Source organism: Kogia breviceps, chromosome 3 (genome assembly GCF_026419965.1).
Source record: "Kogia breviceps isolate mKogBre1 chromosome 3, mKogBre1 haplotype 1, whole genome shotgun sequence".
Lineage (NCBI taxonomy): Eukaryota > Metazoa > Chordata > Mammalia > Artiodactyla > Physeteridae > Kogia > Kogia breviceps.
In genome coordinates, this window is record NC_081312.1 from 64,583,564 (window position 1) to 64,726,871 (window position 143,308).

Here is a 143,308-nt window from a genome sequence, read left to right on the forward strand (position 1 = left end):
CTTGTCATGGAGATATGAGTTTTATTTCTCTTTAGATAAAGGCACAAAGATGGCCACTCCAATTACCAGTTGAATTTAGGACGAACTATGTGTAGCAAATGGTGCTGTCAAGTCCTCCTATTGAGGACAACAAGTTCTTGAGAACATCTATGTAATAAATTGTATCTGCCTGCTTATATAACAGGGAACATTCCTTTTGTTATGGGATGAATTGTGTCCCCCCACCCCAAATTCATATGTTGAGGCCCTAACCCCATCTGAGTGTATTTGGAGACAGGGCCTTTAAGGAGGTAATTAAGTTTAAATGAGGTCATAAAGGTGGGGCTGTAATTCAGTATGGCTGCTGTCCTTCATTAGAGACATCAGGGATGGCTGCAAGACAAGGGGAAGCCTCCGGAGAAAGCAAAGCTGCCAATATCTTGGTCTTGGATTTACAGCTCCTGGAACTGAGAAACATTTCCATTATTTAAGCCTCACTCCAGTCTGTGGTATTTTGTTATGGCAGCCCAAGCTGAATTATATGCTGTCTTTGCAATCTCTTTGGTGGATTTCTTGTGATGCACATTACAGTCTGGTTTAGTGGCTTTTCAATAAAAATGTTGACTTCTTTCGACCTTTGTGGAGAGGATTCGCTGGGTTGGCAGATGTTATTCTCCTCAACAGTCTGGCAATGAGGACAGGATTGGTCTGGCAGTTGCTGATTTGACTGAATCAGCTAAAAGTCTTGTGGCCACACAACGGTCACTTAAGAGACCCTGAGTTATTTTTTAAAATCTCCCTTGTAGCTCTCTGCTCTTTTCCAATACTAGCTGGAGGAACCACCCTCTTCAATATCAACGTATTGAGTAAGCATGGGTAATACAGGTTCTAAAATCCTGTCAGGATCACTATCAGCATTGAGGGTAAAAAAATATAGGAAACCAGATATGCTGCAGACATGTCTTGCTCTTAAATGGTTAATTTCTCCACCTCTCTCTCCTCCCACCCCTTACCAATGGGTATGCATATGAGAATCCAGTCTTACAGTGGCCTGAGAGTGGCAGTCCTTAGATCAACAGGAGACTTGCGAAAGCCAGGCAAGACGATGTCGGCTTTGAAGGGTGGCAGAATGTGCCACACCAAAAAAAGCCATTTTGGCCAAAGGACTATTTTGAACTAAAGGCGCTTCAAAAGCACCGGGTGGCTAGGCGGTTGGCAGCCGGCTGCCCAGTGCGCCTCCCTGTGGGTTCCCCTCTCGTTCTGCCAGGCCTCCTCCTCCCCACGGGCGCATCCATTTCGCCAACGCCCCTCCCCTCGCCCTCTTCCCCGCGTTCTGGCCGCGGACCGCCGTGGTCCCCCACCTATAGAAAGGGGAGGGGCGTGGGGAGGGGAAAGGAGGCCACAGGTGAGCGCGGGGGCCCAGGCATCTTGAAAGTCGCCGCCCCGATGCCGGCCACCACCAGGGCCCGGCCGCAGCCACGCCGCAGGATCGCCCCGTCCTCCCGGCCGCACCGGGCGGCGTGGCGGCGCGTGCACCGCTCTCTTCAAAGGGGCTCCCAACCAGCCCTGGGCCTGTCTCACCTCGGGCGTCCCAGTGCCGTGCTCCGGCATTTCCAGAAAAAGTTAAGGGCCCGGGCCTGGCGGCGCGCACCCTTCGATAGCTCAGCTGGTAGAGCGGAGGACTGTAGACCCGACACGTGTGGACATCCTTAGGTCGCTGGTTCGATTCCGGCTCGAAGGAGGTGCCCGTCGCTTTTGCGCCCTCGTGAAGGGCACCCCCCCGCCCCCCGGGGCCAAGCCCCGCCCAAGGCCCTGAGGCAGCGCAGCATCCTCTCTCCCCGGCCAGAGGCGGGAAAGCCTTTTTTGGGGGACGCCCGCACAGCCACGTGGGGGCCGTGGCCAGGGAACACGCCTGCGCCTTCCTCCCGCCCGCAGGCCACACGCCCGCCCGCAGCCCGGTTGCTCCCGCCTTAGCGCGCAGCCCCGCCGGCCCCACCGCGGCCCGCGCCCTCTCCACTTTTATTCACCCACCGCCCCCGCTCTGCTCGACACGCGCACATCCCTGCCCAACAGGTGGGCACGCAGGAGCTGCCCACCAAAAGCCCTGGAGGCCGACAAGCACACAGGCCATCACACGGTCAGGGACAACCACGGCACCCTTCCTGGAAACCCCCTCTCACTCCCGGGCTCAGTCCCCAGCTCTGCCCCCCAAAGGAAGGTCACTGTCTCTGTCTCTCCCAGTCACAGCCTTTCAATCTCCCAACCTCTCTCTCTCTCTCCTTCCCTGTCTTTCCCATGGTCTATACAGGTACAGACCCAGGGAGACAGAGAACCTTCCCAACCGTCTTAATCTATTTGTGGGGCAGAACTGCCACCCCGAGATCTTCCAAGCCACATTCTGCCACCCTCCAAGACGCTGCCAATTGTGTACCTGCGCGGAAGCCGACAGCTGAGCAAAACGCAGCAGGGCTCTCAGTGGGCCTTGACAGTGCCGATGAGAACCTTCCAGGTGTCCTGTCAGTCTGAGGACAGGGCGGGGGAGGGGGGATGGTGTGGCCCCCTGGAAACCTCAGCTTTCATATGCCTTCGCACCTATTCTGGTAGCCGCTGGAAGGGTTGAGTTCCCGCCGAAAGAGCAAAGATCGCTCACACTCTGTACAAGGGTGGGAAAACGCCCGCACCCATTCTTCTGCTACATCTGATGCATATAGATAGATGATAGGTAGATAGATAGATAGATAGATAGATAGATAGATAGATAGATAGAAAGAAAGAAAGGGGGTGGGGTGGGAGAAAGAGAGAGAAAGGAAGATGGACAGCAAAAGCACAGGCAGAGCTCAGAGAGCCCTGAGAGCCAGGGGCAATGGGGGCTGATGGCAGGGAGCAGAAGGGTGGAGGGTGGAGTGGTGGGCAGGTGGGGAGCTGCCATCATGGAGGGGTGCTCAACTTCACCTCCTTGCACAAACCACTGGCCTGTGGCTTCTGACCAGCTGGCTACCTTTATTGGGTCCTTAAGGCTGAATTGGCGGGGCCAAGAGGAAGCTGCTGAGGCCCAAGCAGAGAGCACCCAGGAGGCAATGGGCCGGGCTTTCAGCAAGAAGGAGCAGCTTCACCTTGCGGACAGAGCCTGGTTGGGGTGGGATGTGTGGGAGCCGGCTGAGAAGAACGCCGCGGGTGGTCCTTGCCCCTCCCTTCCTGTGGGAAGGAAACGCCGGAGACTCACCGAGGGGAGTCACAGCAGAACCCCGATGGGAACGTGGCTCTCTGAAACCTCGGGGGTCCAGCGCTGCCCTCCCCTGACCCCTGAGCCCACAAGCCCTTTTCCGGTTCTGGTTCTGCCTCTCAAACCGGAGACTGCGTTTCCCCACCCGTCTTCCTCTCCTGGCAAGCTCCTATGGTTGCCCCCGCGCTGCGGTCTCAGCCCTCCTCACGGTCCCACTGCTGACTAAGATGGGCTGACCTGGAGTCTGTGGAGTCTCCGTGGGCCTGGGAGGCCGTGCCACTGCAGTCTGACAGGTGACCTTCAGGAAGAGTCTATTGCTCTGCAGCTACAGAAAGACCTCAGCCTCAAATGTCACCATCTGCAGAGACCAGCGGATGAGGACCAAAGAGAGAACCTCAGGCCTTCGTTGGATATACCCCCGACGGGATGTGGAGGTGTGGAACCCTTGGGAACCCGGCTTTGGGGGAGTGGGCGGGGTGTGTGGGTTTGGGTGACCGGCACAGGGGAGTGTGAGTCTCAGCACGGCCAACTCTTCTTGTCTGGGTGTCACAGAGAGTAGCAGGGGACCTCTGAGGCACTGCCCCTCACCCTCCAAGGGGCAGAGGTGCGGCGACACACCCAGCTGAGGGAAGGCCACTTTGGTGTGGCTTGCCGGGCCTCTGTGGGACTTTTGCTGGGTGGGTCAGCGGTCTTGGGGGGTGGGCACACACCAGGTGGGATCAGAAACGTTTGTAAGGAGTCCAACCTGGACACCTGTGCCCTCTCCCCCTCCCTCTGGACTCCAGTGCCTCTCCAGGAAGTCCGCAGAACCTTGACCTCTCTCAGGAAGCAGCCACCTCTGCCAAAGGAATCGGGGTAGGTGGGTGAAGGAGGGGAGCCAAGGCTGGATATCCATGGGCCTTGTGGAGCCCTGGATGTGCTCTCTCCTGAGAAGCCTGATGGTCCTTCTCCATCGCTCCCCAGTAAACCTCACTGCGACAGAAAGTCATTGTGGGCAGGAGGGCGGAGGGGCATATCAGCCCCCAGGGGAGGCGAGGCTCTTAGGTGGGGAAAATACAAGCCTGGAACATGCAACTGTGCCCCAAAGTAAAGGAATGTACAGTGACTGATTCGGTGGCATGTCAAGCACACAAGAGCCAATTCGAAAGGGTTCCCACTGCCAAATCAAGGTAATGATAATAACGGAATATAATCCACTGAGTAAAATAGATACAGGGCCTAACAGCAATGACACACCAGTTTTTGGTCTCTAAGTATCATTCTCCAACAAAAGGAACCAGGGCCAATAAAAGGGACCAGGGTGGGCTTCCCTGGTGGCGCGGTGGTTAAGAATCCGCCTGCTAATGCAGGGGACACGGGTTCGAGACCTGGCCCGGGCCCATCCCACATGCCCGGGCGCCACAACTCTGAAGCCCGCGCGCCGTGCTCCGCAATGAGAGAAGCCACTGCAATGAGAAGCCCGCGCAGCGCAACGAAAACCCAACGCAGCCAAAAATAAAAATAAATTTTTTTAAAAAAAAAAAAAAAAAAAAAGGAACCAGGGTTCCTCGGAGACCCACTTAACCACTTCTTTGGGTTTTCATCTACATACATGTAAAAATCTGCATGTTTTCCTCCCGTTTAAAAAAATTATTTTTTAAAATTAATCGCTCTGCAAGAGCTTTCTCTAGTTGCGGCGACCGGGGGCTAGTCTTCGTTGCGGTGTGCGGGCTTCTCACTGCGGTGGCTTCTCTTGCCGCAGAGCACGGGCTCTAGGCGCGCGGGCTCAGTTGTTGTGGCTCGTGGGCTCTAGAGCACAAGCTCACTAGTTGCTCCGCGGCATGTGGGATCTGCCCCGGCCAGGGGCAATGCGTGTCCCCCGCATTGGCAAGCGGATTCTTAATCACTGCACCCCCAGGGAACTCCCCCCCGCCTCCTGTTTTATATCCATTTCGTACTCAGGCCCTGCCAGAGACCCTCAAAGGGTAAAAAGTAAAGTTTTGGCTCTCCTACAGCTTGAATCAGCAGAAGCAGTAGATGAAGAGAAGGGGCAGGTGAGAAAAATAAGGTGCTTACACTGGACTTGCATTTTTCCTGCTGTCTGTAAAAATGATCACATTCTCCTAAAGTGATAAGGAGCTGAAAGAGGCCAGGCTGGAGGCTGATGGCGTGGCCTGGTGCGTTCTCTCCCAGGGCTCAGGGACTCTGGGTTTTTGGTTTTGTCCTTAGTAGCTCTCACCCTGGGACTCACGCAAATGGTGTTCAGAGATATTGCTGCTGAAGCTGAAGAGGGAGTGTTCTGTGATTTTTCTGTACGAAGGACACAGTATTTATTCATCTTACCTGGACTCAGAACTAGAACCTGCTGGGGCACCGTTTCCGTTTTGGTTTTTTTGACACCTGAGATCCATGTGATATATAATGTGTGTGTGTGTGTGTGTGTGTGTGTGTGTGTGTGTGTGTGTGTGTGTGTATTATTTATGTGTACGCGTGTTTATGTGTATGTATGTATTATACATATCTAGGGTTTTTTGACTAAGCCCGTCGGCTTGGGGAATCGCAGTTCCCAGACCAGGGACTGCACCCAGGGCCGTGGTAGTGAAAGCACGGGGTTCTAACCACGGACAAGGAGGAAATCCCCTCCGTACTTTTTCTTTGTTTCTCTTCATTTTACTTACTAAACTAGGTGACTTACAATATGTGCTAGCTCCAGGTGTAGTAGAACTTCGGATCGTCTTTCATTATACGTTACTTCAGGATGCTGAATAAAGTTCAACGCTCTACACACACAACTTTCGTTGTTTTATATATACAGCAACTCCATATTCAATCAACCCCGTACTCCTAACTTACCTTTCTTCATAGCTTTGTTTTCCGTTTCTGTGACTGTACGGCTATTCTGTAAGTCTTGCTGGTGCGAACAGCAGTATTTCCGCAGACGCTATATCTTCCTCAGACGTAGGTTCCTGGGTTCCCCTGTCAGGCAACGCGGACGCGGCTGGTAAACTGCCACACAGAAAGACAAACCCACAGAAGACTTGTGCAAAGAAGGAAAACGGGGCTCTCAGAGAAACAAACCAAAGCTCGTTTTGAGTTCAGCGTACAGGAACACCGGCGGAATTCACAGCACAGTACTGCAAAGTATTACAACGTTACACGAGTGCTAAAGTGGGCTCACCGGCTGCTGGTAAAGCCCGTGAAGCATTCAACGCACGGAGACGCTGAGACGACAGTACAAACGACCACCGCACATAAAAACAAAAGAAACAAACCAACAAACGTCTCTACTCTTCCACCAGGTCAAACGTCAGGGGAAAGCGCGAACGCAGTCCCCCACTACCACAAATTATGCAGTCGAGTTTCCCACATTTGGGGAAATCGCAGGGGTCAGCACATCCGGAGTGCAATGAATAAGCCTCGCCCTGGGAAAACCACCTTCGTGATCATGGTATCTCCCCTGCCAGGTAAGTATGAGTTGTTCTCCCCTCCTCGCCCCACACCCTCGCGATCGCCCTCCTCTTCACGCACGCTCACTTCCCTCACGCCCTCTCCGCGCCCTCCGCCCCTGCATGCCCCTCGCTCCGGCCTCACCCACGCCGAGAACAACCTCGAGAGTCCTCGGCTGTCCACACGCAGGACGCGGAAGCCCAGCCGGTGTGGGACCAGCAGCCTCTGCGCGCCTCCATATCTGCATACGCCACGCCCCTCTCCGGAAGTCCCGCGCCTCTAGTCTTTCCCCAAGCCCGCTGAGGACGGCAGGGAGACCGCCGGAGGGATCTGCCCAGAGTCTTCGACTTAGAATGAACATTAGGTTCTCGTTTAAAGTTAGGTGGAGGGGTTTCACTTTTCGCACCGTCTATGTCTAACCTTTTCCCCAGTGGGAAATCGCTACGTTTGGGGGCAGTTAGCCCTCAGGCGGCTTTCTAGTCTGTTACTTTCTCTTTGGCCTGAGGAGCTTAGGGCAGGTTTCCTAGACCTCCAGGTTTCTCTAGATAGGACGCATTGACGATGTTAAGTGAAAAAAATAAAGTGCACGCATATATGTAGTATGCTACCCTTTGTCTATGAAAAATGTGAAAAAAAGAAAATTATACACCGTCTGTCAAAAAGAAACCCAGGAGTGTTAAACCAGAACTGATGAAATTGCCTATATGGGTGAGTGCAAGGAGAGAGTGAGAGTTTTCTCAGCGTACCTTTCTATGTAATTATTTGGGGAACCCTGTTAACATGTTGGATATGTTTTTAAAACACGGGGGGGGGGGGGAAACTTCCCTCGTGGTCCAACGGGTAAGACTCCGCACTTCCAATGCAGGGGGCCGGGGTTCGGTCCCTGGTCACGGAACTAGACCCTGCATGCGTGCCGCAACTAAGGGGTCACATGCCGCAACTAAAGATCCCACAGGCCACAACTAAAGATCCCACGTGCCTCAACTAAGACCCGGCACAGCCAAAATAAAGGAAGGAAGGAGGAAGGAAAGAAAGAAAAACTGCTGCTTAAAAAAAAAAAAAAAAAAAACACAGGGGGAGTACTTCCCTGGTGGCGCGATGGTTAAGAATCCTCCTGCCAATGCAGGGGACACGGGTTCGAGCCCTAGGTCCGGGAAGATCTCACAGGCCGCGCGGGGCAACTAAGCCCGAGCGCCGCAACTACTTCTGAGCCTGCGCTCTAGAGGCCGCGAGCCACAACTACTGAAGTCCGCCCGCTCAGAGCCAGGGCTCCGCAGCAAGAGAAGCCACCGCAATGAGAAGCCCGCGCACCGCAACGAACAGTAGCCGCCGCTTGCCGCGACGAAAGAAAGCCCACGCGCAGCGACGAAGACCCAGCGCAGCCAAAGATAAATAACATTTTTTTAAAAGATACAGGGGGAAAAGACCCTAAAATTGGATATAAGTACAAATGAACCTAACTGTATCTCAGATGACTAGTGTAACCGCACTGGAGTAGAAATAACCAACCGAAATGACTTTTGAACACAGTACGTTGGCCACAACCGTTTTCAACTCTAAAGACAAGAACTGCCAATACTGAAGTGTCCCCTAGTAGGTTGGTATTTCATAGCTATGTGGTCGTAACAGTTTTGTACCAATGCTGTTGTGTTGTAGGATTGAGCTAATGAGTAAATGGAGGCTGGGAGTCATGGTTCTCACTGTTGAAAGGGAGATACAAATACAGAATGGAGGAGGGCGAGGAGGAACCATGTGGTGTTAAGTTGAAAATTGGAATTGAACATATATCAGTATAGGCCCATTATTATTTGTTTTAATTAATTAATTTATTTTTGGCTGCATTGGGTCTTCGTTGCTGCGCGCCGGCTTTCTCTAACTGCGGCGAGAGTGGGGGCTACTCTTCATTGAGGTGAGCGGGCTTCACATCGCGGTGGCTTCTCTTGTTGCGGAGCACTAGCTCTAAGCGCGCGGGCTTCAGTAGTTGTGGCACGCAGGCTTTAGTAGTTGTGGCTCGCGGGCCCAGTAGTTGTGGCTCGCGGGCTCAGTAGTTGTGGCTCACGGGCTCAGTAGTTGTGGCTCGCGGGCTCTAGAGCGCAGGCTCAGTAGGTGTGGCGCAAGAGCTTAGTCGCTGCGAGGCATGTGGGATCTTCCCGGACCAGGGCTCGAGCCCGTGTACCCTGAAGTGGCAGGCGGATTCTTGACCACTGTGCCACCAGGGAAGTACCTGGGCCGCCTTTTTTTGTTTTGTTTTAACATCTTTATTGGAGTATAGTCGCTTTACAGTGGTGTGTTAGTTTCTGCTGTATAACGAAGTGAATCAGCTGTACATATACATATATCCCCGTATCTCCTCCCTCTTGCGTCTCCCTCCCACCCTCCCTATCCCACCCCTCTAGGTGGACACAAAGCACCGAGGTGATCTCCCCGTGCGATGCGGCTGCTTCCCACTAGCTATCTATTTTACTTTTGGTGGTGTATATATGTCCATGCCACTCTCTCACTTCGTCCCAGCTTACCCTCCCCCTCCCCATGTCCTCAAGTCCAGGGTCTACGTCTGCGTCATTATTCCTGCCCCTTCCCCCCCTTTTTTAAAACTTTGTGTCCCCACTTGGGGGGATTTAGTGAGGTGTTTTTGCGGTACGCGGGCCTCTCACTGTTGTGGCCTCTCCCACTGCGGAGCACAGGCTCCGGAGGCACAGGCCCAGTGGCACCGCGGCATGCGGGATCCTCGGACCGGGGCACGAACCCGCGTCCCCTGCATCGGCAGGCGGACTCTCGACCACTGCGCCACCAGGGAAGCCCCCATTATTTTTAATAGATATAGATATGTGTAGGGAAACCCACTGTCCTGATCTTGCTTTCTAAATGTCATTCTCCACTGAAAAGAACCAGGGCTCTTTGGAGAAGCAGATGATTTTCAGGAGTCAGGGAAGGTACAAGATGAGCCTGGACTATCTTGTGCCAGAAAATGCTCCGAAACTTATATGGACATGTCAGAAGGACACAGTAGCCAACCTGAAGGGTCTTTCATAGGCCCAGTATGAGAACAACCAAACATCAAAATAAATGAAAACAGTCATGGATTATAAACGACTAAACACAACCATGAGTTCATGTTGATTACATAGGGAAGGAAGGAAAATTCTTCCTTACAACAGAATGCCAACTAAGAAATGTAGAATGGATGACAGAATCAGAAAATCAACATTTGGCAACCATAATGCAAGTCAACAGTGGATACTAAAAACTATTGGGTTAAGGTTTTGTGATGGATATTTACATACCCTCAATTATCTCCACACAAATTACTTAATAATTACAAGGGGCAAACCTGGTGAACACCCCCAGTGGCAGAGGGTTGCAATACTGGCCCCGGTACCATGTTCTTCTGCAGCACCCTCCCATGTTGACTCTGGGCTTGGCTATGTGACTTGCTTTGGCTAATGGAACATTAGTAAATGCGATGGAAGCAGAAGACTGAAAAACAGTTGCTCGTTGGGAGTTGCTCTCACTTGCTGTCCTGAGACCACCATGAGAAGAAGCCTGACTTAGCCTACTGGAGGATGAAATTATGGGAGTGAAGATGAATCATGTCAACCGAGGGCCCTCAGACTGACCCGCCCCACTGTCCCACGAGCTGACTGCAGCTGCACAAGCGGTCCTACATCAGAGCCGCAGAACTGCCCGGCTCAGCCCAGCTGCAGTTGCTGACGCAAAGAATGGTGAGCAAATAACATGGTCACTATTTTAAATCACTAAGCTTTAGGGTAGTTTGTTACACGGCAGTGGATAACTGATACACCACCTTAACCAAGTAATCAATGTTAACACCACCAATAACTGAACAAACTGACTTCGCGTGCCTGCAGTGTGATGCCCAGAGGAGGACACTGGATTAATCTGATAGGGCTGTCATAATAAAGTACCACAATCTGGGTGGTTTAAAACAACGGAGATTTATTTTTCTCACAGTTCTGGAAGCTACAAGTCCAAACTCAAGGAGTCAGCAGGGCCATGCTCCCTCTGAGAGTCTGGGTAGAACCTTTCCTTGCTTCTTCCTCGCTTCTAGTGGTGACAGTCGATCCTTAACTTGCAGCTACATCACTCCAGTCTGTGCTTTGTTGTCACATGGCGTTATCCCTACGTGTCTCGGTCCTTACATGGCATTTTCCTCTTATAAGGACGATGTTCATATTGGATTAGGGCCCACTCTACTGACCTCACCTTAACTTGATTGTATGTGCAAAGATTCTATTTCCCAATAAGGTCGCATTCATAGGTACCAGGGGTTAGGATTTCAGCATTTTTTTTCGGGGTGGGGGGAGGGACATAAGTCAACATGTAAACAGATACAGTACCATTTATGTCGTCTACGTGTCAAAAATGCACACTTGAATGTAATTATGAGGAAATACAAGACAACCTAAAAACCAAGGATAGTCTACAAAATAACTGGCCTGTAATTTTCAAAAATGCCTGCATAATGAAATAAAACGATGGGCCTGGGGATTATTTCAGATTAAAATGGGTTAAAGAGACAGGATACAGAATGCAACATGTGATTTTGAATTTTCCTTTGCTATAAAGGACATTCTTGAGACAATTGACAGAAATGGAGTAACGTTTCTAGAGTAAATAATAATATCGCATCCATGTTAATTTCTTGATTTTTGTAATTATCCTGGGGTTAGATAAGAAAATGCTCTATTTTTAGGAAACACACACTAAGAAAGGAAACTTCCTGAGACAACCAGTAATCAAAAAAGGGTGCTTGGGACTTCCCTGGCGGTCCAGCGGTGTGGTTAAGCCTCCCCGCTTCCACTGCAGCTGGGCGTGGGTTCCATCCCTGGTTGGGGAACTAAGATCCCGCATGCCCCACGGCGCAGCCAAAAAAGAAAAAAGGGTGCTACAATACGTTTCCTCTGATCTTTTCGCAGTTAGGACCTCAGGAAACCTTCCCTGACCCTATAGTGTCCAGTCCTGTGTCTAGCCTCGCTTTGCTCCGTAGCACCGACCACAGTAGTATAATGCAGCCCAAGGTCCACTGGAAGTCGACACACAATAGTTGAACCATTTTGTTCACGTCTGGGGAGGATCCACTTGATCTCGAGAAAGAATCTTCATGTATGGAAGAGGAAAAGACAAATCCAGGCGGCTGAAAGAGGCAGCCTAGTCCCTCAGGACGAAAACGTGACATTTCCGTGCATTCGATTTTCGGAAAGCATTCAACACCCGTTCCCGGCCCACACATCTACCCCTTGCAGGAACGCTTTGCCCTGATAGTCTCTGTTGGCTTTTCTTTGCTGCTGCAAGATTCGATTACTACACAATCTGAACGAAAGATCATGGATGAGGACTAAAACAATTTCACGTTAAACTGACGACGAAACTCTGATCTTACTATTTAACATTCGATTGACATATTCTGTTCCGTGTCATTTTCACTGAAAGGAAGGTGAGACCACACCCGAGCTCCGACCTGCTCCTGAACTGCAGGGCGCCGGGCGCCGCGAGCTCCTGTCTTCCCGGGTCTCCCCTCCAGGTCCCGACTCGTCGCCGCTCGCCCACGCCCTCCCTCCGGAGACACCGGCGTATCTCGGTCGGGAATTAGTAGGTCCGTATCTCCCGCGGGAAAGAACGGGGCGCCGAAAAGGTCCCGGCAGGGGCGTGGCGTGTGTAGATGAGGAGGTGCACAGAGGCTGCTGGTCCCACTCCGCCTGGGTCCCATCTAGAGAAACCTGGAGGTCAAGGAAACCTGCCCTAGGCTCCTCGAGGCCACACAAGCCAAAGAGAAAGTAACAGACTAGAAAGCCGCCTGAGGGCTAACTGCCCCCAAACGTAGCGATTTCCCACTGGGGAAAAGGTTAGACATAGACGGTGCGAAAAGTGAAACCCCTCCACCTAACTTTAAACGAGAACCTAATGTTCATTCTAAGTCGAAGACTCTGGGCAGATCCCTCCGGCGGTCTCCCTGCCGTCCTCAGCGGGCTTGGGGAAAGACTAGAGGCGCGGGACTTCCGGAGAGGGGCGTGGCGTATGCAGATATGGAGGCGCGCAGAAGCTGCTGGTCCCACACCGGCTGGGCTTCCGCGTCCTGCGTGTGGACAGCCGAGGACTCTCGAGGTTGTTCCCGGGGTGGGTGAGGCCGGAGCGAGGGGCATGCAGGGGCGGAGGGCGCGGAGAGGGCGTGAGGGAAGTGAGCGTGCGTGAAGAGGAGGGCGATCGCGAGGGTGTGGGGCGAGGAGGGGAGAACAACTCATACTTACCTGGCAGGGGAGATACCATGATCACGAAGGTGGTTTTCCCAGGGCGAGGCTTATCCATTGCACTCCGGATGTGCTGACCCCTGCGATTTCCCCAAATGTGGGAAACTCGACTGCATAATTTGTGGTAGTGGGGGACTGCGTTCGCGCTTTCCCCTGACATGTTGTTCGGTTGACTAACAGACATTGAGCGCGTTCTTTGGCGAGTAAGGAGTGAACGGAGCGTTTATCGTTGCGCTTGGGGTGCTGCGGTCGGTACCCGGAGCTGCGGCCGTGACACTGCAGTAGGGTTCGCTCTCACGGCTTTGTAGAAAGACGGGCGTGTACGCTGGGCTGCATTCCAAAGTGGAGTTCCACAGCCGGTTACTGTCTGTTCAGTCGCGTAACTTTCTGCTTTGTCGCTACTGCCTGCTCTACTTACTTTGCTGTTTTAACCGGTAGTCTGAGCCTGAATGTGGTAAGTAGGGGAAGGAGCTGGGAAAGCACGCAGAGTGGCAGTGGTGGTACGTACTGTTGTTTGCGATAATATGAGCGAAAGCAGGCTATCTTAGTACGGATATCGCGTAAGGGTAAACGTCGTTACGCCGCCCTGCGATATCCGGGAAGTGGCATAGTTCTGCCAACTTTGAGAAACACCCGCAGCCATTGGGAACAAAGTTCAGAGCAGGGTGTGGGACTAAGCGGTACGAAACACTATCTGTAAAATCGATAAGTAAAGAGCGTTTACTGTGCAGAGCACATTACATTCGGTATCTTGAAGTAACGCATAACGGAGCACGATCTGAAGCTGTACACCTGAAACTGATGCAGCGTTGAGAATCCCCTCGTTTCATGAGTAGAATAAAAGAAGCACGGTGTTCCCTGAGGGCCCAGCAGTTACGACTCATTGCTTTCACTGCCTAGGCCTGTTTTCAGTCTGCGGTCGGGAAACGAGGGTTGCGCTAGCCGACGGGCACGGACAAAGGCGCACATACGAATATATATGCGCATGCACACATATGTGGGGAAGTTACTGATCTCCGGTTTAAAAACAAAAAACAAAACAGATTTTCTCAGCAGGTTTTCGCTTTGACTCCAGGTACGTTTCGAGTAGTCATACCCAGAGCGAAGCTTATTCATTGCCCTGCGGATGTTGACCGTTGTGATTTCCCCAAGTGTGGGAAAGGCAACTGCACAGTTTATGGCAGCGGGGGACTGCGTTTGTGCTGTTTTTTCGTAGGTTTACTTATTTTATTTATTTTTAAATCTTAGTTACCCTGCTGTGTATTATGTCCTCATGACTTATGAGCGGGATTTGTACCTTTTCACATGCCCTACCACAAATTTTATCCATTTCCCACAGTCTCCACCCTTGGCAACCCACCAATTTGCTCTATGTAGCTAATGTATGAAAGTGAGTTTATAGATACTATTTTCGCTGCGTTGGGTCTTCGTTATTGCGCGCGAGCCTTCTCTAGTTGTGGGGAGCGGGGGCTTCTCATTGAAGTGTTTTCCCTTGTTGCGGAGCATGGGCTCTAGGCAGGCACGTGGGCTCAGCAGTTGTGGCTCGCGGGCTCTAGCGCTCAGGCTCAGTAGTTGCGGCGCACGGGCTTAGTTGCTCCGTGGCATGTGGGATCTTCCCCGACCAGGGCTCCAACCAGGGCTCCACTTTTTCTATAACGTCATCGGGAATGTCCAAGCCCAGGGCTGGTGAGCTGATACTGATACTCTTCTATCCAGAAGCAGCAAAACACAGAATTTCACTTAATTTTTTTTTTTTTTTTTTTTTTTTTTTTTTGGTGCTACGCGGGCCTCTCTCTGTTGTGTCCTCTCGCGTTGCGGAGCACAGGCTCTGGACGCGCAGGCTCAGCGGCCATGGCTCACAGGTCCAGCCGCTCCGCGGCATGTGGGATCTTCCCGGACCGGGGCACAAACCCATGTCCCCTGCATCGGCAGGCGGATTCTCAACCACTGCGCCACCAGGGAAGCCCCCTCACTTATTTTCAAAAATAAATTCATTTATTTATTTTTGGCTGCGTCGGGTCGTCGTTGCTGCACGCGGGCTTTCTCTAGTTGCAGCGAGCGGGGGCTTCTCATTGCGGTGGCTTCTCTTGTTGGGCAGCACCGGCTCTAGGCGCGCGGGCTCCGTAGTTGCGGCGCTCGGGCTTAGTTGCTCCGCAGCAGGTGCGATCTTCCCGGTCCAGGGCTCGAACCCGTGTCCCCTGCCTTGGCTGGCGGATTCTGAACCACTGCGCCACCGGGGAAGACCCTCACTTCTTATCTCGGCAGTTTTCCTTTTAAACACCCCCTCCCCACCGGAAGAAAAACTTCATTTTGACCTCAACTTACATAGTTGTACTACGTAACATTAAGAATATTGTATACACTTTCTCACCCAGTTGGAGACTCACTGACCTACAGGTAGGCTTGACACACTTTCTTTCTTCTCACAAATTTCCTCTCCTGCCATCCTCCACTCTCACCGCATCAACTCCTAATCCCTCAGTCCCTTGCTTCCCACCGCAACCAACGCTGACTCCCCAGGCCATTCCCACAGCCTGGGTTGCTCCTCCTCCTCCGTCTCAGAGCATAAAGCACCATGCGAGGGAAACCCCAGACTGTCCATTGCTGGCTTGTCTCTGCCACTAGGCGTCTTCCCCGTCGCACCTTTGAGGCCCTCAGGCAGGAGATGGTTAAGAAGTTTTATGAATGCCACAACTCACCAGGGCTGGCTATTTTTATCAGGGACTAGCAGTGAGCTATGGAATAAACCTTTCAATTGTTCTGGACGTACAAAGTAAATCTCTCCCGTATGACCTCGACGGAGTAACACACATTCTTTCCCTTATCTGTACGTTTTGTTAGTGAGAAGACCCTCGGACAGTCATCAACTCATTAATACATGTGTTTAGCAAGCACCCCTCACCTCCCCACACTCACGTGCAGCACACAATTGCTGCTTCCTGTCTACGCCCACCCCGTCAGTAAACCAAAGGGCCAAGGGATGTACTTTCCACTGTACTTCTTTCCCAGAAAAAGGCCACCTCGGTAGAAACACATTAGCTGACGGATGTGTGAAAAACTGTGTACCTTTTTGCTCTGAACTTGCTAGTTTTTTAGCATTTACACAGGATCTTCACATTTCCAAAGCACTGTACCAACATTTATTAATCCTCACAACACCCCTGTGAGGTAGGTCAATATGTCTTTTATGGCAGAGAAATAGGCAGAGAGGTCGAGTGAACCTTGTCGTTTCCATCGAGAAATCACTATGTTTGGGGGTAGTTAGCCCTCAGGAGAGTTTCTAGTTTGTTACTTTCTCTTCGGCTTGTGTGGCCTCGAGGAGCCTAGGGCAGGTTTCCTTGACCTCCTGGTTTCTCTAGATGTACGCCACGTCCCCTGTGGTGGATGTGGGACCTATTAATTCCCAGCTGAGACACGTAGCCCTGGTCGGGGGTGGGGGTGTGCGGCGAAGAGTCGGGACCTGGAGGGGCGATGGGGACGGCTGGGGTTTGGGGCGCGTGGTGCCAGGCATTTGAGGGTGTGAGTCGGGGCTCGGGTCTGGTCTCGCCTTCTGGTTTTGGTTTCGCAGCCCGACCGAACTCATCCCCACTAGACATGGTTATTATAAGGACCTTTCCCTCCTCCCCATACCCATTAAGCATTTACGTAGTAAGATTTCCCCAATCAACTTAAAAGTGACCGTTTTGTTTGCGGCGTCCTCTTGAGTTAGCGTCTCATCAACCACTTCAACACATGAACTGCTTCAAAACACACAACTAAACCTGGTGAAACCTAAAGGAAAAAAGTCAAGATTTTAACACTGAAGTAAACAGGGCAAAGAATTACTACAAACTTCTTCCACTTTGTAAATTGTGCAGTGCTGGAGTTAAGTATATAATACCGGCAAACACAAAAGTTTTTATTTTATTTTGGCCGTACCGCGTGGCTTATGGCATCTCAGTTCCCCGACCAGGGACTGAACCCTGGGTCAGGCAGTGAAAGCCTGACTCCACTAGGCCACCAGGGAACTCCCTCACAAAGTATTTTAAAACACTTGAAACATTTAAAACACTTAAAATTTGTTTAAAATAGTCGTTTATGTTTAATAGTCGATTCATGAGTTCTGAAATAGTCCATTTAATTCATTGAACTCTCCTTTTGTTTTTAGACGGTGAGACAAACACACTTTTGTTATTTTTTTTTGTGCCGTGCCAGGCATGTTGCAGGATCTTAGCTCCCCGACCAGAGATTGAACCTGAGCCCCCTGCAGTGGAAGCGCGGAGTCCTGACAACCAGACCACCAGGGAATTCCAAACACAATTTTTAAGACTGTAAACTGAGACCTTTTATATCCCAGCTACTCTGCCCATTGAGAGGTGTATCTACCTCTCTCCTGGAATCTGGACTTAGTGACTAGGCTGACCAACAGCATGAGGCCAAAGTAATGTTCGGGGGATTCTGAGGTTAGGTCAGCAGAAGGCTTGCAGCTTCCTTCTGGGTCTCTGAGGACCCTGTGTGGGAGACCTGAGCTGTGAGTGAGAAGGCTGACAACTCTGGGGCTGCCATGTTGTGAGGAAGCTGCTGATTTACAAACTGACTCCCCTCCCTCACTAAGGAGAGAGTAAAGAGGCAGGCCACTCTAAATTGGTAGATGGCAGGTTTAAGAGGCAAGGGAACTTACTAGGATTGTCTTGGGCGCTGAAAGAGTAGAAGATCTCTATCCCGGCCAGCCAATTCTTTTAATTTTTTTTAAGGTCTCTTTTTTAAAAAAAAAATTATTTTGGTTGCGCTGGGTCTTAGTTGCAGTAGGTGGGCTCCTGAGTTGTGGCTCACTGGCTCCTTAGTTGCGGCATGCATGTGGAATCTAGTTCCCTGACCACGAATCGAACCTGGGCCCCCTGCATTGGGAGTGCAGAGTCTTATCCACTGTGCCACCAGGGAAGTCCCCCAGCCAATTCTTAAAAGTTTATACAGAAGCCTTAACTGGGTTGTCAGGTATACTGTCCAGATGGTCTCAACAACACCCTACTCCCTCAAGGCTTCATCATTCGGACAGTTCCCACTGTCTGAACAGGGGAGGAACAGGAGGGGAACAGGAGGCAGAGTGTACATTGCAAGGATAGGGGAGCAGGTGAGGAAACTTGATTGCCTGAGTCCAGCTCAAAGATCAACCAGTGGTCACAGCCTACCAATCATCTCCTTCAACAGAAGCCCAAGGCTTTGTGGAGAATGATGCATGGAAAAGAGATATGCTCAGGTTTTAGTCCCAAACCGAGACCCTAGACATTGGGGATCAGAGTAATACCTTTCAAAATTGCAGATTTGGATAAAAATAGATGAGTGTTTTTGTTGTAAAGCTCTTAAGTTTTGGGGTGATGTTTTTGTGCAGCAATAGAGAAATGGAAGAGGGAGACAGAAGTAAGCAAACAAATAAGTAACATGAAGTTGAAGGGGGAAAAGTGGATTTAGGGATAGAAAGATGGGATGGAGAGAAGAGGGTGGGGTTGAGGGCTTACAGTTTTTGAAAAGGGGCTCAGGGAAAACCTCTCTGTTTCAGTTTGCTACATATTCGTGCTTTTCTTTGCTTGCTCGTCATTAGCATATGTAACCCCCAAACAGCCACCAAAAATGATAGGCTCAGCCCCTGAGTTTACTTGTTCTGTTACCAGTTGTAGGATTACAGCCAACTCCTTAGAATCTCTAATTCTTTTTTTAAAAAAATAAATTCATTTATTTATTTGTTTATATTTTTGGCTGCATTGGGTTTTTGTTGCTGCTCGGGCTTTCTCTAGTTGAGGCGAGCAGGAGCTACTCTTCATTGCAGTGCGCGGGCCTTTCATTGCGGTGGCTTATCTTGTTGCTGAGCACGGGCTCTAGGCACGTGGGCTTCAGTAGTTGTGACATGTAGGCTCAGTAGTTGTGGCTCGCGGGCTCTAGAGCTCAGGCTCAGTAGTTGTGGTCCACAGGCTTAGTTCTCCGCAGCATGTGGGATCCTCCCGGACCAGGGCTCGAACCCGTGTCCCCTGCATTGGCAAGCGGATTCTTAACCTCTGCACCACCAGGGAAGTCCCAGAATCTCCAATTCTTAATTTTAAGTTTATGGGAGTAAATAAGTAATGACTCAACTTTTGTGGATCAGAATGAATATGCATGTAAGGGCACATCCTTGAGGAGGGCCACAATTCTCAGAAAAGGAAAAATGGGTTCCCCAACAGGTGTCTCCTTCACATTACTGTGACTCATGGGAGAGTATTGTACCTCGAAAAAGAGTTGGATGGAACAATAGTTGAAAACCAGGGAAGGGAGTTCCCTGGTGGTCCAGTGGTTAGGACTCCACGCTTTCACTGCCATGGGCCTGGGTTCGATCCCTGGTCAGGGAACTAAGATTCCACAAGCCAAAAGGCATGGCCAAAACAACATACATATATATGTATATATAAATATATATATATATATATATATATACGCATACATATATCTATAAAACTTACTGATCTCCCCGCCCCCTCCCCTCCCCTCCCCTCCCCCGCCCCCTCCCCTCCCCTCCCCCGCCCCCTCCCCTCCCCTCCCCCTCCTCCCTGCCCCTTCTCCCGGCCCCGCCCCTTCTCCCGGCCCCTCCCCCGCTTCCTCCCCCGCTTCCTCCTCCAGACCCTAGCTTGGAAGATCTGCGCAGGCGCGCAGTGAGGGCTCGGACGTGCGGGCGGAAGTGGTGCTGGAGCGCTTTAGGAAAGGGACCTGCGGAGAAAGCAGGTACTCTGCCGACGCCTGTGGACGGTATCGGAGTGGGCAGGCCGCCATGAATCACCTCCAAGATGACTATGACCCCTACGCAGTTGAAGAGCCTAGTGACGAGGAGCCGGCTTTGAGCAGGTAGGCCCCTACCCTGCCCCGGTCCCCGAGGCTTCGGGCCGAGGCCAGGCCTCAGCCTCCCCCTCTCGCTGCGCTTGCCGGACCGGTGCGGATCCTCTGTCCAGCGGTTCGGACCCCTGTCGCGCCCCGGTGTCGCCTGTGGGACGCCGAGGCGGGTCTGGTGAGGTCGCGTAGCCACGGGGGAGGCGGGACCGACACTGGCGCGGGGAAGGGGCACATTCTGGAATTACGCGTAAGATGCAAAAACCGTGAAATCGAATCCTGCTTCTGCAGCTACTAGCACTGTGACCGAAGGCAAGTCCTCTATCGTCGGTTTCTCATCTATAAAAAGGAAGTATAATAAGTATATCATGAGTATGTTGTGAGGCACATGGGACTTACTGTAAAGTGACCATAATGAAGGCTAAACTGCAGTAAACAGAAATAAGGGGGTATTTAACTTTTTTTTTTTTGAGCACCTATTGTATACTTGCTGTGGGCTATAGAGGTCAGTCATAAGATTTTTGTCTTTGACAGTTTTAACGGTAAAGTTGGGGACATAAGACATATATATCTCGGAAGATATATGTCTCGGAAGTAAACGTGTATCTCAGAAGACCCCTGTAGAAAAAGATGACGTGGGATAGTCACAGATGAAGTTCTATGGGAATTTCCAGAAGGGAGGGATTAATCCTATTTGGAGGAAAATTGCAGTTAAGTTGACAAGAGTTTTCCAGGAAAATTTAGCCATTTTTTAAGCTGTCAGCAGATCCTGTTCATAAACTTTAAAACATTCTGTCCAACTAAGCTTTCAGTGAAACTGTCCTTCTTTCAGTCACAGTGTTTCCTTATATTATCCTGAGGAGGGCTTATAGGCATGGGAGATCACACTGCTCCGAAGATTTCTGTTGTGGGGAGTGAGGATGGATTCCAAGATTCCCCTATGAAGAATTTCAATTAATGGGTCCAGTTTGTGAAAGTAGGCCTCAATTAGTAATTTGATTGGATTCAGTGTTTCCTGAACTTGAGCTATTCTGCCATTACCATCCCCGTATTCACCCCTCTTATTATTTATTTAATCTTTTTCTTTAAGTTAATTTACATTTTTGTAGTTAAATGTCTTTTTATTGGCCTCGCGGTTTGCAGGATCTTAATTCCCCGGCTAGGGATCAAAGCTGGGCCCCCAGCAGTGGAAGCACGGAGTCCTAACTACTGGACCACCAGGGAATTCCCATGTAGTTAAATGTCTTTTAAGAGGCTTTATATTCCTGTGACAGTTGCCACTGGTAAGGTAACGGTAAAAATAAATACTTTGAAAACAAAACAGTTATTAGGCAATATTGCCTGCTCAAGACTCTGAATTGAATGCTCATTTTAAAAAGGGAGATTGTGTTAGAGAGGTGTTTAAGACATGTCTCTCAGGATTTGATTTTACCATACCTAGAAGCGAATCTTTTATAGCGTAGTACTGTTTCATGGAAGCTGGCAGAACACATGAGTCTTCTGAGTTGGAGACACCTGACAGCAGAGCATACAGCATGAGCATCATGTTTGTGTTGGTTGCTCTTACTTCCCAACTCCTGTAGGGGTTACATGGAGAGGCCCAGATGGGTGCTACACATTCATTGGGTTGGTACCATGGCTGAGGACCACTTGAGCTTGGAGAATCCACCTCTTTTACAGCAGGCAGTAAATATGCCACTAGATGCCCTCCTCCCACCTCCCAGTTGTGATAATCAAAAATGTCTCTAGCTATGCCAAATGTTCCCTGGGGGGCAAAATTGCCCCCCAGTTGAAGAGTACTGGAATAGTTCAAGGGTAATAGTGAGAGGTAAGACTGAAAAGATAGGTTGAAACCAGATTGTGGAAGGTTCTTTTGAATGCTGTACTTAGAGTTTTGGTCATGGATGATTTTCTTTTGTATTTGGGTAGTGATGTGATGAGAGTTCTTTAGGAATAACATTCTGGCAGCAGGGTTAAGGGTAGAATGAAGCAGCAGAGTTTTGAGACCTGGAGATCCTTAGGCCATGGTGGTACAGGCCAAGTTAAGAGGACCTGAGTGAATATAGTGGTAATGGAGAAAGGGAACATGCTGGTCAGGATGAGAAATGTCAGATGGGGAATTTTCTTGGAAGTAGAATCTGGATAAGGCCTCTATCATTAGCAAAATAGATTGGTGTGAATTGTATTTTTCTATTTACCTTCTGCTTGAGGCTCACAAGCATTGTTGTAGAAGAGAAAAATAGAGAAGCAAAACCCAGGAATAGTCTGTAACCGTTCACCAGGTCATGAGTGATTGAACATTATGTGTGTACTATTGATTACAGTAGAAAAGTCTTAGGCATTTCATCTTGATAACATTTCATTCCTTCTGATATCTCGTTTAATTCTGTCATACTGTTTTTGATGGGGAAACCCAGGCACAAAAGGCCAAGGAAATTGGCAGAAATTGCTCAGGAGAATTTGGAATATAATTTAGCCCTCTCTCTTTAGTTCTCTGTAGCACTATGCCTTTTAAACTTGTAATATTTACTTACTGTCTGTTACATTTTTTGTGGATGTATTAGCTATCTATTTGTTACATATATTAAGTTTTATTTAAGTATCCAGAGTTTAAAACAAACTCCCAGTTCTGTGAGGTAAATTTTTCATTGCTGATGGACTTATGAATTGGTGCAGTACTCTTGGAAAGTAGTGTGATAATTCTAGAAGTCAGAAAGATGTTTGCATCTAATTTTAGACGTTTAACCTAAGGAAATCAACAGAAACAAAATTATATATACAGAGATATTCATTGTAGTGTTTAATAGCGAAGAGAAATAACTGTACAGCATCTGTAAGAGGAAATGTTATGCAGACATTAAAAAATATATTTGGAAATATGCAGAAATGGTTGAACTATCAAGTGAGAAGAGCTGTATGTAATGATAGCTGAATCAAATGCAACCTTATAGAACTTAAATTTGTTGGGCAGTGAGATGATAGGCATTTGAAGTTATTTTAATTTTTTAATATTTATATTCTTTATGATTTAAATGTGTTCTAGTTCTGAAGATGAGGTGGATGTGCTTTTACATGGGACTCCCGACCAAAAACGAAAACTTATCAGAGAATGTCTTACTGGAGAAAGTGAATCCTCTAGTGAAGATGAGTTTGAAAAAGAAATGGAAGCTGAATTAAATTCCACCATAAAAACAATGGAGGACAAGTTATCCTCTCTAGAAACAGGTAAACTTTTAGTTAGATTTTTATATAGATATTTTTCTAAGTTCCATAATGGCAGGGACCCTTATTTGTGCTCTGTTATGTCCCCAGCACTTTCAGTAGGTGCTCAGTAAATACTTGTTGAATGAATGAATAAATGTGCTTGGCAAACTGAGCGTAGTTTTCTTTCATTGCTAGTGAAGAAGTTTCCTGTGTTGCTGGAAAGAGACTCTTTAGCATTATTTACTTGTATGATTTCCTTTTGTAATTTTCACCTCAGGATAAAAGAAAAAAAGACACACTAGCTTATAGAACTATATTTAAGGTTATATGGCACTGATATAGCAGATTGAATGATGTGTCAACACAAATTCCTGTCTCATTTTAGTAAATAATGAAACATACTTCATTTTGATACTTGGTTTCTATGTAAAATATATCTGACTCGAAAACTTGTTTGTGAAGGTAGGACTCCTCAGAATTGGTTTCCATGTTGTTATGCTATATATTAAGTGTTAAGAATTGAAAGCATATGTAATAATGATAAAAGCAAAAGCAGTTGTTAATTAAGAGAAAGAATTAGGGATGCAGGCATATGATGGCATCAGTATAGGTGATGTCATGGCACTAGGCACAGCTGAGGAGAGGAAGAATGTGTCCTTGACTCATTCTGCCTGACTCTTTGTAGAGCTCTTATCCTCTTTCTTCTAAAGTTCCTTAAAACAAGATGTTTATTCCCTGTTCTCCACAGTATAATGCATGGCTGAAAGGTAGAGATATATATGTCGGCAATGTGAAAATATGGCTATTTTATTTAATTAGATGTGCTTTTATCATTATTTATATATGCTTTCAGTCTCTTTGTGGGAAGGGAGAGAGAATAATTTTCTCATGATATGAAACAGTTATTCAAGGAGGGGAAGTTCTCTGTAATTGCGTAGGGCACAGAAATCCAGTAAGTCATTGATGTGAAAGTATTTTTCCACCCAAATGAAATTGGGAATGGGTTGATATCACTATGAAGTGATGGAAGAATATATGGAGTTTTTTTCCTTGCCAATCCAATATGATTCAGTTTTTAAACTTCCCTTATGGTTTGACTAGGGTCTTCCTCAGGAAACAGGAAAGTTGGAACAGCTCCGACAAAGTACTATGACGATATATATTTTGATTCTGATTCTGAGGATGAAGACAAAGCAGGTAAGCAACATGTTTACCAGGTTTAGCAGTTATATTTTATGAAGGAAGGTTTACCTAGCAATTATTTGATATTAGGTTTTCCCTTTGAGTTTCATCTTTTAAGAAATTGCAGGCAGTTGATGTGAAAACGAAAGCAGGATTTTGCACATAAGAACAGATGGGAACGCACCTGAGGACAGGGACTGAGGGTGGTGCTGCAGAGGCACGTCTGGGGAGAGGAAGAGTGTGTCCTGACTCAGTACCTCTTTCCTCAGGGCTCTTGGTCCCCTCTTCCTTCAGGTTCTTTAGCACAGCAACATTTGCTTTCACAACTGCAGATAGTTTCTAGATTTTACTCTCTTGCAGAATTTTCCCTAACTTGTTGCTTTTTAAAAATCAACCTCTCTGTTCTTTGGAATTGATTTTGTATAAATTTGAGCAAAGTTGAACACAATGACAAGAGCTAAAACTAACTTAATTATATCAGTAATTATGATGGAATACACAAATAACAAATTTATATGGTGAACAATTTTATATTTTTATATGTTGTTACATTAGCATTGACCTGCCCAAGTAGGTCTAGTGTATGTGGATAACCATAGTTTTTTTTTTCATTCATTTTTGTTCTGATTTCAGTAGCATTTTATGTATGAGAACTTACGGAGAATTTAAGACATCAAATATAGTTTCTAGGGACTCCCCTCGTGGTCCAGTGGTTCGACTCTGCACTTCCACTGCCAGGGCCCAGGTTTGATCCCTGGTCAGGGAACTAAGATCCCACAAGCTGTGCAGCATGGCCAAAAAAAAAAAAAGTTTCTATTCTTGACTTACTTTGAGTGGCCTTTTTGAGACTCTGATGTCTCATTATTTGAACTCAGTTCTGAACTTTATTTAGAGGAATAGTTTAAAATATTTTTTTAGAAAAATATAACTAGAAAAAATATGTACCTTAGGAAACAGGTTTCTTCATTTTGTATAAAAGAGGTGTGGATTTTAAACATGATACTTAGCCATATTGTTAACATTTTCAAAACTAGCACAGGTGACCAAGAAAAAGAAGAAGAAACAACACAGAATTCCAACAAATGATGAATTACTATATGATCCTGAAAAAGATGACAGAGATCAGGCCTGGGTTGATGCACAGAGAAGAGGGTAAGAACTTAAATTTAAAATTAGAATCTTTAGGAAAAATGATTAAAAGATGATTTTCGCTATATTCACATTTTGAGTATATGTGTATATGTTTATACAGACATGCATAAAGTTTGCGAAAAAACTGCTGAATAGTTTATTTTAAAAATGAAAAGCAAATTTCAGTCAGACCATTGGTTTTTTATTTATTTTAAAAAATATTTATTTACTTATTTATAATTGAAGTATAGGTGATTTACAGTGTTGTGCTAAATTTCTGCTGTACAACATAGTGACTCAGTTATACACATACATATATTCTTTAGGCCATTGGTTTTTTAAAAACTGTTGTTGAATTCAGACTGCTATAGCTAGTCAGTCTCTCCCTTCAAGAAACAAAACTGACTTTTTTCAAATAAACAATTTAAAATTACTTGGAGATTAAGAGTTTATGTGGGACAATCCTCAGAATGGGAGAAAATATTTGCAAATGAAGCAACTGACAAAGGATTAATATCCAAAATTTATAAGCAACTCATGCAGCTCAATAACAAAAAAACAAACAGCCCAATCCAAAAATGGGCAGAAGAACTAAATAGACATTTCTCCAAAGAAGATATACAGATAGCCAACAAACACATGAAAGAATGCTCAACATCATTAATCATTAGAGAAATGCAAATCAAAACTACAATGAGATATCATCTCACACCGGCCAGATTGGCCATCATCAAAAACTCTAGAAACAATAAATGCTGGAGAGGGTGTGGAGAAAAGGGAACACTCTTGCACTGCTGGTGGGAATGTAAATTGATACAGCCACTATGGAGAACAGTATGGAGGTTCCTTAAAAAACTACAAATAGAACTACCATATGACCCAGCAATCCCACTACTGGGCATATAGCCTGAGAAAACCGTAATTCAAAAAGAGTCATGTACCAAAATGTTCATTGCAGCTCTATTTACGATAGCCAGGACATGGAAGCAACCTAAGTGTCCATCAACAGATGAATGGATAAGGAAGATGTGGCACATATATACAATGGAATATTACTCAGCCATAAAAAGAAATGAAACTGAGTTATTTGTAATGAGGTGGATAGACCTGGAATCTGTCATACAGAGTGAAGTAAGTCAGAAGGAGAAAAACAAATACCGTATGCTAACACATATATATGGAATCTAAAAAAAAAATGTCATGAAGAGATTAGTGGTAGGATGGGAATAAAACACAGACCTACTAGAGCATGGACTTGAGGATATGGGGAGGGGGAAGGGTAAGCTGTGACGATGTGAGAGAGTGGCAGGGACATATACACACTACCAAATGTAAATTAGATAGCTAGTGGGAAGCTACAGCATAGCACAGGGAGTTCACCTCTGTACTTTGTGACCACCTAGAGGGGTGGGATAGGGAGGGTGGGAGGGAGGGTGACAAAAGAGGGAAGAGTTATGGGAACATATGTATATGTATAACTGATTCACTTTGTTGTAAAGGAGAAACTAACACACTATTGTAAAACAGTTATACTCAAATAAAGATGTTAAAAAAAAAAAAAACCCCAATACTTTACACAACCCCCCCAAAAAAAAAAAGAGTTTATGTGGGGAATTCCCTGGCGGTCCAGTGGTTAGGACTCCATGCTTCCATTGCAGGGGGCACGGGTTCAATTCCTGGTTGGGGAACTAAGATCCTGCATGCTATGGTACTGCCAAAAAAAAAAAAAATTTATGTGGATAAACAGTGGATGTTTTCTACTTGAATGCTTGAATTGTTGTTTTTAACTATTTACAAATTTGATTTTTTTTAATTTTTAAATTTTTTAATAGATATTTATTAGAGTATAATTGCTTTACAATGTTGTGTTAGTTTCTGCTGTATAACAAAGGGAATCAGCTATATGTATGCACATATCCCCATATCCCCTCCCTCTTGCATCTCCCTCCCACCCTCCTTATCCCACCCCTCTAGGTGGACACAAAGCACCGAGCTGATCTCCCTGTGCTATGCAGCAGCTTCCCACTAGCTATTTTACATTTGGTAGTGTATATATGTCAATGTTACTCTCACTTTGCCCCAGCTTCCTCCCACCATGTCCTCAAGTTCATTCTCTATGTCTACGTCTTTATTCCTGCCCTGCCACTAGGTTCATCAGTACCTTTTTAAAAAAAAAAAATTAATGAATTAATTTATGGCTGTGTTGGTTCTTCACTGCTGCACACAGGCTTCCTCTAGTTGCGGCGAGCAGGGGCTACTCTTCGTTGTGATGTGCAGGCTTCTCATTGCAGTGGCTTCTCTTGTTGCGGAGCACGGGCTCTAGGTGCACAGGCTTCAGTAGTTGTGGTGCATGGGCTTAGCTGCTCTGCGGCATGTGGGATCTTCCCGGACCAGGGCTTGAACCCATGTCCCGTGCATTGGCAGGTGGATTCTTAACCACTGTGCCACCAGGGAAGTCCCCATTTTTTTTTTTTTTTTTTAATTCCATATATATGCGTTAGCATACGGTATACAAATTTGATTTTTTAAAGTTGAGGTAAAATTCACATGACATAATGTTAACCATTTTAAAGCAAACAATTTAGTGGTATTTAGTATATTCACGGTGTTGTGCAACCACTGTCTATATTTCAAACCATTTTCATCATCCTAAGAGGAAACTCCATACTCATTTTCAAATTTGATTTGATAAAGGCTGATTTATCATAAAAGTGAAAGCTGGGCAACTTCCCACTATTTTTCCCTAACCTAGCGGTGCTTCAGAATCACCTGGTGATAATGAAATGCAAACCCTCGAGTCCTACTCTAGGAGGTTTTGATTCCGCTAGGGTGGGGCCCAGGAATCTGTACTTGTCAAGCCCAGAGGGCTTGTGATGTTATGTGGGTCTTTGTGCACCACCCTTTAGCTTCCACCCTCCCACTTTGTCCTTTTTTCCTCTCCTAGTTTCACCTGTGCACCACTTCCTCCAACTGCCCCTTGCATTTATGTGATGAATATTTTTCACACTCACAGTGTGAAATGAACGTTGTAAGTGCTATGAGTGCTATTGAAATAATTAAGGAGCTTACTGTGTAGCGCCTTATTCTGGTAACAGAATTTGTCATGGAAGTAAGATGGAATGTATTTTCATTCTTATATAATCTTGAGAAGAAATAACATCTTATTGACTTATTCACATTCCTGTGTCAAGCAGTAAGTTGCCTTTTAAGACCACAGAAACCAGCTTCAAATAATGAATTCACTACATTTTAAGCACCACAAGGACAGTGATCATACCTGTCTTGTTCAATGCTGTATGCCAAGCATCTTGCACGCTGCTATATGGGCACTTAGCACCTATTGAATGAATGATTAAGTTATTTTCTTGGGGTTTGGGTTTTGAAATTTGCTAAGCATTGGAGGTAATTAACAATTATGAAATATATACCACATGGTCTCAGTATTTTTCCCCACAAATATTTAAAGAGTTTAGGAAGTAATGCCAAATGATTTGCATTTTGCTGTTCAATTTTTAGGTGTTTTCCATAAGCCCCTTTTAAGAATATATACTTTTATACTTTAGTGTCTTCATAAGCAGATTCATGCTTTATTCTTTCAATCAGAAAATATATGTTGAGAATTTACTATATGCCAGACAGTGTTGTAGACTCTTGAAATACAACAGGGAATAAAACAGACCAAAATTCTTAGGCACTTAGAGCTTACAACCCTTGCTTTTTTTTTTTTTTTTTTTTTTTTTTGTGGTATGCGGGCCTCTCACTGTTGCGGCCTCTCCCGTTGCGGAGCACAGGCTCCGGACGCGCAGGCTCAACGGCCATGGCTCACGGGCCCAGCCGCTTCATGGCATATGGGATCTTCCTGGACCGGCGCACGAAACCGTGTCTCCTGCATCGGCAGGCGGATTCTCAACCACTGCACCACCAGGGAAGCCCCTTGCTTTTCTTTAAAATAACTTTTATTGAAATATAGTTGATTTACAATGTTGTGGGGTTTTTTTGTTTTTTTGGATGCATTGGGTCTTTCTAGTGCGCAGGGGCTTCTCATTGTGGTGGCTTCTCTTATTGCGGAGCACGGGCTCTAGGCACCAGCTTCAGTAGTTGTGGTACGCGGGCTCAGTAGTTATGGCTCGTGGGCTGTAGAGCACAGGCTCAGTAGTTGTGGCTCATGGGCTTAGTTGCTCCACAGCATGTGGGATCTTGCCCGGCCAGGGCTCGAACACGTGTCCCCTGCTTTGGCAGGCGGATTCTTAACCACTGCGCCACCAGGGAAGCCCAACCCTTGCTTTTTAAATGTAGCTTTATTGTTTTTCTTTTTAATTAGTAGACTATTTTTTAGAATAGTTGTTTTTTTTTATTTTTAGAAAAGCCAGCGTAAGGCACTTTCATTGCAATAATAAAACTTGAAACTCATATGTAGTGCTGGGGGTAGTGGTAGGGGTGCGGGAGTAGGCAGCAATTTCTCTCACCAAATCACTACACAGGACAGCAAAGGGGTGAGAGGGGGTGAAGGAGAAGCCAGCAAACTCTGAGATCAGCACGGGGAGCTGAGCATCGAAAAACAGGAGATGCTGAAGCTGTGATGACCAGCTTCATTTTCTTAAGACAACACTCAAGGATTTGTCATGATGGCTGGCCTTTCATGGGTGTTAAGTGTCTACAAACAGCACCTTCAATTTAACTTTCAACTGAAATTCTTAAAATTTAGGAAGTGGAGCTTGGATAGCTATGAGATTACAAAAGTCCTAAATATCCATTAGAAAAACCAGAGGATGAAAAAAAAAAAAATCCAGGCCATGAGGAAGGCTTCAGAAATCCCTGCTGGCCCAGGGATAGATACCTGTAGTGTCCAACATCTCAGTGAAAACGATCTGCTTTCAAAAGGCAGAGGGTTGGGCTTCCCTGGTGGCGCATTGGTTGAGAGTCCACCTACCAAGGCAGGGGACATGGGTTCGTGCCCTGGTCCAGGAGGATCCCACATGCTGCAGAGCGGCTGGGCCCGTGAGCCATGGCCGCTGAGCCTGCGCGTCCGGAGCCTGTGCTCCGCAACGGGCCAGGCCACAACAGTGAGAGGCCTGTGTACCGCAAAAAAAAAAAAAAAAAAAAAAAAAAAAAGCAGAGGGTTAAGGGGAGGGTAGGGGTGGGACAGTGGAGGCAAAGGCTCTCCCCTTCCCACTTTAGTTTTGGGTAGGGCTTTTAATTCATCCCGAAGACATCGCTTAACTTGGAGAATAATTTGGCCCTCAAAAGCACCTCAAATCTGCTATGGCTTTGCAGTTGCAATAGCAAGAATGTTTAATATATAGTACATATAACTTTCACCTCAAATCTGCTATGGCTTTGCAGTTGCAATAGCAAGAATGTTTAATATATAGTACATATAACTTTCATCCAAAAAAAAATAAAATAAAATATAGATTCTTGCCCCCCTCCAACAATTCCTATTCTAAAGTTAACCCATTACTTGTGCTGTTAATACTTGAATAATACGTAACTGGAAACCTAGATCCAAAGGACTGGAACTCAGCATTCACCCCCAAATGAAAACAAACTAAAATGGGTAACTTGAGGTTTATGGCATATAGTTCAGGTCAACACACATACAAGGAGAAAGGGGAAGAGCAAAGCCGGTGATAACACATTCAGTCAGGGAAGATATTTATACAGAATGTAGTGGAACATCAGGAAAAGCTCTGTATGGACTCGCTGTGCTCATCTGGAGGCACCAGATCCTTCCATGGCACATCCAAGGATAGGGAGCTCAGGGAGGAGGCCATTCCTGACATTCCAGTTTTAGAAGCTCTATGTCAAAGATGAGAGTGGCATTAGGTGGGGTGATACCTGGGTGCCCAGTGGCACCGTAGGCATAGTCTGGGGAGACAGCTTGGCTCTCTGACCCACGCTCATCTGGGCAATCCCTTCTTCCCAGCCTCGGATCACTTCCTGCTTGCCCAGCACAAACTTAAAGGGCTTGTTTCTGTCCAGGAGGAATCCAGCTTTCCATCTTAAGGCATCCCCATGTAGTGCACCATGCAGGTCTGGCCGCGCTTTGGGAAGGTGTGCCCCTCTCCAGGGGAGATGGTCTCCACTTGCACTCCCACGGCGGTGATAGTGGCAGTGGACGCCGGGTGTGCAGGCGGCGCAACAGGTGGCGTGGACCGACAGTGGATCTGGTGGCAGTTCTGCGGCTGTGCCAGAATAGTTTTAGGTGCACAGAAGAATTGAGCCGATGATGCAGAGAATTGCCATGGTACTCCCCACACCCCCTGCAACAACAGCAATGCACAAGTCTCCCCTGTTGTTAATGCCGTGCGCTAATATGGTATATTCGTCACAGTTAATAATCGATGCATTATTGTTAACTAAAGTTCATACTTGATTCAGATTTTCTTAGGTTTTTTTTTCTTTTTTTAAAAAATATCCTGTTTTACCTTTGGGTAGCAATTGTATTTAAAGCACAGTCATCTCTGTCACATTATTGATCCTGCACCATCGCAGCGAAGCCCAGTGGGCTTCAAATGACCCCCGTTATTTCTTCCTTCCTTCCTTCCCTCCTTCCCTCCTTCCTTCCTTCCTTCCTTCCTTCCTTCCTTCCTCCCTCCCTCCCTCCCTCCCTCCCTCCCTCCCTCTCTTCCTTTTCTTTCTCTGCCATGTGGCTTGAGGGATCTTAGTTCCCTGACCAGGGATTGAACCCACACCCTTGGCAATGCAAGTGTGGAGTCCTAACCACTGGACCTCCAGGGAATTCCCCCAGATTTCCTTAGTTTTTACCTAATACCCATTTCTGTTTCAAGAGCCCATCCAGGATACCATGTTACATTTAGTTGTTATGTCTCCTTAGGCTTTTCTTGGCTGTGACAGTTTCTCAGACTTTCCTTGGTTTTGATGACCTTAACAGTTTTGAGTAGCACTGGTCAGGTATATTGTGGGAGGCTCCTCTATTGGATTTTTTTTTTTTCAGCAGAACTCAAATTTATTTAAAACAGCTATGACAAGTATAACAAAATCTACATCTGCCTGTGCTAGGCCAGTGTATTTCTGTACAAACAACAAGATAATGCTAGATAATGACAGTTAACACTTTGAAAGCACAGTATGCAAAACAACATATCTTCATCAAAAAAAAAAAAACCTTCATAAAAATGGGGAGAAGAATTCTCCCTGCACCACCCAAAGGAGGTCTTCACAGGTTGGCCAGCTCCATCCCAACTCTGAGGTATCAAAGGAGTTCCAGGTGCAAACTGAAGGGATGAACAAGCAACTCTCCCACTCCCACATCCGTTAAAATGCACAGTCCAGCTGATCTTGTGGCAGAGTGCCTTTTCATGGAATGATTCAACAATCATAGATTAAAAAATAAGGAATCCTTCGTGAATTTGTGTGTCATCCTTGCGCGGGGGCCATGCTAATCTCTGTGTCGTTCTAATTTTAGTATATGTGCTGCCAAAGCGAGCACTGGAATTTATCTAATGTTTTTCTCATGATTAGACTGGAATTAGAGGTTTGGGGGAGGAAGACCACAGAGGTAAAGTGCCGTTTTCATCACTTTGTATCAAGGGCACATACTGTCAGTGTGATTTATGACTGTTAATGTTGATCTTGTTCACTATAGTGAAGTGGTATTTGTCAGGTTTCTCTACTGTAAAGTTACTCTTTCCACCCCTTTCTGTACCATACTCTTTGGAAAGATGTCACTATGTTTAGTCTAGACTTAAGGAGTCTGGAGTTATGCTTCTCATACTTGAGGGGAGAGTATCTTCATAAATTATTTGTAATTGTTATGTATGGGAGATGTGTCTATTCTCCCCCATTTATTTATTTATTAAGTCATTTATGTCAGCATGGACACATAGGTATTTATATTTTGGTTATAATTCAATACTACTTTATTTTGATGCTCTAATTGTTTTGGCTTCAGTCATTGGGAACTCTTTCAGTTGGCTCCTGTGCCCCTTTAACATTCCTGTCTCATCGTGGGTTTTTTGTTTTTTCTTTCTGAGCACTTCCTTACTTTCTGGCCCTACAGGATGTTCCAGGTCCATCTTGTATGCCCCATTCCTGGAATCAACCATTTCTGTAAGGGGTACTGGTTTCTTTTATTGGGAGAGTGGCATTAGAAAGCAAGATCTGGGTTTAATGTGTTTCCCCTCTTCACCGTTTTCTGTTCTAGCTACCATGGTTTTGGAATACAGCGGCCACGTCAACAACAACAGCCTTTTCCAAATAGTGATGCTGTCTTGAATTGCCCTGCCTGCATGACCACACTGTGTCTTGATTGCCAAAGGTAACAGATAAAGGGTAACCAAGCACACACACACACACACACACACACGCACGAAAAAAACCACTTGGTAGTCCTTGTTTAAATCAGAAATAGACTTTTGACGTACTTAGGAATTCTGATAAAGTTCTGTCCTCATATATCCCTGGTGCTGCATGACTAATCTTTATACAAATAATTTCCGTTACACGTAGTCTGTTATAAATAGGTTTTCTAATAAAGTACTTGCCAGTGCTGACAAGGGTTCAGTAAAACTGCATATATGTTGTGGAGTGACAAAATCTCTCAAATACACTCTTATTTTTTTTTCTGTTATGATAAAATACATGTAACATAAAATTTACTATTTTAACTGTCTTAAAAATTTTGCTGTAAAAAAGTACTTTATTTGAATATTCAATTTATTGTCAACTAGACCATTTAAACTTTTTTAAAAATTGAATTTAAAAATTGAATTTAAGGGGCTTCCCTGGTGGCGCAGTGGTTGAGAATCCGCCTGCCGATGCAGGGGACACGGGTTCGTGCCCCGGTCCGGGAAGATCCCACATGCCGCGGAGTGGGTGGGCCCGTGAGCCATGGCCGCTGAGCCTGCGCGTCCGGAGCCTGTGCTTCGCAATGGGAGAGGCCACGGCAGTGAGAGGCCCGCATATCACAAAAAAAAAAAAAAAAAAAAAAATTGAATTTAGGGCTTTCCTGGTGGCGCAGTGGTTAAGAATCCGCCTGCCAATGCAGAGGACACGGGTTCGTGCACCAGTCCAGGAAGATCCCACATGCCACGGAGCAGCTGGGCCCATGAGCCATGGCCACGGAGCCTGTGCTCCGCAACGGGAGAGGCCACAACAGTGAGAGGCCCACGTACCACACACACAAAAAAATTTAAAAAAAATTAAAATTAATTTTTAATTAATTAATTAATTTTGTCATGTGGGGTCTTAGTTGCGGGAGGCGGACTCCTGAGTTGTGACTCTCAGGCTCCTTAGTTGTGGCATGTGAACTCTTAGTTGCGGCATGCATGTGGGACCTAGTTCCTTGAGCAGGGATCGAACCCGGGCCCCCTGAATTGGGAGCATGGAGTCTTAACCACGTTGCCACCAGGGAAGTTCCTAGTTTTAATTTTAAATAAAGCTGTTTTCCCAGCTTTATTGAGATGTAATTGACATACAACATAGTATAAGCTTTAGGTATACAGTGTAATGATTAGATATTCAAATATATTGCAGAAAAAGAAATATATATATTGCAGAATGTTTACCACAATAAGGTTAGTTAACACACCTATCACCTCACATAGTTACCTTTTTGTGTGTGTGTGTGTGGTGAGAACTTTTAAGATTTACTCTCAGCAGTTTTCAAGTATGCAAATACAGTATTATTAACTGTAGTCATCATGCTGTACCTTACATCTGCAGAACTTATTCATTATAAGTACCTTTTGACCACCTTCATCCATCTGCCCTTCCCCACGAACCACCAGTTACTTTGTTTCTATGAGTTCAGTTTTTTTTTTTTAGATTCCACATATAAGTGAGATCATACACTATTTGTCTTTCTCTGTCTGAATTTTTTTACTTAGCATAATGCCTTCAAGGTTCATCCATGTTCTTACAAGTAGCAGGATTTTTTCTTTTTATGGCTGAATAATATTCCATTGTATATACATACCATATTTTCTTCATTCATCTGTCAATGGACATGTAGGTTATTTCCATGTCTTGGCTATTGTAAGTAAGGCTGCAATAGGTTTTTGGGAGGAAGACCACAGAAATAAAGTGCCATTTTCATCACATTATGTCATGGGTACAAACTATCAACATGATTTATGACTACTAATGTTGACCTTGATCACCTGGCTGAGGTGGGGGCTCAGATATCTCTTTGAGATAGTGATTTCATTTCCTTTATATACATACCCAGAAGTGGGATTGCTGGATCATACGATAGTTCTATTTTTAACTTTTTGAGGCTCCTCCATACTGTTTTCCGTAGTGGCTGTACCAATTTACATTCCCACCAGTAGTGCACAAAGGTTCACTTTTGTTATTTCTTGTCTCTGATAATACCTTTTCTAACAGGTGTGAGGTGATACCTTATTGTAGTTCGGATATGTAGTTCCCTGATGATTTGTGATATTGAGTACCTTTTCATGTGCCTGTTGGCCATTTGTATATCTTTTTTGGAAAAATGTCTATTCAAGTCCTTTGCCCATTTTTAAATTGAATTTTGTTTGTTTTTTTGCTATTGAGTTGCATGAGTTCCTTATATATTTTGGATATTAACCCTTTATCAGATATATGATTTGCAAATATTTTTTACCATTCCATAGGTTGCCTTTTTATTTTGTTGATTGTTTCTTTGCTGTGAAGAAGCTTTTTAGTTTGATGTAGTCCCATGTGTTTATTTTTGCTTTTGTTTCTTGTGCTTTAGGTGTCAGCTCCAAAACATCATTACCAAGACCAATATCAAGGAGCTTTTTCCCTATGTTTTCTTCTATGAGTTTTATCATTTCAGATCTTACATTTTAGTCTTTAATCTGTTTCAAGTTAATTTTTGTCAGTGGTGTAAGTTAAGGGTCCAGTTTCAGTTTTTTGCATATGAATATCCAGTTTTCCGAATACCATTTATTGAAGAGACTGTCTTTTCCCCATTGAATGTTCTTGACTCCCTTGTCAAATATTAGTTTATGGTGTATGCATGGGCTTATTTCTGCGCTCTTGTTTCTGTTCTGCTGATCAATGAGTCTGTTTTTATGCCAATCCCATACTGTTGATTACTATAGCTTTGTAGTATAGTTAGAAATCAGGACGTGTGATGCCTCCAGCTTTCTTCTTCTTTCTCAAGATTGCTTTGGCTATTTGGGGTCTTTTGTGGTTCCATAAAAAATTTTAGGATTTTTTTTTCTATTTCTATGAAAAATGCCATTGGAATTTTGATAGGGATGATATTGAATCTATAAATGGCTTTGGGTAGCATGGACATTATAGCAATATTAATTATTCCAATCTATGAAAACAGGATATCTTATTTGTGTTTTCTTCAATTTCTTTCATCACTGTTTCATAGTTTTTAGTGTATAGATCTTTCACCTCCTTGTTTAAATTTATTCCTAAGTATTTTATTATTTTTGATGCTGTTGTGAATGAGATTGTTTTCTTAATTTCTCAGTTTCTTAGTGAAAATGCAACAGATTTTTGTTTATTGCTTTTGTATGCTGAATCTTTACTGAATTTGTTTATTTAACATTTATTTGGTAGAGTCTTTAGAGTTTTATATATATAAGATTATGTCATCTGCAAACAGAGACAATTTTACTTCTTCCTTTTCTATTTGGACACCTTTTCTTTCTTTCTTTCTCCCTCCCTCCCTTCCTTCCTTCCTTTCTTTTTTTTTTTACCTGATTGCTTTGGCAAAGATTTCCAGAAATACGTTGACTAGGACTGCTGAGAATGGACACTCTTATCTTGTTGCCTATTTTAACCATTTTAAGTGTACAATTTAGTGACATGAACTACAGTCACAATTGTACAACCATCATGACTATCCATTTCCAGAACTTTTTTGTCACACCAGACAGAAACTCTGTACTCATTAGACAATAATTCCCTATTCTCCACCCCTACTCACCCCAGCCTCTGGTAATCTCTATTCTACTTTCCTTTTTGGATTGTTCATTGCTAGTGTATAGAAACACAACAGATTTCCATGTGTTCATTTTGTACTCTGCAACTTTGCTGGTTTAGTTTATTAGCTCTAATAGTTTTTTGTGTAATCTTCAGAGTTTTCTACATATAATATCATGTCATCTGTGAACAAAGTAAATTTTACTTTTTCCTTTCCAATTTGGATGCCTTTTATTTCTTTTTCTTACATAATTGTTCTGATTAGAACTTCCAGTACTTTGTTGAATAGAAGTGGTGAAAGCAGGCATTTTTGTCTTGTTCCTTGTCTTACAGGAAAAGTTTTCAGTCTTTCATCATTGAGTATGATGTTAGCTATGAATTTTTCATATGTTGTCTTTATTATATTGAGGAGGTTTCCTTCTGTTCTTAGTTTATTGGGTGTTTTTATCACAAAAGTGTTGAATTTTTCAGCTTTTCTTTATGCATCAGTTGAGATGATCATGTGTTTTTTTCCCTTATATTCTATTAATCCAAATATACTTTTGCCGTTTTCCTCTCCTTTTCTTGTTTTTCTTTTCTCTTTTTCTGGTATCCTTATAAATGTCTAGCTTAGTCCATGTTCTGAATCAGGTTAACTGAAATTAAATGATGATGTTAGATGGTGGATTTGTTCTAGTCACTAATGGGAAGCCAGATGTAATTTACTCTTATTAGCTAGCTTGAGGTTTCTGATCATCTGCAACAATTAATTTTTGTACTCTCCATATGAGCTCTTAAACTTTTTGTATATAAATTGACACCTAGAATATGAAATAAAGAAAAAGTAAAATATCTTTGTACTTAAGTTGCTTCTTTTTTAAATTAAACCATGTTACCATGTTACAGGGTTCCTATACCCTAACGAAGTTGCTTCATGATCTAACAGTAGAAATCGGGCTTGGTAAAAATTGTGTTCCATATTAAGACAGGATTCCAGTATGGTGGAGTATGAATGAAATTTTTATGGTTTCATCTTGAGAAACACCAGCCTGGTAGTGGTGGTGGTGGAAGAGGAGATGATCAGCATTCAGAACTAATGAAGGCATAACTTGACTTCACTGTTTTTAACCAGATAGATATTTCTGTTGCATGAGGTTTAAGGGGGAAAAAAAGGAAAATAACGTACTAAGTCAAGAAAGAAGTAGGAAAATATTAAGTGTATGAGGAGAACAAAGAAAGCATTATCTATTCTTTAGACTGTTGGAGTACTATTCTTTAGACTGTTGGAGTAAAGCCAAGAGTGGACATTATAAATCAGATGCTCTTTAAGCTTCTACAACTGTAGCTTTTACTAAAATAGTGACCAGAATGGCACTACCTAGTAATGAGAGGAGGGCAGAGTCTCAGGTCACAACAGGAAAAAGACACAGTCAAAGATTTTTTAAACATTACCTCTCAGGTTTCCAATAATTTTTCTTGTCTAAAGTGGAAGAGCAAATCAAAAAATTTTTTTTCTGAGATAAAAGTTACTTTTAGAGCAGTAGAAAGGAAGATATATTCATTAGTATCTGTTAACAGGTCTCTTCCTGTTCTTAAAATAACTCTTAAAAACTCTTTAATTTACCGTTTTGTTCTCATGTTTTTACTTTGGTTGGTATTTCAGTAAGTTTTTGGTATTCTCACATTTTATCTAAATGTGTAACTATTAAAATAGAATGTAAATCCAAATTCTCCATTTCATTTTCCTCTTAGGCATGAATCATACAAAACTCAGTATAGAGCAATGTTTGTAATGAATTGTTCTATCAACAAAGAAGAAATTCTAAGGTACAAAACCCCAGAAAACAGGAAGAAAAGGCGAGGCCGTAAGAAGATGAGGTCTAACCAAGAAGATGCTGCGGAGCAGACAGAGACAGATGTGGAAGAAATCTATCACCCAGTCATGTGCACTGAATGTTCCACCGAAGTGGCGGTCTATGACAAGGATGAAGTCTTTCATTTTTTCAACGTTTTAGCAAGCCATTCCTAAATAGCTAAGTTGGCATTTAGTTGCCCAGTACTGTATACAAGGCAAATATTGACAGTTATATTCCTCCTGCCTACTCATCTCAAGTGACATTCTGAGTGGTTATTTGAGGAAGCAGTGTTTTATCTTTCTCTTTTTGGAAAAAAAAATGGTTATCTACCTTCATCTCTCCCCTTCCTTTTTAAAAAAAGTTTTTCCCCAGCTCTGATGGGACTCATTATTCATTCTCTTTTTGATAGATATTTGGAAACTGGGGCTTTTTATTTGTTAAAACTCTTTAGAATTAAAATGTCCTGGAGTTACAGGTAACTTTTGCTTCAGAGTGTTATTTTTATTTTTGATTTTTGATATACCCTTGGTGTGCTTAATCTAGAAACTGTTTCCTCACTTCTGTCTATATATATTTTTTTCTTTTTTTAAATTGAGGTATAGATGCTTTACAATGTTGTGTTAGTTTCTGTTGTACAACTAAGTGAACCAGCTGTATGTATACATATATCCCCTCCCTCTTGGACCTCCCTCCCACCCTTTCTGTCTATATTGTTTTTGTTAAGAAGTATCTTTATTTCCCTTCTAACCCATAGGACAGAGTGAACAGTATTTAGTAACTGTTAGAATTACATGAAGTTAGTATTGGGGGTGCCTTGAGTAATTAACATAGGTCTTTCCTTAAAAGGGTGGTACTTAATCAGTATTCTAAACTTAATGAATTAACACAGTAAAATAGAAATTTGTGGTAAGGAGGAGCAAACTCACCCTCCAGCCTTAGACTTAAAAATTTTGTTGCTGTTGCTTGTGCTACCGTTTATTCCGGAATTTCTCTTGCCAGCAATGAAGGTATGTTTGTTTTTGCTCTTAATAATAGAAAAATCATTAGTGGCAGCTTGGAGGAAATTGCATTGTAGGCATCTGTACATTTTAGCTTTTTAAAAGAATATGATTGGACTGTTTCCAAAAACAACATTAGGAAACTCACGGTCCTCTTGTTATTTTAATAGAGATGTGATAGAGTGAAAAGAAATCAGGAAATAGGTTTTAATTCAGGCTCAGCAACGCTAATCTTTGGCAGGTCTGTTCCTTTGAGTCCCAGTTTTCCACTTATAAAATGAAAAGGTTGGAGGAGAGCAGTGATTCCCCACAGAGGTCAGGGCTCAACAGAGCTTGATGGGGACCTCTGCATACTCCCTCAGAGAATGATACACTCCAGGAGGGAAAACATATCCTTTCCACCTCCTTGTATTTTGTACTTTCTAAAAGCTACACATAAGGTGAACTGGAACCAGTGATGGTGTGGTGTTGGTAAGAATTAGATGGAGGTAAAAAAATGATAAAAGAATTTGCTTTTAGGAAATTTCCAATGTCTTAATAGCATACTTGATAATTTTTATAATATACTGATATCTATCCAGTTGGAAGCAATATATATACTTTTAAATGTTTCAACATATTGCCAGATGATAACATTACAGAATAACACTATTAGTCTGTTTATTTTAACCTTGTGTTTGCCTTATTGTAACTTTGCAAGATGTCTTTCTGTCTTACTATCATTGCAAACCCTACTTTCTTCCTAGATTGCTCAACCACCCTCATTGTTACCCTTATTTCCACTTCAGTAGGAGTATCTTAGTGGTCTTACACATAAAGATCACCTGGAGCAGATATTAAAAAGGCACATTGTTGGAGGCCCTACTCAGAATGTGACTAAATAATAAACATGAGGCAGGAAATCACAATGTCCAAAGATATAGTTTGTAACAGTAACAACATAAAGGGGAAGGACAGAACTGTATAGAATCAGAGTTTTGTATACTACTAAAGCTGAGTTCAAGCTAGTTTCTTAGAAATGTAAGATGACAGTTGTAATCCAAAGGATAACCATAAGATGTTGCAACAAGAAGAAAATGTAAAGTGATCCACGAATAGACTATAATACATTTAAGTATTACAAAATATAAAACTATATACAACTATTCTTTATGTCCCTTTAACTTAAAAAGAAATCCTTGAAATATTACTTAAGGAGATAGGTGGTCAACACTGTTTTGACTTCAAGCAGAGAGGGCTGAAACAATTTTTCTGCCTCTTTTTTTTTTTTTTGTCTGTGCCCCTTGGCATGCGGAATCTGTTCTTCGACTAGGGATCAAACGCATGCCCCCTGCAGTGGAAGCACGCAGTCTTTTTTTAAAAAAATTAAATTAATTAATTTAATTTTGGCTGTGTTGGGTCTGTTGCTGCATGCAGGCTTTCTCTAGTTGCAGTGAGCTGGGGTTACTCCTCATTGCAGTGCACGGGCTTCTCATTGCAGTGGCTTCTCTTGTTGCGGAGCACGGGCTCTAGGCACGCGGGCTTCAGTAGTTGTGACACGAGGGCTCAGTAGTTGTGGCTTGTGGGCTTAGTAGTTGTGGCTCACGGGCTCTAGAGTGCAGGCTCAGTAGTTGTGGCGCATGGGCTTAGTTCCTCTGCAGCATCTGGGATCTTCCCAGACCAGGGATCGAACCCATGTCCCCTACATTGGCAGGTGGATTCTTAACCACTGTGCCACCAGGGAAGTCCCAGAAGCACAGTCTTAACCACTGGACTGCCAGGGAAGTCCCTAACTCAGTTTTAATGCTTACCTTTGAGTATCTTTTCTTTTGTTAGGATGCTGTTATTTACAATTTGATTACATTTAGATTATTCAATAATCACAGTGCTTTTCACCATAACCTTCTCACATTTTGTAATTTTAATTGTTTTCCTCTAATCTGTGTGTTAATCAGCTACACATGAACCTTAAAAGACCACTTGTAGCCTTAATCTGCCCAATTCCTTTTTTAAGTGAAGCATAAATTATTTAATATTTAAATGAGGCTTAAATAAACACGTGGGCCTAGCTTGGCTCACTGTATTAGTTTTTATTGCTGTGGAACAGATGACCACAAACCTAGTGGCATAAAGTGACACATACTTGTCATCCCATAGTTTTTGTGAGTCAGGAGTCTGGGCATGGCTTAGCAGTGTCCTCTGCTGAGGGTCCGAGAAGGTTGTAATCAAGTTGTTGGCCATGTTGGAGTCCTATCTGGAGACTTGACTGGGGAAGATTCCACTAGCTATTCCACTTGCAAGCTACTGCAAGTTGTTGCAATGTTGTAGGACTGAAGTTGCTGTTTTCTTGCTGGATGTAAGCCAGGGGCTGCTCTCTAGAGGTGGCCTCCTGCCTCTAGATTTGGAAATACAGCATTAAATACACTACTTGTTAAATCTGTCACTTATGTTTTAAGGGGTCCAGGATGTATTTAGGCTTATATGTTTAGCATTTCCATGTATATCATTCACGAACTGTTTGTGCTTGCTTCTTCTTCTTCTTTTTTTTTTTTTTTTTTTGACTGCGCCTCACAGCATGCAGGATCTTAGTTCCCCAGCCAGGGATGGAACCTGTGCCCCCTGCAGCAGAAGCAGTTTCTTAACCACTGGACTGCCAGGGAAGTCCCTGTGTTTGCTTCTTTTTGAGCTCCTGATCCTCCTAGCCCCTAGTAGTTTTGCCCTCACAACCCCTCAGCCCTCCCTTGCAGGAATCACTGCCCCCGCCTCTCTGAACTATTATTAGTGATTTGGAACTGAAGGAGACAGGCAGTTAAGGGATGGAGGGAGAAAAGGGAGACCCTACCCCGTGTCATCAAAATTAAGATGCACCCATATCCAGTGTTGAAAATTTTTCTCAAAAAATTTTTGAATGGATTATTCTTATTTTTGAAATTGAGTGTGTTGACTCATGATTTGATGTGAGTTTTAAGCAGTCGTGCATATGTGAGAATTCCTGAGAAATGCAAAAAGCTAAAGTCCTCATTATTTTTAAATGTAGGGAAATTAGTATGTGTTTTAAAATGAAAAATTAATGAAGTTTATATATAAATTTAATGAAACATCTCTTAATTTTGTAGTTTTGTTTTCTTATTTAGAACTGATAACCTGCCCTTTTCATGCCCAGATGTCAGACATTTTCTTCTACATTTTCTTTTCTGGAAAAGCTTGTGGGCCCTGGGCGTTCTGCCTGCAGTGCCAAATGGATAAATTGGATTTGTTTGAGTCTTCCTGTGGATCAGTAAGGGGACAAAACGTCGGCAGTAGTTTATCAACATCCCATATTCAGATAATTAAGCAATTTCAATAATTCTTAATAGCATGACAGATTTTACTATCTCTTAATAGATGTTGGCTTATGAGACCTATGGAAGCACAGGAAAGTTTCTTTGGCATGAAAGCAACTCTAGGCAGAGTACTTTTTTTAGTTTTCTTTTTTTTTAATAGATAAATAAATTTATTTTTTAAAAAAGTAAAGACTAATAAACTTGATTATCTGTAAGTCTTTTTTTTAAAACATCTTTATTGGAGTATAACTGTTTTACAATAGTGTGTTAGTTTTTCCTTTACAACAAAGTGAATCAGTTATACATATACATATGTTCCCATATCTCTTCCCTCTTGCATCACCCTCTCTCCCAACCTCCCTATCCCACCCCTCTAGGTGGTCACAAAGCACAGAGGTGATCTCCCTGTGCTATGCGGCAGCTTCCCACTAGCTATCTAATTTACATTTGATAGTGTATATATGTCCCTGCCACTCTCTCACTTCATCACAGCTTAACCTTCCCCCTCCCCATATCCTCAAGTCCATGCTCTAGTAGGTCTGTGTTTTATTCCCGTCCTACCACTAATCTCTTCATGACATTTCTTTTTTCTTGGATTCCATATATATGTGTTAGCATACGGTATTTGTTTTTCTCCTTCTGACTTACTTCACTCTGTATGACAGACTCCAGGTCCATCCACCTCATTATAAATAACTCAGTTTCATTTCTTTTTATGGTGGAGTAATATTCCATTGTATATGTGTGCCACATCTTCTTTATCCATTCATCTGTTGATGGACACTTAGGTTGCTTCCATGTCCTGGCTATCGTAAATAGAGCTGCAATGAACATTTTGGTACATGACTCTTTTTGAATTACGGTTTTCTCAGGGTATATGCCCAGTAGTGGGATTGCTGGGTTGTGTGGTAGTTCTATTTGTAGTTTTTTAAGGAACCTCCATACTGTTCTCCATAGTGGCTGTATCAATTTACATTCCCACCAGCAGTGCAAGAGGGTTCCCTTTTCTCCACACCCTCTCCAGCATTTATTGTTTCTAGAGTTTTTGATGATGGCCAGTCTGACCGGTGTGAGATGATATCTCATTGTAGTTTTGATTTGCATTTCTCTAATGATTAATGATGTTGAGCATTCTTTCATGTGTTTGTTAGCAATCTGTATATCTTCTTTGGAGAAATGTCTAGTTCTTCTGCCCATTTTTGGAATGGGTTGTTTGTTTTTTTGTTATTGAGCTGCATAAGCTGCTTATAAATATTGAAGATTAATCCTTTGTCAGTTGCTTCATTTGCAAATATTTTCTCCCATTCTGAGGGTTGTCTTTTGGTCTTGTTTATGGTATCCTTTGCTGTGCAAAAGCTTTTAAGTTTCATTAGGTCCCATTTGTTTATTTTTGTTTTTATTTCCATTTCTCTAGGAGATGGGTCAAAAAGGGTCTTGCTGTGATTTATGTCATAGAATGTTCTGCCTATGTTTTCCTCTAAGAGTTTGATAGTGTCTGGTCTTTAGGTCTTTAGGTCTTTAACCCATGTTGAGTTTATTTTTGTGTGTGGTGTTAGGGAGTGTTCTAATTTCATACTTTTACATGTAGCTGTCCAGTTTTCCCAGCACCACTTATTGAAGAGGCTGTCTTTTCTCCACTGTATATCCTTCCCTCCTTTATCAAAGATAAGGTGACCATATGTGTGTGGGTTTATCTCTGGGCTTTCTATCCTGTTCCATTGATCTATATTTCTGTTTTTGTGCCAGTACCATACTGTCTTGATTACTGTAGCCTTGTAGTATAGTCTGAAGTCAGGGAGCCTGATTCCTCCAGCTCCATTTTTCGTTCTCAAGATTGCTTTGGCTATTCGGGGCCTTTTGTGTTTCCATACAAATTGTGAAATTTTTTGTTCTAGTTCTGTAAAAAATGCCAGTGGTAATTTGATAGGGATAGCATTGAATCTGTAGATTGCTTTGGGTAGTAGAGTCATTTTCACAATGTTGATTCTTCCAATCCAAGAACATGGTATATTTCTCCACCTATTTGTATCATCTTTAATTTATTTCATCAGTGTCTTATAGTTTTCTGCATACAAGTCTTTTGTCTCCTTAGGTGGGTTTATTCCTAGATATTTTATTCTTTTTGTTGCAATGGTAAATGGGAGTGTTTTCTTAATTTCCCTCTCAGATTTTTCATCATTAGTGTATAAGAATGCCAGAGATTTCTGTGCATTAATTTTGTATCCTGCAACTTTACCAAATTCATTGATTAGCTCTAGTAGTTTTCTGGTAGCATCCTTAGTATTCTCTATGTATAGTATCATGTCATCTGCAAACAGTGACAGCTTTACTTCTTCTTTTCCTATTTGGATTCCTTTTATTTCTTTATTTTCTCTAATTGCTGTGGCTAGAACTTCCAAAACTATGTTGAATAAGAGTGGTGAGAGTGGGCAACCTTGTCTTGTTCCTGATCTTAGTGGAAATAGTTTCAGTTTTTCACCATTGAGAACGATGCTAGCTGTGGGTTTGTCATATATGGCCTTTATTATGTTGAGGAAAGTTCCCTGTATACCTACTTTCTGCAGGGTTTTTATCATAAATGAGTGTTGAATTTTGTCAAAAGCTTTCTCTGCATCTATTGAGATGATCATATGGTTTTTCTCCTTTAGTTTGTTGATATGGTGTATCACGTTGATTGTTTGCGTATATTGAAGAATCCTTGCATTCCTGGAATAAACCCCACTTGATCATGGTGTATGATCCTTTTAATGTGCTGTTGGATTCTGTTTGCTAATATTTTGTTGAGGATTTTTGCATCTATGTTCATCAGTGATATTGGCCTGTAGTTTTCTTTCTTTGTGACATCTTTGTCTGGTTTTGGTATCAGGGTGATGGTGGCCTCATAGAATGAGTTTGGGAGTGTTCCTCCCTCTTCTGTCTTTTGGAAGAGTTTGAGAAGGATAGGTGTTAGCTCTTCTCTAAATGTTTGATAGAATTCGCCTGTGAAGCCATCTGGTCCTGGGCTTTTGTTTGTTGGAAGATTTTTAATCACAGTTTCAATTTCAGTGCTTGTGATTGGTCTGTTCATATTTTCTATTTCTTCCTGGTTCAGTCTCGGCAGGTTGTGCATTTCTAAGAATTTGTCCATTTCTTCCAGGTTGTCCATTTTATTGGCATACAGTTGCTTGTAGTAATCTCTAATAATCTTTTGTATTTCTGCAGTGTCAGTTGTTACATCTCCTTTTTCATTTCTAATTCTATTGATTTGAGTCTTCTCCCTTTTATTCTTGATGAGTCTGGCTAATGGTTTATCAATTTTGTTTATCTTCTCAAAGAACCAGCTTTTAGTTTTATTGATCTTTGCTATTGTTTCCTTCATTTCTTTTTCATTTATTTCTGATCTGATCTTTATGATTTCTTTCCTTCTGCTAAATTTGGGGGTTTTTTGTTCTTCTTTCTCTAATTGCTTTAAGTGCAAAGTTAGGTTGTTTATTCGAGATGTTTCCTGTTTCTTAAGGTATGATTGTATTGCTATAAACTTGCCTCTTAGAACTGCTTTTGCTGTATCCCATAGGTTTTGGGTCGTTGTGTCTCCATTGTCATTTGTTTCTAAGTATTTTTTGATTTCCTCTTTGATTTCTTCAGTGATCACTTCGTTATTAAGTAGTGTATTGTTTAGCCTCCATGTGTTTGTATTTTTTACAGATCTTTTCCTGTAATTGATATCTAGTCTCATAGCGTTGTGGTTGGAAAAGATACTTGATACGATTTCAATCTTCTTAAATTTGCCAAGGCTAGATTTGTGACCCAATATATGATTGATCCTGGAGAATGTTCCATGAGCACTTGAGAAAAATGTGTATTCTGTTGTTTTTGGATGGAATGTCCTATAAATATCAATTAAGTCCATCTTGCATAATGTATCATTTAAAGCTTGTGTTTCCTTATTTATTTTCATTTTGGATGATCTGTCCATTGGTGAAAGTGGGGTGTTAAAGTCTCCTACTATGATTGTGTTACTGTCGATTTCCCCTTTTAAGGCTGTTAGTATTTGCCTTATGTATTGAGGTGCTCCTATGTTGGGTGCATAAATATTTACAATTGTTATATCTTCTTCATGGATCGATCCCTTGATCATTATGTAGTGTCCTTCTTTGTCTCTTGTAATAGTTTTTATTTTAAAGTCTATTTTGTCTGATATGAGAATTGCTACTCCAGCTTTCTTCTGATTTCCATTTGCATGGAATATCTTTTTCCATTCCCTTACTTTCAGTCTGTATGTGTCCCTAGGTTTGAAGTGGGTATCTTGTAGACAGCATATATATGGGTCTTGTTTTTGTATCCATTCAGCCAGTCTGTGTCTTTTGGTGGGAGCATTTAATCCATTTACATTTAAGGTAATTATCGATATGTATGTTCCTATTACCATTTACTTAATTGTTTTGGGTTGTTCTTGTAGGTCTTTTCCTTCTCTTGTGTTTCTTGCCTAGAGAAGTTCCTTTAGCATTTGTTGTAGAGCTGGTTTGGTGGTGCTGAACTCTCTCAGCTTTTGCTTGTCTGTAAAGATTTTAATTTCTCCATCAAATCTGAATGAGATCCTTGCTGGGTAGAGTAATCTTGGTTGTAGGTTTTTTTCCTTCATCACTTTAAATATGTCCTGCCACTCCCTTCTGGCTTGTAGAGTTTCTGCTGAAAGATCAGATGTTAACCTTATGGGGATTCCCTTGTGTGTTATTTGTTGTTTTTCCCTTGCTGCTTTTAATATGTTTTCTTTGTATTTAATTTTTGATAGTTTGATTATTATGTGTCTTGGCATGTTTCTCTTTGGGTTTATCCTGTATGAGACTCTCTGTGCTTCCTGGACTTGATTGACTATTTCCTTTCCTATATTAGGGAAGTTTTCAACTATAATCTCTTCTAATATTTTCTCAGTCCCTTTCTTTGTCTCTTCTTCTTCTGGGATCCCTATAATTCGAATGTTGGTGCATTTAATGTTGTCCCAGAGGTCTCTGAGACTGTCCTCAGTTCTTTTCATTCTTTTTTCTTTCTTCTGCTCTGCAGTAATTATTTCCACTATTTTATCTTCCAGGTCACTTATCCGTCCTTCTGCCTCAGTTATTCTGCTATTGATCCCATCTCGAGTATTTTTCATTTCATTTATTGTGTTGCTCATCGTTGCTTGCTTCCTCTTTATTGCTTCTAGGTCCTTGTTAACTGTTTCTTGCCATTTGTCTATTCTATTTCCATGATTTTGAATCATCTTTACTATCATTATTCTAAATTCTTTTTCAGGTAGACTGCCTATTTCCTCTTCATTTGTTAGGTCTAATGTGTTTTTATCTTGCTCCTTCATCTGCTGTGTGTTTTTCTGTCTTCTCATTTCGCTTATCTTACTGTGTTTGGGGTCTCCTTTTTGCAGGCTGCAGGTTTGTAGTTCCCGTTGTTTTTGGTGGCTGTCCCCAGTGGCTAAGGTTGGTTCAGTGGGTTGAGTAGGTTCCCTGGTTGGGGGGACTAGTGCCTCTGTTCTGGTGGATGAGGCTGGATCTTGTCTTTCTGGTGGGCAGGTCCACGTCTGGTGGTGTGTTTGGGGATGTTGGTAGCCTTATTATCATTTTAGGCAGCCTCTCTGCTAATGGATGGGGCTGTAGACCTGTCTTGCTCTTTGTTGGGGATAGGGTGTCCAGCACTGTTCGTTGCTGGTCCTTGAGTGAAGCTGGGTCTTGGTGTTGAGATGGAGATCTCTGGGAGATTTTCGCCGTTTGATATTGTGTGGAGCTGGGAGGTCTCTTGTGGACTAGTGTCTTGAGGTTGGTTCTCCCACCTCAGAGACACAGCCCTGGTGCCTGGCTGGGGCGCCAAGAGCCTTTAATCCACACGGCTCAAAATAAAAGGGAGAAAAAATAGAAAGGAAAGAAAAGGAAGGAAGGAAGGAGGGAGGGAGGGAAGGAAGGAAGAAAGGAAGGAAGAAATGAAGGAAGGAAGGAAGGTGGAGAGGAAGAAAGGGAGGAAGGAAGACAGGAAGGGAGGAAGGAAGGGAGGAAAGAATGGGGGAAAGAAGGAAGAAAGGAGGGAAGAAAGGAAGAAAGAAAGGGAGACGACAAAGTAGGATAAAGTATAGTTATTAAAATAAAAAATAATTATTAAGAAGAAAAATTTCTATTAAAAAGAAAACAGGAAAACACGTCGGTCTAACCCTAGGACAAATGGTGAAAGCAAAGCTATACAGACAAAATCTCATACAGCAGCACACACATACACACTCACAAAAAGAAAAAAAGGGGAATATAATAGTATATCTTGCTCCCAAAGTCCACCTCCTCAACTTGGGATGATTCGTTGTCTATTCAGGTTTTCCACAGATGCAGGGCACTTCAAGTTGATTGTGGAGCTTTAATCCGCCGCTTCTGAGGCTGCTGGGAGAGACCTCCCCCTCTCCTCTTTGTTCGCACAGTTCCTGGGGTTCAGCTTTGGACTTGGCCCCGCCTCTGCGTGTAGGTCGTCCGAGGGCGTCTGCCCTTCGCTCAGACAGGACGGGGTTAAAGGAGCAGTTGATTCAGGGGCTCCGGCTCACTCAGGCTGGGGGGAGGGAGCGGCACGGTTGCAGGGTGAGTCTGCGGCGGCAGAGGCCGACGTGACGCTGCACCGGCCCAAGGCGCGCCGCGCGTTCTCCCGGGGAAGCTGTTCCTGAATCCCGGGACCCTGGCAGTGGCGGGCTGCACGGGCTCCCGGGAGGGCCGGTGTGGAGAGTGACCTGTGCTCACACACAGGCCTCTTGGTGGCCGCAGCAGCAACCTTAGCGTCCCACACCCATCTCTACTGTCTGTGCCGACAGCCGCGGCTCGCGCCCGTTGCTGGAGCTCCTTTACGCGGTGCTCTTAATCCCCTCTCCTCACGCCCGAGGAAGCAAAGAGGCAAGAAAAAGTCTCTTGTCTCTTCGGCAGCTCCGCGCCCGTTTCTGGGGCTCCTTTAAGCGGCGCGCTTAATCCCCTCTCCTCGCGCCCAGGAAGCAAAGAGGGAAGAAAAGGTCTCTTGCCTCTTCGGCAGCTCCAGACTTCTCCCGGACTCCCTCCCGGCCAGCCGTGGCGCACTACACCTTCAGGCTGTTTTCACCCTGCCAACTCCAGACCTTTCCCTGGGATCTGACTGAAGCCCGAGCCTCAGCTCCCGGCCCCGCCAGCCCCAGCTGGGGAGCAGACAAGCCTCTTGGGCTGGTGAGTGCCGGTCGGCACCGATCCTCTGCGGGAATCTCTCCGCTTTGCCCTCCGCACCCTGTGGCTGCGCTGTCCTCCACGGCTCCGGAGCTTCCCCCTCCGCCACCCGCAGTCTCCGCCCGCGAAGGGGCTTCTAGTGTGTGGGAGTCTTTCCTCCTTCACGGCTCCCTCCCACTGGTGTAGGTCCTGACCCTATTCTTTGTCTCTGTTTATTCTTTTTTCTTTTGCCCTACCCAGGTATGTGGGGAGTTTCTTGCCTTTTGGGAGGTCTGAGGTCTTCTGCCAGCGTTCGGTGGGTGTTCTATAGGAGAAGTTCCACGTGTAGATGTATTTCTGATGTCTCTGTGAGGAGGAAGGAGATCTCCGCGTCTTACTCTTCCGCCATCTTTAACCCGTCTCTTTTTTTTTTTTTTGCGGTACGCGGGCCTCTCACTGTTGTGGCCTCTCCAGTTGCGGAGGACAGGCTCCGGACGCGCAGGCTCAGCGGCCATGGCTCACGGGCCCAGCCGCTCCGCGGCATGTGGGATCTTCCCGGATCGGGGCACGAACCTGTGTCCCCTGCATCGGCAGGCGGACTCTCAACCACTGCGCCAGCAGGGAAGGCCAAGAGTACCTTTTTTTTAGATTGATGTATTGCTAGGACTGCCATAACAAAATACCACAGACTTCGTGGCTTAAACAACAGAAATTTATTTTCTGCCAGTTCTGGAGGCTGAGAGCTCAAGCTCAAGGTCAGCAGGTTTGGTTTCTTTTGAGTCTTCTTTTCTTGGCTAGCAGAAGGCCGCCTTCTTGCTGTCTTCACATGATCTTTCTCTGTGTGTATGCATGTCTGTCCTCATCTTTTTTTTTTTTTTTTTTCTCAATAAGGATAGCAGTCATAGTGGAGTAGGGCCTACCTATATGACCTCATTTGACCTTAATTACCTCATTACATATCCTGTCTCCAAGCACAGTCACATTATGATGCACTGGGGGTTAGGACTTCAACATAATGAATTATGAGAGGATACGATTAAGCCCATAACAATTGTCATCCTTTATTTTATGCAGTAGCAAAGTTGATGATAAAGCACATTTCAATTAAGGTGAATCTTATTTCCTACCGTCTTCCAATGGGAATATACTGCCCTCCCACCCCTCAAAGAAACATATCAATAGCAGAGTAAGACCTTAAGCTAGAAAGTGGAAACAATTTTGACTTCCTCAGTACCCTCCAGATCCTCTCCCCAAATCTTTATTTTTCTTCTTCTTCCAGATTTACCAAGTCTTTTCTTTATGTTGTTTTTCTTTAGTCCTTCCTCAGGTGATGAGCATACCTTCCAGATACAGAGTTGCTCCATTCCATGTGGTAGATTCTATACCTTGGCTCCCTTTTCCCCTGTTGTCTGAGATCTCAATGAACTTTTAAAAAAATATAATTTTATTTATTTATTTATTTACTTTTGGCTGCATTGCATCTTCGTTGCAGTGCGCGGGCTCCTCATTGCAGTGGCTTCTCCTGTTGCGGAGCACAGGCTCTAGGTGTGCGGGCTTCAGTAGTTGCGGCTCGTGGACTCAGTAGTTGTGACGCAGGAGCTTAGTTGCTCTGGGGCATGTGGGATCTTCCCGGACCAGGGCTCGAACCCATGTCCCCTGCATTGGCAGGCGGATTCTTAACCACTGTGCCACCAGGGAAGCCCCCTCAATGTACCTTTTAAACAAATTAATTTTATTGACGTATAGTTGATTTACAGTGTATTAATTTCTGCTCTATAGCAAAGTGATTCAGTTATGCATATATAGATATACATTCTTTTCCATTATGGTTTATTACAGGATATCGAATATAGTTCCCTGAGCTATATGGTAGGACCTTGTTGTTTATCCATTCTTTCTATAATAGTTGCATCTACTCACCCCAACCTCCCAATCCATCCCTCCCCCCACCCCCCTTGGCAAACACAAGGTTGTTCTCTATGTCTGTGAGTCTGTCTCATAGATAAGGTCTCAATGAACTCTTCTTCATCCACCTCACCCATCCCCCTCTTTTTTGATTTCTTTTTCACTTTCCTTTTCACTTTCAGTGTTACTATGTACTAAGGCCTAGAGATACAAAGTAAGAAGAGACACAATGTTCTTTTCATGGAGTTTACTGTCTAGTGGGGAGAAGACAGATCTTTGAAAAAATACACTGACTTTAGATGGTAACTGATAGTTGTGTCTTGATGTGAAAGTAAGGGGGTAGGTACTATAAGAGAGTGACTACATATGTGTGTGTTTTAAATTTAAATAGACCTTGGAGAAGGCCTAATGAAATGATGTTTGAGCTGAACCTCCCCATTGAGAGGAAGAGTTACTTTCCTGCTGATGGATATTTGGGTTGCTTTTATTATTATTTATTTATTTTGGTATTATAAACATTGATGCTATGAACATTCCTATACACATTTCTTGATGCATATTTGCAAGAATTTTAGGGTTAAGTGTAGGAGTAGTAATCATAGGTTGTACTGTATGTGAATGTTTAGTTTTCAGGATAGTGCCAAATCATTTTCCACAGTAGGTATACCAATTTATGCATCCAGAAGGGAAACGAAATCCCATTTAAGAATCTCCCTAACTTCCCATAAGAATCTTCATTCTTTTTTTTTTTTTTTTTTTTTTTTGTGGTACACGGGCCTCTCACTGTGTGGCCTCTCCTGTTGTGGAGCACAGGCTCCAGACGCGCAGGCTCAGCGGCCATGGCTCATGGGCCCAGCCGCTCCGCGGCATGTGGGATCTTCCCGGACCGGGGCACGAACCTGTGTCCCCTGCATTAGCAGGCAGATTCTCAACCGCTGCGACACCAGGGAAGCCCAGAATCTTCATTCTTGTCAATACTTAGCAGATTTAATTTCTACCAATCTGAAGAGTATCAAACAATTTTTCATTGTGATCTTAATTCTATTTTCGTGATTACTATCTGTTTTTCATTTTACTTTTAAAAGATAAATTTAAAAATACATTCTGGGTAGCAAACTTTTTTTTTTCATAGTGAAAACTTTTATATTTAGAATTAGTCAGCTGGACTCAGTTTAGATGATCCCAGTTTTGTTGGCAACATCCAAAGCGTCATAGTCAGGAGCCAGTCGAACATATGCCTTCTTCTTTCCATAAGGCCTGATCAGGGTGTTGACCTTAGCCACGTCAATGTCATAGAGCTTCTTCACAGCCTGTTTAATTTGATGCTTGTTGCCCTTGACGTCCACAATGAACACCAGCGTGTTGTTGTCTTCTGTTTTCTTCATGGCTGACTTGGTGGTTAAGGGGGAACTTCATGATGGCATAGTGGTCAAGCTCTTTTCTCCCAGGGGCGCTCTTCGAGGATATTTGGGCTGCCTCCTGAGCCGCGGTGTTTTGGGCCGTCGGAAAGTGGGTGACGTCGGATCATTTTTGTGTGCCTGTGTACGCCTTTCAACACTGCTTTCTTGGCCTTCAAAGACTTTGCTTTGGCTTAGGCTTTGGGAGGGGCAAGGGCTTCCTTCTTCGCCTTCGGCGCCATCTTCGTGAAAAGCTGGGTAGCAAACTTTTGTTAGTGATATGTACTGCAAATACCTTCTCTCATTTTGTGGTTTATCATTTCACCTTCCTCATGGTTTCTTTTTCTTTTTTTTTTTTTTTTTTTGCGGTATGCGGGCCTCTCACTGCTGTGGCCTCTCCCGTTGCGGAGCACAGGCTCCGGACGCGCAGGCTCAGCGGCCATGGCTCATGGGCCCAGCCGCTCCGCAGCATGTGGGATCTTCCCGGCCCAGAGCACGAACCCGTGTCCCCTGCATTGGCAGGCGGACTCCCAACCACTGTGCCACCAGGGAAGCCCCATGGTTTCTTTTAATGAAAAAAAAAGTTCTTTTAAGATGGTCAAATCTGTCATTTTATGGTTACACTTTTTGTGTCTTAATAAGTCCTTACCCTAAGGTCAAAGATATTCTTCTATATTTTCTTTGGAAAGTTTCCAAGTTATCTATTCATATTTAATTCTTTAATCTACCAATGATTTATTTTTTCCATGTGAATACTTAGCACTTTACTGAAAAGTCTTTCTCCAGTGACCTATAATGGTGTCTTATCAAATTTCCAAATATGCATGGATCTAACTCTGGGCTCTCCATTCTGTTTCATTAGTTTATTTGTTTGTTTTGTGCTAATATCATACCATGTTCATTACTGTGGTTTTATGGTAAGTCATGCTGTTACATTTTAGAATCAACTAGGCAAGTTCTAGAAAACTACTTGAGATCTTCATAGGAATTGCATTTAATCTTTAGGTAGTTTTAAGGAAATTGACATGTTTACAATATTGAATCTTCCTATCAATGAATATGATATCTCTCCATTTATTTTTCAATGAAGCTTTATAGTTTTTTACATACCACTCTTGAATGTTCTTTAAAAAGAGTTATTCCTGGGCTTCCCTGGTGGCACAGTGGTTAAGAATCCACCTGCCAAGGCAGGAGACACGGGTTCGAGCTCTGGTCAGGGAAGATCCCACATGCCGCGGACCAGCTAAGCCCTTGTGCCGCAACTACTGAAGCCCGCGTGCCTGGAGCCCGTGCTCTGCAACAAGAGAGGCCACCGCGATGCGAAACCCGTGCACTGCAATGAAGAGTAGCCCCCGCTCGCCGCAACTAGAGAAAGCCCACATGCAACAAGGAAGACCCAACGTAGCCAAAAATAAATAATAAATAACTTAAAAAAAATTATTCCTAGGTAACTAATGATTTTTACTATTCATTTAAATAGTATCTTTTAAAAAGTTACTTTCTAACTTTGTTATACAGGTATACAATTTTTTTTTACTTCTTTTCCTTCTCTCTCTCTTTTTCTTTTTTGGCTGCTCCATGTGGCTTGTGGGATCTTAGTTCCCTGACCAGGGATTGAAACTGGGGCCAAGATAGTGAAAGCACCAAGTCCTAACCACTGGACTGCCAGAGAATTCCCAACTTCTTTTTTCTCTTAATTGTAATTTTTACATAATTATAGATTCACAGGAAGTTGTAAAAATAGTAGAGAGTTTCATGTACTCTTCACCCCGTTTCCCAATGGTTCTATCTTACATAGGTATAGTACAATATCAAAACCAGGAAGTGGACATTGGTACAATGCATTTATATAGTTCTGTGCCATTTTATCAAATGTACAGATTCCTATAGCCATCACTGCAATCAAGATACAGAACTATTCCATTACTGCAAAGCTCTCCCGCATGCTACCCCTTTATAAAAGTATCTACCTGGCATTCCACTATTATTTCTAGCCCCTGGTAATTAATAATCTGTTCTCCACATCTGTAACTTTATCATTTTGAGGAATTTATTTAAATGAACTTATACAGTATGTGGTCTTTTTTAAAAAAAATTAACATCTTTATGGGAGTATAATTGCTTTACAATGGTGTGTTAGTTTCTGCTTTACAACAAAATGAATCAGCTGTACATATACATATATCCCCATATCTCCTCCCTCTTGTATCTCCCTCCCACCCTCCCTTTCCCACCCCTCTAGGTGGTCACAAAGCACCCAGCTGATCTCCCTGTGCTATGCGGCTGCTTCCCACTAGCTATCTATTTTCCATTTGGTAGTATATATAAGTCCATGCCACTCTCTCACTTTGTCCCAGCTTACCCTTCCCTCTCCCTGTGTCCTCAAGTCCATTCTTTACATCTGAGTCTTTATTCCTGTCCTGCCCCTGGGTTCTTCAGAGCCTTTTGTTGTTGTTGTTGTTGTTGTTGTTGTATGCGGGCCTCTCACTGCTGTGGCCTCTCCCGTTGCGGAGCACAGGCTCCGGACGCACAGGCTCAGCGGCCATGGCTCATGGGCCCAGCCGCTCTGCGGCATGTGGGATCCTCCTGGACCGGGGCACGAACCCGAGTCCCCAGCATCGGCAGGTGGACCCCCAACCACTGCACCACCAGGGAAGCCCCAGAGCCTTTTTTAAAAATAAAGATTCCATATATATATGTGTTAGCATATGGTATTTGTTTTCCTCTTTCTGACTTACTTCACTCTGTATGACAGTCTTTAGGTCCATCCATCTTACTACAAATAACTCAATTTCGTTTCTTTTTATGGCTGAGTAATATCCCATTGTATATATGTGCCACATCTTTATCCATTCATCTGTTGATGGACACTTAGGTTGCTTCCATGTCCTGGCTATTGTAAATAGAGCTGCAATGAACATTGTGGTACATGACTCTTTTTGAATTATGGTTTTCTCAGGGTATATGCCCAGTAGTGGGATTGCTGGGTCGTACAGTAGTTCTATTTTTAGTTTTTTATGGAACCTCTATTCTATTTTCCATAGTGGCTGTGTCAATTTACATTCCCACCACAGTGTGTGGTCTTTTGAGAATAGTTTTTTTTTTCCCACTCAGTATAATGCCCTGAGATCCATCCAAATTTTTGAATGTGTCAATAGGTCATTCCTTGTTCATTGCTGAGTAGTATTCCATTTTTTCTATGTGATACAGTTTGTTTAGTCATTCAGCTATTGAAGGAGCAATTGCTTTTTAATAAAAAGGCAAATGCCCACTTTAATCATAATTCTGAATTGCTTTTTTTGTGTTAACATCTGTGTTTTTACAAAGCACAATAAACTAGGCTAGGTATTGTTAATTTTTAATGGTTAACAAGGTTTGAGACATATATAAATGATGTCTATATATGATATAAATTATAGTTATAACTAGCAGATGATTAAAATTCACACCGTAACTCTATTTATTCATGATAAATTTAGATCTACCTAAAAAAGATATTACCTGGCATTATAGTAGGGCTAACTAAGTACCTGAGAAGCACTTGCTATATTATTGATTTAATACAAAGTGATTGTTTAAACAGACACACAGACACATGCACACATAGGCATTCACATAGCTTTCCTCCATGCCTTAAATAGAAGTGCTGATCTCTCAATTTCACTGTATTTCTGTTTCAGCAGATGTTGTGTTCTATAGGAATATGCTTGAAATTGTTGTAAAACATTGTACCAGTTATCAAGACTTAATACAAACATTCACATGTAGTCTGCTGCTCTTGCCACTACTTCCTGATGCTGCTGGTGGAATCTTTTGACTTCTTGCTTTTAGCTACAGGGCTGAATATTTGTAATGGTTTCCTTATAGGCTCTGAAATGAGAGAAACACTTTTTGGTGTGAGTTGATTATTTTATTGGCTGCTATAGCAGCCCCATCTACTGGTATCTTCAAAGTATTACATTTTAATTTAGGTGGGTTCTTTTTTGCTGGGGATTTTCCTTCACTTAAAACAAACTTTCCTTCATTTTTACTCAGTGAGTTCTTCATCATTTTCCTCACTCTCACTGAAGTCGGATCACTAACACTGGGTCTAGTGCTTCCTCTCAAAAGAACGTTCCTCTGGGCTTCCCTGGTGGCGCAGTGGTTGAGAATCCGCCTGCCAATGCAGGAGACACGGGTTCGTGCCCTGGTCCGGGAAGATCCCACATGCCGCGGAGCAACTAAGCCCGTGAGCCATGGCCGCTAGGCCTGCGCGTCCGGAGCCTGTGCTCCGCAACGGGAGAGGCCACAACAGTGAGAGGCCCGCATACCGCAAAAAAAAAAAAAAAAAAAAAAAAAAAAAAAAAAAAGAATGTTCCTCTGTTTTACTCAAGCATTAACCATCATGCAAATCATCTTCAGTAAGTTCATCCAAATTCAAATAATCACTAATTGTGCTACAATTAGAGAAATGGGAAAGCTTATTCATTGTTTTTGTTTTAGTACTGCCACATTTTTCAATTCCTTTACCCTGAAACCCCTGCACACCAGTGGAGTCTGTTGATGGTTCCTTCACTGGTAGTACGGATGTAACTTTTAAATCTCTCTGGTAGAGCTTGTTGTTTAAGGATGGAGTTTTCACTTGAAGTGGAGCATCTTCAGATTTAAAATTTTGAACTTAGTTTTTGTTTGGATTATGTTTGGATTTTTTAAGGTACAGTTAAACAATATCATTATCATGGTCTCTGTTAGGGTGCCCAAACTTTAGTAAGTGTCTGGTCTAGGTTGCTTTTTCTGGTGCTCCTTGCCAGTGGAGTAAGATAAGAAAAATAAATTAGGGAATTCCCTGGCTGTCCAGTGGTTAGGACAAGGCACTTTCACTGCTGGGGACCAGGTTCCATCCCTGGTTGGGGAACTAAGATCCCATAATCCACGAGGCTTGGCCAAAAAAAAAAAAAAGTATAAGGATTGGAAAGGAAAAAAGAAATGTCATTGTTCATAGATGATAGAGTTCTCTACCTAAAAAAGCCCAGACAGGTTTTCAGGAATATGAGAATTTAGCAAGATGACTGAATATAAGATTGATGTATAAAAAAATAGGTTGGCTTTAAATGGGTGAGTTGTATGGTATGTGGATTATATATCTCTACATCTGCTATATTAAAAAAAATCTGGTATTTTCCTTTAGATGGGAAGTGGAGCCATCCCTGATGTCAGTACAAGCCTGGGAACTGCAGATACTCAGTCGCACAGTCCCCACTCATGAAAGCTCACCAACCCTAACTGATTTTAAAAAATACAAGAGCTGTGTTGAGATATAATTCACACAGTGTACAATTTTCCCATTTAAAGCCAATTAATTTTTATTATTTATTTATTTATTTGGCTGTGCCTTGTCTTAGTTGTGGCACTCGGATCTTCATTGTGGCATGCAGGGTCTTTAGTTGCAGCATGTGGGCCTCTTAGTTGTGGCATGTGAACTCTTAGTTGCGGACTTCTTAGTTGCAGCGTGCATGTGGGATCTAGTTCCCTGACAAGGGATCGAACCTGGGCCTCCTGCATTGGGAGTGCAGAGTCTTACCCACTGGACCACTAGCGAAGTCTCCCTGAATGCTATCCTTTGAAAAGCCTGCTTACAAGTTTGGCCCTGGCTGACATCTGGAAATTAAGAATCTGGGGAGGGTTTCAACCACCCTAACTGATAGAAATAGCTCACTGTGCCTAAACTGTTTGTATAAACAATGTGGTTTATGCTAAACACCTGCTTTCCTCCTGGGAGTCTGGAATTTTGGTACTGCTAGACCAAGGGTGCCTACGTGACCAGGCCCAAATAAAAACCTTGGGAGCAGGGTCTCTAATGAGCTTCTCTGGTAGAGAACATTTCACACGTGTTGTCACAACTTGTTACTGGGGGAATTAAGTGTGTCCTGGTGACCCCACTGGGAGAGGACTCTTGGTAGCTTGTGTCTGGTTTTCTTTGGACTTTGCCCATTTGCCTTTTTCCTTTGCCGATTTTGCTTTGTACCCTTTCACTGTAATAAATCATAGCCATGAATGTGACTACATGCTGAGTCCTGTGAGTCCTCCTAATGAATCATTGAAACTGGGGGTGGTCTTGGGAACCTCTCCCCTGACCAAATTATAGGTGTTTTTTTTTAATAGACTGAATTTTTTAAGAGCAGTTCTAGGTTCAAATGATAGTTTTTATATGTCGCTGGAGTTGTTTTGCATATTTTAATGTTTTTATAGCTTTATTAAAGTATAAACATATACAATAAAATGCATATTAAAATGTACAGTTTTATTAATTTTGATATATGTATATACCCATGAAACCATCACCACAGTCAAGATATTGAGCATATCTATCACCCTCATAGTTATCTCATGCCCCTTGGTAATCCATCTCTTCCTCCACACCCCCTCACCCCAGATAACCACTAATCTATCATTATAATTTGCATTTTCCATAATTTTATATAAATAGAATCATGCAGTATATACTCTTTGCATGACTTCAGTCACTCAGACTACTTATTTGGAGATTCATCCATGTTGTTGCATATTATAGATAGTTGTTCCTTTTTATTGCTGAGTAGTATACTATTGCATGAACTTCATATGGATTATACTACAATTTATTTATCACCTGTTGATAGACATTTGGATTGTTTCCAATTATTGGCCATCACAAGTAAAACTGCTATAAACGTTGATATACATGTCTTTGTAGGGGCACATACCTTCATTTCTCTTTGGTAAACATTTTGGGGTAGGATGGTTAGGTTGTGTGGTTGGTATATGTATCACTTTTTGAGAAACTTCCAAACTATTTTCAAAAGTGATGGCAGCACTTTGCATCCTACCAGCAGTGTATTAAGAGTTCCAACTGGTGCACATCAACAGCATTTGGTATAGTCTGTCTTTTTATTTTTTAAGTCTGTCTTTTTTTTTGGCTGCAGCTCATGGCTTGTGGGATCTTAGTTCCTCCACCAGGATCAGGGATTGAAACTGGGGCCATAGCAGGCAGTGAAAGTGCTGTATCCTAACCACTGGGCCACCAGGGAAGTCCCTAGTCTGTCTTTTTAATTGTAGCCATTCAATTGGGTGTGTAGAGATTTCTCATTATGGTTTCAGTTTGCATTTCCCTATCAACTAGTTGATGTTGATCACCTTTTCTTATGCTTATTTGCCATCTTTGGTGAACTGTCTATTTTAAAATTGGGTCTATTTGTTGGGTATGTATTTTGCAAATATTTTGTCTCAGTCTGTGGCTTGCCTTTTCATTTTAGTTAACAGAGCAAAAGTTTTACATTTTGATGAGGTCCAACTTATCAGTGTTTTCTTTTTATGTCATGTTTAAGAAATCTTTGCAAAACCCAAGGTCACTAAGATTTTCTCCTATTTTCCTCTACAAGTTTTTTTTTTTTTTTGGCTGCACTGGGTCTTTGTTGTGGGCTTCTCTAGTTGTGGTGCACGGGCTCTAGAGTGTTCGAACTCAGTAGTTGTGGCTCCAGGTGTGGGTTTAGTTGCCCCATGGCATGTGGGATCTTGGTCCCCCGACCAGGGATTGAGCAGCATCCCCTGCATTGGAAGGCAGATTCTTAACCACTAGACCACCAGCGAAGTCCCTTCATGTACAAGTTTTATACTTTAGGGACTTCCCTGATGGTCCAGTGATTAAGACTCTGCTCCTCTACTGCGGGGGGCACAGGTTCGATACCTGGTTGGGAAACTAAGATCCCACGTGCCATGCAGCACGGCCAAAAATAATAAAAGTACAAGTTTTACACTTTAAGTTCCTACATTCAGGTCTGTGATCCGTCTTAAGTCAGTTTTTGTATGTGATGTGGGATAAAGGTTGAGTGTGTTTTTTTGTTTTTTTTTGTATATAGCTACCCAATAGTGTTCCTGCACCATTTGTTGAAAAGATTATCCTTCCCATTGAATTGCCTTGGTAACTTTGTTGAAAATGAAATGATTATATATGTGTAGGTCTGTTTCTTGACTATTCTGTTTCATTGAAATATAGGTCTATATTTATGCTAATACCACATTGTCTTAATTACTATAGCTTTATAATAAGCTTTGAAATCAGGTAGTAGAATGCCTCTAGTTTTGTTATTTTTGAAGTTGTTTCAGCTATCCTAGGCCCTTTGTGTTTCTATATAAATTTTAGAATCAGATTGTCAATTTTAATTTTTCTACCTATGTTCTCAAGTGATGTTGTCCAGTACTTGTCCTTTCTTAGCTGTTCTTATATGTCTCTAGGATCAAGGTTATATCCTGTCATAGAACAAGGTGGGGAGAATTCTATTTTTCTGTGCTCTGAAAGATTTTGTATAAGATTGTGATGATTTGTTCTTTCAAAATTTGGTTTAACTCACCTGTAGACATGCAAACCTTCAGGTCCCACTCCAGGCCATGGGGGGTGGGACCCAGCCATCTTCTTTTTTTTTTCTAAATAATTATTTATTTTTGGCTGCATTGGGTTTTTTTCCTGTGCGTGGTCTTTCTCTAGTTGCGGTGAGCAGGGGCTACTCTTCGTTGCAGTGTGCGGGCTTCTCATTGCGGTGGCCTGTCCTGTTGCAGAGCATGGGCTCCAGGCACGCAGACTTCAGTAGTTGTGACATGTGGGCTCAGTAGTTGTGGCTCGAGGGCATACTTGTTCCACAGCACATGGGATCCTTCCTGACCAGGGATCGAACCCATGTCCCCTGCATTGGCAGCCAGATTCTCAACCACTGCGCCACCAGGGAAGCCCTGTTTCTTTTAAGACAACGAAAAAACAAGCCAGAGAACATTTGAACATTTATCCTAATAGGTACTTGCTACTATCTTTCCCCTGCTTTTGGTCCCTGTTTTTGGTCAGGTGGGGTGTGTTGCTGTTACTTCTAGGACCGGAACAACCCCAGCCCAAACACACTCATGGTGTGGAATTTTGGTTTGGGGCTTATCTGTGCCAGCCATGGCCTAGTTGTTTTTTCTCTTGATCCTATTTCTCAGCCAGGGCTGAGGGCTAGCTGCATCACAAAGCTGTGGGAGTGGTTTCGGAAGCTGCAGTATTGCTTCACCTACAGTGGTATTGTGAAGGTCATTGGCAAATACTTACAGATGATTCATCTGTACAGGGGATGGAAATACCTTGAGCTAAGGCCAAGGTTGATGTTGGGGGCTGGGGGGGCAGGTTGTAAGGATCACAGATCCAAGGACTGCGGAGGACATTATAAAGGCCTGAGCTGGGGTGCTTGGGGTCTAGGATCAGGTTCGTTCACAATCATATCTATCAATCTTTTTTTTTTTTTACTAGTCCTGCTTTTGGGATTATGCCTAGGACACATTCTCCCTTTCCCCCCTATTTATACATCTTTTATCTGTTTTTTTATTTTTCAAGTATCTCATTGTCCACTTGGAATTTATTTTGGCTTTAAATTGTATTTAATGTGTAAATTTGGAGGACACTAACATTTCATAATACAGTGTTTCCCATCTACTACATCTCTTCATTGTTAAAATCTTTCTGTTTTGGGGACTTCCCTGGTGGTCCAGTGCCTAAGACTTCACACTCCCAATGCAGGGGAATTGGGTACCATCTAGATCCCACATGCCGCAACCAAGAGATCACATGCCGCGACTAAAGATCCCGCACGCTGCAACTAAGACTTGGCTCAGCCAGATAAATAAATAAATAATAAATATTAAAAAAAATCTTTCAGCTTTTGTAACTTTGTCAAATTTACCACATATTTTCAAAGTTTACACCTAGGTATTTTTGTTTGTACTATTGCAAATTGTATCTTTTGTCCATTATATTTTCGAACAGGTAATAGTTGGAGGAAAGCCATTGATTGTTGTAAGCAATTGCTGTATTTTATAACTCACTACCGTGCTGAACTTGGAGTTCTGATAGTTTTTCAGGTGATTTTCTTGGGTTTTCCTCTTCTCACCTGCAGGCAGTCCTTCTCCATTGCTGTGCAGGATATTGTACTGCCCTGTTCCTCTGTGAACACGCTCTCTCTTTGTTGCCTTTTTACTTATTTTCCTCTAGACCTTTTCATTCTCCAAGTTTCAGTCCTTCAGCCATTCAGTGCATAGTCTCTTCCTTAGAAAGTTCATCCACTATTTTTTTTTTTTTTTTTTTTTTTTGCGGTACGGTGCCTCTCACCGCTGTGGCGTTTCCCATTGCAGAACACAGGCTCCAGACGCGCAGGCTCAGCGGCCGTGGCTCACGGGCCCAGCCGCTCCGCGGCATGCGGGATCCTCCCGGACCGGGGCACGAACCCGTGTCCCCTGCATCGGCAGGCGGACTCTCAACCACTTCACCACCAGGGAAGCCCATCTTTTTTGGTTTTTTTCCATCTTCCTTTCAAATGTCCCCTACTGGGCTTCCCTGGTGGTTGAGAGTCCGCCTGCCGATGCAGGGGACACGGGTTCGTGCCCCGGTCCGGGAGGATCCCGCATGCCGCGGAGCGGCTGGGCCCGTGAGCCACGGCCGCTGAGCCTGCGCGTCTGGAGCCTGTGTTCTGCAATGGGAAACGCCACAGCGGTGAGAGGCCCGCGTACCACACACACACACAAATGTCTCCTACTATCTATGATTTTCCTCTAGGCACACTGAGTCCAGGTCATTTCCATCCCTTTTGGACCATTACAACCACCTGCCAACTGGTTTTCTTGCTCCCAGTCTCCCCTTCATTCATTAGTTCAACATTAACTGAGCTCCTCTCTGCCTGGGATTGTGTCAGGTGCTAGGAATTTACAGACGGGGCCTGCTCTCAACGAGTTGAGATGAGTGGGGGAAAACAGGTAAACAAACAATCACAATATTGTGTGGTGTCGGCCATGGCACAAATGTAACACCAGGTGCCACCAGAGTATAGAAAAGGAAGGACTCGGGACAGCTCTGGAGAGGAGGAAGTGTTTGAGCTGAGTCTTACACGATTGGTATGAATTGGCCAGGAATTCAGCCCTCTGAGGTTGTTGACTCTGTTAGATCAAACTCTTCTTTGGGAAAGTTTTTTCTCTGAAGACAAATTTTCCATATATCTTATTTATTTATTTATTTATTTGAGGTAGACTTCAAGACTCTTTAAGTGCAGTTATCACATTTCAATCATTGTAATTCAAGCGTGGAATCAAATTTCAAGCTAACAAATGGGTAGATGTACTAAGAAACTAAACCTCAGGTACAAATCCTTCCCTCTGCCACAGCTGTAGAGTCATATCCCAAATACTATCTAGACTGTTACGATGTGATTCTGGAAATCAACAAGGCTCTCATAGATTATGATGCTGTCTTAGCCCATCCACAGACCAGTAATGTGACAAAGTCAGGTTTATTAACCCATTAAAATGAGGGAGGCTACTCACCAGAGGACCAAACAAAGTATAGAGTTAATACAGGACCTGAGGGACTTCCCTGGTGGTCCAGTGGTTAAGACTCCACGCTCCAAATGCAGGGGGCCGGGGTTCGATCCCTGGTCAGGGAACTAGATTCTGCATATCATAACCAAGACCCCTCACGTCACAACTAAGACCTAGATCAGCCAAATAAATAAAAAATTTTTAAAAATACAAGATGTGAGGGAATGGTGGAGATAAAATTTAAAAGAAGCAGTGACAGGCTGAAAGCAAAACAGGGCTCATGTGGTCAGTGTCAGGTTTAAACTGTTGAACTGAGCTCAGAGAGATGTTTCCTTGGAAGGTAAAAGTTTAGGTGTGGAATGTTGTGTCCACAATTCCTTTTCTGAAGCTTAACACCTGGGTTGTAAATCAAGTCTGCTTCTCTGTGTCAAAGTGACTTGGTTTCTCAATCGGGAATGGAATGTTTCATTTTTATGGATATAATTTCAAATAGGAAAGTTTCTGATAATCTATGATTTTAGAGAACAAAAGCTTTCAGTGAGTTAAGAAAGCAGGAGTCATGCAAAGAAGGGTGTTATTTTAATACTTTACAGCTGTAATGTGTCACGGGGAGAGATGCTTTTCTTGTTATTTTGCAGCTGCCTTTAACTGTATCTGTTATTCTAGCCTGGGTAATGGCAAGGCAGATTTTAAATTTTCTCAGTCCTACCAAATTTTGACTTTTTCAGTGCTCACATCACAGGAAGGCAGGATCTGTCGGCAAAAGGCAGAGAGGGGTCTGACGAAGACGAGTGCTCCTCTGTGAAGCCTGTGGTTGATAGGCCTCCACGCTTCCGGCCTCAGCTGCTTACCTCTGTAAAAGAATGGTATGTAATCATCCGTTATGAATCTGGGCTGTGAGCTTCTTGAGTACTGGGCCTTTCAAAGATTCCCTTTGTCCTCCCAGTTCTGGCACACAGTGTTGAATGAACTCACAGATGAGTCATCAGGGTTGCTTACCCCTAAGTTTTTACTGATCTGCCACTCTTTCAACACATCCAAGGTAAGCGCCAGCAGTCACCTAAGCGGTGTGTCCCTAGAGTCCCAAGGACTGTAAAAGTGCTTTTGACTCTCGGTGTTGCTTGCTCAGTGAAGGATGGCAGGGGAGGTTATTTGCGTATGTGTCAAAATCCAATGACTTCACACAGAGCCTTAAGTCATGTTCTGAGCTTCTTGCAGAATCCCTGGCCCAGCCTTTACAAACAAGGCCTCTTCTTTAGCTGTACAGGTGTAGTAGCGAAGCTCCCTCCAGGCATAGGCTGTCATGGGAAAGTGAGATGATCCTTTTCTGGAAGATCCTTAAAAAAAAATGCAAACAGGTATGCAACAGTCATGGATTTTTCAACTCACAGAGTTTAAAAGGAGCCGTCTCATATTTAAATGAACTCTTAGCCTCAAACTAACTTCATTGGTGTGTAATCCATCTGTGTTGTCATAGGAGTAGCTCACATGAAGCTCTTTAAAGGCTTTCAAGTTAAATCAGTTTTTCTTGGGTTTTCAGTTGCCCAGTGCTTGACCCGGGATTCCTATGCACGCGCAGAAATGTCAGCTTTTACAGGGTCTCTAGGTGCTAGGGCCACAGTGATTTCCTTTCTCCTTCTACTGTAGTAAGCTGCTTTCTAAAGTAACTTCAGGGGCTTCCCTGGTGGCGCAGTGGTTGAGAGTCCGCCTGCTGATGCAGGGGATGCGGGTTCGTGCCCCAGTCCGGGAGGATCCCACATGCCGTGGAGCAGCTGGGCCCGTGAGCCATGGTCGCTGAGCCTGTGCTCCGCAACGGGGGAGGCCACAACAGTGAGAGGCCCGCGTACTGCAAAAAAAAAAAAAAAAAAAAGTAACTTCGGCTTCTGGTTTAGAATTATTTTATTGAATCAAATATAGCAGTCCCTGCTTATTAACCATCTGTATCCACAATGTAACCATGATATACCAGTTGCCAGGTAGTTTTCCACTATATAAAAATATGAGAAATAATTCATAGGGAGAATCATTATCAAAATATAGCTTGTGCCTTCAGTAGCTTCTACCTGGAGATCTCAAGAGAACTCTACACAGATGATCCAGACTAGCACAGAAGGTACCTTTTGCCAGTGTGTCTTGAATAAAAGAATGGTCTTCATCTTTAGGTAATGCATAAAGCTTTGCTCTTTATCACTGCAAATCTTAGAATTTTTTAATTTTAATTTTTATCAAGCTAATATATAACTGTTTTAAGAATAAAATAGTATTAAAATAAAACAAAATCAGTGTTTCCCTCCCCTAGCCACGTTGCTACTACGCAGAGGCAATTCCTTCTAATGTAATTGTTTTTTCTGGTGTTCACCTCTATCTAAATAAGATTCTTTTTTTTTTTTTTTTTTTTTTTTGCGGTACTCGGGCCTCTCACTGTTGTGGCCTCTCCCGTTGTGGAGCACAGGCTCCGGACGCGCAGGCTCAGCGGCCATGGCTCACGGGCCCAGCCCGCTCCCTGGCACTTGGGATCTTCCTGGACCGGGGCATGAACCTGTATCCCCTGCATCGGCAGGCGGACTCTCAACCACTGCGCCACCAGGGAAGCCCTACCATGGATTCTTGACTCATCAACCTTAGATCACGGTGTTTACTTTCTCTCTGGTCAGCAAGGACCTAGAGCTCTCTCATATCCTGCCACCTCTCAATATGAATGTAGCGCAGCCTTTATTTTTAAAGTCAACATTAAATGATTACATTATTATGCCTAAACTAAGCAGTGTAGGATGGTTACAGTTCCTTTCTTCTACATTGTATTTTTCCTGGAGGTAAAATTTGCCTTTACTTCCTGTTTCCTGCAGGGTTGGGAGAAAGGGAAAGTCGCTTGGCTTTCAGGGTTGGTGATGACACCTGGTGCCAAACAGCTTCTTTTTTTTTAAATTTTTTAAAAATAAATTTATTTATTTATTTTTGGCTGCGGGGGTCTTTATTGCTGTGCATGGGCTTTTTCTAGTTGCAGCGAGCGGGGTCTACTCTTCGTGGCAGTCCGCGGGCTTCTCACTGCAGTGGCTTCTCTTGTTGCGGAACACGAGCTCTAGGAGCACGGGCTTCAGTAGTTGTGGTGCGCGGGCTTCAGTAGTTGTGGCTCGCGGGCTCTAGAGTGCAGGCTCAGTATTTGTGGCACACGGGCTTAGTTGCTCCAGGGCATGTGGGATCTTCCTGGACCAGAGATAGAACCCGTGTCCCCTGCACTGGCAGGCGGATTCTTAACCACTGCGCCATCAGGGAAACCCCCCAAACAGCTTCTTAGCCAGCCTTTTAACCAATTCTCTTGTCCCCAGCCTCTCCTGTCACTCCCTTAGCCCTCCAGCAGAACCCAGGATCCCCAGTTCCTGACGTGGCCCCAAATTCTCATCTTTGGCTTTTCCTGTGTACAGGATACAAAGAGAAATGACTGAACTGAGGAAATCATCGTGTTGGAAATATTTCAAGATTTTAAATACTGAATACAGGACTGATTGCTATATCTTATATTGCTATATCCTAGTTCAGAACCTCATCATCTACTACCTGAACTACATTTCACGAGTTATACCCTGTTTAACCCTAGGGTCTTACTGAGTATTAATAGATGTTCTACAACCACCATCACAACAAAGATGCTTTGGTCAGATGAGTTTGGGATACACTGGGTTGTGCAAAGTTAGGTTTTTACTGCAGGACATCTAAGAGCACCTAATAAGCTAATATGCATTATGACTCCCCAAGAAGACTGTCCTCCCCCACCTTTCTTTTGAGAATACCAGTGTTCCTTGGAACATGTTGGGCAACCCTGAACTTGGTCATTTCAATAACTACCTAAGGGGGTTTTCCTTGTCTCCAGTCTCTTTTATCCTAAACCGGTGATTTACATTGTTGCCACACTTTTCTTTCTAACTCACAAAGCTAATCTTGGCACTTCAGTTCTCAGAAAGCTTCCCCATTTTCATGAAAAATACAGTCCATCCTCAAGATCCTCAAGATCCTTCATGTTTCGGCCCCAACAGATTTTCCTACCCACTCCTCCAACCTTTCCTCACGCACCTGCACGTTTCAGCCAAATCAATCAAGAGTTTTACCTCAGGCTCACAGAGTAACTGCAAAGTCCTGTTCCTGCTCTTCCTTCACCCAGAATGTTCTGTCATTACTTCTCATCATCCTCCACAAAGGCCTCCCTGATCCACTTCCTTCCCTGGGCACCACACACATTGGAATGTAAGTCACTCCCTCCCCTGTGCTCCACCCTTTTGTCTGTGAATCTGTTAGACTTAGTGCATTCAGCCTTGTAGCTTGTTGTCTCACTGGTGGAATCTAAGACCCCTCAGGACAAGACAATGTCTTTTTCATTTCATAATTCTAGCATGTGTCTTGTATTGGGTAAATATTCAATGAAAGCTTGTTAAAAAAAATTAGAAACAGAAGCACTCTTTGGAGATCTAACCTGAAACAGTAAGAGATAGCTATATTAATATTATTGAGGAGTTGATTTCTCAATTTCTAGGTTATCTGGCACGTTATCAATTTCCCCCCATCTTTTCAGCATCTTCGTCTCTTGCAGATATCAGGGTAAAAGGAAACTGACAGTGAGATTACTGTAAGATTTTCTGTATTTATTTAGTAATTAAAAAATGAATATTTAATTGGAAAAAAGGTTGAACTTGGGGTTTTAGGTTCCATTAATTTTATTCATGTATTCCTACCCCTCACTGGCAAAAGTAATCAAAATCTAATTTCATGTTACTAGATCTTTTGTTTATTAAGCCACTGAAATCCTAGCTCCAGACTCTTTCTCTTTGATACTTTAAACTGGGAGAGCATTGTGACACTGAGGCCTAAAATGAAACTGAGATTAGGTAGAGTTTATCTTTTAAAATCTGAGTGTCCTAAATGAAAACACCCACAAAATCAAACACTAATTGCTACTCAGATCAACATGGTTAACTTTGAAGTAGAAAATTCATTAGGAAGAAAGGTTTTATACTAATTCAAAATGAAAAAAACAGTAGTTTGTTTGTCCTATAGGAAGCTTGTATAGTCAGTCAGTCCAGGCTGCTTACTTCCCAGCACTGAGGAGATGTGGGCGGCAAGAGGATGGGCCTCCTGGTCAGTCTTGGAAGCTTGGGCTCCAGACACATACATTCAATGCACCACCTGGTTTCTCTATCTTGATGTCTCATTGGCACCTCAAACCCACCGTGGCCACTCAGCTCCCCTGCTGTCTCCTCTCACCTCTGCGTACTTTACCTGGATAACTTCCTTTTTTTTTTTTTGGCTGCACTGCACAGCATGCGGGATTTTAGTTCCCTGACTAGGGGTCGAACCTGTGCCCCCTGCAGTGGAAGCATGGAGTCTTAACCACTGGACCACCAGGGAAGTCCCTGGATAACATCTATTTATCTTTCATGCTTCACCTCTATTTATTCAACAAATACTGACTGAATGTCTGATAGGTGCTTAAATGTCCCATCCTCAGGGAAGCCTTGTCTGATGTCACAGATCAGGTTAAGGAGCTCCTGTTATCAGGTAAACCATGTTCTTCCCATTAGAGCACTTATCACCGTGGAAGTTACATAATTAAAAAATATGTCTATCCCACTAGAATTAATATCCATAAGAGCAGAGATAATGTCTAATTATCACTGTGTCCCAGTGCCTAGAATAGTGCTTGGTACATAGTAGGTGCTCAATAAATGTTTGCAGAGTGCACAGACATAAAGGGATTTAATGGAATTGCTTATAATCTAGTTGAAGAAAGACAACATTTTCACATGCAACAGATGTTTACAAAGCAATGTTAACAAGGAAGTGGTTAGAATATATGAGTTTTGAAGTCCTGTTCTGTCTGGATACTCTATGATTCTTAACCTCACATTCAAGTTACTGTAGAGCACTCTGTACATTTTGGGGTAATGCAAAGCAAGGGCATGTTCAGAGTTGGCTGTGGTTAATTCAGGAATATTTCCTAATCCAAATTTAGTATATGTGCTGCCAAACATTTTCCTAATCCAAAGAGATGAATTTAAAGCTCAACTTAAAGCAGAGTTTCTCAGTCTGGGTATACTGTTGACCTTCTGGGGCCAGGTAATTCTTTGTGTTGGGGGCTGTCCTATGCATTATAGGATATTTAGCAGCGTCCCTGGACTCTACCCATTAGATGCCAGGAGCAACTCTTAGGTGTTTTTTGTTTGTTCTTTTGTATTTTAATTAATTAATTTTTTTTATACAGCAGGTTCTTATTAGTTATCTATTTTATACATATTAGTGTATATATGTCAATCCCAATCTTCCAGTTCATCCCTCCCCACACCCCATTTTCCCCACTTGGTGTTCATATGTTTGTTCTCTACATCTGTGTCTCTATTTCTGCCTTGCAAACTGGTTCATCTGTACCATTTTTCTAGATTCCACATATAGCAGCCCTTGGTTCTGACAACGAAAATGTCTCCAGATATTGCCAAATATTCCCTGGGTAGCAAAATCACCCCTGGATGAGAGCCACTGATTGATAGGAAGAGAATACATTGGATTGCCTGAGGGAGAAGATTTCTAGAGGATGGCATTCATGGAGTCTCTAAGTTGGGAATGAACAAATCATGCCTAGGAAAATGTCAAGATTCTCTTGGTTGGAATGGGAAGTACCAGGATAGAAAGTTGGTCAAGTTGAGGAAGAGAGCTGAATTCTGTTCATGAAGGGTTGTTTGGGGGCATTGATGTAAGTTTGAAAAATGCAAGTTCTGTGGAAGTAATAAGTAATGAAAGTCAAGGGCAGCCTGAGCTCCTTGGGGAATGGGTGGTGTTCCTCTCTGGGCTGGGTGCCTCCTGCCTGGGTCTTTCATCAGAACAGTTACAGTTACATCCAGGGGACATGTCTCAGACTAGAGTGAGTACTCCTCAGGGTCAGGGCATGGGGTGGGGGGAACACTCACAGGGCCTGTGCAGCACATTGATGATGTTCATTGAATGAACTCTTAGATGGGCTGACCTGAGAAGGAGGAAGGAAAAAGCCGACAGAGAAGGCAAAAGTCTTCTAGTTTGTTGGTTTGATGTATCTCTTATTAAGTACTTAGAATGATATCAGTACATCAGACATTTGCTTTTTTTTTGCTAGTCATCAAATTTTTATACTTTCTGATTTCTATCTTTACTTCAGGCTGGAACAAGAAGAGGAAGGTGATCATTTCTGTCTTAATTAGTCACAACTATTAGGTGTTTAAGTATGATACATTTTAGATATCTTTCAAAATCAGGAGATGATATCACTGAAACCTTTGTATTAAAAATAAAATCAAAACATGCCTTTCCTCCTACAACATCCAGTGTAATTATAACATGCCACTATTTAAAAAAAATAAATTTATTTACTTATTTTTGGCTGTGTTGGGTCTGTTGCTGTGCACGGGCTTTCTCTAGTTGCAGTGAGCGAGGGCTTCTCTTCGTTGAGGTGTGTGGGCTTCTCATTGTGGTGGCTTCTCTTGCTGTGGAGCACGGGCTCTAGGCATGCAGGCTTCAGTAGTTGCGGCACATAGACTCAGTAGTTGTGGCTCATGGTCTCTAGAGCACAGGCTCAGTAGTTGTGGCACATGGACTTATTTGCTCCATGGCATGTGGGATCCTCCGGACCAGAGATTGAACCCGTGTCCCCTGCACTGGCAGGCGGATTCTCAACCACTGCGCCACCAGGAAAGCCCCGCCACTATTTTTAAAAATAATTTTTTTTTGGCCATGCCACACCATGCAGTTTGCAGGACCTTAATTCCCCAACCAGGGAGTGAACCCGGGCCCTCGGCAGTAAAAGAGCAGAGTCCTAACCACTGGACCACCAGGGAATTCCCTAAAAATAACTTTTAAAAATTAATTTTATTCTTTTTTTTTTTTTTTTTCAGTGCTTGGGCCTCTCACTGTTGTGGCCTCTCCCATTGTGGAGCACAGGCTCTGGACGCGTAGGCTCAGCAGCCATGGCTCACGGGCCCAGCCGCTCTGCAGCATGTGGTATCTTCCCGGACCGGGGCACGAACCCATGTCCCCTGCATCGGCAGGCGGACTCTCAAGCACTGGGCCACCAGGGAAGCCCCACTTGCATCTTTTTTGATGAGGGTCTGTTAAGCTCCCATTTTTATTTCTTTTATATGGTTAATTTTTTATTGGAGTATAGTTGATTTACAATGTTGTGTTAGTTTCTACTGTACAGCAAAGTGAGTCAGTTATACATATACATATATCCACTCTTTTTAGATTCTATTACCACATAGGTCATTACAGAGTACTGAATAGAGTTTCTTATGTTATTCAGTAGGTTCTTATTAGTTATATATTTTATATATAGTAGTGTGTATATGTCAATCACAACCTCCCAATTTATCCCTTCCCCCATTTCCCCCCTTGGTAATCATAAGTTTGTTTTCTACATCTTGACTCAATTTCTGTTTTGTTAATAGGTTCATTTGTACCATTTTTTTAGATTCCACATATAAGCGATATCATATGATATTTGTCTTTCTCTGTCTGACTTACTTCACTCAGTATGACTCTAGGTCCATCCATGTCGCTGCAAATGGCATTATTTTGTTCTTTTTATGGCTGAGTAATATTCCATTGTATATATGTACCACATCTTCTTGATCCATTCATCTGTCAATGCACATTTAGGTTGCTTTCATGTCCTGGCTATTGTAAATAGTGCTGCAATGAACACTGGGGTGCATGTATCCTTTCAAATTATGGTTTTCTCTGGATATATGCCCGGGAGTGGGATTGCTGGATCATGTGGTACTCTATTTTTAGTTTTTTTTTTGGCCACACTGTGGCAGCATGTGGAACTTCCCATGCACCCTGCAGTGGAAGAGCAGAGGCTTAACCACTGGACCACCAGGGGCGTCCTATTTTTAGTTTTTTAAGGAGTCTCCATACTATGCTCCCCTTTCTTATTTTTGAATTTTGGGAGAAAGATTGATTGATTGATTTTTTTTCCTTGTATTACTCTGCTTATCTAAAAACGTTGAGAGAATTCTGACAGGTCTTCAGAGTGTGTTGACACTGGTTGAATTTCAGTATTATTACTCGGCCAGCATAAAGATTTGTTTTAGGAGAGTATCAGAGACTCCAATTCCTAGAACTTGTTAGGGCAATGTCATGTAATCAATCCAGCTTTTATTATACATATAATTTATAAAATTATAATGAGATAACATGTAATGTGACATAATGATACAGGGCAGCGGCTCCTGAATCCCTGGCCTGTGTGATATATGTTCCAGATGGGATTGGAATTCAGCAGTAGGAAGCATGGAGTTCTAGCATTAATGACAGAAAACACTAATTAGTTTTTTCTTTTTCTTTTTTTTTTTTTTTGTGGCACGCGGGCCTCTCACTGTTGTGGCCTCTCCCGTTATGGAGCACAGGCTCCGGACGCGCAGGCTCAGCGGCCATGGCTCACGGGCACAGCCGCTCCGCGGCATGTGGGATCTTCCCCGACCGGGGCACGAACCCGCGTCCCCTGCATCGGCAGGCGGACTCTCAACCACTGCGCCACCAGGGAAGCCCACTAATTAGTTTTAATGAGTAGATGTGAAATTTAAGCACATAGTTGGAAACCACCTCCACCTTAAGTTTTGGATGAGCTCTTCCAGAACCTTAAGTTGATATAATTATGTCTAGAATAAATAGCAGAGTTCAAAACTTACTTGACATAATTTTCAAAGTCATACAAGGGAGGTTATTTTACCTTACCAAATGATTATTTTGTAGAATTCTGCCTCGTAGGTAAACTGCTGATCAGTTCAAATATCTCCCTAAAGTAGCCAAATCTCCTGCGTATGAATTTTAGACTTGAAAAGTTCAGCACCCTAAAACTGATGATCACCTGTCAGAACGATTCACTTTTCACAGCAAAGTTTGGGGTTTTAAAAAAATATTTATTTATGTTCCATATTGGTTTTTTTTGCTGTGTTGGGTCCCAGTTGGTGGTACACGAGATCTTTGTTGAGGCATGCGGGATCTTTTTCATTAGGTGTGCAGTCTGCTTAGGTTTCTCTCCAGTTGCGGCATGCAGGTTTTCTCTCTCTAGTTGTGGCGCACAGGCTCCAGGGTGTGTGGGATCTGTAGTTGTGGCGCGTGGGCTCCAGAGTGCGTGGGCTCTGTAGTTTGCAGCAGGCAGTCTCTCTTGTTGAGGTGTGCGAGCTCAATAGTTGTGGCACGCAGGTTTAGTTGCCCCGCAGCATGTGGGATCTTAGTTCCCTGACCAGGGATTGAACCTGCGTTCTCTGCATTGGAAGGCGGATTCTTAATCACTGGACCACCAGGAGAGTCCCCACAGCAAAGTTTTAAGATAAATTATATTTCTATAGAGGTTATTAAAAAGGCTACAAAGAATGACACCACGGACATGACCAGCTATTTATTTACAACTTAAAGGAAACTAAACATGAAATCACTCTTGTATTTGTACTTGGAAAGCAGACTGAGTTAGAGGAAGTAGGAGCTTTTAATCTGAGGCTTAAGTGGGGCCTCTAGTTTACATTCATTTGCTAAAGAGACAAGCAGGTTTGCAGCTGTGGGTAGCTGAAAGGGTACCTTTGGCTCTTGCTCTTGGATCTACCTGCAGGGCCCCACCCTTCCAGCCAGACGCTGCTCCCTGCCTTCCTCTTCTCCCAGCAGCCTATGTGCCTCCGCCTCCCCAGACTTCTCTGCTTCCCCAGCCTCCTTGCCTCCCCAGCCTCAGACTTCTCTATGAGCAGTCTCCTCTATGGCTGCTGGTGCAGGAATATCATGAGAACTTAGTGGGCAGGATGAATAACGTGTTTTCCTTGCCATTACGTGTGGCTCCTTAAAGCGTGGCTCTGGGTGACACGCCCTGCCACTCCTACAGCCCCTGGCGAACGAGGCACTCACAGCAGTTTTAAACCTAATTGTAACATTCTTTCCATGGGACACAAGGACATGTTTCTCATTAGACCATAGACTCTGAGGGCAGTGGCCATGTTGCATTGGGCTTTCTGTAACCCAGCCTTGGCACAGCTGCCATACTGTGGGCGGTCGGGGAGTGGATTGGTGAACTCCTAGGCCATTTTAACTGAAAAGATGATTCAAGTGAAAACTTTCAGGATGCAAACAACATGGGATAGTTTCTTGAAAATCTGTCACCCTTTTCTCATAGGCTGCAAGTATATTCAGGATGAAAGTTTTCAAGTAGGAATAGGCAGTGGTAGCTGATAAGCCAAGTTTGGATGACAACATCCAGCTCATTATCTTGATAAGAATTAGATGATGGGGACTTCCCTGGTGGCACAGTGGTTAAGAATCCACTGCCAATGCAGGGGACAGGGGTTCGAGCCCTGGTCCCTGAGGATCCCACATGCCTCAGAGCAACTAAGCCCGTGCACCACAACTACTGAGCCTGCGCTCTACAGCCTGCGAGTTACAACTGCTGAGCCTGTGCGACACAGCTACGGAAGCCCGTGCGCCTAGAGCCCATGCTCTGCAACAAGAGAAGCCACCACAATGAGAAACCTGCACACTGCAATGAGGAGTAGCCCCCGCTCGCTGCAACTAGAGAAAACCCACGTGCAGCAATGAAGACCCAACGCAGCCCCCCACCCCCCAAAAAAAGAGTGAGATTATGGGCAGATTTTACCAAAGGAGGCAAATCTAAGATACTTGGGAGAATGACTCCATATCACTTAGGCAGGGAAATCAGGACTGGGGAGAAGACAAGACAATTAAAACTGGTACATGGTTTCTGGCCTGGAGTTCAAAGTACTTTTCACCATTAATAGAGATAAGAAAAGTGAGTTTGGGGTACAAGATTAGTTTGGACTTGAATATGTCTTTGAACTCCAGTGTCCATAATTACTAAATAGGGATTGTACTTGCTCTCATTTCTGAGGAAATGAGATAATGGATGTGAGAGCACTTTGAAATTTGAAAGCTGGGAAGGATCAATTATGTAACAATAACTTTTATTCTCATTTTAATTATATTTAGACATATTCTGCCAGCAGAGACTCGTGATATTTGGAATCCAAAGGGAAGGTGGCGTGCATGAGTGGAGAGAGCTACAGGGGCCAGCAAGTTTTTAGGGATGGGGAAGAAAAAAGGGTTGAATCAAAGGAGTAGTGAGAAATCCAGGACAGGGTTGGATAGTGAGGGGTGGTAGAAACCAAGACTATGGAGAATTTTTAGAAGCTGGAAATGTTCAACAGTGTCAAATGCTGCAGAGAGGTTGAGTGAGAGGATGATAAAACTCCATTGAGTCTGGTAAACTTGAGTAAATGGTTTCAGGAGGGGGTTGAGGTAGAACCCAGACTTCATGTGTTTTGAAGTGGCTGGGACTAGGTATTAAGGTCCTGGAGGAGAGGAGGTGGCAGCTGTGGGTATCACCACAACTATAGGAGCTTAGTGGCAAAAGGAAGACAGTTTTTTGTTTGTTTGTTTGTTTTGCGGTACATGGGCCTCTCACTGTTGCGGCCTCTCCCGTTGTGGAGTACAGGCTCCGGACGCGTAGGCTCAGCGGCCATGGCTCACGGGCCCAGCCGCTCCGCTGCATGCGGGATCTTCCTGGACCGGGGCAAGAACCCGTGTCCCCTGCATCGGCAGGCGGACTCTCAACCACTGCGCCACCAGGGAAGCCCAAGGAAGACAGTTTGATAATTTTTTTTTATACTCTCATTTCAAAAAGGATTTGAAGGGTAGAGTAGGGGCAGAAAGATTGGCTGAGAATGTATTGAGGGTGCAGGGAAGTATGGGGGGAGAGAGAGGAGGTTCTTGAGGAGCTGGACAAAGGGTGACATTCAGTCTAAGCAGAGGGAGTGGCTTTACAGATTAGAGAGAACCCTTTGGAGGCTGGGTGGAAATGGGAGGGTCTCAGAGTATTGGCAGAGCAGTGTAGGGGCCACTCAGGAGAACAGAGTGAGAGAGAATTGCAGAGAAGTTGGGCAGTTAGGAAGACAAGCTCTGAAACTGTGCTGGGAAGGAGAGCTAGCTAGTTAGCAAATGTTTCTGGTGGTACAAAACACATACAAAAATTTTCAAATACAGATGTTCATTTGTCATATTCAGTTAAGAACTATTCACTTTCATACGAATCTAAATAGATAGGAAGGAACTAGATCTTTAATAAATGCTGGTTGAATTAAGTTACTTTCATTATATGTCAGTCAGGCGTTGATCTTACTCATGAATACAGATACATGGTTGGGCATGGATGTGCGTGTGTGTGATTCTTGTAAAGATGCTGCAGTGTGCATTGTTTTCTTTCACACTTAGACCTAATTGTGCCGCTCACTTTTTACCTAGGACTCCTCTTTGCAGAAGCTGGAAGCCCTGAGCTGATATGTTTCCCCCTCCCCTTCCCCTGTCTGGGCAGGAGCCTGAGGTGGGCAGTGTGCATGGGCTATTGGTCACTTTTATCAACTGCATGACCTGCTACCCCAGAACTGAGCTTTGCTGAGGCCTAAAATGACTTCTTACTAACATGAAATTGAAAGACAGGCTGTGAATGAGCAAAGGTCCAGGCTTGCTGATTGGACTGCAGTCAGTGGTCGCCCCTTAGCCCTGGACACCACTTGGGGCCTGCCGTGTCCACAATGATGTTTCTGGAAGCCAGATCTGGAGGTCAGCCTAGTCCATGTTGTCATTAGCACTACCTCACTAAGGTACCAATGTCCCACCTTCCCATTCTGCTCTGGCATTTCCTTCATCTAGACACATCCTTGCACCGAGCCCTCCCTGCTGACCCTCTCTTGGGCCAGACTCTCCCTTCCCATATAAACAAAGTCTCCTCTACTGTTGACCTCATGGTGGATGGTCTGCATACCCCCTGCCCCCTGAGGAAGGGCCCATCTCCTCCCACCATGGCGCTGTGGGCAAGGCAGGTTGGCCTTCTTCTTGTCTCCATTACTGCATCCTAAGCAAGACCGCATGCCACCGGGCTTTGCCCCCTCTGTTCCACTTCTCTCTGGAGCTTTCTCAGTGCTCCATGAAGACTATGACATTTGGTCTGCGGACTTTTCCTCTCAACCCTTAGTCCTGCCACCATCCTAGATAACTTCAACTTTCATGTGGCCAGCCCTGCCAACACTATTGGCAACGATGGTCCCTTACTTCTCCACCCCACTCTGGCTGTCTGTTCCATGGTCACAACCTGTGCCCATCCTTGCCTTGGACTGGCCTGTCTTTGTGATCTCAAACTTTGGCAGTATATCCGTGGTTATTCTCCTCTAGGACAGAAGCTCTCCCACTCATGTACTCCTGCAGTTCCCAACCTTGCACAGCTCTTTTTTTTTTTTTTAAAATTTATTTTTGGCTGTGTTGGGTCTTCGTTGCTGTGCATGGGCTCTCTCTAGTTGTGGCAAGCGGGGGCTACACTTCATTGTGGTGCGTGGACTTCTCACTGCGTTGGCTTCTCTTGTTGCAAAGCATGGGCTCTAGGTACACAGGCTTCAGTAGTTGTGGCACGCAGGCTCAGTAGTTGTGGCACGCGTGTTCTAGAGAGCAGGCTCAGTAGTTGTGGCGCACAGGCTTAGTTGCTCCACGGCATGTAGGATATTCCCAGACCGGGGCTCGAATCCGTGTCCCCTGCATCGGCAGGCGGATTCTTCACCACTGTGCCACCAGGGAAGCCCTTGCACAGCTCTTGACGATTCCATTTTTACTTTTCTGCATTTACTTCCATCTCTGATCCAATTCTCACAGCCGTTATTTCAATGATTCTCTTCCCACCAACCTTCTTGCTTCCTTGTCTCTCCCTTGTACTCAGCCAGCAAGACTCCACCCTGGAGCAAGCCTCCTAATTCATCCTCTCCAGTTCCATACATGGGTCCTGTGGATTGATGGTGAAATTGATATGCTTTTTCTGCCTGATGATCCCTACACAGCTTTAGGCAGTCTCCCCCACTCCCCCTTTTCCTTTTCCAACTGTCCAGGTCAACATCTTGCTCACTCTGAACAGAAGGCCTTACTTCCTTACAGGGACTGAGGCTGTAAAGTAGGGAGTGCTTTAACTTACTCTTCTATGTTTATGTCCATCCGGCTCCCATCTTCTTATCCTTCCCCTCTTAGGAAAAGAGCTACCGATTCCTGTTTATTAAGGCTTTAGATCTGGCCTCCCCATCCCACCATTTGCACCTGTATTTTTACTCTAAGCTCATAAACTTGCTCACACTTTCCCCATCTGAAAATCAAACCAAACAAAAAACTCTTATCACCACCCCCCCTTCCTGCAAAGATAAGGCTGATCAGCTCTCTTGTTTTCTTACCTCCCACTCCCTCTCTAATCCGGTTTCTGCCCTTATCACTCCACAGTGAATGAATCATCAGCTGAACCCCATGTGGACAAAACAAACTGGCACTTCCCTTCCTCCTTTCCCTGTCCTCCCTGAGCCATTTGATTTACTGGCTGTCCCTTCCTCCCTTGGCTTTGCCCATTTGTCTAATCCTCCTTGCTGTCAAATCTGTTAGTTCCTTCTGAGTGCCCTTTATTGGCTCCCTTTGGACTCTCATCCCCTAAATGCAGTGTTGCTGGGTTTATTCTGTGCTCTGCTTTCCCCACTCTGGCTGCTTTCCCTGGCTGACCCCGTCTGCAGTCATGGCTTCAATTACCAATGCTGATTGAAAATTCACCTGCCTCTAGCTCCTGTTCAGGCTTCTCTGAAGTTCCAGACCCTCATGCCCAACTGTCCCTTGGACATCTTCACTTAAATTGTCCCTCAGGTACCTCAGACTCAGCCTCTTCCTAACAGAATTCATATCTTTTCAGCCAGACTTCTTCTCCTGGATTCTTTGTGAATATTGTCGTTATCCAGGATCCCGACCACTTTTCACCATTCCTAGTCAGTCATCAACTTTAGAGAGATGGAGGGATTTATGTTCACTGGAATCCCGGGGAAGCTGAGGGATGGAGATTGGCTTGGCAGGGCTGCTTTCCTGAAGAGATGCAGTGGATTGGGGGGCTACAGACAGCAGGGAGGACTACATGGTAGGAATGGCACTTAGAGAGCTGGCCCAGTGAGCGAAGGGTAGCTATGGGTGATGCTTTCAACCTTGTGTAAACTTCACCGAGCATCACCAAGCGCAGAGGTATTGGGAATTCTTGAAGAGAAAGGAAGAAGCGAGCTTGCCTGTGCCCAAACGGATCTGAAGAGAGATAGCTCAAAAAAGATCAGGGACAGAGAGAAGCCCAACACAGTAAGATTCAGAAGTGCGAGGGCTGAGAGTACTTGGATCTCTCAGGGATAATGAGGCCTCAAGTGAGCGTGGTTTATATATGTCCCATTTACAGTCTCTACCTCTGTAAGGTCTCCAACTGGATCCTCTTTTCCTCCAGGCTATTGCTCACTCCCATGTCTTGTCCAAAAAGCGAACCTTATTAAGACGTTGTCTCTTTTTAAAAAAAAATAAATTTATTTATTTATTAATTTATTTATTTTGGCTGCATTGGGTCTTCGTTGCTGCGCACAGGCTTTCTCTAGTTGCGGTGACCGGGGGCTACTCTTTGTTGTGGTGCGTGGTCTTCTCATTGCGGTGGCTTATCTTGTTGCAGAGCATGGGCTCTTAGGCGGGGGCTCTAGAGCGCAGGCTCAGTAGTTGTGGCGCACGTGCTTAGTTGTTCCGCGGCATGTGGGATCTTCCTGGACCATGGTTCGAACCTGTGTCCCCTGCATTGGCAGGCAGATTCTTAACCACGGTGCCATCAGGGAAATCCAAGCCATTGGCTCTTTTAACTTTTGGACAGTAAGTTAAAAATTCCTTAGCTCCTCACACAAGGTCCTTCAGGATATGGTCCCTGGTTACTATCTAGCCCCATCTCTTGCTGCTGCCTACACATTCTTTTTGCTTTAGCCACGTGAAATTCTTCCAGCTCTTTAAAAGCACCAGGCTGGTCTTCCCTGGTGGCGCAGTGGTTGAGAGTCCTCCTGCCGATGCAGGGGACACGGGTTCGTGCTCCGGTTCGGCAAGATCCCACATGCCGCGGAGCGGCTGGGCCGGTGAGCCATGGCCCCTGAGCCTACGCGTCCGGAGCCTGTGTTCCGCAACGGGGAGAGGCCACAACAGTGAGAGGCCCGCGTACCGCAAAAAAGAAAAAGCACCAGGCCTTCATATAGGGGTTCCATACTCCCCACCCTAACCCCATTCATTCTAACAATTCTGCTTTTCCTTCAATACTCAGCTCAAGCACCATTTCCCAGAAGACTTTTACAACCCCAATCTGATTTTCTCTGGGCTATCATGGCATACTACACATAAAAATACCCTTTACCGCATCTCACTATAATCAGTTAACTTGCTTATCTTCCCTGGTAGACTGGGTACATTATGAAGGAAGATCTCAGTGCATCTGGCTTTCTATCCCTAATGTTTTGCTCATGAACAGTACTTGATATTTCTAAATAAATAAATAGTGATAACCATCAAAGTTTTAAAGTTTAAGCAGAAGGCTACTTAACCTAGAAACCTTTTAACATTTAAATAGCAGGCCATTAATTGTGTCATTTCACACGCTAATCGTGCATCTTCATTCCTGAAGGTGAGTGAAATGTTGCTGGCCCATTTGCCAGTGGGAAAATCTGGACTTTTAAGAGTGCATCTCCAGGATGTATCTGCCCCACAGACGGATCTCAAGCAGCCTGTCATCTGCAGAACCGACCAGATCAGCGTCGTTCTCCGGGTCTTGACCTACACGGCACCTTTCGTCACTAAGAGAGGTGGGCAGATTGACATATTTATGGTAATCTCTCTCTTGTCTTTAGGTTAAGGAGTTCACGGGGTATGTTGATTTATGTGGGTGTGCTTTTGTGTGTGTGAGCCCGCGTGTGGGTGGGGAAGGAGGAAGAGGGCAGTGTGTTCATCACTTCTTCACAGATGCCTTTCCTGACCTGCTTGACTGGGCGATGCTCGCCTCCCCACCCTCTCCGAGCACCTTATTCTCCCCCTCTGCACCGATCACAGCTTTTCTGGCATTTGTGTGATGAATGCCTGTCTCCTCCCCTAGATCGTAAACTGCAAGAGGTAAGGATCCTAATACGCTCCTATTCACCCTGTAATCCCCCAGCCCAGGAGGACGCCTAAGGTGTCACTGGTATTCCACAAATATTTCTTCGACTGGCATTTCTGGGCCCGACTCGGGGGAGCCACCGCGTAAGGGAGCCACGGCCGACCCCCGTGGCAAGACGCCAGCGGGCACTACCACCCCCCAACCAACGACCGGGCGAGGCGGGGCCGGGCGGGGCGCTCTCGCGGGGACAGTTCTCGGGCTCGCGTGGGCGCAGCCCCGTGAGGGGGGACCGCGGGGAGGGAGCTGGCGCGGCGCAAGGCCGAGGCCTGGCCAATAAACGCCGGCCGGGCGGGGCTCGCGGCCAGCTGCCCGGGAGCGCGCGGGGCTGGGCGTGCCCACGGGTGACGCTCCGGGCCGGGCCGACCAATGGGCGCGGGGCAGGCGGGCCTGGCGGCCAGGGGCTCTAAGACGCGAACGGGAGGCCGGCCGGACAGACTGACGTTTGGCTGCAACGCGGGAGGCGCGTGGCAGGGATGGCGCTGGCGCGGGCCTGGAAACAAATGTCCTGGTTCTACTACCAGTACCTGCTGGTCACGGCGCTCTACATGCTGGAGCCCTGGGAGCGGACTGTGTTCAGTATCCTGCCCGGGCCGCGGGCGCGGGGCCGGGTCGGGGCGCGGGGGCCCGGGCGGCATCCTCCCGGGCCCAGGGCCTGGCGGGCGCGGGGCGGCGGGAGGGCGGAGAGGCGGCCCCGCGGGAACTGCGCGCGCGGACTCGCCTCTTGGCGGCGGGCACGCGGGGCCGAGGTCTCGGAGCCGAGGGTGGCGCTCCCGCGGTTGGGGGGTGGGGGACGAGAACTCTTTTGAGATCTGAGGTCGCCGGTGAGTCACTGGACCGTGGTAGAAGCGTCTTTATTGCTGGAGGAGATCCCCTACGGCGATGTCTACCTGGTGTACCCTCGCCTGCACTTCGGCCGTGCCAGCCTTTGATTCAATCTCCTGTTCCCGTGGGAGGCAGGGACCGTGTAAGTGGAGCAAATCGCTCCCGGCTTGGACGCTTTTGACCTTTAGCTGTCCCTGATTTAGCTGGCTTTGGTCCTAATAAGAATGCTAACCAGTTTATCGGCTTTTAAGTCAGGTTGTGAATATGTGCTCATGGCATCCCAATACAGTTTTTGAAAGCAGTTCGTTAATCGTACCTTTTTGGTCTTCAAGATGGTTTAAAAAGTCTGTTCTACTCATTAATTTGCTGTTTGCACAGTCCGTTACAGTCGAGCCCGAAAAGGAGTATGTGGTTAGTTGCAGATAGTGTTTGAAGCTGTGTTTTCGTAGATGGCTAATAACTACTCGTTAACGACTATAGAGCATTTACTACCAGCCAAGCAACTGTGCTAAGTGCTTTGCCTGTATCTTAACTCATCTTTCATAAGCTCAATTAATAACTCAAGGTTGTGAAGGGAGGCTTCCTGAAGTCTGTCTTCATTTGTCTATGTTGACATCCCTTAATATTATTCTTGCAGAATAAATACTAATGAGAGATCACTTTTAAAAAAAACTTGAGGGCCAATATGAAACAAATATTTTATATAGCATGCTTGCTTCATACAGGGCCTCTCGTCTTCAGTGTGGTTTAGTTTGGAGTAGCTTCAGAACAACTTTGCAAGTACGTTGTCACATTGTGGTAGAGTGACTGAGGTAATTTCATTCCAAGCCTTAATAAGTGTGCTTATTTGTCTTGAACCAGCATAGGATTACACTCAAAGATGAGTCTTTTGTCTCAACACTTTTGAGGCATCTTAGCTGCTTTACAAGGAAATTTAGTTTTATTATTGTTGGCATTTCTTTCCAAACCTGGAGTTTAAGAACCAGAATGCAGAGTTTGGATTTTAAAGTCTGAATGTAAAGTATGCCCTAATTTCCTGCACCATTTACTTGTAGCTGCAGTTTAGTTTCACTCTAAGTTCTATAGGTTGGAGCTCATGAGGTCATCCTTGTAAAATGTATACTAAAATATAGACCACCTCTTGACTCAGTTAAAGTTATTAAAAAGTGAATTTAAACAATGTTGTGCTAAATTGAAACTTTTTAAATCAGAAGTTGAATGTAGTGCCCCACTATCAGAGTCTACACTCTAATTTTACTCTTAAAGTCTTTTGTTGGCACATAGATAAATGCTATGGTGTCAGTTGTGTTAAGGTTTTTCTGTATTATATTGCAGTAGTGATAGTGTCATAAATACCTCCGTGTTTTTCTTGGGGGGGATGGAGAAATAAATTATGAAGTGATATGTAGTGCCTCTGTGGGTTTTTGCCTTTGAAGCATTTGACTTCTCATTGGTTTATGGGACCACATAATTTCATTTAAAAAAAAAACAAAAACCACACACTAGTTAGATTTGCAACCAACCTGAAAGAGACCTGCTGGGACCTGTTGACATCCACCTCTGGAGGGGAAGTTTTAACATGTTTCTAAAGTCCCCTTTCCCTACTGGCAGCCATCAGTGGGAAAGGAAAAGACCAGGTTTTGTAACCAAGACATGTTTTGTAACCAGCGAGACACTCCCTGTAGTGCCTTACTGGGTAACATTGTAATAATGCTGTTGAGGGGAGCTAGAAAATTAAAAATCTTTGTTAAAATAATTGGAAGCATAAGTAAAAGTTATTTTAGCCTTGTTCTTTTAGTTAAAAAAACAAAGGTTTATTCTGTAATGGCTTCCATGACATTTTATATTTGTATTTATTTTAAGCAAAATGCAGGCAGTTTTTTTGGTTTATGTTTGGAATTAGATTCCCCCTGAAAGACAGTCCATGTTTCTTCAAGGAAAGAGTTTTTTTTTTTAAACCACAGTGCTGGGCACACAAATAATGCTTGACAAACATTTTTTTTTGACAAACATTTGTTTATATGTTGATTTGTGATTTCAAAGAAATTGCAGAAGCACTGATTTTTTTTTTTTTTTTTTCGGTACGCTGGCCTCTCACTGTTGCGGCCTCTCCCGTTGCGGAGCACAGGCTCCGGACGCGCAGGCGCAGCGGCCACGGCTCACGGGCCCAGCCGCTCCGCGGCACGTGGGATCTTCCCGGACCGGGGCACGAACCCACGTCCCCTGCATCGGCAGGCAGGCTCTCAACCACTGTGCCACCAGGGAAGCCCAGAAGCACTGATTTTAAGCCACTTTTAGAGTAGCTTTGGAACTTGACTGTTCCTGATGAACAACATTCACTTCTTGTAAAGAATTCAAACTTAAAGAAGTAGGTAAGGCTATAGATTGAAAGAACTTCTTTGATTTATTTTGGAGATGTTAACAAAATTTGCATTGCTCTGTCTACTCATTTGTAAAACATGTACATTTGCTGAGTTCTGTATTCCACAAGTATTGAATACTTTCTAATTGCCAGATACTATTCTAGATAGTAGGGATTTACCTGTGAATAAAACATATAAAAATATTTATTCTAATCCCACTAGATAAATAAGTAAAAAATTAGATTATTAGATTGTTAAAGCTGTTATGGAGAAAAATAAAATGGAGAAGAGGATAGGAACTAAGACAGAGTCCATGTTCTTTGATTTTTAGTTAGAGTGGTCAGGGAGGGGACATTTAGAAAGATTTAAGCAGGGGAAAAATTCCAGAGGATCGAACATTCCAGGCAGAAGGAACAGTAACTAGGAATGCCCTGAAGCACCAGTGTATCTGGCTTGTTTCTGGGATAGCTGAGTGGCTGGTGTGTCTGGGGTGGAGTTAGTGGGGGTGAGTAGAAGGAAAGGAGGTCATATCTGTTCCAGTAGGGCCTCCTAGTCATGGAGTGAGAGTTCTGGAGATGAAGGGAAGTGCTTATACATTTTGAGTAGAGTCACTCAAATCCAGTAACAGTTTTCTCACTGACATTTTTCTCACTGACATTTTTAAGTACAATAAGTCCCTACATACAGACGAGTTCCAAGAACGCATTCGTAAGTCCAATTTGTTCGTTAAGTCCAACAAAGTTAGCCTAGGTACCCAACTGACACAATTGGCTACATAGTACTGTGCTGTAATAGAAAACAAATACAAAAAATAAAGAAAACATTTTTTTTTTTTTTTTTTTTGCGGTACGCGGGCCTCTCAGTGTTGTGGCCTCTCCCGCTGCAGAGCACAGGCTCCGGACGCGCAGGCTCAGCGGCCATGGCTCACGGGCCCAGCCGCTCCATGGCATGTGGGATCTTGTCGGACCGGGGCACGAACCCATGTCCCCTGCATCGGCAGGTGGACTCTCAACCACTGCGCCACCAGGGAAGCCCTGGAGCAGGGATTCTTTAAGGCAGAGTGGTTGGGAAGTAAAGTTGAAAAAGCAGGTTGAGGCTGTTTTTTAATTGAACAGACACTTCTGTGTGCGTACCTTGTGCCAGATGCTGGCCTAGATGCTTGTGATGTATCAGTGAGCACATGAGACAGAGATCCCTGTCCTTGGGAAACTTTGATAATGAGTGAAATATATAGTGGGAATTCCCTGGCAGGCCAGTGGTTAGGACTCTGTGCTTCCACTGCAGGGGGCATGGGTTCGATCCCTGATCAGGGAACTAAGATCCTGCAGGCAGCGAGGTGTTACCAAAAAAAAAAAAAAAAAAAAAAAAGAAAAAGAAAGTGAAATATATAGTATGTTAGGTGGTAAGCATTATGGAAAACAGAAATGTAGGTCAGGGGGATAAGAAATGTGTGGATGGGATGGAATTACTGTTTTTAAAGAGGATATCAGGAGAGGCTTCATTGCAAAAGCATATTTGAGTAAAAAGATAAAGGAGGTGAGGGAGTTAGCAGGGTAGAAATCTGAGAGAAGTGCAGAGCTGGCAGAGGGACTAGCCATTGCAAAGTCCCTGAGTCCAGAGCCTGCCTGGCATGGATGAAGGCCATCACTGAGGCAGGTATGGCTAGTGCAGAGTGAGTGTGCGGGAGAGTCCTAGGCGGTGAGGTCAGACTCTTTGGAGGTCCTGGAGGTCTTGCTCACGGGCCCAGCCGCTTCGCGGCATGTGGGATCTTCCCGGACTGGGGCACGAACCCGTGCCCCCTGCATCGGCAGGCGGACTCTCAACCGCTGCGCCACCAGGACTTTGATTTTTAATTTTGGTAAAAAGGTACTCTTGGGCTTCCCTGGTGGCGCAGTGGTTGGGAATCTGCCTGCCAATGCAGGGGACATGGGTTCGAGCCCTGGTCTGGGAAGATCCCACATGCCGTGGAGCAACTAAGCCCGTGCGCCGCAACTACTGAGCCTGCGCTCTAGAGCCCACAAGCCACAACTACTGAGCCCGCGCACCGCAATGAAGAGTAGCCCCCACTCGCTGCAACAAAGACCCAATGCAGCCATAAATAAATAAATAAATTTATTTTTTAAAAAAAAAGGTACTCTTGGAAGGTTTGATAGAGGAGTGATCCAATCTGGCTTTTTAAGTTTGAAAAGGTTTACTTTGGTTGCAGGATTTGGAATAAATTAAGGGTGGCTGGAGGAGGCAAGGGAAGAAGCAAAGGTAGATATTTTGGATTGAGATAGGCTTTGAATGATAATGAAAAAAAGCATTCCTTTTTTTAAAATTAAAAATTAAAAAAAAATTATACAACTTTAAAGATTCCTTTCTATTAACAGTTGTTACAAAATATTGGCTATATTCCCTGCATTGTACAATACATCCTTGAGCCTGTCTTACACCCAATAGTTTGTATCTCCCACTCCCCTACCACTATGTTGCCCCTCCCCCTCCCCAGCGCTACATTTTAAGCTGTATGTTCTTTTCAGTAGCGACTAAGTTATTTTCTCAGATTTTCGCTGTATCCTCAAATGCTTAAAGCTAGAATTGAGAAGGATTTTTCTTCACCTGTCAATATACTAGAGTAATTAACATGTTTGACAGTTTATTTTAAATAAGCTTATTTATTTATTTATTTATTTTTGGCTGCATTGGGTCTTTGCGCATAGACGGGGGTGGGGGGGCGAGCAGGGGCTACTCTTCATTCTGGTGTGCAGCCTTCTCATTGTGTGGCTTCTCTTATTGCGGAGTATGGGCTGTAGGTGCGCAGGCTTCAGTAGTTGTGGCTCGTGGGCTCTAGAGGGCAGGCTCAGTAGTTGTGGCGCTTGGACTTAGTTGCTCCATGGCATGTGGGATCTTCCCGGAGCAGGGCTTGAAACCGTGTCCCCTGCATTGGCAGGCGGATTCTTAACCACTGCGCCACCAGAGAAGTCCTATGCCATTTCATTTGATCTTTCTTTTGTAGAAATGAATGCAGTTTTCCATTACCAGGGAGGGCTAAATGAGGAATGCCGAGCTAGGAATACTGTAACTGATAAATTATTTTATTTTTATTTTTAATTAAAAAAATTTTTTTTGTAGCTGAATCATGCAGCATGTGGAATCTTACTTAGTTCCCCGACCAGGGATCAAACCCGAGCCCCGTGCAGCGGAAGCGTGGAGTCTTAACCACTGGACTGCCAGGGAGGTCTCTGTAACTGATAAACTAATACTTCCAACCCTCCAGCCCAGTGGTATTCAGACTTTTCATTTGTGCATTCCCTATAAGAACAAAAAGCACATACTGTGTATCCTCTCACTCATTTAAGTTGACATCTGAAATCTTTCATAGTGAATTTAGACAATTACAAAAGATTTAATTTTTTGCTTTTTAAAAATTATTGTGTTTTTGCTAAAACCTTAGAACTATAATTTTTTTCTTTTACAATTCATAGAAAACATTCATCACATGACCTGATTGGCAAAGCTGGTCCTCACTGTGAAGCCAAATAGGCAAAATCAGTCTTAATTTCTGTCAGAAAAAGCTCAGTGTCATTTTTCTGTTCAAATAATTGTTATGTAAACACCTTCAGTCCTGTCTCACTTTTTTCTTGTTGCTGTTTTATAATTTTATTTGAGAATCAGTGGTTAGTTCTCATCCACATTGACTATAGGTTTTTCAAAGTGGTGACAGGTACTTAGGTAACCAACGTACAGAGCTTGTTTGGTGAATCTTCAGCTTCATGTTTTTTGGACAACCGCACAGCCACACGTGGAGACAGTATGGGACATTCCTTAACCCTTTGGCTGAGTTTTGTTTGAAACTGTTGTTACTGTGCACATCTGGAGTTCCTGTCTCCTTCATGGCAGATTTCTGGATCTCTTTCAGTGCCTGAGGGGCATGCTTCTTGAAACCCACTCCATGGGTGCGCTCGTGAATGTTGACAGTGGATTCTCTGGTCACTACCTCAGTGATGGCAGAACGGCCCCTCTCACCATCCTCCTTACTGGAGGCATTTTGCCGGGCCTAGGTTGGAAAGGTGTCTCATTTCCAAATTCACATTATTAGATGGATAGATAGGTGAGGTTTGGAGCTGTGCCAGGAGTCTGTTACCTGAACGAAATGAAGTACAATGTAAGTTAGTTACTATTCCTTTGTTTGCTGTCCCAGAGGTTATTTTATACCCTGGGGAAATGCGTAATTGTAAGATTCTGGAAGTAAAGTGAGAGAAGTGAAGTTGTAAGAGGGGGGGATGGGAAGAAGTAGCATATCACAGTTCTCAGATCAGCTTGAGGAGAGAGTACAGTGGAAGCTGAAGATTTGTAAACTGATGCCCCTTAACTGATTCTAATTCTCTGAAAAGTCTTGTTCCTCCAGGGCTCCTGTGCTTTAGTTTGAAAACAGCTGCTCTAGCCTGTTTGACACTGCCTGGATATTTGGCTGGCTATGTGAGAATGTTAGACTATCCCTTGTCTGTACTCCTTAGGATATTATAACTTTTTCTTTGGTAGGAAAAAGTTCTTTTCTTTCAGGAAACGTGGAAGAGAAAAACTATGCTACACAAGAACTAGGTGATCTGTACTAGGACGTCAGGGAAAGTCATGGGAGGTTGATGGCAGTGGGGACAAAGCACATGCAGGTGATCTACAGTGTTTCTGCATGTGATACCAGTGATTTTTCAGTAGAGGTGAATGTGGATCCTGTCTCTACTGCTTCATATTCTTAAAGACCTTGTGACCTCCTCCGCCCCACACCCCAGCTCAGGGTTTGATTGTTGTAACATTTGTGGTGCTTAGGAGCAAGGATAAGATAAATTCTTTTTTTTTTTGGCTATGTTGGGGTTGGGTCATCGTTGATGCGCGCGGGCTTTCTCTATTTGCAGAATGCGGGGCTACTCTTCGTTGCGGTGTGCAGGCTTCTCATTGCGGTGGCCTCTCATTGCGGAGGCTTCTCATTGCGGAGCACGGGCTCTAGGCAAAGTGGGCTTCTCATCGCGGTGGCTTCTCTTGTTGCGGAGCACGGGCTCGAGAAGCGTGGGCTTCAGTAGTTGTGGCTCGCGGGCTCTAGAGCACAGGCTCAGTAGTTGTGGTGTAGGAGCTTAGTTGCTCTGGGGCATGTGGGTTCTTCCCGGACTGGGGCTCGAACCCGCGTCTCCTGCATCGGCAGGCGGATTCTTAACCACTGCGCCACCAGGGAAGTTGAAGGTAAATTCTTTAGATTAAAAAAAAGCCCGGGCTTCCCTGGTGGCGCAGTGGTTCAGAGTCCGCCTGTCGATGCAGGAGACGCGGGTTCGAGCCCCGGTCCGGGAAGATACCACATGCCGCGGAGCGGCTGGGCCCGTGAGCCATGGCCGCTGGGCCTGCGCGTCCGGAGCCTGTGCTCCGCAACGGGAGAGGCCACAACAGTGAGAGGCCTGCGTACCGCAAAAAAAAATAATAATGAAAAATAATAAAAATGCATGGACAGAGTTGACTGGAACTGCTGAAGTGAGATGGTGTGGGCTGCCGTCGAGGAGGTGCAGGAGGCAGTACAATCCTGCCATTAGTTGGGAGCTGTGCTAGCATGGAGGTGTACCTTTCTGGAGAAACGTATCTGTATCTGGAGCCCAGGTACAGATGCTAATTTTTAATTTTCTTAAAATAGAACTAAAAGGACTGCAGCCGCTGAGCTGAGGGATGTTTCTTGCTGAAGATTGTAATACTTTCCTCACTAATCTGGCTCCCCTAATTTACAAAAAATCCCATATGAAACCATGCAGCTCCTGTGATATCCTACTCATATATGAGTTTATTGATGTTCCAGAAATGTGTTATAGCAGAAGAGATTATATTTTAGAGCAGACAGGTAATTTTTCCCCCTTGACCCTCGGACTTCAGATCTTCATGTGATTAATAGAAGCTCTAATTATAAAGACATATAGCGATACATAGCCTTGGTGTCTCTGGGTTCAGAGCTACAAACCATTTCTAGGATTTCAGCTCAGAGTTGAACATGAACATTGCTGGTTTCAGCAGAAGGCTTTTTTGTTTGTTTTGTTTTTAAAGAGTTTGTCATCAAGTTGTTCTAAAATCAATTTCCATTCTTAAGTATGACCAACACTACAGAAAGCTCAGAGAATGGGTTTTACTTGCTAACAGTAAACTCTGATGCTGATGTGATATCCTTTACTATGGCCCAAGAATATCAAATTGGCTGACTTACAAGGACTATAACCATATCATTATCTTCTACTTACCTTCATTTATGGCAACTAGGAAAGCATCAAAAGTGATATATTTGGTAAAAATAAGCTTTCATTTTTTTTTTTTTTAATTTTTGGCGATGCCACGCAGCTTGCAGGATATTAGTTCCCCAACCAGGGACTGAACCCGTGCCCTCGGCAGTGAAAGCATGGAGTCCTAACCACTGGACCACCAGGGAAGTCCCCAAATAAGCTTTCTTAACATTTCTTTTGGTGATGGTCTCTAGTTTTTCGAGGTCAGGGGACAAAACCTTCAGTAATAAGAAAGATTCCTTTTTGGAGCATCATTCAGCAGCTGACACCTGCTTTCCCTTAGAGCTTTGATTGCTTTTCACCAAACAGCCTATGGTAATACTTTGTCAGATACTTTGTTTTCTTTTTTCATTAAGATGGTTCCTTAAAAAAATTAAATTTATCAAAACTTTTGAATATTTCTGAGGATAAAAGTAGCTTTTTAGAGTTAGTTTTACAAAAGGAATTTGACTAATAGAAAATTGGATTGTTTTAGATGACATTTTAGCTTTGTTTTGTGTGTGTTTTTTTTTTTTTTTTTTTTTTTTTGCGGTACGCGGGCCTCTCACTGTTGTGGCCTCTCCCGTTGCGGAGCACAGGCTCCGGACATGCAGGCTCATTGGCCATGGCTCACGGGCCCAGCCGCTCCGCGGCATGTGGGATCTTCACGAACCTGTGTCCCCTGCATCGGCAGGCGTACTCTCAACCACTGCGCCACCAGGGAAGCCCTAGATTTGTTTTTTGATGTGACCAGGGCCATCAGAGACTGAAAACATTTAAATTAGACTAGTGAAGAGGAAAAAAATCATACCCACTGGAACAAAGGCCCCTGCCCTTTTCCCAATGAGGAGCTACTTTTGGTTTCTCCAGTCTTGCGAATAGGTTGCTAAGGTAGGGGGTGATAGTACAGGGTTACTGGTTAGGGCAGGAAATGTTAGTTACCGTGGTCTTACTTCTGGTGTACTGTATTTAACTTTAAAGCATTTCCTCTTGTTTTTTTTTTTTAAGTTGCTGGGAAAAGGACTGGGGATGGCCAGTCCCTTGTATGGGCAAAAAGTCTTTTTTTTTTTTTTTTTTTTCCTGTCTAACTGGGAACTTATCAGCTCATGATTAGTTGGGATCCCTGTTAAAGAAAACAGCAAACGGCACACAAATATATGGTTTCACATCTATTTGCTTTTTAATCCATTGGACCCATAAAATATTTATGTTATGTCCAGGTTATAAATAACCTCTGATTGTTCACTCAGCCCTTGAACAAACAATTATGGGCAGTGCCTGCACAGTCCTGGCACATTATCTGCTCAGTTCTTGAATTGTTGTTGAAGTGCCTGCTTTGTCTAACAATGCACTACAACTGGAAGCTAAGAGCAGCGAGGTGTTCACTCTCAAGCACTTAAAATTCAGTGGTAGAGACAGTTACATACACACAAAACAGAAAAGACATATTTTTTAATTTTTGAGGTTTTTGGTTTGTCATAGTCTGGATTTCACTAGCTTTATTCTATATTTCTTGAATCATGGTTCTCCCTCTAAAACATAAACGTGATTAATCTTGGTACAGCTGCTGATACTTACACAAACAGCAGTAAGGGCTTGGTAAATGGAAAGATTACTCTATCACTTTGTGTATTACCTTCCAATATATGTGTATTATATAACACTGAATATTTACATTTTCTGTGTGTGTGTGCGCGCCTCAGTGTCTCAAAGAGAAGATTACATTAAAGATGATTGAGAAGTGGTGCTTAAATGCCCTCTCCAAGCAAGTGGGATGCTAACATTAATCCAGGAAGGGATTTCATTTTATGGAGAGGAAACTCAGGTCCAGAGAGGCTGTGATGCCTTAGGATTATACTATAAATAACAAGTTAATAGCAGAGTGACCTTGGGCAATTTCCAAACAGAGGTCTGAGTCATAATGTTAAGTGCCCAAGCCCTCAAACAATAATTTCAATAAAGATTATATTACCTTTTGTTGCAGAATAGATTTGATTCCAAACTTTTATATCAACCCTGAAAGGTAGGTGATGTGTGTCCCCAAACCATAGATAAGGAGACTAGTTTTTGACACAACCAGGGATTGGCAGAATTGCAGCTCAAACCTAGGTCTCTTCCAGTGCCATGGTGATTCCAGTATCCATTTCTTGTACTTCACAGAGTGTCAAGAATACTTTAAACTTTGAGAGGTGTGTTAAAGAATGCAGTGGATTGAGAAATCCACTCAAGTACCCAGATAGCAAGTAATAGCTGTTATATTCTAAATGATGTATGTTTAGCTCTGTTGGTGAGAACATTTCTAAGAAGATGAAGGTCACATGTTCCCCAGCCTTGCAAATGTCACAATAAAACTGCCATTTTGAATGGTGCCAAGCATAACCTCAGGGAGTATTCAACTCAGTGTATTGGAGCTATTTCAGCTACATGGCTAAAATTGCTTAAATTGCATCTGTAGAAAGTTACTTATTAAAAGGCACTTTTTTGCATGTTTTTGCAAGGTGATTATTAAGGCTAGTAGAAATTCCTCATGGTCCCATTGTTTACTTGTTCATTTAATATGAGTTTCACTGTATAGTTAAGCCAGTTTTAAATAGTCTCTTATTTGGGGGGGGGGAGGGATTAATTGGGAATTTGGGATTAACAGATCAACAACAAGGACCTATTGTGTAGCACAGGGAACTATAATCAATATCTTGTAATAACCTGTGATGGAAAAGAATCTACAAAAGAATATATGTATATCTGAATCACTTTGCTGTACACCTGAAACATTGTAAATCAACTATACTTCAGTAAAAAAATATTCTCTTATGGTTGAGAGCTTTAGGATAATTTTGGGGAATAATTTTGAAATTTAATTGTATAGAAAACTTACTTTTAGAGGCTTATTTAATTATTGTGATTCTGGAAATACTTAGGAGAAGTGGGATCAGAATACAGAAACTGTTTTTTGAGGTAAATAGAATTAAAAGTTAAATTTAATAAGTGGCTCTGGGTAAAAGGTTAGGTTTATTGTTATTATTGTTATTATTTTGAGTAGCTAATAATTGGCATTTGCATCTAGGTGCAAGTGACTTTTGGTAATTTTCTGTTTTCTTGGTCAGAATTGAGAGTTGTTTATTCTGTTTCTGAGAGCTAAGATTTTCTGTTTATTTCCTAGTAGCAAATTAGATCCAGTGATGCCTAACCCAAACTTTGCCAGGGAAAAAGATCCTTCAAATCAAACAGTTTTTAGTCTAGTACTATATGCAGTTCCATTTTCCTTTACAGTTCTTACTTATTAAAAAAAAATAAGTAAGACTTATTGACTATTCGGGCATGCAATAAAAAACTCATAAAGAATAATATAATGGGGCTTCCCTGGTGGCGCAGTGGTTGAGAGTCCGCCTGCCGATGCAGGGGACGCGGGTTCGTGCCCCGGTCCGGGAAGATCCCACGTGCCGCGGAGCGGCTGGGCCCGTGAGCCACGACTACTGAGCCTGCGCGTCTGGAGCCTGTGCTCCGCGATAGGACAGGCCGCGATAGTGAGAGGCCCGCGCACCGCGAAGAAGTAGCCCCCACTTGCCACAACTAGAGAAAGCCCTTGCACAGAAACGAAGACCCAACACAGCAAAAATAAATAAATTAATTAATTAATAAACTCCTACCCCCAACATCTTGGAAAAAAAAAAAAAAAGAATAATATAATGAAAGTGTGCCCATACCACCAACTACTGAAGAAAAACGTGCATTTGAAGACCCTTTGTGCCCCTTCTCATTTGATCTCCCTTCTTCCTCTTCCCATTTCACCCCACTAAGTAACCACTATCCTGAATTTAGCATATATAATTGCCATTTATTTGTTATTACTCCACATGTATGCATCACAGCATAATGCTGTAGAAAGTCATGAACTCTAGTGTCTAATATTTTAACCAGGCAAAACATCTTTTCAAGTTTTGATAAGTTCTGGGGACTTCCCTGGTGGTCCAGTTGTTAAGAGTCTGCGCTTCCATTCAGGGGGCACAGGTTCGATCCCTGGTGGGGGAACTAGGATCCTGCATTCCTTTGGTGTGGCCAAGAAAAAAAAAAGTTTTGATAAGTTCTTATTTCACTTGGAAAGATGTCCTGATTTTATATGCATGTAAAAGATTAAAGGTTTGACAATTTAGTGTTCACAAAATTGAGCCAAAGTTTCAGATTCCTGTCTGATAGTAGAGCAATCTCTGTTAAGCTAATTTATGCATGTTAACAGATACATTCTCCATACTAAATAGAAGAATTATAGTGCCATAAAGAGTAGGTAATATAATCATTCAAATGGCTATTTTTAGTAATTCTTACTTGAATTTGAGCCAATGACCTGAAGATTATTACTATACCATTTCATTTGCTTGGCATATACATTCATAAGTCTTACATAAAAGCTGTTAAAAAAACCAAAAAGCATCTTGAAAATATAGTATTGCTTAGAAACAGATTTTGGTTTTCTTTGCTGTAGTTGCTTTAGAGTTTGTTGGTCACAGTAATATGTGGAATACGTAGAAAGCACCACAGTGAATCTAGAGTCAAATAATGTTTCTTAAGCAATTCCTTTATTCATCAAATATTTATTAAGTGTGTGTTATGTTAGATGTTGGAGATACAAAAATGATTAGACATTGTTCCTGTGTTCAAGGAGTTGATAATCTGGATGAGATAAATATCAATACATCTGCAAATAGGTAATGTCAGGGGATAAGCACTGTGTGATATGAGTAAAGAACTTGATGAGCATTAAGGAATAGTTAATTCTGCCAGGACGTTAGGGTAAGAGTAGGAAAAGTATGAGTGCTAGGGAGAGCCTCATATGAGAGGAGATGACTAGCTGAACTCTAAGAATGTTTAGGTTCTACTTGGAGGAATAGGACTTTTCGTACATAGGAAGATATAGTGTAATGGTTAAGAACACATTTTAGGAGTTTGACTTGGTTTGGAATTGGCTCCATTGCTTACTCTGATTTCGGGATATTACTGAAGGGCTTAATCTAGTGTGCCGTGCGCACAGTAGACAAAATGAAAGCTGCCACTGCTGTTATCTTTAGTCACATTATTAAACCGTAATCAAAGGCAGAGCAGTATGAAAATATAGAACATTGTTTTCTGAGACTCATGTAATATGGCATGAGTGGGATGTGTGTTTGTTGGGGGATGATTTGGAGTGTTGGGAGGTATGATGGAAAAGCAGCTTGGTACAGTTGACCCTTGAACAAGCGGGGGTTAGGGGTGCTGACCCCTGCATAGTTGAAAATCTGAGTATAACTTTTTACAGTTGGGCCCTCTGTATCTGTGGCTCCACATCTGCAGATTCAACCAACTGTGGATTGTGTAGTGCTGTAGTAGGTATTTATTGACAAGAATCCACATATAAGTGGACCTGTGCAGTTCAAACCCATTTTGTTCAAGGGTCAGCTGTAGATGCTTTTGGTCCCCACCTTGATCGCCTTTGCCAGCTGATGTACTTCTCCCCCGCTGCTGGGAGTGTTGTCTGCTACTGCCTTCTAGCTTCCCCCTTCTCCAGACTATTGCCCTTGGCCAAGACAGCTGTCTTGCCCAGGTGGTTTTTCCTCAGCCTATCGTACAGCCAGTGATTGACAGATTAAGGGATACAAAAAGATCAGGCCTGTTGCCTCAAAGCAAGACCAACATGTGGTACAATTCATGCTCCAGAGCGCCCTGTGGGAGCTGAGCTCCTGAACCTCCTCAGCTTTTCCCCTGCTCTGTTCTGTTCTGCTCACTCTCCTTCTGCTAAAGCTCCCTTCAGAATAACTTATACGAGAATCCCTGTTCCAGCCTCTCAATTCTTGTCTGCTTCTTGCACTCCAACCTAAGACCAGGTACTTGAGCTAGACTGGAAAGGTCCTTGGATGCTTGGCTTAGAATTCCAAGTGCTATCCTAGAGGCATTGGGAAACATGCATTTTAAAAAGATAACTCTAGTAAAGAGAGACATGGAAAATAGCCAGAGGCCTAAAATGGGAGCTTTTAAGTGATTAAGTGAGGAATGATAAATACCTCAATCATTTATCATTGATAAGGGTAGGGGAACAGGAGATAAAAGTCATTTGTTGTGGTTGGAAAGAACTGAGAAGTCTTAAATAATTTGAATTTGGGGAGAAGGAATCAAAGCAATTTCTAGATTGAGTGACTAGGCAAATAGTTAATCTATAGTTATATCAGATAGTGTGTCAACTATTTTCAAATCGTTGGAAAAATAAGACCTATAGGAAGAAGTAGTTTTGGAGAAAGTTAATGAGTTCAGTTTTGGCTCTGTGAATTTAAGCCTGTCATAGGTGGAAATGTCCAGTATCATAGGAAATACTTGTCTGCAGTATAGAAGGTGGGGTCAGGTCAACAACATTAAGGTAGTTGTTTAAGTTGTAAGTGTGTGTAGGCCCAAGACAAATCATTGGGAACTCCATTTTCTCATTTAGAATCCTTTCAACTGCAAGTATGACAAAGAATATCTAAAGGTGGTTTATGGGTAAAGGGCGTATGTATTGGCTTATGTATCTGGAAATCCAGTGGTAGGGTGGGCTTCAGGTCATTTGATCAGGGTTCTAGCTCCATTTTTCTGTGATTATTTTTGTTCCACCACCTTCATCTGTCAACTTTGTTCCGAGTTTTGATTTCCTCATGGAGACAAAGTGACTCCAGTGATTCCAGGATTCTATCAGCAAACTGCATATTCTAGAAGGAGAATCTGTGTTCCTGAATTCCTGGCAGAACTCCTAAACTTTGAGCTGGTTGATCAGATTTGGGGAGTGGGCATTGTTTAAAAAGAGAAGATCTTAACTGGTTCAGATCAGTCAGGGCTTATCCCTGGAGTTGGGATAGGGTTAGGCCCACCCAAAGAGCATGGCTGCTGTACTAGCAGGAGGGCTGGAGTGGATGTTTGGGAGAAAAGCACAAAATTAACTCTAATCATCTTATACATTAGTGGCAGACAGGGAAAAAGAGCCAGTGAACTAGGAAAATAGTGCAAGAGAAGGGAGGAAAGCAGCAGAGAAGTACCTCAGCCCAGAGTTGAAGGAGTTTTGAAGAGGAAAGATGAAAATAGTGTCAATTCAGATAGCCATTGGATTTGATAGGAGGTCGTTGGTGCCCTGAGCGCAGTGTCTATAGCCTGGAGAGGTAGAAGGCAGATGGTTGTGTGGGTGATGAGCAATGATATGGAAGCAGCAAGTTTGTACTTTTTTTTTTTTTTAAAGAAATTAAGTGGTGAATACAAGGTGGTTGTTTAAGAAAGAACTGGATTAAGGGAGGCTAAAAAGTAAATTTAAAAAATGGTCATAGGGCTTCCCTGGTGGCGCAGTGGCTGAGAGTCTCCCTGCCAATGCAGGGGACACGGGTTCGAGCCCTGGTCCGGGAGGATCCCACATGCCACGGAGCAGCTAGACCTGTGAGCCACAACTACTGAGCCTGCACGCCTAGAGCCCGTGCTCCGCAACAAGAAGCCTGCGCACCGTAACAAAGAGTAGCCCCCACTCGCTGCAACTAGAGAAAGCTGGCGCGCCCAGCAGCAAAGACCCAACTCAGACCAAAGAAAAAAAAAAAAGAAAAAAAAGGTCATGGGAGAACTACCCACATCTGACGTCTGCATCTCTACCAGTGCACATCTCCTTCCTGCAAACACCCTCCCTCTTGTGAAGTTCTTCACAGGGAGAGCAGCACCAACCCAGGTACCCCCAACAGGGTCATCGGTTTTGCCCCAGATGTGACACTGGCCTCTGCTGCCATATGCAGTGACCCATTTCCAAAGTCCTGTCCATCTTCTTCATAATCCCGCTTCAGGATATCCCTGTGTCCAAATTGTCCCTGTCACTATTCTGGGCACTCTGAGGGACACTGAAGGACTAAGAATGTCCACTGTGGCCGTCTCCCTGTCACCAAGGCCCTTCCTCCTAACCCCCTTACCCATCACCCAGCTCCTCCTACCCACCAGAAAAATGTAAATCACCAAATAATGGTTGTTAATCAGCAAGAACTTGCCCTCCCCACCTCGGGACCCACACTTGACCAACCTTAGGTTAAAAGCTAAGACTGAATGCAGGCTGACCCCTCCCATGAAGACTGTAAAATCCCACTATAAAATCAATATGATTTTTTTTTTTTTTTAAGGCCGTGCTGTGCAGCATGTGGGAATCTTTTTTTTTTTTTTTTTTTTTTTTTTTTGTGGTACGCGGGCCTCTCAGTGTTGTGGCCTCTCCCGTTGCGGAGCACAGGCTCCGGACGCGCAGGCTCAGCGGCCATGGCTCACGGGCCCAGCCGCTCTGCGGCATGTGGGATCTTCCCGGACCGGGGCACAAACCCACGTCCCCAGCATCGGCAGGCGGACCCCCAACCACTGCGCCACCAGGGAAGCCCCAGGAATCTTTTTTTAAAAAAACGTATTTATTTATTTGGCCGTGCCAGGTCTTTAGTTGCGGCATGTGGGATCTTCATTGCAGTGTGCGGGATCTTTAGTCGTAGCATGTGGGATCTAGTTCCCTGACCAGGGATCGAACCTGTGCCCCCTGCACTGGGAGCGTGGAGTTTTAACTGCTGGACCACCAGGGAAGTCCCCAAATCATTATGATTTTAATTTCATTTCAAAAAAATTTATCATGGGAGACTTTTCACCCATGTTTGCCAGATGAGGGGAATGAACTTAGGGTCTGAGTCAGGTTTGAGCTGTGGCTCTAAAGACAGCTTCTTGAGTGACCCTGGACAAGTCCCGTCAGTGTTTTATCAGTCTCTGATGAGTACTAGTGAATAAACATTTCACAGGAAAGCCGTAAAGGTCAAGCAAGATAATACATAAAAGAGGTTTGTCAACTAAACTGTTATACAAATATTAGCTGGTAGTAAGCACATTGTTTATTTAAACCCTATATTCTCATAAAGGAATGTAAGGTATTATAGAACTACTAGTATGTAGAGCTGAAGGTATGTAAGACAGGAGGTGAGGGAGGAGGGGAGAGAGAGAGAATATGAATGAATGAATAAATGAATGAATGCATAAAACACAGTTCCAGTTCAGAAGTAGTTATTCCCCTTAGCATGACTCTGCAAAGCAAAAAGCCCTCAGGTTTTACATAATTTTTGTTAGCAGTATTTCGAGTGGCCCAAGAGGAGGGCTCCTTGTTGAGTTGCATTTATACAGTTTATTTATTTTTTATAAATTTTATTTATTTTTGGCTGCGTTGGGTTTTTGTTGCTGTGCGCGGGCTTTCTTTAGTTCTGGGGAGCAGGGCTACTCTTCTTTGCAGTGCAAGGGCTTCTCATTGCTGTGGCTTCTCTTGTTGCAAAGCACGGGCTCTAGGTGCGCGGGCTTCAGTAGTTGCAGCACGCAGGCTTCAGTAGTTGTGGCTCACGGGCTCTAGAGCGCAGGCTCAGTAGTTGTGGCACATGGGCTTAGTTGCTCTGCGGCATGTGGGATCTTCCCTGACCAGGGCTCGAACCCATGTCCCCTGCATTGGCGGGCAGATTCTTAACCACTGCGCCACCAGGGAAGCCCCCTATACAGTTTACATTCCTTTTGGAATGTGGAGAAAGGACCACAGTGCAGAATGTTTATGGTTTAGGTTATCAAGGTGACTTTTATTTGATGTTGTTGCAAAGTTTAGTGATAATAATAATAAATGTTTAATAGTAACAGCTATTATCAGTTTATGTCACTAGTATATGATTGATCTTATCTTTGGCTCTAAAGCCAATATCTTAGCCACATTCTAGTTTAAATAATTCTAAAATTCTTGGATCAGACATTCTTATTGTTCAAGCTTGTAGACCTTTTGCAGTCATTAAATACTGTACAATTTTATTCCTATGCATTTCTGTTTCTTAGATTGAACAGTCACTTTCTCTGCTTCGTTTTAAGCAGCCTGATATTTTGAAATATAATAGGGAGAATTATAGTAAGCACCATGTAAGGTGACGGTGAAGACAAATGAGCTTAAAAAACTTAGAATGATGTCAGGCATAGTTAAGGTTAGTGGCTATAATTATAGTTATTAGTTCTTTATAAATACTTGGTAGGTATGAGAAAGCATTAAATGAATGGGTACTTCCACATAGATCAATTGTTGAAAAAATTTGGGGATTTTGTTTTGGATAAACTGAGAAAAAGTAAATTAAATGAAGTTTCCTTAACTACAACTCAGATTCCATGCTGGTTTCCATCGTGGGGATGGCACTGTACACAGGATATGTCTTCATGCCTCAGCACATCATGGCGATACTGCACTACTTTGAAATTGTACAGTGACCAAGATGTGACCAAAATCAAGAGGTTCTTTAGGGAAGAGCCACCGCCTGAAGTTGGAACAAGACTTCATCAGATGTCATAAGAAACTCTACTAGATGTCAACATAACCAACCCTCTGAATATAAAGACTAAAATTTATGAGTAGAACAGGAAAACAATCCTGACTCATGTGTTGTGTTCTTTATTTTTAATTTTAAAAGAGGCTCTTGTATAGTAGTTTTTGTCTATTTTAACATTGTAGTCATTTGTACTTTGATATCAGTATTTTCTTAACCTTTGTGACTGTTTCAATATTACCCAGTGAAAGCTTTTCTTAATGTAACTTTGAGTACATTTTAATTGCCTTCTATTTCTAAAACCCAAAGTCATTAGTTGGGCTTTACCGTTCTTGCTATCATATGGCATACATATCTGCCTGGATATATTTCTACTCTTGACCAAAGTTTTGTAAGAAAAAATTCAAGATTTGGGGCAGGGGGCTGGGGAGGGAGGATATTTTATTGAGAACTATTTACAAAACACTTATCTCTAAGTTTGAACTCAGGAGTACAGTTTTAGCTATCTGGACTCTACTCTTAACAGCTTTTACTTTAAAACTATTAAAGTGTTTCTTAACAATGAAAAAGAAAGATCTTGCTGAAGTTAAAATAAGGAACATTTCACCTTTTAAATATTTAATTTGTGTGTGGACTCATTTCCAGAAAACTTTGGTGATGGTTCTTGTGACAAATGGTGGTGAAGTAGCATTATGTAATGCTTATATATTGTAGAGTTTTTAATAGAAGGTAAATCAGTTTCCTCTGAGGGCCATTAGTAACAATGTACTTCCTTAAATTTAGTGTCATGATTGTAATGGGTGCTGCAAATGCATTTGCACATTGTAATATGATGAGATGAATTGTTAAAAACTATAGCAAAAAGAAATGTAAACTTGGTTAAAATCCTCTCACTCTTTGTATTGCTTTTTTTTAAAAAAAGATTTTTATTCCTTAAATGTAAAATGCCTACCTAATTTTTTGATGTAAACTCATTAAATTCAAAGAGAAAAATCAGCTGATTTAGCAGTTTTTTTTTTTTCTCAGTTAAATGTTGATCTAATATTTATACTTCTGGATTGATTGCTGTGGACAGATAAGCAGTAAGTATATCTTAATATGTCTCTCAACATAAAAGTATTGCTAATTTTAAAAATTAGACATTTTTTAACATACCTCCCAGAATGTTTTGCTATTAAAAAAAAATGTAAGTACTTTTGGCCCCAAATTATATGGATTAGACTTTTGAAGTGTTTTCTAGTCCAGAGGTACTAAGTAATGTATAAAAGTCTGATAGTTTTAGAGAATCAATTTATATTATTACTGTTAGGGAGGGTGAGAATAATATATATGTATTTAGTTTTGAAGTGCTTAAAAGTAGTTGGATATGGTTATGTCTGGTTATGGCATAATTATAGTATTCACACTATCTCAAGCAAAATAATGAATATGAGGATTTAAGTCTGGATTTGTTCAATTAATGCTTAAATTTGGCTTTCCTCCATTGACATCCCTCCTCACCCCCTTAACCACTGACAAGTAGATTCTAATGTCTGGATCTCTGGTGAGTTGAAGACAGGAAAAGTCAAGAATCACTAGTTTAGATGGGTATCCAGATTATCTATCCTAGCCCTCTACTCAGAAATCTAATTCTTCCTCACTCTGCTGAAAGCCGTTAAATCACTGTTGTATTTCATGGTTGGTACCAAACACTGGCCTGTGAGATAGATAGAAGATAAGTTTAGCCTTACAGAGAATCTTCAGAAGAGTCAGAAAGAGAAATAAGAGCAGGTCCACTGAGAGGTAATCAGGGAAGCATATCCTCACCTACCGATGCAAGGGTGTGGTCTACTTGTCAGTAAATAACAAATGGGGAGATCATTTAACTTCATCTGTTTACAAGTGGGCATTAGACACTTCTCTATAGGTTGCTTATGTTTCAGTATGTCTTCTGAACAGAGATACTGACTGCCTTTTTTCTGGAATATTTTTCTAGGATGTTTGTATGATAGAGAAGATAGAGAAGAGATAATGTCTCCCTCCAGAACAAAGGGCAGGTTTGCTTAGAGCCTTGGAATTTAAAGATCATCTCCTTCTGAAGCAATGGGTACTATAAAAGATTTGGGTTCCGTGTGCTCAGGGTTCCTCTCCTGTAATGTGACCCTCTGCATGTACAGGTGTCACCTGGCCCTCTTTGCATTGTCCTGTGGGAATTGGAGCTTGGAAACCAAAACAAGAAAATGGTACTTTGACTATTTCATTTTTTTTCTTTTTAAATTAATTAATTTATTTATTTTTGGCTGTGTTGGTTGGGTCTTCATTTCTGTGCACAGGCTTCCTCTAGTTGCGGTGAGCGGGGGCTACTCTTCGTTGCGGTGCGCAGGCTTCTCATTGTGGTGGCTTCTCTTGCTGCGGAGCACAGGCTCTAGGTCCGCGGGCTTCAGTAGTTGTGGGACGCGGGCTTCAGTAGTTGTGGCTCATGGGCTCTAGAGCGCAGGCTCAGTAGTTGTGGTGCATGGGCTTAGTTGCTCCACGGCATGTGGGATCTTCCCGGCCCAGGGCTCGAACCTGTGTCCCCTGCATTGGCAGGTGGATTCTTAACCACTGTGCCACCAGGGAAGCCCCTACTTTGACTGTTTCTGTAAGTAATTAAGTCTTTTGTGTCTGACCCTGGAATCTCATGTCTTCTGCCAGTACCCACGAAACTGTGCCAAACTAACTCGTTAGCTTGCAGACCCTTCACAGTTCTTGACAGTTTTGGTGGTGAGAATGCGACAAAGGAGAGACGTGGTTTCCTAGAAGAGAAAGGATGATGGCCCCACGGGGCAGATTCAGAGATGAGACATACCCTGGTATCCAGTAGTAAATGCTCTCGCTCAAGTATCGGGTGGGTTAGGGGAACCAGGGTCCTCCGCTATCCTACTTGTTAGTTAATCATTAGAGGCTGAGCGGCGAGAAAGATGATTGAAACAAGCTGCCAACACAGTGCCTTAGTGGTTGGGCATGCTCCTCTGGGCAGGTGGAAGGAGGAATCTTAGGGTAAGGGGACGGCTCTAAAGATAATGTAGCTGTGGCTGCTAAGCCAAGGAACCCCCCAAACAGAAATAAATGGTGACAGCAGTGAGGGGCATGTTATTCAGTAGAGCCCTTTGGGTGGTCTGAAACACTCCACATTTATTCAGGTGAACTGAATGCGAAACCTTGCTAATGGGCTCAGAGCTGCTCTCTCCCTCTGTGCCCCCTTCTCTTCTATCCTGGCTTCAGTTTCATTAAGGAGGAAGATGATCAAAGGTGAGACTCAGTGCATCCTGCCTTAGTATGCTGGGGAGCTTCGCAGAGGGCAGAGAGTCAAACTTTCATGGCTCCATTGGATATAGGTACCCAAGTCATTAGCCTACCCATTCCTGTGGGAGGAGGGGCACCAGAATTCAACTAGTGGAGTTTGGGCAATTTTTGCAGTGGAGAACGGAAATTTATGTGACCCTGTTGGGTGCAGCCGTTTGGGCCTATTCAGTGTACTGCTGTAGCTTCCACTGGTGAATGCATAATGGGTATTGATGTTTACATGTCTGTGCTATCGATGCTTGTCAGTGCCAGAGGTGACAGTCATGTTCAGGAAGAGATGTATGTAGAGAAATACTAGTACCTTTGGATCCCCACAACCCAAATGACCCCTTTGAGCTACAAGGCTCTATGACTAATGGCGTAACCATTTAGAGTCTGGCAAAAAGAGACATCTTCCACCTGAGGTGCTCCTTGGATATTTGGACTCCTGGGCCCTCTTGCCCCCTGGTAGTGGCTCTCCTTTTGTAAACAGCTAGGAACTTGCTACTGGGCTGTTCTTGGAACTGACTCATGGAAGCCTTTTGACTCTCCGGCATGATAGTTTCCTTTCAGGTGAATCAGCTGGACTCAAACGGGATGGGGAGGCCAAACCAGCCTCACTGTCAGAGGTAAATGCTGTATTCCAGCGTGCAGCTGACCAGGCTCCAGTAGCGTCTCAGCTTTACATGAAAAAGGGGCAGCCCTCCCTCTGGGAATACTTTACCTCTTGTTCTGCTGCCTGGAGCAAAACTGCTGGTTCAGTGGGGACCTCGGTTTACAGAGATTACCCTGAGTGCTAAGGTCTACTTCTCTGATGGTTTGGCTAAGCTTAAACCTGATGGTATCTGCTGAGCTTCTGCTACTATCAGCCTCAGTGTCAGCTCTGCAGAACCAACCATGGGCATGCTTGTTCCATTTGCTGTTAAAACTTAAGGCTGTTCTCACAGCCCTGGCCAATACTCCCCTTGATACAACTTATCTTTTTACTGACCCCTGGTCTGTAGCCAATGGTCTAGCAGTTTGGTCTGTCACTTGGAAAACTACAGATCTACAGATCGGTAGGTTAAAGACATCCTTTTTTTTTTTTTTTTTTTTTTTTTTTTGCGGTACGCGGGCCTCTCACTGTTGTGGCCTCTCCCGTTGTGGAGCACAGGCTCTGGACGCGCAGGCTCAGCGGCCATGGCTCACGGGCCCAGCCACTCTGCGGCATGTGGCATCCTCCCGGACCGGGGCACGAGCCTGTGTCCCCTGCATCGGCAGGTGGACTCTCAACCACTATGCCACCAGGGAAGCCCTAATTTATTTATTTTTTAAAATTTATTTATTTATTTATTTTTGGCTGCGTTGGGTCTTCGTTGCTGCACGCAGGCTTTCTCTAGTTGCAGCACACCGGGGGCTACTCTTCATTGCGGTGTGTGGGCTCCTCACTGAGGTGGCTCCTCTTGTCACGGAGCATGGTCTTCAGTAGTTGCAGCACGTGGGTTCAGTAGTTGTGGCTTGTGGGCTCTAGAGCACAGGCTTAGTAGTTGTGGCGCATGGGCTTAGCTGCTCCGCAACATGTGGGATCTTCTTGGACCAGGCTCGAACATGTGTCCCCTGCATTGGCAGGTGGATTCTTAACCACTGTACCACCAGGATAGTCCCTATTTTATTTTATAGTTTACATGGAAACTCTATTTTCTCTGATTCTTAAATATTCACCAGGGTTTTTAAAAGCATATGTCAAATGTCCTTACATGAACATTTTTACAGTACAAAATTGAACTCTTTACTAATGGTTGGTCAAACTGTTCATGAGAACCATCTACTTTGCTCCCTCCTCAATGAGGAAAGGCTAGTTTAGTAGTGTAAGTGAGAAAAAGAGGGTAACTTGGATCAAGGTGGTGGCACTGAGGTAGAAGCAAGATATGGTGACTAAGTAGATATAGAGAGTGAGGGGGAGGAGAGAGTCCAGGTTTCTGTCCTGAGCAACTTGGTAAGTGGTGACATTCACTGACATGGGGACTTGGGGGAAATGATCAGGTGTAGGGGTGATCCTGTCGACGTCAGTGGGTTGTAGGTGATAAAGGGCTTTGTAAGCCCTAGAGAGTCATTGGAGAGTTTTAAATGAGGGCGTGATATCAGATTTGCTTTTTTTTTTTTTTTTTTTTTTTTTGGCCACATCACGTGCCTGTGGGATCTTAGTTCCCTGACCAGGGATTGAACCCGGGAACTTGGCAGTGAAAGCATGGAGTCCTAACCACTGGACCACCAAGGAACTCCCCAGATTTGCATTTTAGTAAGATCATTCTGGTTACAACGTTAAACATGGATTGGAGGGGATAAAAACTCTGGTAGGAAAACTATTTAAAAGGCTGTTAGAGTATTAGACAGCGCATGGTGGTCAAACTAAGTTTGTTGCAGTGGAGATAAGAAGTGGATAAAATTGAGAGATGTCAGTGGTAGAGGAGATTTGGAAGTCATGGTTGCTGACCAGATTTTTGGCTGACTCAGTTGAGTGGTTAGTGAATTTTTAATGAATTTTTGATTCATTAAAAATTAATATAAAGCAGTGAATGGGTTTGGCATAGGAGAAAATGATTTAAGTTTTTTTTTTTTTTTTTTTTTTTTTTTTTTTTTTTTTTGCGGTATGCGGGCCTCTCACTGTTGTGGCCTCTCCCATTGCGGAGCACAGGCTCCGGACGCGCAGGCCCAGCGGCCATGGCTCACGGGCTTAGTTGCTCCGCGGCATGTGGGATCTTCCCGGACCAGGGCACGAACCCGTGTCTCCTGCATCGGCAGGCGGATTCTCAACCACTGCGCCACCAGGGAAGCCCGATTTAAGTTTTTGATGTGTCGAGTTTGATGTCATGAAATATTTGAGTGGAACTGTTTAGTAGTCTGACGAATATGGAGAGATAATAATCGGGAAATGGATCTGGGCTGAATGTATATATATATATATATATATATATATGTATGTATGTCATAGATAGATGGTTAGTGAAGTCAAAGGAAAGGATGAAAGTTCCTAGGAAGCACATAGAAGACAGAGGCTGTTAATCTGGTGTCTAAGCTTATAAAGCTCCTGAAATTATATGTAAAATTTCTGGGGAGCTTTCCCATTGCTTTAATCAGATTTTCAAAGTCATCATTTACTTGAAAGGATTAAGAACCACTATTACAATCTATATTTGAAGGTTTTTGCAATGAACATGAATTAATTAATAATTTAAAAAGCATATAATACTATACGATAGATTGGAACATGGCAAAATGGGGAAAAACTGGCAATATCTATGAAAATATGTTTACTTTCCTAATCTACAAAAACATTTTGGAAATCAATAAGAAATAGAGTTCCATAACCCCTATTCAAAAACACTTGGGACTATAAATATTTCAGAATTCCGATGTTGGGGGGCTTTAGAAAGGTAAATGGTGTATATTATTTAATATTCCTAGTGAGGCCCAGGGCAATATGCAGTTTATCAAATATATTTTTAGTTCTGCATTGAACTATATGAATATTCACAGTAAATGAGTAAATAAAACTATAGTTTTGCATCAGTCCAGAGAACGTTTTGCTGGCAAAAGAGTTCATATCAAGCCAGATTATGCTACCAAATGGGTTGTGAACAATTTAAAATTTTCAGAGTTTTTTTGATTTGGGGGATTGCAAATAAGAGATTGTTGATTTGTACCAACATTTCAGTAAAACACTGGGCAAGAGCAGAAACATGTCACAAAAGAAGAAATAGGAAATAACCAGAAAGTATATAAAAAGGTATTTAGGTTCACTGGTGATCAAAGAATGCCAATTAAAATAAGGTATTTCATTACCTGTCAGATTGGCAGAGGTTGATAACCTAGGATTGGCATGCAGAGCTGGGTGGGAAGCTTCACTGTGGGAAGCACCATTCTAAGATGGCCCCATGATCTCTGCCCTCTGGTGTTATGTCCTCTAGAACCCCCTCCCCTGGATAGGGGGTAGGACATGTGATTTGCTTCAATGACAACAGTGATGGGATGTCACTTTCATGATTATGTTACATTTTTAAAGACCCTATCTTGGCAGACTGGAGAGGAGAGATTCTATTGCTGGCCTTGAAGAAGCCAAGTGCCATGCTTTGAACTTACTATGGAGAAGGCCATGTGGCAGGGGACTGTGGGCAGCCTCTAGCTGACATCCGGTAAGAAGCCAGTTCTCATTCATACAGCTACCGAGTAGAAAATTCTCCTCTAGTTGAGTGTCCAGATGAGAACACAGCTCAGCTGACACCTTGGCTGCAACCTTGTGAAACTCTCAGTGAAGGCCACAAGGAAACTGTACCTACACTCCCCAACCACAGACACTTTTATGCTTTTAAGTTTGTTTATTATGTAGCAATATAATACTAAAACATTCATGCAGGTAGAAGTATATATTGTCTCAAGGTGTATCAATATTTAAAAAACAAAAAACACAGCAAGCAAACAAAAATATATATAAGGACTTCCCTGGTGGCGCAGTGGTTAAGAATCCACCTGCCAATGCAGGGGACATGGGTTCGAGCCCTGGTCCAGGAATATCCCACATGCTGTGGAGCAACTAAGCCCGTGCGCCACAACTACTGAGCCTGTGCTCTAGAGCCTGTGCCACAACCACTGTGCCTGCGCGCCTAGAGCCCATGCTCTGCAACAAGAGAAGCCACGCAATGAGAAGCCCATGCACCGCAACGAAGAGTAGCCCCCGCTCGCCACAACTAGAGAAAGCCTGCTCGCAGCAATGAAGACCCAATGCAGCTCCCCCCCACAAAAAAAAGATATATGTCTTTTGACCCAGCAGCTCTACTCTTAGTCTATAGACAGTTAAATTATATGTTCAAGGATATTAATTGAGATGAGGCTTAAACAGTAGAAAAGTGGTAACAAGATGAATGGCTGTTCATTGAGGACTGGTTAAATTATGGTGTATTTATACTTAAAAATGATGTACACATTTAGTTTATGTTATGGAGAGACAGCAGATAGTAAATGGTATGTACTAGATACCATAATGGGCCCAAATCTCCACCTCTCCCTGCTTTTTTACTGTCAAAGGGCATGATATACTTTAGGTCTGTTATTCAAAAATGGTTTTGCTCATCTCAAAGCCCAGAATTAGGCAGAATTTCCCTATCAGTCACAGGCAGTGCTGGACCAGGGTGTGGGGAGAAGAGCCAGCCTCTGGAGGAGCAGACAAATTGGTCTTCCGGTGGGTAGCTCATTCCCAAGAAGATAGGTGAATATCTTGCGTTTCCAGTTCTTTCCAAATTTCCAAGCGGGTAAGTCATTTTATGTCCCCAATTGGAGAGGGGCTAGGAATGCACTGAAGGAAAACCTTTCCTCAAGGAAATCAGGAGTGAGAGCAATTCTTCCCTCGATGGCAACACTGGCCTTTGATTTTGCCATCCAGGAAGAAAGTGCTGGAGGTCACCTGTAGGCTTGGCCACAGAGGGGTCAGTGGTGGTGGAGACCTGACTTGAGGGGCATGTCTGAGTCCTCTGCCCTTTCTGTGGTGGCAGCAAGAGGCACATGAGGATTGGGAGAGCCCTGAGAATCTTTGGGTATTTCTGGAGGAGAGCCCTGGGAAAGGATGAAGCAATTTAGATGTTCATGGAGATGTGGCCTCACTTTGCAGTTGGAGGAGATGGGGTCTGGGGACGTATTGATTACACATTCCTGGGGCGACCACTCCCAAATTGATAATGCAGTCCAGACCTTGCTTCTGAGTGCCTATTTCCTGCTATGTACTGGACACTCTAATTTCCTCTTCTTGGCCCCTAGGACCTGATCCTGATTCAGTGCTTGCCATCTCAGTAGATGGTACCCCCAAGCATAGTTATCCAAATCAGAAACCTAGGACTTACCCGTATTGCTTCACTTTTCCTCATTTGCCATTTCCAATCCACCATCAAGTTTTGTTGATTCTACCTCCTAAATAATTGATGAGAATTGTCTATTTTTCATTTTTACCTATATTGCCATTTTTCCATTAATTCCTACCTCCCCTGAATCCATTCTTAAAGTAAAACTCTTTTTCAGTACTCACAACACTTCTGAAACCAAATGTAGGTTTTTCTTCCCCACACCAAAACCAATTTTATCACATCAGCTGGGTGTCCTACGATTCAATTAAATTCTGACACTGTCTACCTGGAGTTAGTGTCAGATCCCACAGGCTTAGGGCCCAGTCCCTCAAGACTTCCCCTGCTTCAGACACCAATGGAAAGTCTGGACCATCGTATTTCTCACCTACTGGCTATAAATCAGGGGTTCCTATGATCCTCTGCTGGGGTTTGATAATTTACTAGAACTCAGGAGAACACTTTACTTATTATTACTGGTTTATTATAAAGAATACTTAGAGGGACCTCATGGTGAAATGGTTACCATGCCTGACTCCAAGAATACTCAGGAGCAGCCAAATGGAAGAGATGTATCAGGCAAAGTATGTGGGAAGGGGCAAGGAGCGTCCATGTCCTCTTCAGGTGTACCACCCTCCCAACACCTTGATGTGTTCACTAACTCAGAAGCTCTTCCAACCCCATTGTTTTATGGTGGTTCCATTATGTAGGCATGATTGACTAAATCACTGACTGTTGGTGATTAAACTCTGTCAGTGGACTTTTAGGTTGCTTCCATGTCTTGGCTATTGTAAATAGTGTTGCAGTAAACATTGGGGTGCATATACCTTTTCAAATTATGGTTTTCTCCAAATATATGCCCAGGAGTGGGATTGCTGGATCATATGGTAGCTCTATTTTTAGTTTTTTGAGGAACCTCCATACTGTTCTCTGTAGCGGCTGTACCAATTTACATTCCCACCAACAGTGTAGATTGTTTGTAGACTTACTGTTTGTAGACTTTTTTTTTTAAAGAAGATGTTGGGGGTAGGAGTTTATTAATTAATTTATTTTTGCTGTGTTGGGTCTTTGTTTCTGTGTGAGGGCTTTCTCTAGCTGTGGCAAGTGGGGGCCACTCTTCATCATGGTGCGTGGGCCTCTTACTATCGCGGTCTCTCTTGCTGCGGAGCACAGGCTCCAGACGTGCAGGCTCAGTAGTTGTGGCTCACAGGCCCAGTTGCTCCGCGGCATGTGGGATCCTCCCAGACCAGGGCTCAAACTCGTGTCCCCTGAATTAGCAGGCAGATTCTCAACCACTGCGCCACCAGGGAAGCCCATGTTTGTAGACTTTTTGATGAGGGCCATTCTGACTGCTGTGTAGTTTTGATTTGCATTTCTCTAATAATTAGTGATGTTGAGCATATTTTCATGTGCTTTTTGGCCATCTATATGTCTTCTTAGGAGAAATGTTTATTTAGATCTTCTACCCATTTTTTGATTGGGTTTTTTTTTTTTTTTTAATATTGATCTGCATGAACTGTTTGTATATTTTGGAGATTAATCCCTTGTCGGTCACATCGTTTGCAAATATTTTCTCCCATTCTGTGGGTTGTCTTTTCGTTTTGTTTCTGGTTTCCTTTGCTATGCAAAAGCTTTTAAGTTTAATTAGGTTGCATTTGTTTATTTTTGTTTTTATTTTCATTACTCTAGGAGGTGGATCCAAAAAGATATTGCTGCGATTTTGGTGATTAAGCTCAATCTCCAGCACCTCTCCTCTCCCTGGATGGGTGGGGCTGAAAGTTCCCACACTTTAATCACATGGTTGGTTTCCCCAACCCCATCCTGAAGCTATCTAGGGCCCTATCAAGAGTTCCTCATTCAACTCAGGTATGGTTGAAAAGGACTTCTTATGAATAACAAAAACCACTCCTGTCACCTCTGTCCACTCAGGAAATTCCAAGGGTTTTGAAGCTCTGTGCCAAGAACTTGGGATGAAGACCAAGTATGTATTTCTTATTATATCACAACATCTCAGTGCTTCACAAAGCACCCAGACTGCTCTATGAAAGAATAGGTCATATGATATCACTTCCACCTAAAACCCACCCATGGCTTTCCATTGTATTTGGGATCAAGTCCCAAATCCTTAACATTTCCACAGACCTGGACGATCTGCCCCTCTGTGCTTCACAAGCTTTTTCTTATGATTCTCAACCAACTACCACTCCCTCTCCCACTCTTCTTTCCACCTCAGGGAGTTTACCCAGGCTCCTTCCTCTGCCTGGTGAGTGCTTCTCTACTCTTCTTCTAGATTTTCTCTTTTCTACCCAGCACAGGTATCTCTTCCTCAGGAAACCTCTGTGACCCTCCAGACCTGGTGAGGGGCCTTGTGACACAGTGTCACTTAGCACAATTCCAGTGATTTCTGTTTTAAGTTGTTGCTTTCCTACTACTCCATAGACTTTAAGAGTAGATCTTATGTCTGTCTTGTTCATTTCTATTTCAGTACCTGTAAATATAACTGGGATAAAAAAGTTATGTTTTTAAGAGATGGAAATTATTTTTTTCCCTAGTTCCTATTCCATGAAACTGACCCACATTCCGCCTCCTCTTTAAAATTTTAATAGCAGATTCTATAATGGTACTTAAAGGCTATGCTGTTGAAAAAGCAAGACCCATTAAAAATAGAAGGAGCTTAATTTTTTTCCCCTAAGTATAAAAATAATATGAGCTTATTGTAAAAAAATTCAGAAAAATTGGATGGCACTATCATCTTGTTAAAATCATTATCTGATTATTATCATAAGTACTTATTGTTGAGAACTTATTATGTGCAAGTGCTTTACACACAGAATCCTTAAACTAGCCCTTTGTGGTAGGCATCATCTCTGTCTTACTGATAAGAAAAGCAAGAGTCATAATGACTTTCAAAGTCGCATACTAATAAGTGATGGGTGTGTGTGTGTGTGTGTGTGTGTGTGTGTGTGTGTGTGTGTGTGTGTCTGCAGGTTTATGCCTTGGGCTATTAGGCTGAACCTCTGTGTGCCTCCTTCTCTTAAGTGGTTCCTAACCAGGAGGATCATCCCTGATGAATCTGATTCAGGAGTTCTGCAATGGAGCCTGGAAACCCCTACTAGTCGGATATCCTGTTCTGTAATCATAGTTCTACAATACCAAACAGTCTCTTTTTCTTACTTCAGAGAAAAGTACAAGCAGGCCTGAATTAATTACTGATTATTTCATTTGGGGGCCAAGTTATTTGTGCCCATGTTATTGACTCCTGCTAGCAAATAAGCACTAGACGCCCTCCTCTATAGATCTACAGTAAGTCCCCTACATACGAACAAGTTCCATTCCAAGAGCATGTTCATAAGTCCTACAAAGTTAGCCTAGGTACCCAGCTAACACAATCGGCTATCTAGTAGTACTTGCTAATGCTCTGGGTAAGTGATTCTGTGGTTAAAATCTCAGTTTGTCTCCAGGGTTCCTTACTTCTCTGTTGCCCACCTTTTGGTCCTGGGGCATCTTGCCTCTGGGATTCTCAGGCTGTTGCATAGCAAGGAAAGAGAGATCAGAACTAAGCCAAGCAATGTTGGGAGAGAGAAGGGAGAGGAAAGGGAAGGAGGAAAGAGGGGAGGGAGAGAGAGAAGAATCTGACAAATAAAGGAGTATTTTGTGATTATAGAGTAATAGGACTCATTTTTCTTATGTGGCCAATAATCCATCTCTGAAGGCAATTTTATTAGAGGAGTCCTAAACATATATTCTAAACATTTAAAATGTCACATAAAAGGAAACAGGACTATAATGCCACTAGAGGAGAAAGTTTGGAATAGTGCCAAGATGTAAGATTTTTTTTTTTTCAGTCTGTGGAATCAAGGTCATCTTTGGCTTTGAGGTCTTTACTTTTGGCTACCACTCAAGCCAAAGCTTGAAAGCATGGAAGCCCTGAGGTGAAGTATCAAATGCTAACATGTTCAGTCAGAATGAAGGCTGGTGTAGGCACTTTCAAGCAAGGCTATTTCAAATATTATCTAGCTGCAGGGTAAAGCTGCTGGTTCAGGGCAATGGTAACTCAAGAACACAGGTGTCCCATCTGTTTCAGAGGCACCAGAAGGACCACCAAGCTGATTGTTAGTGCCTACAGGTGCAAAAGGAGAACCTGTACTGAACGGAATACTTTGTAATTTCTTGAAATAGTCATTGAATGACCCTAACTCTTCAGATATCTTCTTACCCATACCTGTCAAAAATGTCCTAAAATTGATAAAACCCAGTGTTGGTAAGTATGTGGAGAAATGGGAATTTTCACTCGTTATTGGTAGGAGTGAGAATTGGTATAAGCATTTAGAAGGTAATTTAGTACTATTCAATGTTTTAATGTTTGTATCATTTGATCCAGTAGTTACACTTCTATAAATTTATCCTTCAGAAATACTTGCTCAAGTTTATAACAATAAATTATAAGAATATACATTCAGTATTTTTAAAAAATTTATTTATTTATTTTTGGCTGTGTTGGGTCTTTGTTGCTGTGCGTGAGCTTTCTCTAGTTGCAGTGAGTGGGGGCTACTCTGTTGCGGTGCGTGGGCTTCTCATTGCAGTGGTTTATCTTGTTGTGGAGCATGGGCTCTAGGCGTGTGGGCTTCAGTAGTTGTTGCTTGCAGGCTCTAGAGCGCAGGCTCAGTAGTTGTGGCGCATGGGCTTAGTTGCTCTGCAGCATGTGGGATCTTCCCAGACCAGGGCTCGAACCCGTGTCCCCTGCCGGCAGGTGGATTCTTAACCACTGTGCCACCCGGGAAGTCCCTACGTTCAGTAATTTAAAAACTTTTTTTGATGAAATAAAACACATTTTTAAACGTTCATAAAGTTCGTATTATGGTTTAATGAATAATTATGAAGCGAACATTCATGTAACCAACACTCATATCAAGAAAAATAATAATGCCAGTTCCCCAGAAGTCCCCAGGGTCCTTCCCAATTACAATTTTACTTCTTTCCTATAGGGATAACTTCTTTCCTGATTCTTATATCTGCTAGAACTGAGTTGTCCAGTATGGTAGCCACCAGCCACACATGGCTAATAAGCACTTGAAATTGTGGCTAGGTGGAATTCACATGAGCTGTGAGTATAAAACTCACACTGGATTATAAAGATTTAGTATAAGAAAATGTAAAGCACTTCATTAATAACTTTTAATAATGATTACATATTGAAATGACAAGATTTTGAATATATTGGGTTAAATATATATTAATTTCACTGTTTTTTAAAAAATAAATTTATTTATTTATTTTTGGCTGCATTGGGTCCTTTCTGTGCACGGGCTTTCTTTAGTTGCATCGGGCTACTCTTCGTTGTGGTGCATGGGCTTCTCACTGTGGTGGCTTCTCTTGTTGTGGAGCACAGATTCTAGGCATACGGGCTTTAGTAGTTGTGGCTTGCGGGCTCTAGAGCGCAGGCTCAGTAGTTGTGGCACACGGGCTCAGTAGTTGTGGCTTGTGGGCTTAGTTGCTCTGTGGCATCTTCCCGGACCAGGGATTGAACCTGTGTCCCCTGCATTGGCAGGTGGATTCTTAACCACTGTGCCACCAGGGAAGTCCAATTTCACTGTTTTTAAAAAATATTTATTTATTTAGGCTGTTGGATGTGGACTCTTTAGTTGCGGCATGCAGACTCTTAGTTGTGGCACGTGGACTCTTTTTTTAAAAAAAAATTTTATTTATTTATTTTTTGGCTGCATCAGGTCTTAGTTGCGGCTCACGGGATTCTTTGTTGTGGTGTGCAGGCTTCTCTCTAGTTGTGGTGCGCGGGCCCGGTTGCCCTGTGGCATGTGGGACCCTAGTTCCCCCACCAGAGACTGAACCCAGGCCCCCTGAATTTGGAACACGAAGTCCACTGGACCACCAGGGAAGTCCCTAATTTCACCTCTTTTTTCCTTTTGTTTAAAGTGACTACTAGAAAACGTAACATTACATTTATGGCTTGCTTTTGTGGATCACATTATATTTATATTGGACAGGACAGCTCTACAAGTAACCACTATCTTGATATTTTGCTAATATTTTTTTTCCTTTTCTTTAAATTTTTATCACCTGTGTATGCATCTGTAAAATAATATAGTTTTGCCAATTTTTGAAATTTATATAAATGGAAAATGCTTTAAGTATTCTTTCATGTCTTGCTTTTTATGTAATTTTTTCTTATGTAATTAATCCTGCTCTTACCTATAACTGTGAATCATTCATTTTCACATATAGTGAATATTCCAATTTATGAATATATGCTACAATTTGTTTATCCATTCTGCTATGCTAATTTATACCCCTACGAGCAGTGTTTGCGAATTACAGCATTGTTTTTAATATTAAAAAATGGGAAACATCACAAATGTTCATCAGTAGGAATGATAAATTATAGCACATCTATGCAGTGAAATGCCACACAATTATTGAAAAGAATGAGCTAACTCTCTGAAATGACTTGGAAAGGTGTCCAGAATACATTGCAAATTAAAAAAAAAAAAAACAGAACACATAAAAAGTTGCAAAATAGATTTATAGAATCATCCCATCTAGGCACACAAGTGCAAAAGAAGTTTTTGCAGCAAAACAGTAGGCTGGAGAGCCGTGGATTGTAGGAGAGAGGTGGGTGGAGAGTGAAGTGGTTAGAGGAGTGTCCTCAGAGGCTTTGACCTGGAGACGGGGAGCCATGTTAGATCAGCTGGGGGGAGCACCGAGGATGGGTGGGCTCTGGGAGAAGACCTCCTCTCAGGCTGTGCATTGCCAGTTTGGGGCATTGCCACAACGAAGTATACTCAGCCCTGAGCATCAGAGGGAGGCCTTGAATTTGAGTCCCTAGGAAAACATCTTTTAATGTCATTGTTTCTATTGGAAAATCAGTTTTAACTGAAGGCAAAACTTTTAGGTAAAAACCTGCTGTAGGAGTAAGTATTACATGCATGTTTACTTTATCATAATCTACTTTCAATTAATATCAGACTATTTCCTGAAGAGTATAAGGACATTACAACAGTACAATTCCATTGACCTACTCTGCCTTTTATGTTCTCATTGCTTATATTTTACTACTCTATACGCTATAAGATTCTCAATTTCTTTATTTTTAAATTTTTATTTATTATTATTTTTTTCGGTACGCGGGCCTCTCGCTGTTGTGGCCTCTCCCGTTGCGGAGCACAGGCTCCGGACGTGCAGGCTCAGCGGCCATGGCTCACGGGCCCAGCAGCTCCGCGGCATGTGGGATCTTCCGGGACTGGGGCACGAACCCGTGTCCTCTGCATTGGCAGGCTGACTCTCAACCACTGCGCCACTAGGGAAGCCTTCAATTTCTTAATTTTTGCTTTAAAAATCGATGGTCTTCTATAGAAATTTGAAAAGAAAAAATATAAAATAAGGTACTAAATTTTTTTAAACATTTACTCAGATAATTTATCCTTTCTTTTGCCCTTTGTTTTTTTCTGCAGTACCAGAGTTCTGTCAGTTTTATTTCCTTTTAGGCTGAAGAACTACCATTCACATTTCTCATAGTAAAGCTTGTGAAGATATATTCTCTCAACTTTTATCTTTCTAAGAATATCTTTATTTCCTCTTCATTTTTGAAAGATATTTTCACTGAATATGGTATTCTAGGTTGACCTTTATTTTTCTTTTATTACTTTACAGAAATTTCTCCATTGTCTTCTGATTTGCAGTATTTCTGGGGAGAAATCAGCCTTTATGTGTGTCCTTTCCTGCTTGTATATAATGTATTTCCCACCCCTCTCGCTCCTCTGGCTGCTCTTTTTAAGATCTGCTTTTTATTTTTTATTTTTGGAAATTTGATTTTGCTATGACTAGGTCAGTTCTTTGTGTTTATTCTGCTTGGAATTCCCTGAGAGTCTTAATTCTTTGGATTGTTGTCTTTTATCAATTTTGGGAAGTTCTTGGCCAATATATCTTCAAATATTTCTTCTACTTCACTTTCTCCCTCTTCTGCTTCTGGGACTCCAATTACATTAATGTTAGACCATTTGATATTTTCCCACAGATCTGTTCTGTTATTATTTTTTCTCTCTTTCTTTTTCCTCTGTATTTCAGTTTGGATACTTATATTGATCTAAACTTGGCTCTGTGATACTATCCTCTACTTTGATCTGTGGTTACACCCATCCAATGAATTCCTTACTTCTGATATATTTTTCATTTCTAGCATTTCCATTAGATTCTTAAAAAAAGTTTCCATGTTTCTGTTGAAAGTCTTCATCTCTTCAAACATATTTTCATCTTTCCCATTAGGTACTTCAGCATTTTCACCATAGTTATCTTAAAGTCCTAGTCTGATAATTTCAACATTTGGGTAAGGCCGGGGTCTGTTTCTATTGATTATTTTCTTTTATGACCATGGGTCCACATTTTCTTGTTTTTTCCATATGTCTTTTGATTTTTAATTGAATTCTGGGCTTTTAATATAAAAGAATAGAAGAGACTGAAGTAAATATTGTTTACCTTCAGAAGGGTAAATACCAGGCTACTAGAGTGGATGAGTCAATCTGATCTGTCACTGAGCTGAGTGTGCACTTTTATTGCAACTTGTTTTAGTTCACCTCTGGCCTCAGATGTTTTCAGAGTGGGATCTGGACTTTCTCTCTAGCAAGGTCTGTATGTATCTGAGTCCTGGTGAGATTGCAGGGATTTCCTGGGGCTTCACAGCTCACCTCTCATCTTGTGGAACCATTGGATATCTCTCCTTGCTTTACAGACCAGCTGCCCAAATTTTGGGTTGCTGGGAATTTGCCTTCCATTCCTGACATCTCTCATACTTAATTTTTTTAAAAAAGAGTCTTCCTGAAACATCAGTCCTTTAGTTAGGAGACTGGAAAGAAAAAGCTTTATTATTTACCGTGAAAGTTTAGCAGAAGAATCTACATTTCCAGGACAATTTTCCCCTTATAGTTATTTATCTGTTTTTGCTAAATCCTCAGCATAAATAATGTAAAAATGTAATTAAATCTAGAAAGCTTTTATACTTCCCCCAATCTAAAACTTATTATAATTAGCAGTGTAACCACGGTTTTGTTTTATTTTTATTTTGACACAGTAGTGGAGGATCCCAGTATTTTGAAATACAAGATTCTGGTCAAAAAATATACTTAAAACTGAAAGATTACTAGAACAGATTGTCACTAATTGCAACTATGTTAGGCTAGTGAGACTCTGAGATGTAGTAGCAGATGATAAATCTGGCATTTCCAGTGGATCATTTTAGGAGATAATAGTGTCCAATAATAGTGGGAGAAAGCAGTGGGAGATTGTAAGGAGATTGTAAAGTAATACATGTTTAACCCTTGAAAGTTGTCATACTGGCGAGCACTGGAGCTTAAGTCAGGGGGGAGCGTGAAAATGGCAGCGGCTGAGGAGGAGCCGAAGCCCAAAAAACTGAAGGTGAAGGCGCCTCGAGCGCTGAGGTGAGCGCTACCTGACATAGGGTGGAGGGTGACTTTGCCTGCCGCTGACCAGGGATCACGTGGGGTTGCGCGACCGAGGCGCCGGGCGGTATCCTCACCACCGGCATGGGGCCCACGTACGGGACCGGTTGCTTGGTTGGCTGCCCGCCTGGCTGCAACGCTTTGTCCGCCGCCCGGCCACTTTGGCCGAGTCGCTGCCGACTCCGGAGACGCTCCGCCGCCCTTGGCCAATCAGAACGCCGGCCGGGGGTGCAGAGCCGGCTTTGGGTAGGCTACGGTGCCACGTGGGAGCCCGCCCGCGCACGCCACGTGGGAGCCCGCCCGCGCACGCCACGTGGGAGCCCGCCCGCGCTGGGCTGGTGCGACTTGGGACCCAGCGCCGGACCCGCCCTGAGCAGAGACACTCGCGGCCATCTCCTCTTCTCTGGGGGATGTATAGGAGAATGCCCAACTACTGCTCCACCCTGGGGCAAAGACAGAATTCTCGGGAATTTTTCGTAAAGGTCGCGGAAGGGAGCTTCGACCTTCCGTTTCATACATACATCGAACTGAATGGTGGTACCTTTGGAGACTCTCTACCAGGGACCAAGACCCTGCCTCCGAGGTTTTGCGGAGGTGGCATTTGCCTGAACGGTTAGGAAAGCTTGGTTTTTCTTTTTTTCCTTTGTACTTTTGGCAGCAGTGGAGATAGTTCTGTACCTAAGATTTGCTTCACGTATGATTTGATGTTCCAACTTTTACTTACAAAAAGTTATTGGTTAAAATATTCCTTCCTAATAAGTATAAAGTGCAGTATGCACATTCCTTGATTTTGAAACGTTCCTTGGAAGGCAAAGATTTTTCTATCTAAAAATAGACATCAAACTGATTTAAAACTATTGGGACACTCCTAATTATACAAGACAAATCTCATGTCTTCCAACATTACCCTTCTTCACCTCTGAAAGAACAAATCATTCGTAATTGAAAAGGAGACATCACTTAGGGGTTTGGTGGTGTGTTAACGCTGTTTTGAATGGATAGTGACCAAATCCTTGCCAGTACCTTTAATATATTCCTGTTACTTTCAGAGGGTCAAAGGGTTAGTGTGCCTACCTGATATGTGAAGAAAATACTTTTTTTTTTTTTAAGTTTAAATTGTCATACTGATGTTTTTCTGAAGCTTCCTACTTTTACCTCTATGGAAATCTACGAAAAATTCAGTTTTGATTTAAGCTCAATTTGATTTAGTGTCAAGGATTGTTCAAGTAGATGAAAATCCAGAGACAGCTTTGGATTTACGTTTTTCATGTTTCCATTTCTGGGCCGGTAGAATTTATCAGATTCATTCTCATTGCCCTTTGTTTTTTTGTTTGGCTAGAAGATTTCTTTATTTACTTATTTTTAGAAAATAGATCTTTATTGGAGTATAATTGCTTCACAATACTGTGTTAGTTTCTGTTGCATAACAAAGAGAATCAACCATATGCATACATATGTCCCCATATCCCCTCCCTCTTGAGCCTCTCTCCCATCCTCCCTATCCCACCCCTCTAGGTCATCGCAGAGCACCTAGCCAATCTCCCTGTGCTAAGCTCCTGTTTCCCACCAGCCAACTATTTTACATTCACTAGTGTATATATGTCAATGCTACTCTCACTGTGCCCCAGCTTCGCCCTCCCACTCCATGTCCTAAAGTCCATGTTCTATGTCTACCTCTTTATTCCTGCCTGGCAACTAGGTTCGTCAGTGCCTTTTTTTTTTTTTTTTTTTTTTAAGATTCCATATATATGTGTTAGCATATGGTATTTGTTTGTCTCTTTCTGACTTACTTCACTCTGTATGACAGAGTCTAAGTCCATCCACCTCACTACAAATAACTGAATTTCATTTCTTTTTATGGCTGAGTAATATTCCATTGTATATATGTGCCACATCTTCTTTATACCTTCATCTGTCAATGGATGCTTAGGTTGCTTCCATGTCCTGGCCATTGTAAATAGTGCTGCAGTGAACATTGTGGTACATGATTCTTTTTGAATTATGGTTTTCTCAGGTATATGCCCAGGAGTGGGATTGCTGGGTCATATGGTATTTCTATTTTTAGTTTTTTAAGGAACCTCCATACTGTTTTCCATAGTGGTTGTATTAATTTACATTCTCACCAACAGTGCAGGAGGGTTCCCTTTTCACCACACCCTTTCCAGCATTTATTGTTTCTAGATTTTTTGATAATGATCATTCTGACCAGCGTGAGGTGATACCTCATTGTAGTTTTGATTTGCATTTCTCTAATAATTAGTGATATTGAGCATCTTTTCATGTGCCTCTTGGCCATCTGTATGTCTTCCTTGGTGAAATGTATATTTAGGTCTTCTGCCCATTTTTAAACTTCATTGTTTGTTATTTTGATATTGAGCTCCATGAGCTGTTTGTATATTTTGAAGATTAATCCTTTGTCTGTTTTTTCATTTGCAAATATTTTCTCCCATTCTGAGGATTGTCTTTTTGTCTTGTTTATGGCTTACTTTGCTGTGCAAAAGCTTTTATGTTTAATTAAGTCCCATTTGTTTATTTTTGTTTTTATTTCTATTACTCTAGGAGGTGGGTCAAAAAAGATCTAGCTGTGGTTTATGTCAAAGAATATTTTTCCTACGTTTTCCTCTAAGAGTTTTATAGTATCTGGTCTTACATTTAGGTCTTTAATCCATTTGGAGTTTAGTTTTGTGTATGGTGTGTTAGGGAGTGTTCTAATATCATTCTTTTACATGTAGCTGTCCAGTTTTCCCAGCACCACTTATTGAAGAGGCTGTCTTTTCTCCATTGTATATCCTTGCCTCCTTTGTCATAGATTAGTTGACCATAGGTGTGTGGGTTTATCTCTGGGCTTTCTAACCTGTTCCATTGATCTATATTTCTGTTTTTGTGCCAGTACCATACTGTCTTGGTTATTGTAGCTTTGTGGTATAGTTTGAAGTCAGGAAGCCTGATTCCTCCAACTCCGTTTTGCTTTCTCAAGATTGTTTTGGCTATTCAGGGTCTTTTGTGTTTCCATACGAATTGTAAAACTTTTTGTTATAATTCTATGAAGAATTCCATTGGTAGTTTGATAGGGATTGCATTGAATCTGTAGATTGCTTTGCAGAGTATAGTCATTTTCACAATATTGATTCTTCCAATCCAAGAACATGGTATACATCTCCATCTGTTTATATCATCTTTGATTTCTTTCATCAGTGTTTTATAGTTTTCTGAGTACAGGTCTTTTGCCTCCTTAGGCAGGTTCATTCCTAGGTATTTTATTCTTTTTGTTGCAGTGGTAAATGGGAGTGTTGTCTTAATTTCTCTTTCTGATTTTTTTGTTGTTGGTGTATAGGAATTTCAGAGATTTCTGTGCATTAATTTTGTATCCTGCAACCTTACCAAATTCATTGCTTAGTTCTAGCAGTTTTCTGGTGCCATCTTTAGGATTTTCTATGTATAGTATCATGTCATCAGCAAACAATGACAGTTTTACTTCTTCTTTTCCAATTTGTATTCCTTTTATTATGTTTTCTTCTCTGATTGCTGTGGCTAGGACTTCCAAAACTATGTTGAATAAGAGTGGCGAGAGTGGACATCCTTGTCTTGTTCCTGATCTTAGTGGAAATGCTTTCAGTTTTTCACCATTGAGTATGATGCTTGCTGTGGGTTTGTCATATATGGCTTTTATTATGTTGAGGTAGGTTCCCTCTATGCCCATTCTCTGGCGAGTTTTTATCATAAATGGGTGTTGAATTTTGTCAAAAGCTTTTTCTGCATCTAATGAGATGATCATATGGTTTCTATTCCTTAATTTGTTGATATGGTGTATCACATTGATTGACTTGCGTATATTGAAGAATCCTTGCGTCCTTGGGATAAATCCCACTTGATCATGGTGTATGATCCTTTTAATGTGCTGTTGGATTCTGTTTGCTAGTATTTTGTTCAGGATTTTTGTATCTATGTTCCTCAGTGATATTGGTCTATAATTTTCTTTTTTTGTGATATCTTTTTCTGGTTTTGGTATCAGCTTGATGGTGGCTTTGTAGAATGACTTTGGGAGTGTTTTTCCCTCTGAAGTTTTTTGGAAGAATTTGAGAAGGATCGGTGTTAGCTCTTCTGTAAATGTTTGATAGAATTTGCCTGTGAAGCCATCTGGTACTGGACTTTTGTTTGTTGGAAGATTTAAAATCACAGTTTCAATTTGATTACTTGTGATAGGTCTGTTTATATTTTCTAATTCTTCCTGGTTCAGTCTTGGAAAATTGTACCTTTCCAAGAATTTTTTCATTTCTTCATGGTTATACATTTTATTGGCATATAGTTTTTTATAGTAGTCTCTTATAGTCCTTTGTATTTCTGTAGTGTCAGTTGTGAGTTCTTCTTTTTCGTTTCTAATTTTATTGAGTTGTGTCTTCTCCCTTTTTTCTTTTTTTTTTTTTTTTTGCGGTATGAGGGCCTCTCACTGTTGTGGCCTCTCCTGTTGCAGAGCACGGGCTCCAGACGCGCAGGCTCAGCAGCCATGGCTCACAGGCCTAGCCTCTCCGTGGCATGTGGGATCTTCCCAGACTGGGGCACGAACCCATGTCCCCTGCATCAGCAGGTGGACTCTCAACCACTGCGCCACCAGGGAAGCCCTCTCCCTTTTTTTCTTGATGAGTCTTGCTAAGGGTTTATCAATTTTGTTTATCTTCTCAAAGAACCAGCTTTTAGTTTTATTGATCTTTGCTATTGTTTTCTTTGTTTCTGTTTCATTTATTTCTGCTCTGATCTTTATGATTTCTTTCCTTCTACTGACTTTGGGTTTCCTTTGTTCTTCTTTCTCTAGTTGTTTTAAGTGTAGGGTTAGATTGTTTATTTGAGATTTTTCTTGTTTCTTGAGGTGAGATTGAATTGCTATAAACTTCCCTCTTAGAACTGCTTTTGCTGCATCCCATAGGTTTTGGGTCATCTTGTTTTCATTGTCATTTTTTTCTATGTATTTTAAAAATTTATTCTTGATTTCTTCAGTGATCTCTTGGTTATTTAGTAGCACACTGTTTAGCCTCCATGTATTTCTGTTTTTTACAGTTTTTTTTTCCTGTAATTGCTTTCCAATCTCATAGCATTGTGGTCAGGAAAGATGCTTTATATGAGTTCAATTTTCTTAAATTTTCCAAGGCTTGATTTGTGACCCAAGATGTGATCTATCCTGGAGAATGTTCCATGTGCACTTGAGAAGAAAGTGTATTCTGCCACTTTAGTGTGGAGTGTTCTATAAGTATCAATTAGATCTATCTGGTCTATTGTATCATTTAAAGCTTGTGTTTATTTATTTTCTGTTTGGATGATCTGTCCATTGGTATAAGTGGGGTGTTAAAGTCCCCTACTATTATTGTGTTACTGTCGATTTCTCCTTTCATGGTTGTTAGCATTTGCCTTATGTATTGATGTGCTCCTATGTTGGGTGCTTAAACATTTATAATTGTTATATCTTCTTCCTGGATTGATCCTTTGATCATTATGTAGTGTTCCTCCTTATCTCTTGTAACAGTCTTTATTTTAAAGTCTGTTTTATCTGATACAAATATTGCTACCCCAGCTTTCTTTTGATTTCCATTTGCATGGAATATCTTTTTTCCATTCCTTCACTTTCAGTCTGTATGTGTCCCTAGGTCTGAAGTGGGTCTCTTGTAGACAGCATATATATGGGTCTGGGTTTGGTATCCATTCAGCCAGTCTGTGTCTTTTGGTTGGGACATTTAATCCATTACATTAAGGTTATTATTGATATGTATGTTCCTATTACCATTTTCTTAATTGTTTTGGGTTTGTTTTTGTGGGTATTCTTCTCCTCTTGTGTTTCCCACCTAGAGAAGTTTCTTTAGCATTTGTTGTAAAGCTGGTTTTGTGGTGCTGAATTCTCTTAGCTTTTGCTTGTCTGAAAAGCTTTTGATTTCTCCACAAATCTGAATGAGATCCTTGCTTGGTAGAGTAATCTTGGTTGTAGATTTTTCTTTCATCACTTTAAGTATATCCTGCCACTCCCTTCTGGCCTGCAGAGTTTCTGCAGAAAAATCAGCTGATAAGCTTATGGGGATTCCTTTGTATGTTATTTTTTGTTTTTCCCTTGCTGCTTTTAGTATTTTTCTTTGAATGTATTATTTGTTCATTTGATTAATATGTGTCTTGGTGTGTGTTTCCTACAGTTTATCCTGTATGGGACTCTCTGTGCTTCCTGGACTTGGGTGACTATTTCCTTTCCCATGTTAGGGAAGTTTTCTACTATAATCTCATCAAATATTTTCTCAGACCCTTTCTTTTTCTCTTCTTCTTCTGGGACCCCTATAGTTTGAATGTTGGTGTGTTTAGTGTTGTCCCATAGGTCTCTGAGATTGTCTTCAATTCTTTTCATTCTTTTTCTTTATTCTGTTTCTTTGCAGTTATTTCCACCATTTTGTCTTCCAGCTCACTTATTCATTCTTCTGCCTCTGTTTTTCTGTTATTGATTCATTCTAGTATATTTTTCATTTCAGTTATTGTGTTGTTCATCTGTTTGTTTGTTCTTTAGTTCTTCTAGATCTTTGTTAAACATTTCTTGTATTGTCTCAATCTGTGCCTCCATTCTATTTCCGAGATTCTGGATCATCTTTACTATCATTACTCTGAATTCTTTTTCAGGTATATTGCCTATTTCCTGTTCATTTATTTGGTCTTTTAGGTTTTTGCCTTGCTCCTTCATCTGTGACATATTTTTTTGCCATATCTTTTTTTTTTTTTTTTATGAGTGGGATTGTGTTCATTTCTTACTGGTTGTTTGGCCTGAGGCTTCCAACACTGGAGTTTGTAGGCTGTTGGGTACAGCTGGGTCTTGGTGCTGAGATGAGGAACTCCGTGAGACCTCACTCCGATGAATATTCCCTGGGGTCTGAGGTTCTCTGTTAGTGCAGTGGTTCCAACTTGGAGCTCCCACTGCAGAAGCTTCGGCATGACCCCAGGCTCGTGAACCAAGATCCTGCAAGCCATGTGGGGCAGCAAAGAAAAGAAAAGAAAAAAAAAACAATAACAAAGTAAAAAACAAAATTAGACTAGGAAACTGACAGATATGTTAGGAAGAATATAAAAATAAAAATATAGATGAATCAATGACTGGAAGGTACATTAGTACCACAGTAGTAAAAAAGAGGAGGAGCTAAAAGAAAAAACAAAAAAGGGGGAGGAAGGGCCTTGACTGTGGAGGGCGGGGCCTAAGCAAGGGCGAGGTTTGGGCAGTGGGTGGGGCCAATGCGCAGGACCCACAGGGCTGGAAAAGGCCCTGGGGGCTGTGGAGGGAGGGGCTTAGTCTCAAGGAATAGAAGGGGCCCAGGTGTGCCCTCACCCCTGGTCTCAGGGGGCAGGGGACCTCATCCTGGAGCCCAGCAGGCTCCCAGTGTCTGAGTGGGTGGGGCAATTGCCCTCCACTCCTCTGCCGCTCCTCCTCATGGGCCCCTCCCGCTTGCCACTCCTGATCTCCCTGGCTACCCTCCTATGCCCCCAGGACCCATGAAGCCTGGATGGGGCTCTGGAGGGGGGTACCAGCTTGGGAGCTCAGCAGGCTCCCTGGCCTGAGTGGGCCAGGCAATTGCCCTCTGCTCCTCTCCTACTCTTCCTGGAGAGTCCCTCCCACCTGTGTCTCCTGATCTCCCCAGCCTCAGGGGCACAGATCCTGTCTGGCCTCCATTTCTCCTCCTCCCCTCAGTCCCCCTATGTCCTACCAATTCATTGTGGGGTTCCTTCCATCTCCTTGGGGGTCAGAGTCCCCCACCAGCGGCCAGCAGGCACCCTAGTTGTGGGGAGAGGCTAACTTGGCATCTTCCCACACCACTGTCTTGACTCCACCTCTAGAACTGCCCATTGTTTTTAAGGACAATCTCTAACTTCTGACATTTCCAAACAAGACTCATTTGAAAAATATCTGTCATTTCTCATGGACTTAATATTTAAAAAAATTGTTTTGTGGTACGTGGGCCTCTCACTGTCGTGGCCTCTCCCACTGTGGAGCACAGGCTCGGGCGGGACACGCAGGCTCAGCGGCCATGGCTGATGGGCCCAGCCGCTCCGCGGCACGTGGGATCCCCCTAGACCGGGGCACGAACCCGCGTCCCCTGCATTGGCAGGCGGACTCTCAATCACTTCGCCACCAGGGAAGCCCCTCTCATGGACTTAATAAAACTTTATGCTTTTTTAACTGTGTAAAGGTTTAGAAAATTGGTTCATATTTTTCTTGCTTGATTCAACTATGTTAAAGACAGTCATCAGAGATGATGTTAATTTTTGCCTTTGGATCTTATCTTCTTCAGAGTTTTTTAAACTTGCCAAACAAGGAACTTCCCTGGTGGTCCAGTGGTAAATAATCTGCCTTCCAGCGCAGGGGACGTGGGTTCAATCCCTGGTCAGGGAACTAAGATCCCACGTGCAGTGTGGCAACTAAGCTCGTGCACCTCAATGAGAGAGCCTGTGTGCCGCAACGAAAGATCCCATATGCCTCAATGAAGACCCTGCATGCCGCAACTAAGACCCAATGCAGCCGGAAAAAAAAATCCCAAAAAACTTGCCAAACAAGAACACAGGTAGGTTCACTTATTGAATATTTGTTATGATCAGTATGAAAATGCTGATTTATAAATATTTCTGTTTGGTACAATTCTAGGTATAAAAGTAAAAAGATGTAAGAAAGGCAAAAGTAAAAAACTATGTAAAAAACAGAAAAACAGGGAGCACATAAAATTATTTTTAGAATTAAATCACAGCTGCTTTTACTTTAGTACCAACTATGACAAGATTTTTTCCAATTTTTAACTTGGAATATTTTTAGTAATTCAGAAGTCTTGGAAGAATGGTATAAGTAATACCATATATTAATAGCTTTTACCTCAGTTTACTGATTGTTAAATATTGTTAATATTTTCTAACAATCTAAAAAGTTACATCTTTTATTTGGGTAGTTGAGAATTATAACTTGTTTCTGTTTTTTTTTTTTTTTTTTTGGTAGTTTGCTTCTTGGTGATTAGGTACAGAGACAAAAAGACCCTGTGATAGGGCTTCCCTGGTGGCGCAGTGGTTGAGAGCTTGCCTGCCGATGCAGGGGACACGGGTTTGTGCCCCGGTCCGGGAAGATCCCACATGCCGCGGAGCGGCTGGGCCCGTGAGCCATGGCCGCTGAGCCTGTGCGTCCGGAGACTGTGCTCCGCAACGGGAGAGGCCATAGCAGTGAGAGACCCGAGTACCGCAAAAAAAAAAAAAAAAAAAAAAAGACCCTGTGATAGAGAATCATCCCCTCACTTTCATCAGTGCCTACCTCATGGTATCTGCTACTTGTAAGCCATTCATTTAGGGCATGGGTTCTCTTGGATCATAGCAAGGGGTGAAGAGGGGAAATAAGTGAATATTCTCTCATAAGGTGTCTCCCTCCCCTCCCCCCTCCTCTTTTTGATGATTACTTACTGGTCTGAACAATTAACCATGCGCATCAAGGCAGGGTGAATTCAATTTTCTTTTCTTCTTATCAAGTGAAGAAAGGTCAATCTTTCTAGGTTTTTCTGGTGTAGTGTATTATCCATCAGAAAGCTCGCTATGATTTTGGATTCTGCTATATTTCCCACAAACCTGTCTTCAGAGTTAATAGTTTATAGCACTCTCATTCAGATAAGGATTGGCGCTGGAGGATTTATGATATCTGCCTAATTTTCCATCACCATACCTTGACCTTGACTTTATAAGTTGTAGCCCATACAAAGCAATCGATTGCTACCCGATAGAGGCAAATGACCCTCTTTAACTCTAGAGCAATAGCTAATAAGGTCTTGATAATTGTGATTTATCCACTGTCAGCAGTGATTGCATGTGCCTCTCTGAAGCTGCCCTGAATTGATGGATGCAACCTGTATGACAGGAAGCCAGTTCCAGAAGCTTTCTCCTTTTATCCTTAGCATCCCCAGGGCTCCTAGAATGGGACTGATGAAGTCATTTTTCTTTCATTGTGGTTTTTTATATAATGAAATATGGTAAAAATTCATCTTCTCTTGAGCATGCCATTTTTCCCTTGTCAGATCTACAGTCTTTCCTTGACGGAACTGATTTGTTATCTACAAAAACAGTGGCCTTGCACTTCCCTTTTGATTCGAGGAGCTCTGGGTTGGCCAAGAGGTGTTTTCTTCTATAAATTTAGTAGTGGGTCAGTTCCTTCCTTAGCCAAGACATTTGGTTTCCCTTTTAATGAATTTGAGAGAAAAAGAAATATCTGTTATTGGTGACCCTCTGGAATACTCCAAACTGTCTCATCCTTCAGGCATCATTGACCAACACCCTAGGCAGTAGCAAAACCCTGTGTTAGGAGAAACCAAAACTAATTTTTCCATATGTCCCAGGATTGAAAGATACCTTAGTCATTAGTCAAAATGAGGATGTGATAATCTGGATCCCTCTTGTTTAAAGACGGCATCACATACGAATTTGAGGAACACTCAGAGTCAAGCTCTTTGTGCTTCTGGCTTGTCTGAAGTGAAAGCCTGTTGGCATGTCCTTTAAAACATTGAATCATGGGTAATACTGGATTTACTATTATCAGTAAAACAAGAATGTAGCTGGGGCAATAAGAGAAGATATTATATCCTGATGTTCAGCCCTGCCACAATGATACATTTTATATATTTTTTCCACTGGCTTTTGCTTAGTAGTATTTGATTTCAATTGAATTTGCATCTGAACTCCTATTTGCTTTTGTGTTTGTCCAGATTTATTAAATAAAAGTATGTTAAGCATTTCTTGGGCACAGGAAAATAAAGACTCCTTCAAGCTTTCTCAGGCCCTTTCTTCACTATACCCCACCTTCCACATTATTATAATTGTTTGTTATTATACAGACCGCTAGTTCCCCTCAATATCCATTTTCTCTTTCTTCTGTACAGATAGAATTTCTTATTTTTCTTTTCTTAAAATTAGTTATCTATTTTATACATATTAGTGTATATATGTCAATTCCAATCTCCCAATTCATCCCCCCCCCACCCTGCTTTCACACCTTGGCGTCCATATGTTTGTTCTCTACATCTGTGTCTCTATTTCTGACTTGCAAGCCGGTTCAAGTACAGACAGGATTTCTAGCTTTTAGCTGGGTGCATGGTTGCCCTGAGAATAAAGGCTACATTTCCCTGTACCCTTTGCAGCTAGTTGTGGCCATATGACTCTATTCTGGTCATTTGGGATGTGAGGGAAAGTAATGTGTGTAGCTTCCAGAAAGAAAGGCATGCCCTTTCTTTTTCCCTTCTTTTACTGTGCTGAGTAGAACGTAAACATGACAGCAGGTCATCTTAGAGCTTGTGGACAATGGCAACCCTCAAAGGATGGTAGTGCAACAACGTAGAAAGAGCCTTGGTCCCTGGACAACCCCATGGAATAGAGCAGATCTGTCAGCCCTACACCTTTATCTGGGCTGTTTCATGAGAGAGAGATAAATCTTATTTAACTCACTGCAATTTTGGGTCTCTGCTTCATGCATCCGAACCTGTATTCTAATTAAAAACCTATTGTCTGGGGACTTCCCTGGTGGTCCCTTGGGTAAGACTCTGTGCTCCCAATGCTGGGGGCCCGGGTTCGATCCCTGGTCAGGGAACTAGATCCTGCATGCCGCAACTAAGAGTCTGCATGCTGCAACTAAGACCCGGCACAGCCTAAATAAATAAATAAATAAATAAGTAAATATTTTTAAAAAGTACTAAAAGATTTCTCAAAACAAAAATGAAAAATACTCCCCCAGACCTATTGTCGCCTTTTGCAGTGGACTGAAGCTCCTTGGGGATAGGCACTATGTTCTGGTCACCATTTGTGTTCACCTAGTTCAGGACTAATTGGTTGGCTCTGGAGGTGGAACTGCAAACAGATTAGTTTTTTTCCTCCAAATGAAAGGACCTTTTTGATGAGACACAATTACATAGGGTACAAGTAAAACACAAGTAAACTTTTCTGCTGCCTCTTGCCTTCCTAGACTCAGTGGGGAGGGAAGGGGAGGGTCCCTAGGCGGAAGGGGAGGGTCCCTAGGCAGAAGGGCAGGATAAGAAATAACCGGGCTTTGTCTAGTATCCATGGTCCACTAGGATGTCGCCACCCTCCCCTCTCTACTGTTGGTATGGTTGGAACCTAACCCTATATGCACCCTTGCCCTTCTGCCTAGGGGCTCTCCCCTTTCTTCCCCACAGAGGCTAGGAAGGCAAGAGGCAGGTGCATGTCCCATTGCCTTAGGCTATCCCACTGAGCTCTTCTTGAATGGGGCCTGCTCTGTGGTTCAGATTCTGGAAGGTATCTGTGCTGGTAGCCTAGGCAGCCTATTTACTATATCAGCGTAGACAGGCATTTAGGGGTTGGGTTACAGAATCACATTAAGGGCCAGATACTTAGGGCCTGGGACCCCCCCCAGGCAAAAATGACTCATTGATCCTATAAAACATATGGATCCAAGCCAATTCTATGCTTACATTAAAAGTACCTTGTACCGTCATTGTCCAGTCAAGTCATAAACCATAACAATTGTTTGGACAAAGAGAATTTAATATATAGACTGTTAACTAGGTATAAAGTTGTTACCTAAGTAACCGAAAAGGCAAGAAAAGAGCACCAATGCATCACAGAGATAGCACCTGCAGGAAGCAACTACCACTCACAGGGTTTGGGGAGCAAAGAGTAGCGTTACTAAAATTTAGACACTGGGAGGAGGGGCCTGTGGGTGGAGCCCAGGCCTCAGGGGCAGGCACAGCTCTACTGGGACCAGCGTCTCAGAGCTTGGAGAAGGATCCTTGTGGGCTTGAGAACAGGACCACTAGGAAGGAGACAGCAGCCTGGATGAGGCTAGTATCACACGTGTTGGAAAAACTGCAAACGGGATTTAAATACGTCCATGGGGGTGGAGGCAGACACATTGCTGGTGTGATGCTCATAGGACTTGTGAGCAGACAGGAGTCCCTTCTCTCTCCTCCAGCCTCCCAGTCTCCCTTGATCAGAGTGGAACCTGACAGGGAGACTGCTGGCCAGGCAGAAATGTGGTTTGCAGATGCCTAGTTCCAGCACCACAGGGCACAGCATGGAAAGATGGGTTTGGAGCTGAGAGACTATAGCTTAGTAACTGGCACACACCTCAATGGTGTCTAAATTCAGACTGTTGCAAGTTGTGTCAACTAGCATGATAGGTAAGGCCTACAGACTTCAGCGACTTAAGGGACAATCTGGTGACTTAAAGGGAGAAAGACTTGTTCCAGGGAGATGAGGTAGATAAAACATCACAGGGCTGGTGATAGGAAATAAGTCTCAAAGAATGCAAAGGATTTCCATAGGCAAACCAGTGTAAGAAGGATGCTCCAGTGAGAAAGAACAATAGCTGCAAAGACCCAAAGGCGGGTCCAAACCCTTAAAAAGACTGAGTTACAGGGACTTCCCTGGTGGCGCGGTGGTTAAGAATCTGCCTGCCAATGCAGGGGACACGAGTTCGAGCCCTGGTCAGGGAAGATGCCACATGCCGCGGAGCAACTAAGCCGGTGCACCACAACTACTGAGCCTGTGCTCTAGAGCCTGTGTGCCACAACTACTGAAGCCTGCGCGCCTAGAGCCCGTGCTCCACAACAAGAGAAGCCACCACAATGAGAAGCCTGTGCACCACAATGGAGAGTATCCCTCAGGACAAAGCCTGAGCTACCCAAGTCTTTGGGCTTCCCTAGGATAAGGCAGGAGTTGGGGCATGACTGGGGGGAACAGGAGGCTCCCCCAGGACCAGCGACCTCCTAGGAATCTCACCCTCAGAGTAGGTAGGATTTTCTATCAATTCTTCCTCTCTAAGGGTGATGTTTTATGCTGGGCTGACTTGGACAAATTACTTAAAATTTCTGCTTAGGGAAGATTATTCCCACTTGATAAATAAGGAGGCTGAGGCTCTACAAAGTTATGTAACATGTCCATGATCACAGCAGCAGTGACTCAAATGACCTGATTTCCTATTGGACATCATTGCCTGCATATCCCCGTGGATATCCCAGCTGAGCACGGCCAGCATGAACGCCTTCCCCTCCTTCACACCTAGCGCCAGACCTTCTTTCTGGATCTCTGAAGTCACTTGGTGGCTATATGGTTTGGGTTCCTTCCTTCTTTCTACCTCCATGCCCCTACCTTACCCCATACAATCAATCATGAAGTCTTATAGATTTCACCTGCTAAATATACATTCTCTACTTTCTGTCACTGCTGGCTTGTCTTTTTTTTTTTGTGGTATGCGGGCCTCTCACTGTTGTGGCCTCTCCCGTTGCGGAGCACAGGCTCTGGACGTGCAGGCTCAGCGGCCATGGCTCACGGGCCCAGCCGCTCCACGGCATGTGGGATCTTCCCGGACCGGGGCACGAACCCGTGTCCCCTGCATCAGCAGGCGGACTCTCAACCACTGCGCCACCAGGGAAGCCCTGCTGGCTTGTCTTTATTCAAGTACTCACTTGATTACTGCTAAAGCTTTCCATAGGTCTTCCTGATTCCAGCTTTGTCCTCCTCCAATCCAGGCACCATTCTGAGGCCAGGGAAAGCTTTCAAAAACACAAAAATGTCATTCTCCTTTTTAAAAAAGCTTTCAGTGGCTCCCATGGCTTCCTGGAGAAAAATCCAAGATCCTTTATATTTCACAGTGAGGCCACCATAACATGGTCCCTATGAACTCCTCCAGCTTTGCTGGCCCCTGTCTCCCTATCTTGGGGTGGGGCAGGGGGACACCTGTGGCCAGGAAACAGGGTTGAGGTTCACCTTGCTCCCTCCACTGACTAAGCTATGGGCAAGAAACCACAGTGATGCCACATGGTGTTCTGTGTACCCCAGCAGGTCGCCTGCCTCTGATTTAATGGCTCAGCTGCTCCAGCCTTTGCTCACTGCAGTGCAGCAGTGATGCAAACCCTGCGGGCTTTCGTTTTCTGTGCTGAAATGAGCGTGTGAAGGTGCCTCTGGGTACTGCTTCTGTGCTCTCTTGTCTAGTCCTCTTCCTCTTTTTCTTTCTTTCTTCCTTTTTAAAAAAGTATAGTTAGCCTTTTGTCTCATTGCACCTGAGAAAGCAAGATGGGTCACTGGCAGCTCTCCTGGAGCCATGTGAGAAAATTCAGCCAGGGTTCTCCTCTTGCAGTGGCTGCTCAAGCCAGCTGGTCTGATCCGAAAATACCGCCTCCATAAGTGCTGCCAGTGTTTCCGATAGCACCCCAAGGATATTGGCTTCATTAAGTGAGACTAAGTGAACTTCCTGGAATGGGTCACCCAAGATATCTACCTGACCACAGAAACAATGCTAGATCTTTGTACATAAAACAAGTAAAAAGCAAAAACAAAACAAAACAGAAAACAAAAAAAAGAAAAGAAAAAACTAACAAAGTAAAACAAAAACAACTTCAAAAGACAGTATATTTATATTAGACAGGAATCTTTTTTTTTTTTTTTTTTTTTTTTTTTTTTTTTGCAGTACGTGGGCCTCTCACTGCTGTGGCCTCTCCCTCTGCGGAGCACAGGCTCCAGATGCGCAGGCTCAGCGACCATGGCTCACAGGCCTAGCAGCTCTGCGGCATGTGGGATCTTCCCGGACCGGGGCACGAACCCGTGTCCCCTGCATTGGCAGGCGGACTCCCAACCACTGTGCCACCAGGGAAGCCCTAGACAGGAATCTTTTAATGCAAAGGGCAGAAACTCAATTCAAAGTAGCTTAAGCCTAAAAGAGAATTTATTAACTTATTTAACTGGTAAATCTAGGGGTAGAGCTGGATCCAGGGATACAAATGTTATTATTATCATTATTATTTTTCTCTCTTTCTGTTCTGCTACTGTCTGTGTTGGCCACATTCTCTCCTATTTCAAGATGTGTTCCCTGTGTGCAGGAGGTGAAGGGCGGCATGGCTGCAGCCACCCCAGAGGACTGAGAGCTTCTCTCTCTCAACATCTCTCTATAAAATCCCAAGGAAATACTCTGATTCATTCTGCTTTACTCATTTGTCCTACCTGCTCTCCCCCTCCCTTGCCCCCCTCAATCCCTGGGTCCAGGAGGAAGGGGAACACCACTTACTACAAAGGCCTAAGATCAGAAGCCCATTGCTATGGTCGAGGGGTGGAGCACTCTGATTGAGACTTCATCCAGAACCACATAGAACTGCGGGGGCAGTTACCCAAAGAAATGGGGCTGTTGTTTTTAGAACACGGAGGAAAGGCATGTTGGGTAGACAAAAAGAAAAAAGACAACCAAAGAGATATCTCTACTATTATCATCACCTCCACTACAAGCACCATAACTGTTATTGGACAGCTACCGTGTTCTAGGCACAGAGCAGGTCCTTTATTACACAGCCTCTCTCGTAACATTACATATGACACTCACCATTTTATAAAAGAGGAAGCTGACGCTTAGAAAAGTTAGCACACTGGCTCAGAGTCATGGAGCTAGTCTGTCTGAGGCCAGGCCTGTGCACTTTGTACTGCACTAACCTTCTCCTGGTTGGGGAGTCCTCTGTCTTGACATTGTATGTTAATTATGGCTCACAGATGGCCCTATGAAGGAGCAACCGGAAGAGGACATGACTTTTATTTATTTATTTATTTATTTATTTTTTTTTTTTTTTTTTTTGCGGTATGCGGGCCTCTCACTGTTGTGGCCTCTCCCGTTGCGGAGCACAGGCTCCGGACGCACAGGCTCCGCGGCCATGGCTCACGGGCTTAGTTGCTCCGCGGCATGTGGGATCTTCCCGGACCAGGGCACGAACCCGTGTCTCCTGCATCCGCAGGCGGATTCTCAACCACTGCGCCACCAGGGAAGCCCGAGGACATGACTTTTAAATTGACTTTTGGTCACATTGGCCGACTCATGTTTTTCTAATGTTGAAGGTGCATTTATTTTTATTTTTTTAAATGGAATTCCTTTATTTTAATTATTTATTTATTTATTTTATTTTTGGCTGTGTTGGGTCTTCATTTCTTTTTTTTTTTTTTTTTTTTTTTTTTTTTTTTTTTTTTTTTTGCGGTATGCGGGCCTCTCACTGTTGTGGCCTCTCCCGTTGCGGAGCACAGGCTCTGGACGCGCAGGCCTAGCGGCCATGGCTCACGGGCTTAGTTGCTCCGCGGCACGTGGGATCCTCCCGGACCAGGGCACGAACCCGTGTCTCCTGCATCGGCAGGCGGATTCTCAACCACTGCGCCACCAGGGAAGCCCTGGGTCTTCATTTCTGTGCGAGTGCTTTCTCTAGTTGTGGCAAGCAAGGGCCACTCTTCATCGTGGTGCGCGGGCCTCTCACTATCGCGGCCTCTCTTGCTGTGGAGCACAGGCTCCAGATGCGCAGTCTCAGTAGTTGTGGCTCACGGGCCCAGTTGCTCCGCGGCATGAGGGTTCCTCCCAGACCAGGGCTTGAACCCGTGTCCCCTGCATCGGCAGCCAGATTCCCAACCACTGTGCCACCAGCAAAGCCCTGAAGGTGCATTTTTGTGATCCAATCTGTTGAATGAGGTTAAAGAATCAGTACTTTTCTCGCATGGGCTGAACGTGACTGCCGAGGTGAAGATGAGGAGGGATGAGTTATTATTATTATTGTATTTTTATGTGAAAGGGGCGTCCCATGGTATCTTGTGCTCAGCAAATGTGACTTTCCTCCTCTTCTCAAGAAACAAACCAACAAACTGGGAAAAAACCCCTCTCTTGATTTTCCAAAATAATCCCAGCTTCACTATGCTTCCCAGTTCTAATAGATTAGGGCTGAGTTATTTAACTGGAACAGGGCTGCATAAGCTCATGCCAGGGGCATGAAAGCCCACCTACAGACATTTTAAATTCAGTGTTGTCAATAAGCATTTGTAAATACAGAAGCCTACAAAGCAGTTTTGCATCCATTCTTTTACTTTGGATTAAGTTAAAAAATCATTAACAATGGGTTTGCCACTAGCTGTTAAAGACAATAAGCATATGGATAAGTATCAAAAACAAAAGCATGGAAACAATTTACCCTTGACTCTGAGCTACATAGTGGGTTGAGGGAAGAAGTCAATGTTACATACATACTTAAACATATATACTGTATATACTTAAAATGTACTCGATCTCTTACAGAGTTCACACACACTCACATACAGTTTCAGAGCTCTGTGAACTTAAAACGTGGCTCACCTCTTCAGTGAAGAAACTTAGAGGCATTAATATGGAGCCTGGTTTTATCTTTTTAATTTTTATTTATTTATTTTGAAATCAAGATTTGGAGGAGTCTAATTCTCCTCAAATACAAATTCCCTGTATTTCTAATATATTCCCTTCTGTCTTTTTTTAAAAAATTGAAGTATAGTTGACTCACAATGTTGTGTTAGTTTCTGATGTACAGCAAAGTGATTGAGATATATACATATTATTTTTCATATTCATTTCCATTATGGTTTATCACAGGGTATTGAATGTAATTCTCTGTGCTATACTAGGACCTTGTTGTTCATCTGTTTTTTATATATAGTAGTTTGTATCTAGCCTGGTATCATTTTTTTTTTTTTTGTGGTACGTGGGCCTCTCACTATTGTGACCTCTCTCGTTGCGGAGCACAGGCTCCAGACGCGCAGGCTCAGCGGCTATGGCTCATGGGCCCAGCCGCTCCGCGGCACGTGGGATCCTCCCGGACCGGGGCACGAACCCGTGTTCCCTGCATCAGCAGGCGGACTCTCAACCACTGAGCCATTAGGGAAGCCCTGCCATGGTATTTTGGAGTTCCTTATTTCCACCAATATTCTTATCTCAAACCTCCACTAATTAAGATGAATTGAGTCTTCTTACTTGTAACTAAGAGACTGACTAATGTAACTGGATATTAGATGTGTCCCCCAGATACTACGACCAATGACAAATGTCCCTACTTCCTGTGAGACGTTGGACCACAAGGGATGTGGGATGTGGGATGTGCTAAGAGACTGTGGAACTGGTGTGGCCAGTATTCACCCCATCGTGTGCTTCAGGTGAGGGGAAAGAGGAGGGAGAAACATCATGGGGGTAGACCGTGAGAATCCTTTGGAGAAAGAGTTGTCAGTGTGTCTTCCTCAGGGATGGGGGAGCTCTCTCCTCCAGAGTAGTAAGCCAAATCAGGGGGCCTTCAGAGTTTCAGGTGGAGGGGCTGGTGCCTGTTTCTTTCTCACAAGAGCTGGCAGAATGAAGCAAGAAGGCACTGATGGAGGAGCTGGACTCCCATGGGTGCAGGAACCAAGGTGTGAACAGGTGAGGACACATGACAGAGGCAGTGGAACTTTACCATAATGAAGAGGATCTTATGGAGGGGCAAGGTGAACCCAGCATCAAGAGACTGGAGGTGGACAGTAGGGACACTAGAGCTGAGGGGATGGCATTTGTGGCCAGAATAGGGAAGAACCTTTGTATTCTATTACAAGTTAATCACTAAAGGGATGTTGCCTGTAAGGTTAAATTATACATAATGGCCCATCTCTGGGAGCCCTGCTTCCCAGGTAATGAGCTAAAATACCTAAATACCTTTGTTTAGCTCACAGGAAACATCCTGACCAGGCCCACCTGTGAATGACTTCAGGGAGGAAGAAATTAACACATCCCCTCCAGAGGCTGATGGGAACCAGGAAGTGTCTGACTTTACTCCCTCCCCTTTTAGTATAAAAGGAGCCTGAATTCTCACTCAGGCAAGATGGTTCTTTGGGCCATGAGCCCTCTATCTTCTTGGTCTGCCGCTTTCTGAAAGTTGCTATTTCTTGCCCCAGTAACTCGTCTCTCAATTTACTGGCCTGTCCTGTGGCGAGCAGTATGTACTTGGACTAGGTAACAGTACCATCTATAGTGGTGACTACATCAGGGTCCTTGGTGGGGAGGAGGGTTCCCCTGTGAGGAAGAAGTGTTGGTAATTGTGTGTCTGCTGTGCTGAGGCCTGCTTTTGGATTACAACTCCACCAGTGGAAGAAGATTTCACTCTCCCTGTCTCTTTTCCCTCCTAGCACTCCTGGTCCCTGGGGGATCCAGAGGCAGCAGAGGGCACAGTGGAGGAGGCGTAGAAGGAGCTGACTATGGCCCATGCATACCATTCTCAGCAGTTTTCCTAGCAGAGGTAGGTCCCAGTTGGGGAAAGAGAGCAGTTTTAACTGAATGTGAGTTTGGAGATTGGCTTTTTGACCAGGCTAGAATTTTTGCCTAAAATGACCACAGGACTTATGCTCTGTGGGACTGGAGAATCTCTGAGCCTCAGGTTGGGATGGAGAAGGTCTACATGTGAGTTTTGCAGAGGACATGCCTTTGGCTCATTCAACCCTGCACTCTATGGACCCAGAGTAGGACATAGCTAAACATCAGTATGAAGTGTTTAGAAGTGTTTACGCTGCTTCCTAAGTAACTATGCATGAACTAATTCTAACATGAAAGCTTTCGAACACTTAAACTGCATATCTGATTAACACAATCAATTCATATGTGTTCAGTCATTGAACATTGTTAAGCACCTCAGCTGGATACTGGGACTATCAAGATGAATAAGAGTTGCTTCCTATCCTCAGGAGCATGCAGTTTAGTGTGAGAAGCCCTAGTCCAACCTGGGGCTTTCCTCCTTCCGGTTGTAGAAGAATCACAGTGCTGTTGGTTTAAATGTATTGTCACTCCTAAGTCTGATTTGGTAGGTCTGTGTTGGGGCCTAAGAATCTGCATTTTAACAAGCATCTTGTTCTAAGACCACCCATGGGAAAATAATAATCTAGCCTTTTAATCAGCACCACATACCAGAGCAGTTTTTTTGTTTAAATAAATTTATTTATTTATCTGTTTTTAGTTTTGGCTGTGTTGGATCTGTGCTGCTGCACACGGGCTTTCTGTAGTTGTGGTGAGCAGGGGCTACTCTTCCTTGCACTGTGCGGGCTTCTCATTGTCGTGGCTTCTCTTGTTGCAGAGCACGGGCTCTAGAGCGCAGGCTCAGTAGTGGTGGTGCACAGGCCCAGCTGCTCCGCGGCATGTGGGATCCTCCCGGGCCAGGGCTCGAACCTGTGTCCCCTGCATTGGCAGGCAGATTCTTAACCACTGTACCACCAGGGAAGCCCCAAAGCAGTGTTTACTGCATTAGAACATGCATTACTGACTGCCACAGAATTTGCCCCTAGGATAGTATTACCCACTTGGATAAAGTTTCTGCCTGTTCTTTATTACATCAAATGAAAACAGCTGGATAGATTTTCATCAAATTAGAAGAGCATGTTCAGGCTTGTCTGACTTAAAAGACAGGGTAAAGGAAATGAACTTTGGGAGTTCCTAAGGAGGGGGTCCTTTGCAGAGAGGCAGCCATCTTCAGAGCAGTGTCAGGCACTAAATTCTGACAACGCTGCTTTTCCCAAGAGCAGGCTGGGCTTAGGGTGGAAGCAGCAGGAGTTTATTGATTTAACGGTGGTTAATGATTGATGTGAGTGGCCTCGGGGAGGCCAGGTACCTGATAACAGAATTTTCACAAAAAAATATGCAGGAGAGGGCTTCCCTGGTGGCGCAGTGGTTGAGAATCCGCCTGCCGATGCAGGGGATACGGGTTCGTGCCCCGTTCCAGAAAGATCCCACATGCTGCGGAGCGGCTGGGCCCGTGAGCCATGGCCGCTGAGCCTGTGCGTCCGGAGCCTGTGCTCCGCAACGGGAGAGGCCACAACAGTGAGAGGCCCGCGTACCACACACACAAAAAAAAAATATGCAGGAGAAAATGGACTGTAAGTGTGTGAACACAGAATGTTAATCCCCATTCAGCAGTTCGTC

General features: G+C 43.4%; 2 protein-coding genes, 4 non-coding genes and 3 pseudogenes across 10 annotated transcripts; 5 read left to right on the plus strand and 4 right to left on the minus strand.

The window, feature by feature from the left end:
- The first annotated feature begins 1,630 nt into the window (after positions 1–1,630).
- On the plus strand, positions 1,631–1,720 carry TRNAY-GUA (transfer RNA tyrosine (anticodon GUA)). Its single transcript is given in 2 exon segments — positions 1,631–1,667; positions 1,685–1,720. It is a non-coding gene; the product is annotated as a tRNA-Tyr (tRNA).
- Positions 1,721–6,489: 4,769 nt separating this feature from the next.
- Positions 6,490–6,653, minus strand: LOC131753886 (U1 spliceosomal RNA). The gene has a single exon (XR_009334954.1). It is a non-coding gene; the product is annotated as a U1 spliceosomal RNA (small nuclear RNA).
- A 6,009-nt stretch (positions 6,654–12,662) lies between these two features.
- Positions 12,663–83,440, plus strand: EAPP (E2F associated phosphoprotein). 5 transcript variants are annotated; one of them, XR_010839578.1, is made up of 9 exons: positions 12,669–12,763; positions 19,522–19,743; positions 22,769–22,950; positions 24,031–24,126; positions 25,146–25,263; positions 33,410–33,523; positions 65,812–65,949; positions 82,626–82,803; positions 82,961–83,440. XR_010839578.1 is itself a non-coding variant. In XM_067028586.1 (8 exons), the coding sequence occupies exons 3-8, from the start codon at positions 19,670–19,672 to the stop codon at positions 39,143–39,145; spliced, it is 861 nt and encodes a 286-aa protein (XP_066884687.1). In that variant the 5' UTR covers positions 12,717–12,763; positions 13,075–13,348; positions 19,522–19,669; the 3' UTR covers positions 39,146–43,477. The 5 variants fall into 5 exon arrangements, 4 of the variants coding, with proteins under 4 accessions (XP_066884688.1, XP_058912519.1, XP_066884687.1 ...); XM_067028586.1 differs by lacking the exons at positions 65,812–65,949; positions 82,626–82,803; positions 82,961–83,440 and adding exons at positions 13,075–13,348; positions 38,869–43,477 and having other exon boundaries at positions 12,717–12,763; XM_067028587.1 differs by lacking the exons at positions 65,812–65,949; positions 82,626–82,803; positions 82,961–83,440 and adding an exon at positions 38,869–43,477 and having other exon boundaries at positions 12,663–12,751.
- On the plus strand, positions 12,887–13,050 carry LOC131754220 (U1 spliceosomal RNA). The gene has a single exon (XR_009335250.1). It is a non-coding gene; the product is annotated as a U1 spliceosomal RNA (small nuclear RNA).
- Positions 30,974–33,281, minus strand: LOC131752048 (peptidyl-prolyl cis-trans isomerase FKBP1A pseudogene; annotated as a pseudogene).
- LOC131753882 (U6 spliceosomal RNA) lies at positions 32,592–32,695 on the minus strand. Its single transcript, XR_009334951.1, has one exon. It is a non-coding gene; the product is annotated as a U6 spliceosomal RNA (small nuclear RNA).
- Positions 53,468–53,982, minus strand: LOC131752305 (large ribosomal subunit protein uL23 pseudogene; annotated as a pseudogene).
- A 132-nt stretch (positions 83,441–83,572) lies between the features above and the next one.
- SPTSSA (serine palmitoyltransferase small subunit A) lies at positions 83,573–103,902 on the plus strand. The gene is made up of 2 exons (XM_059056542.2): positions 83,573–83,729; positions 102,767–103,902. The coding sequence occupies exons 1-2, from the start codon at positions 83,627–83,629 to the stop codon at positions 102,868–102,870; spliced, it is 207 nt and encodes a 68-aa protein (XP_058912525.1). The 5' UTR covers positions 83,573–83,626; the 3' UTR covers positions 102,871–103,902.
- A 32,733-nt stretch (positions 103,903–136,635) lies between these two features.
- LOC131752307 (small ribosomal subunit protein uS14-like) lies at positions 136,636–136,798 on the plus strand (annotated as a pseudogene).
- The last annotated feature ends 6,510 nt before the right edge of the window (positions 136,799–143,308 follow it).

What these genes read in the sequence shown, in the direction of transcription:
- EAPP (XM_067028587.1), top strand. Translation starts at nt 19,670, where the DNA reads ATGAATCACCTCCAAGATGACTATGACCCCTACGCAGTTGAAGAGCCT. An exon ending in GTTATCCTCTCTAGAAACAG is followed by an intron (nt 22,951 to 24,030) that starts GTAAACTTTTAG and finishes TGGTTTGACTAG; the next exon opens with GGTCTTCCTCAGGAAACAGG. An exon ending in GTTGATGCACAGAGAAGAGG is followed by an intron (nt 25,264 to 33,409) that starts GTAAGAACTTAA and finishes TTTCTGTTCTAG; the next exon opens with CTACCATGGTTTTGGAATAC.
- SPTSSA (XM_059056542.2), top strand. Translation starts at nt 83,627, where the DNA reads ATGGCGCTGGCGCGGGCCTGGAAACAAATGTCCTGGTTCTACTACCAG. An exon ending in CTGGGAGCGGACTGTGTTCA is followed by an intron (nt 83,730 to 102,766) that starts GTATCCTGCCCG and finishes ACTACAACTCAG; the next exon opens with ATTCCATGCTGGTTTCCATC.